The 135,129-nt window shown below is 43.3% G+C and overlaps 15 protein-coding genes across 24 annotated transcripts; 9 read left to right on the top strand and 6 right to left on the bottom strand.

The window, feature by feature from the left end:
* Positions 1-622: 622 nt before the first annotated feature.
* Positions 623-10,414, bottom strand: LOC129507596 (histone H2A type 1-C). Its single transcript, XM_055322108.1, has 2 exons — positions 9,855-10,414; positions 623-2,517 (listed from the first exon to the last, which is right to left on the bottom strand). Exon 1 carries the CDS (start codon positions 10,364-10,366, stop codon positions 9,974-9,976), a length of 393 nt encoding a protein of 130 aa, XP_055178083.1. The 5' UTR covers positions 10,367-10,414; the 3' UTR covers positions 623-2,517; positions 9,855-9,973.
* A 279-nt stretch (positions 10,415-10,693) lies between these two features.
* On the top strand, positions 10,694-31,788 carry LOC129507608 (histone H2B type 1-C/E/F/G/I). 4 transcript variants are annotated; one of them, XM_055322123.1, is made up of 2 exons: positions 10,694-11,090; positions 31,708-31,788. In XM_055322123.1, the coding sequence occupies exon 1, from the start codon at positions 10,701-10,703 to the stop codon at positions 11,079-11,081; it is 381 nt and encodes a 126-aa protein (XP_055178098.1). In that variant the 5' UTR covers positions 10,694-10,700; the 3' UTR covers positions 11,082-11,090; positions 31,708-31,788. The 4 variants fall into 4 exon arrangements, with proteins under 4 accessions (XP_055178098.1, XP_055178099.1, XP_055178096.1 ...); XM_055322124.1 differs by lacking the exon at positions 31,708-31,788 and adding an exon at positions 29,485-29,545; XM_055322121.1 differs by lacking the exon at positions 31,708-31,788 and adding an exon at positions 26,777-26,897.
* Positions 28,247-29,411, top strand: H1-6 (H1.6 linker histone, cluster member). Its single transcript, XM_055322095.1, has one exon. The coding sequence runs from the start codon at positions 28,247-28,249 to the stop codon at positions 28,883-28,885; it is 639 nt and encodes a 212-aa protein (XP_055178070.1). The 3' UTR covers positions 28,886-29,411.
* Positions 29,578-31,789, bottom strand: LOC129507617 (histone H4). Its single transcript, XM_055322136.1, has one exon. The coding sequence runs from the start codon at positions 31,121-31,123 to the stop codon at positions 30,812-30,814; it is 312 nt and encodes a 103-aa protein (XP_055178111.1). The 5' UTR covers positions 31,124-31,789; the 3' UTR covers positions 29,578-30,811.
* Positions 31,790-37,337: 5,548 nt separating this feature from the next.
* Positions 37,338-45,865, bottom strand: HFE (homeostatic iron regulator). 4 transcript variants are annotated; one of them, XM_055322075.1, is made up of 7 exons: positions 44,512-45,865; positions 42,410-42,673; positions 41,971-42,270; positions 40,938-41,213; positions 40,695-40,808; positions 39,752-39,784; positions 37,338-38,685 (listed from the first exon to the last, which is right to left on the bottom strand). In XM_055322075.1, the coding sequence occupies exons 1-7, from the start codon at positions 44,666-44,668 to the stop codon at positions 38,573-38,575; spliced, it is 1,257 nt and encodes a 418-aa protein (XP_055178050.1). In that variant the 5' UTR covers positions 44,669-45,865; the 3' UTR covers positions 37,338-38,572. The 4 variants fall into 4 exon arrangements, 3 of the variants coding, with proteins under 3 accessions (XP_055178050.1, XP_055178049.1, XP_055178052.1); XR_008664035.1 differs by having other exon boundaries at positions 38,580-38,685; positions 40,981-41,213; XM_055322074.1 differs by having other exon boundaries at positions 40,695-41,213.
* Positions 45,866-47,755: 1,890 nt separating this feature from the next.
* Positions 47,756-54,399, top strand: LOC129507858 (L-lactate dehydrogenase B chain-like). The gene is made up of 2 exons (XM_055322603.1): positions 47,756-47,834; positions 53,760-54,399. Exons 1-2 carry the CDS (start codon positions 47,756-47,758, stop codon positions 54,368-54,370), a joined length of 690 nt encoding a protein of 229 aa, XP_055178578.1. The 3' UTR covers positions 54,371-54,399.
* Positions 54,400-67,120: 12,721 nt separating this feature from the next.
* H1-2 (H1.2 linker histone, cluster member) lies at positions 67,121-70,365 on the top strand. 4 transcript variants are annotated; one of them, XR_008664037.1, is made up of 2 exons: positions 67,121-68,168; positions 69,606-69,623. XR_008664037.1 is itself a non-coding variant. In XM_055322089.1 (2 exons), exons 1-2 carry the CDS (start codon positions 67,148-67,150, stop codon positions 69,676-69,678), a joined length of 711 nt encoding a protein of 236 aa, XP_055178064.1. In that variant the 5' UTR covers positions 67,121-67,147; the 3' UTR covers positions 69,679-70,365. The 4 variants fall into 4 exon arrangements, 2 of the variants coding, with proteins under 2 accessions (XP_055178064.1, XP_055178063.1); XR_008664036.1 differs by lacking the exon at positions 69,606-69,623 and adding an exon at positions 68,753-68,886; XM_055322089.1 differs by having other exon boundaries at positions 67,121-67,785; positions 69,606-70,365.
* A 4,463-nt stretch (positions 70,366-74,828) lies between these two features.
* LOC129507594 (histone H3.1) lies at positions 74,829-75,471 on the bottom strand. Its single transcript, XM_055322107.1, has one exon. The coding sequence runs from the start codon at positions 75,425-75,427 to the stop codon at positions 75,017-75,019; it is 411 nt and encodes a 136-aa protein (XP_055178082.1). The 5' UTR covers positions 75,428-75,471; the 3' UTR covers positions 74,829-75,016.
* An 877-nt stretch (positions 75,472-76,348) lies between these two features.
* On the bottom strand, positions 76,349-76,771 carry LOC129507598 (histone H2A type 1-E). Its single transcript, XM_055322111.1, has one exon. The coding sequence runs from the start codon at positions 76,739-76,741 to the stop codon at positions 76,349-76,351; it is 393 nt and encodes a 130-aa protein (XP_055178086.1). The 5' UTR covers positions 76,742-76,771.
* Positions 76,772-77,086: 315 nt separating this feature from the next.
* On the top strand, positions 77,087-77,467 carry LOC129507616 (histone H2B type 1-B). The gene has a single exon (XM_055322135.1). It carries the CDS (start codon positions 77,087-77,089, stop codon positions 77,465-77,467), a length of 381 nt encoding a protein of 126 aa, XP_055178110.1.
* A 10,075-nt stretch (positions 77,468-87,542) lies between these two features.
* On the top strand, positions 87,543-87,996 carry LOC129507600 (histone H2A type 1-B). Its single transcript, XM_055322113.1, has one exon. It carries the CDS (start codon positions 87,570-87,572, stop codon positions 87,960-87,962), a length of 393 nt encoding a protein of 130 aa, XP_055178088.1. The 5' UTR covers positions 87,543-87,569; the 3' UTR covers positions 87,963-87,996.
* Positions 87,997-88,905: 909 nt separating this feature from the next.
* LOC129507593 (histone H3.1) lies at positions 88,906-92,246 on the top strand. The gene has a single exon (XM_055322106.1). It carries the CDS (start codon positions 88,920-88,922, stop codon positions 89,328-89,330), a length of 411 nt encoding a protein of 136 aa, XP_055178081.1. The 5' UTR covers positions 88,906-88,919; the 3' UTR covers positions 89,331-92,246.
* A 1,296-nt stretch (positions 92,247-93,542) lies between these two features.
* Positions 93,543-93,857, top strand: LOC129507624 (histone H4). The gene has a single exon (XM_055322145.1). The coding sequence runs from the start codon at positions 93,546-93,548 to the stop codon at positions 93,855-93,857; it is 312 nt and encodes a 103-aa protein (XP_055178120.1). The 5' UTR covers positions 93,543-93,545.
* Positions 93,858-99,647: 5,790 nt separating this feature from the next.
* On the bottom strand, positions 99,648-101,425 carry LOC129507675 (histone H3.1-like). Its single transcript, XM_055322252.1, has 2 exons — positions 101,061-101,425; positions 99,648-100,097 (listed from the first exon to the last, which is right to left on the bottom strand). Exons 1-2 carry the CDS (start codon positions 101,400-101,402, stop codon positions 99,780-99,782), a joined length of 660 nt encoding a protein of 219 aa, XP_055178227.1. The 5' UTR covers positions 101,403-101,425; the 3' UTR covers positions 99,648-99,779.
* A 2,506-nt stretch (positions 101,426-103,931) lies between these two features.
* Positions 103,932-104,576, top strand: H1-1 (H1.1 linker histone, cluster member). The gene has a single exon (XM_055322247.1). It carries the CDS (start codon positions 103,932-103,934, stop codon positions 104,574-104,576), a length of 645 nt encoding a protein of 214 aa, XP_055178222.1.
* The last annotated feature ends 30,553 nt before the right edge of the window (positions 104,577-135,129 follow it).

The raw sequence follows: 135,129 nt of genomic DNA on the forward strand, positions 1-135,129 counted from the left end.
GGAGGGGCAGAGGGAGAGGCAGAAGCAGACCCTGCTGCTGAGCAGAGAGCCTGATGTGGGGCTTGATTCCAGGTCCCCGGGATCATGACCCGAGTCGAAGGTAGATGTCCAACCGACTGAGCCACCCAGGCACCCAGCACCTTTCTTTCTAATAGCCTCATGAGATTTCCTTTTCTCTGTCAAGGTTGCTCAGATACCCAGTCGGGATGAATTCTCCCTATCGAGGGACCAAGGGGAGTGCAGACAAGAGTGGGCAGTGTGTGGGGCATCCCTGTCTTGGGAGGCTCTGTTCTTGGAAGGCAGCTCAGCTGAGTTTAAAAGGCCCACCCAGGTAGCCGGGGCTGCTGCTTCAGTCCATGGGAGAGTCCTGGTGGGAGGTGAGTGGGAGCATCTCCTGTCACCTCCACACTGCGTGTCTGCCAGACTCCCTTCTGGGAGCCTCTTCCCAGCAGAGGCCCAGCGGCCACCAGAAACAGGTAGTGTTCCAGCTCTGTCAGTCCTTAGCAGAAACCAGTGAATCCTCGGGGGAGTCCCAGCATCCTCTCTACTTTTGCTTTCCTGCTTTCAGAGATAGACAGATGGATCCATCCATGAAAGGTAGATAGATAGATCTCCATTGACATAGTTTTGCACATGTTTATATTAGGCTTTACAAGGAACAATATGCTTTTAAAAAAAGCTTTACATATTTAAGAGAGAGAGCTTGGGCTCACATGTGTACGTGCAGACAAGTGGTGGGGAGGGGCAGGGGGAGAGGGAGAACTTCCAGCAGGTTTCCCCACGAGAGCGGAGCCTAACCCAGGGTTCCATCCCACCACCCTGAGATCATGACCTGAGCCGACATCAAGAGTCAGCCGCTTAACCAACTGCACCATCCAGGCGCCCCTGAACCCTGTGTTTTCTCGTATGCCACCTCATTTGATTCATTCTTAAAACTGAGAGGTGTTGTCCCATTCCACAGATGAAAAGTTTAACCCTCAGGTATGGCAGGTCACTTGCTCCTAGTTATTGGCACAGCTGGAACATGAACCCAAGTAATTCAGCTCCAGATTCCCATGCCTTTCCAGAAGGTATCCCTGCATGTCTGCTGTGTGTAGATGTATCTGTGTCTGTGCAGCTGCATGAACCACTTGGTATATGGATTTGTTATATAGAAGCCTCCTTCTTACAACCCCACCTTATGAAATCATCAGCTGTTTCTTGACTGACCAGTGTATGCCAGCAAAGTCAGGCACCATGGGGACAGCTGGCCATATGGCAATGCACCAGGAAGCCCCCCGGCCCACAGCACAAGCAGACTTTACAGGGTAGCACAGACATTCTCAAAACTTGACCTTAGAAACAAACAAATACACAAATAGACAAAACTTGACCTTGATTGAAGAAAAAAGAGCAATAAGGAGACAGACGCAGGGAAATTGGAAGAGTGTGTTTTCTGACTCCTCTGAGGAGGGTAGGAAATGGCCGTCTCACTCGGGAGATGTCTTAAGCAGGTAATTGATGAAACTGCCTTCCTGCTTCCATGTACCACCTTTTACTTCCTCATAACTGGCTGGAATTTGGGGAATCTGTTATTATTGCAATATATTATCTATGATTCTCACTAAAGAAATGGTGTGGAAAGTTAAATAATCTTATTTGTGCTGTTCTTTTGAGCTTCAAACAATTCATACATGTGTTTTTTTTTCATTGTCATAGTCTCTTAAGGTTAAGTATTACCTCCATACTACAGATGAAGAAATTGAGGCTCAAAATTACTAACTTGGTTAAGACAATTTCGTTTCTAAGGCAAAGAACCTGAGTCCAACCTGAAAGCGATTGGTGGCTGTTCACTTTCCACAACCCCAGCAGAATAGGAGGACAATTTCAGTTGTGTCATAAATCAGGGCTTATCACTCTAGCATTGTTTTATGTGCCCACCAACAGGGGACAGGTCACATAAACTAAGATGCATTGAGACAGTGCAATACCATAGGACAGCATACAGTAAGCTCCCTGCTTTCACATCTGGAAAGTTCTCCAAGATAATTGTTATGGACAAGAGCAAGTGCAGAATGGTGTCTATGGTCTGCTATCTTTTAGCAATGAAGGCAAGGGGGTATGGGGCTTGACTCACATCTGCATGAATTAACAATGGCGGATAAATAAGAAAACGAATGGCTACCTAGTGAAGTAAACCAGTGGAGGAGTGGATTCTCATTAAATATATTGTTATCTTGATTTGTTTGAATTCTCTGAATATATTACTTACTCAAAATATCAGACATATTTTGTACTAAAGAGAGCTTCCCTTTAATCATGTTTCTCTCCCCTTCCTCTCCTTATCCCCAAGGCATATGTATGTGTACACACAGAGACATAAACCCAGAAAAGTTTTCAATAGGAAAAAATTTGCAGGTGCAGAAGCAATCAGTGATGTCAGAACACTGGCACCATCCATTCATTTATTGCTGAGAACCGATGAGTTTCACAGACTCGCTTGACCCAGAGATCTCTGTAGTGAGAAGCTCTTGAAACCTAAGGAAAGAGTAGAAACCAAAGTAAATGTAGTTAGGAACTTCTTTCTCAGCCATCCTCAACACATGCAGCAAAATTTACAGACTTGTTTCTGGTATCAGCCCTTCTCAGTTCCTCACAGAGAAACTTCCCAGGGTAAGAGGACCCAGGTTCCCAGTGAAGATACTCTCATTTTGCTTTCAGGCAGGGTTGCCTGTTTGGCAAATACAAATGCAAGATGCTTGGTTAAATCTGAGTTTCAGATAAATAATTTTTGTTTTACTATAGTATGTTTCATATAATATTTTGGAGCACATTTAGTCTAAAACAATTATTTGTTGCTTATTTGCCATTTAAATTTAACTGATCACTCAACATTTTATTCTTTTTAAAAGAGTATTTAATTTTTTTAAAGATTTTATTTAGTTATTCATGAGTGACACACAGAGAGGCAGAGACATAGGTAGAGGGAGAAGCAGGCTACTTGTGGGGAGCGCAATATGGGACTCAGTACCAGGACCCCAGGATCACGACCTGAGCCAAAGGCAGATGCTCAACCACTCAGACATTTAGGTGCCCAAAGAGTATTTATTTTAGAGAGTGAGTGAGTGGGGAGAGGGGCAGAAGGTGAAGGAGGGGTAGAAAATCACTGTGCTGAGTGCTGACCCTGAGATCATGACTTGAGCTGAAATCAAGAGTTGGACACTCCACTGACTGCGCCACCCAGGCGCCCCAAGCATCCTGTATTTTATCTGGCAACCGTATATCCTCAGAGCCACCTGGAGGAAGTTGATTAAGTGCTCTTGAACACGTTAGCCCAGAAGGACAAGGATAGGTACTCCCAATGCTACTGATAGAACTTTCTGGAAGGATAGAAGTGTTCTATATCTTTGCTGTCCAGTAAGGAGCCATCAGCAACTTGAAATGTACTTAGTGCAACTGAAGCCTGAATTTTTAATTGTTTTATTTAAATTGAAAATGTCACATGTGGCTAGTGGCTACTGTATTGGACAGAGCAGCTTTAGGACCAGCTACATACCAGTTACATATCTCCCTCCAAAATGAGCAACTGGAATTTAAGGCAGAGTGGTGGTTAACATGGTACACAACCCAGGAATAAACCAAGTCCCTGCAGCTTAGTGATTATTCCCTTTCTGTGCAGATACAAGTTTTGTTGTCAGCACATTCATTCTGGGTATTTACTGAAGATCTATTATATGGGGAGGAGGTGAAGTGCTGGGGTAGAGAGACACAGAGGATAGAATTCTTCAAAAACACTCGGGAAAAGAGCGTGTTAACTGGATAATCTCAGCATTAGAATGTAAAAGCCAGCGAGGTGCCCTTCTGCGCAGAGCAGACATTGTGAGTGGATGAAAAGCATTGATTTTGTCACACACACCAGCTGTATGACTCTTTTCTTTCCACGATTCAAAGCAAACATTTAGTTACCACAGACCAGTTAGCAGTAGCGTATTCAAGAGGATTCTTTTATGCATGATAACAGCTAGCAGAGAACAGGCCCTTAGAAGAATGGAGGGCTTCCAGAGGGTTATCATGAGACATTAAGTCTGGAGAGGTTAGTGCACAAAGCTGGGAAGAGGTTAAGTGCGGAAAGCAAGTGGGCATGTTTCCCCGTTTCACTGCATGCCTGGAGACTGCAGAGGGCTAGCAGGCAAGGTGTGGACAGTGGTTAGTGGGCAGACAGCTTTCCATAGAAATTCAGATCACCGTGTGCTGGGCTCAGAGAAGGCCTCTCTGGGCTACAATATCCATCCCCTGTTCATTCGGCAGAGTGGAGTGGTCTCCTCGTGCCAGGCCCTCTGCTGTAGACAGAACAGGTCCCTAACTTGTGGAGCAGAGGATGTAATCAGAAAAGGCAAAGGGCGAGGGATCCAATAAATAAATCATGGGCTATTTTTTAAAGAATCTAAACAGTGATAGTAGAATGTGATCTGAGGTGAGAATTGAACAGAGAGGGGTTACTCTCTGTTACTTTTTTTATTTTACTTTTTAGACTTTCAGTTACAAGCTTACTACATGCTCATTTTTACACTTTACACTCAAATGCTTATAAAAGTTAACAATCTCACCTCATATGACCTTACATGGTGGGGCTTTTGTTTCTAGATGGCAGGCACCCTTTTTTTTTACCAAGTGTCTAATTTTTTTTCCTGTTTGGTTTATTTCATTATTTATTTAGTACTAATTTGTTGTACAAAGGCCAAGTGTCTAATAATACATTTTTTAAATTTTTTATTTATTTATGATAGTCACACAGAGAGAGAGAGAGAGAGAGAGAGAGAGAGGCAGAGACACAGGCAGAGGGAGAAGCAGGCTCCATGCACCGGGAGCCCGACATGGGATTCGATCCTGGGTCTCCAGGATTGCGCCCTGGGCCAAAGGCAGGCGCCAAACTGCTGCGCCACCCAGGGATCCCTAATAATACATTTAAATACACATCACCAGGAGAATTTTTCAAAAGATTAAAGGCAGTGGCAATTCATCATCCTCAGCAGGCCTACGTATTATTAGTTTCGGTATCCCTTTGTTGCTGTTATACACAAAACTGAACTACCAGAAAGGTTAACTTTTTTTTCCCTCAGATGCACTGGCCATTTGAATTTAATAATAGACACCAAATATCCTGTTTGGTCTTTTTTTCTATTATATTGTATCTTAAATTTCCTTTTAGCCTATGCGGCTCATGTCCTTTCTTACATGGTTTTGTTTCCTGCCTTGCTTGATAGCAACATCTCCCCCTCAAAACACACACACACACACACACACACACACACACACACACACACGTACAAAACTGAGGTTAAAGCGTTTCCTGAAATTTCATCTAATGTTTGCCTTTTGTATTCAGATCTGTAATCTGTCTGGGTAGGTCTATTTCAGACAGGCCTGAAGGCGGAGAAGGAGCTTGCTGGAAGACACATTGGAGCACAGGTATTTCAGAGAATAAGAGTGCCAATGAAAGTGTCTTGAAGCAGCAAAAAGCTTGACAGGAGGGAAGAGACTAGTGTGGCTGGAACAGTGAGATGGAGATGAAGTCCAGGACATGGGCAGAGGCCAGAGGTGGTCTTGGGTGGCTTCTCAGGTCATGATAAAGGAATGTGGAGAATAGATCAAGACATATGTTGGGGTGTAGGTGACATGACCTAAGAAAGTCTAGATTTGTGGAGATGAAGGGAAGGGGGTGAGGCTCACTTTTAAAATTTTGGCTCAATCAAATGGCTTTAAGGCTGTGTCACTTCCTGAGCTGGAAAGATAGGAGGAAATAACAGGCTTAGAGACCACAATGTCAACTTCTGTATCTTAGATGTATTCAGGCTGAGAAGAGAGTTCCAAGTGAAGGTGTTAAGTAGAAATGTGTATACACACATTTGCTGTTCGAAGGAGAGGTCGGAGCTGGAGATGTAAACTTGGAACTTTACAGCATCTAGCTAGCCTTTGAAATGCACTACTGATGAAAGAATAGGAACTAGTGGGGCACCTGGGTGGTCCAGTTTGTTGAGTGCCTGCTTTCGGCTCGGGTCATGATCCCAGGGTCCTGAGATCAAGTCCTGAGATGGAATCCCGGGATGGAGCACCAAGTCAGGTTCCCAGCTGAGCAGGAAGTCTGCTTCTCCTCTCCTTCTGCCCCTCCCCTTGCTCCTTCCCTCTCTCTTTCTCTCCTTCCCTCAAGTGAATAGACAAAATCTTAAAAAAAAAAAAAATGAACTAGTACCAAAATCCAAGGTTCTAAAATTTAGAGCACATCATTGTCTGACCCTCTGAGATCAGCCTTTAATACAAGAACAATTTGTTGTAGTGCCAAGTCAAGCCCAGTACTTCCAGCTCTGGCTATCTCCAAATGTAGGAGGGAATGGAATGGACATGCTCACCTGCCACCACCTGGTGTCCCTGACAATGAGGAATGTGGTCAAGGTTGAAGCTCCAACTGGCAGACAAACCACATATGGCAACGAATCTGAAGTTTAGCACACTTGCTTCTTTCAGAAGGAACCTCAACTATAATGAGGTACATTACTCCTAAGTCCTAAAGGATGCTGGTTCTGTCGGCCCTGCCCAGACTACAGTTCAAGCAAACAACTGCAATATAATGTAGTCCAATGAAGTTCTGATTTTTTTTTTTTTACGAGGGCTACACTAATTTCATGCCTGCAACTTCACTTTATTTTCAAGTTTGCATGCCATATTCTACATATGAGGCCTTATTTCCGATTTCAGTATATGCCTGGGGAATCCTCAGTGAAATTCCTAATAATCTCTAATAATACACATTATATTTAACAGGAATATTTGCATTGATAATTACAACTTAGGATCAAAAGACGACAAATCCTTAGATGATAATGTCATTGACCTGAAAATACATATATAATTTTTTATAACTATAAAATATATCATACTCCTAAAAAATACAACCAACCAACCAATTCCAATGATCACAGAAAAATTGATAGTGACTGTGCAGTGGACAGAGGAAAGGAAATCTGCCTAGATGATTTGGAAATGTAAAATGGGATTTTCTAATTGGTAATACTGTATCATACTGATCTGCTTTGTTGGGAATGTCCTATATCACCAGATAATGATTCTGTCTTAGCCTCACGTCTCAGTAAATCCCTGAGATCAACTTTTTGTCCCTGGTGTCCAGGTGTCTTCAGTAATTGGGAGGCCTGTGTTTATCATTCTCAGGAATTTGTCCCAGTTGAGATGGTCCTCCCCAGGACCCTTGAGGCATGGCGGGTGGAGACCCGCCCAATAGCTGGAAACCAACTGAAACTACTGAGAGTTTATTGCTCACTGGAGAATTTTCCAAAGACATAACTAGGGCTTTTGGATATAAACAGTGATGTTTCAAAGTAGAAGGGAAAGAAGCATGCTTGAGAAGGGGAGCTAGAAGATCTCTGAGGTGTGTCCTCTGGAGAGCCTTTTGGCTGTAGCTCTTCGGTAAGAGCTGGTCAATTGGCACCTTCTGTGTTTCTTTGAAGCTCCCCAAATAAGGTACCAGTGCAAATTAGATTTTCAGAAGAGATTTTCTACTGGAAAGAGATGTTATTAGCAACCTGTTAGTCTGGTGTCTAATTACCGTCTCCTCTAGAACAAAGTGTTTCCTAATGGACCAGCCATTGACTCAGGTCAAAATTTACACAATGCCTAATTTTCAAGTGTTTATGGTATGCCAGGGTCTCTGTTGACTTAATAAGTTAACAAGATGGGGTCTTTGACTTTAAGGAGGTCTTGTCCAAGATGAAACAAACAAAATTAACACAATGTATTATTCATCAATCAAATACAAAGTTTTGTTACTGGAGCCTAGAAGGAAGAATTCAAAGTCAAATCTAACTCCTTCCTCATTCATCACAGAAAATTAGTTTATCAAGTCCTGTAGCTCTTTACCAAACCACCTCCAGATTTGTCCCCTTGATTCAAAAGTGTATTTGCTTTCCCCAGGTTTACAGTGCTAACCCACCGCCAAGATTCACCTTCCTTTCTGTAGATTCCAGGGGGAACCCCGCTCCTCCTTCCCTTAAATTCTTCAGTTTAGTATGCAACCGGTAACATTCTGGTATGTGGACAAAGTTAACGCATCATGTATTGAATTTTTACTGGTTTCATTCTTTTGACAATAATCTCTTAGGGAGCAGTGTTCACAGAACAGCCAGCGTTAAAGTGCTTGGCTTCCTGACCTTGGAACTTAGACAATTTTTTTATGCTCTGTTCCTGTTTCCTCCTCCTTAAAATCCAGGTAGGGATAGCACCGACTGCTGGAGGGTTGGGTTGCATGAATTTTCTGGAAGCATGAACTGTGCCGGACACAGTAATGCTTAGTAAGTGTTGGCCATTACTCCTGAGTGCCTGCTGAGCCTACTCATTTCATCATGAGGTGAGCGAACGTGAGCAGGAAGGAAGGAATGTAAGCCGGGGAGGTGGAGGCATCAAGCCCAAGGTCACCTGGTCAGTGCTGGAGCGGGCTTCAAAAGCAATCTGGAAGGTTAATGAAGAGGATTGCTAGGTTTATACAAAGCGATCTGACCTAAGGAGCCATGTTCTCCAGCATACAAGAAATTCTGAGTGGAATAACCCAGTCGCCTGAGTGGACCCCTAGCCTAGAACGCTGTGAGGCCAGACATCCCCGGAGTGAAGATTTGCAGTCGGGCTACATATTAGAATCGTTAACAGCTAGCTCCTAGGGAAATTCTAACCTGTGGCCATTTCCTGCCACTTTTCCTTCCCCAGACTCACAGACACTAGCCACTTTTTTCCCCTGGTGACAGCAAGGCCAAGGAAGGGGAGGCGGGGCTGGGGGCAGGTGGCAGGCGCGAGGGGGAAGAGGAGGAGGGCGGGGGAGGGTGGGGGCTGCCTCCAGACCACTTTATGAGCTGCAATATTTAGAAAGTGGGAGGCGCGTCCGGGGGGGGCGGAGTTTAGGTTTAGATTATCTCCCGGGCTCAAACAGCGTTTGAAAAAGACATGGTTTTTGCTTGGGCTGTCCGAGTCTCTGCGCGCAGAGGGAGGCCTAAACTGCGGCCCACTCATTCCCCAAAGCATAAATCAAGTCATCCTGAAGAAACACTTAGTGAAATTCGACCCTACAGAATAAGACCGTAGGAACTTTCGCAGGGCCCCCAGATTGCTACTTTTGGAGCTGGAGCAGCTAAAGTACCACATCCTTGGGAGGCCTTATAAATCTAGGCATTTGAGCCTCGAAATGTAATTCACTCCGGTTCGTTGACTGTTAGGCACTGATCTAGGCTAGGGGCTTTATGTGGTTTAGTTGGCACAAAAAAATGCAATTATGACATCACCATCTTACGTCGATTTAGAGCTGACACGCCCGAGAGACACACCCGAGAAACTAGCCCAATACAATTACCTTGTGAACAGGGAGAAGCTACAATTCGAATCTGGATCCACTCAGTGTTGTGACCCACCTTATATTAACGCCGAGAAGTCATTTTTCAGAGGACTTTCACTGCCTTAGGCTTCAGGAATTGTTTTTACAACTTACAGAAGCAGAACCTAACTCTTTTACAATTTAGTTGAGTTGCTTGGAGCCAAAGACGAGGCGTCTAAGAGGGTTGGCGTAGGGACATTATCGTGCTATTCGGTTAGTTTGCTTTCAAGAGCACCTAAGTTTGCAAGACAAAATTTAGAGGCCGCGGAAAGAGTTCTGCGGTTAAACCACTCCGTCTGATAGGCGTGCATTACGGAGGTCGCCAAGTACATTCAATGATCAGGTGCTAATCAATTTGCCATTTCCCATTGACAGACCAGCATCTTGGAACTTTTTCTCGAAACCGGAGAACCCTCTATATCCTACTTTGGGAAAAACCTTAACTTACCTTTTCCCATTTCCTCCCTTTATCAAAAGTGCGGCATTAGCTCTTCCTTTGAATTGGTGGGGGGCTCTGAAAAGAGCCTTTGGGTTTGAAAGCGTTTCCGAAAACTCCGGTTTACCAAATCACTTGCCCTTGGCCTTATGGTGGCTCTCGGTCTTCTTGGGCAGCAGCACGGCCTGGATGTTGGGCAGGACGCCGCCCTGCGCGATGGTCACGCGGCCCAGCAGCTTGTTGAGCTCCTCGTCGTTGCGGATGGCCAGCTGCAGGTGGCGCGGGATGATGCGCGTCTTCTTGTTGTCGCGGGCCGCGTTGCCCGCCAGCTCCAGGATCTCGGCCGTCAGGTACTCCAGCACGGCCGCCAGGTACACCGGCGCGCCCGCCCCGACCCGCTCCGCGTAGTTGCCCTTGCGGAGCAGGCGGTGGACGCGGCCCACCGGGAACTGGAGCCCAGCACGAGAGGAACGAGACTTCGCTTTGGCCCGAGCCTTGCCGCCCTGCTTGCCACGTCCAGACATCGTAGACTAGAAGAGACGCCAACACAAGAAAGCTATTTACTTGCCAAAACAAACCTAACAGTGAAGTAGGTAGAAATATGGCTGCTTTTATAGGCATTTCCTGGGGAGTAAATCCGGGTGTCTGATTGGCTAATAACTAGACTCAGTCAAGTAACCAATAGAAAAGCTCTATTTCCATACCTTATTTGCATAGTTCTGCCCATGGATGACAGCCTCGCTGCTTGTCTTCCAATGAACTAAGACTCTGTCTGCATCCTTCATTAGCATAAAAGCCCTATAAGTAGCAGAGATTCGCTTCCTACTTTCACTTCGCTTCGGACACTGAGGTTTTAATATGCCCGAGCCCGCCAAGTCCGCGCCGGCCCCGAAGAAGGGCTCCAAGAAGGCGGTGACCAAGGCGCAGAAGAAGGACGGCAAGAAGCGCAAGCGCAGCCGCAAGGAGAGCTACTCGGTGTACGTGTACAAGGTGCTGAAGCAGGTGCACCCCGACACGGGCATCTCGTCCAAGGCCATGGGCATCATGAACTCGTTCGTCAACGACATCTTCGAGCGCATCGCGGGCGAGGCGTCGCGCTTGGCGCATTACAACAAGCGCTCGACCATCACGTCCAGGGAGATCCAGACGGCCGTGCGCCTGCTGCTGCCCGGGGAGCTGGCCAAGCACGCCGTGTCCGAGGGCACCAAGGCTGTCACCAAGTACACCAGCTCCAAGTAAACGTGCCAAGTAAGCGTCTCCTTCCCTAAACCCAAAGGCTCTTTTCAGAGCCACCCACCGGTCTTATCAAGAGAGCTGTAATTTACACTTATGGAAGTTTTGCATGATGAGAGTTGAGGCTAGTGTCCAGCTCATTAGGAAGTCCTTAACACTTGAGGAAATCTGTAGCTTTTTCTCTTCCTGGTAGGGGGCAGTACAGCGCTGAGGTTGATGTTAAATAACTGCCAGAATTTATGTGCCAAAGGTTTGGTCCTGTTACTCTATGCTCCTGGGGTTGATCTCCATTAGAACTCCTGTTAAAGAGTTTGCTCAGTTTGTCGTAATTTTGTTTAATCTGACCATACAAATTTGCGATCTTTATAGGTGTCTGGTGGCTTATAGTCAGTCAGGATCGAACTCCTTTGGAAGGCTCCAGCTCAAAATTGCTGGGTAACTTGTCTCCCAGGGAGCTGAAATGGCGGATGAACGAGGTGGGACGACAGGAAGGACGCCTTTGGGCGCACTCAGTCTCCCAAAAGAGCTTTCACTTAACAGATATCGCCGGCAGTCTGCAGGCTGGGAAATCCTACTTTAAGCACTTGAGAACTTCGTTCCAGGTAAAGATTTTGAGGTGAACGAAGCCCTTTCTCAACGTTTGTATTATCCAAGTCGGGAACACATTTCAATACTTCTGAGTGAAATTTGCTTTTTCTATTAGAAACGGGAATATAAGGGGAAGAAGTTTTGTTACAAAAGAACACAAAGTCTTGTACAATTTTGGGTAAAATGTGTGGCTTAGATTAGCAGGTTACTTAACATAAGGACCTCATGATCTTAAACCAGCAATTTTCATTAATATTTGGGAAGAATCCTAAGAACTTGCCCAGCACTAGACAGGCTTCCATTGGAACACAGCTCTGGTTGCCTAACTTGGAAGAGTTGAGAAATGGTATAGCCCTGGACTAGTTAAGGTGGACATGATAATGCAGGCCAGACAGTTGGAGAGGTTTGTCACACTAGCTCCTCAGCCCAACTGTAAGGTTTCCAGAGTCCTTCAACAACTGAAATTGGATTTTTTTTTCCCTGTGTGCCTAGCGAACCTGCTCAAGGACTGATGCTCCAGTTCAGGCTGACCCTGACCTAACTACCAGCTAATCAGGTTATCCAAAAACTGTGCAGGTTCACTATTACCAGCCTGACTACAATGTTTTGGTTTTTTTTTTGTTTGTTTGTTTCCTTCTCTTCTCTTTTATAAAAATTCTGGTTTGCCATTTGTTGGATGAGATAATTCTATAGCTTGTTCTCCCTTTTATACAAGCAATGGGCAGGCTAATCATTAACTACTTGACCATTTATTTCTGAAAAATCACCAAGACATTTACTGAAGTCCTGCCATAAGACTCAATAGAAATGTGTGACCTGGTGAAGTGCCTTGCCCAGTCCTGGGCAGTTTGAATTTTATGCTTATCTGCCTTTGGCTCTTGCATGCTGAAATGTATTCTTGCCCAAATTTTTTCTTATTTTGGCTCTTATTCTGATGGCACTCTGCCAATTGGTTACACATTAGTGCTTTTATGTCAGATCATTAAGCGATTTAGTTGGTGGCAGAGGATAGGCAATCTGAAGTCTAGTTCTTGTGTTAATCTTTTTTAGGTTGATTGTCTTTGGGGATTCTGATATTCTTTAGCATTTGAGAACACATGAGCAGGAAGTCGGTGTTTTTCCTTCTGGCCTTTAATGTGATCCACTGAGTTTGGTGTTTTGTGTTTGTATACTGTATGTAGATTCCTGAAACTGAAGATACGTGCCTCTTTCCTCCTTTCAAAACAATCTTTTCCATGTTTACTCATTATGTATCCAAATAGTTGTCAATATCTGCAAAAATAGTTTCTGCATCAAAAAGAAAAGCAAATATAAAATGGCAATCTGTAATAACTTTTGACTTTCATAAAGTGGCTAGGCCTTACAGGAGACTGACGACAGGAAAGAAAAGTTAAATCTCCAGCATGCAGGGGCCTGTCTCTTGCTCTGCAGAAGCCTCTAAAGTTTATGATTCAGTAATTCCAAATTATTATCCTTTCAGGCTCTTTAAGTAAGGTTAGAGAGAAGAGAGAAGAAACATGGTATTATAAATCAGATTACTGAGCCATACAAAAAGAGAAGGCTTCCAATACTCTTATAAAATAAACACTTAATGGTTTCTAAATCTTAATGTGTTTATTGTGAGAGCTATGGCACTGGAAAGTAGAATTTCCTACAAAACTTAGAAAGATATCAACAGTTTACTCATATTCTCAGTGTTGGCTGAGAGATCTCTGCTCTTAATTACATCTGTTTCTCAATGATACCTTTGTGTTTTTTAAAATCTGATTAACACACTTAAATCTGGCTCTGTTTTTCATAACTTTACGTTTTATTCTGGTTTCGCCATTAGCTCCTCTAACTTCCACAAAGATTGAGAATATTTTTGTTTTATGAATACAAGTCAGTTTGAGCAAGTCATCTATCTCAGCAGGAAATTAGTAAATTGTAATGCAAACTCGTTTTAAATGGCTTTACATAAACACTAAAAAACATGATTTAAAGAGAATTTAGGAGCTAGAGGGTATTATGCTAACTAATCGAGATAAGTCAGTCAGAGAAAGACAAATACCATATAATGTCACTCTTCTGTGCGATTTAAGAAACAAAACATAGGATCATAAGGTGAAAAAAAGAGAGGAAAACCTCTTGACTAGAGAACAAACTGATGGTCACCAGAGGGGAGGTGGAGGATGGGGGAAATAGGTGATGGGGATGAAGGAGGGCACTTGTCCGGATGACCACAGGCTGTTGTATTGAACTGCTGCATCACCATATTGTGTCCCTGAAACTAATATTACACTGTATGTTAATTAACTGGAATTAAATAAAAACTTTAAAAAAAGAGAGAAATTCAAATCAAAATAAAAATTCTCCTGATGCTTTAAATGTGCTACCTCTTTAAATTGTAGCTTAAAGAAAACAGGAAAGTTTAACTGAATTTAATTAGTGGTTTTAGTTAGTTGACAGGTTATAGTAATAAGAAACAAAACAGAACTTCTCTATTTTGGAACAACTTAAATTTTTTAGTTCATCGTATATAATTTCATAGGGGAAAATCACATATTTTAAATTAAGATTACTAATTTTGCTTTAAAAATGGTCTTATGTCTTTTTCTTTGTTATTGTCATGAAGTAAGAATAATGTTAGTACGATATTCTAGTTCACACCAGTCTGGGGTTTATTTTCTTTAAAAAAAAAAAAAGCAATCATTAACTCTAATTTGCTAAATTCCTTTCACTAGGTTTACTAGTTATAAGAGTTAAAAATCATTTTATTTAAAATTATACTTCTGTATATTATGCATTGAGTTAAATTAAATCACAATGTCATTTTTAAAACAGCTAACATTTAGAAAGTTGCATGCAAATCATAAAAACTCAATGTGTCAGCTTTAATGCTGAATTCATAATCCATAGATAACTCTAAGAATTGAGTGCCCAATCTTTGGATACCTGGACAATTTCTAAATTAGAGGATACAAAATATACATCCCTAAAAACAATTTGATCTATGCAAGTCTCATATTTTTACACAGTTTAGAATGTTCCTGAAGAAAAATCCAAGTAGATTTTTACTGTTATGTTTTAGCTTTAACTGTTCTCTATAACCAATAACTCAATCTACATAATAGGTCAGAGATGAGAAGGTTCCTTTGCTCAAGGCTCAAGAGTTGACATATTTACTTATAGTAGATATGCCTGGGGGTTGTTCATTTGCTTTCCCTTGTATGAAAACAAAGGGGTTTTCTTCAGATGTCTCAGTCAATATAGGGGCAGGAGTCAGGGAAGAATAGTAACTCAGAAGAGGAAGAGGAGCAACTAAAGAAAATCTGAGTGGTTAAAATTAACATGACACTTAAGAAAATACCTCACATACAATGCGAGAAACAGCCTTTCAAGTTTTCATTACCATCAGTACTATAACAACAATTGTCTAGTCTGATTTCTAAAAATAAAATCAAATATAACCAGCCCTTCATTAAGAATTGGCTATCACAAATCTCCCATACTGTTTGTGTAGCCCCACCATTTTCAGACTTTCTAATCATGTAACAAAAAATAACTCCAGTGATAAACCAGTTCCAAATTTTACAAATCTGTTGATTACCCCTAAGACTGGACAAATGATTGAATCTTGCCTTATCTATAATTAATAGAAATTGCAAAAGTATAAAGTTGGATCAATGCTTCAAACCAAACCTCAAGAACCATGTTAACAAATCACTTTCATGCTATTGTTAAAATATAGGGATTTTTTTCCCCACCTGGTATTGCCTTTACTACTTGTAAATGATAAAACTAAGAGTAAAATAGTTTCAAAAATCTGTATAAAACATATTCTTATTGGATAGATCACATCAGTCCACTCATCATGTAATACAAGAGAATTTAAAGTAAAATGTGCTCAAAATAACTTTAACTTAGCATGCCAGTATTTTTGTCTAATCATGATAATGTGTCCATGCCTAAATATTCTCATAAACCCTTATCATTTGAAATTGTACCAAAAGATCCATGTGACTTTGTTTTTCTTCTCTTTTGACATGTTTTGCTTTGGGGCATTCTGATATTGTCAGATATTACCAATGACTAATGTTAACTACACTCTCATAATTGAACAAATGGAAGCTACATTTGAAGAGAAGATGTCCCCAGATACACTTCTATATAATATATCATTAAAGACTATATTAAAGATTTTCTTTTTTTTTTTTAATTTTTATTTATTTATGATAGTCACACAGAGAGAGAGAGAGAGAGAGAGAGGCAGAGACACAGGCTGAGGGAGAAGCAGGCTCCATGCACCAGGAGCCCGACGTGGGATTCGATCCCGGGTCTCCAGGATCGCGCCCTGGGCCAAAGGCAGGCGCCAAACCGCTGTGCCACTCAGGGATCCCCTAAAGACTATATTAAGGGAGACTTCAAGAAGTGTCAACTTTAGGATGTGAGGGTGATTTGACTGCGACATCTATCACCCCATTGATCACCAGGGTTAATTTGGCTGATGTGGCTGGGCAGGGGGGTGTTCTCTTCCTCCCTCACTACTCCATGTGTGTCCCTCCTGGATCTGCACATTCAATGAAGGAGGACAACTCTCTGATGGAGGAGGACTGCTCTTTTGTCAAGGGTATAGGTATAGCTGTGCTTCCCTGCTAGAACTTCTAAACAAGCTCTCAAGGTCCAAGCTTCCAAGATTCCAGACACCTCCAAATGAGGCTCTGCATGTGGCAGTTTGCCTTTCTAAAAAGTTAGATAAAATAAAATATTAAAAAAGTCAACTTTATAGCAGTGGTGGAAAGGGCCATTATCAGTACTTTTAACTAAAAATATTGCTTTAATGCTCTAGGACAGATGGATATTTAATTCCCACTGCAAACACTTTAGAATCTCACCACTTGGATATACATTCCCATTGAAAACACAATCCTGAGACTCATTAAAACCTCTCCAGAAGTCTGGAAGTAGGAAGCTCTTTCCTAAGTTCTACAGGTCAAGATGAGATCTAGAGTAGACCACATCTTCCTTCTTTGTCCTCTTGTGTTATTGTTTTGTCTTTTTCTCCATTATCCGTCTTTCTAAGGATTAGATTTTGAATTTGGTCTTCCCCAGTATTAAATAAAGTAAATTCCTCAGAGCCTAGACCTCTACACCTTGACTAGAATTTCCTAAACAACAATAGATACGGGATCCCCTCTTACCTCAGTTCTGAGAGGGGAAAAGTAAGACTTTGGTTGGCTAAGTTGAAGGCTTATGTGGCTTTATCATCCCATGAGCAACGTGTATGGTACTTACTACAAGGCCTGTTTCATCATCTTCTTATGGGTTTTCATGGTATTAGATCTCCCAGCTGTAGGCTTTGGCCAGAAAAAGGAATAATCTGATGGGGCTTATCTCCTTCCATATGCCTAGACAATGACGTGTTGGGGTAAAACCTTGATCTCAACACTTAAAGGCCTCAACTTGTTTCCAGACTATATCAAGTTATCCAAGTAAATGAATTTGATTCAAAAGCAACAAAGATAAAAGTTTGTTCTTGTTTCTCTTTTCTACCTCCTCCCCTCTTTTTCGCCTTTTTCTTTTCACTTTTTGCCCCTCTACCATTTATTACTGGCGCAAACTCAGGTGAGGGACAGCTTATAAAAATATAAAAATTGGGGCACCTGGGAGCTCAGTTGGTTAAGCGTCTGACTCTTGATCTCAGCTCAGGTGTTGATCTTTGGGTTGTGAGTACAAGCCCCATGCTGGGCTCCACACTGGGTGTGGAGCATACTTTAAATTTTTTTTTTTTAATTTATAAGGATTAAAGATTAAAATGTGCCCCTTTTACTGTTGGACTTGCTTAAATAGTTGGGGTGATAGATATTGGGTGCTAGGTTTAAACACACATACACACATCTGGGCTTCCATGAACTGAACTCAGTTCACGTGCTGGTCTGGAATGGGCCTGAAGGACCTGGCTCTCTTGCCTTCAGGATCCTCCAAATGCCAAGAAACACAATTTGAACAGGGGCTTTCCCTGCCCAGTGTCTGGGACCTCCTTCTCCCTCTCTCTTTTTGTGTTCCGGATTGCAGCAGATTTGCACACACCCTGCTTTCCTGGTTCCCTGCCTCCCACTTGTACTGGACCTCCATCTTTTTATTTTTTTCTCCCCTTCCTGCCTAGCAAACTCCAGCTTATCATCATCTTGCATAGATCTTCTAGCTCACCAATGCCCCCGGGGAGGTTTCTCTGACCACCCCCTCTCAAGGGTTCAGTGTGATCATTGCTCAGTTTGCAATTATTTGTTACTACTTAACTAGTTGTCAGGTCCAATAGGCTCTGAGTTTTGATTTGGTCACCACAGCATCCCAGGATCTGTTCCCGGGCTCAGCACAGGGTCAGTAGACATATATGACTGAATGAATGAATTCATTGAATAAACTTTTTGAATGCCAACTGTGTACCAAGTTCACATGTGTATATCACGAATAAAATCACAAAATCCCTTCGCCCTGGGAGGTGGGACTCTGGGATGATAAAACTGAAAGACCTAATGACTCCAGGCAGGAGGCTCCAGTGTATGTGGGGCTTGAAGGCACCTGCATGTGGGGTGGAAGCTGTTATGCCCAGTGTTTGTTGGGGGATAATATTTGCTCATCATTGACTAGGAGACCAGATCTAGGATCAAGGTGCTACTACTACAAATGGCAATGTTGAGTATGCTTCATTAGACGACCCTCAGGTCAAAACAAGGTATGTGATACTTTCTGTTATAAGAAACAGATTCCTAGTGCTCAGTGGTGAACTGCGGTAACAGTTGTCAGCCATTTACGTGATATCATATAATATCCTGTCACAAAGGTGATGGGGCTTGGCTCCATGGCTCTCAGAGACGGTTTCCTTCCAGCTTGTGTCTCAGATATTCTCGGGTCTTAGGGGTCCTTGCTGGACTTGACATCCAGCCAGCAGACAGAACGAGGGCTTTGGGGGCCAGGCCTGGAAGTGACACACATCATCCTGTCCACATTAGTTTGCCCAGAACTCAGTGACAGCAGCACAGACTTGGCAGAGAAACAGGGGACTGACTGTAGATGAGCTATGTGGACCGGCAGAAAAGGAGCTGATGGATGCGGAGCAAGTAAGCTCAGGAATCATAAGGTCCAGTTCCCTTTTGGTACCCTCTCCTCCCCTTCCCTATTCCTCTCACCCTTCTGTCCCTTTGGGGGGCCCACAGTGGCTTTTCATCAGCCAGTGCCAAGCGCCAGCACAGAGAGAATGAGGACAGAGTTGGGAGGACATAAGTAGGGAAATTCTTCCTTTTCTCCCCCCGCCCCCCTGCCCTGAAGGACCATCCTCTGTCTCTTCCTCCATTCTCAGTGACTGTCTCCTTGGAAAGTCACTGCTATCGGGGAGCTGACATCTCTGCTGCAGAAAACAAACAACAAACAATTGTTATGATACGTCATTATACAGCATGTGAGAAAGGAGTAAACAGGATGGGGAGGGATGGGAGAGAGCAGGGAAAAGTGGCTCAGGCATGGCAGTAAATGCAATTTTTATATTTTCACTAACAAACACGCTTACTCTAACCATAGATGCGGGCCCTGGGGTAGCACTTAGTGTGTCCCAGGCACCATTCCAAATGTTTACTCTATGAGCTCAGTGAATTCCCCAAAAATAACACGTTAGCCAGAAAGCATATAGGGATGAAGCCCTTGCAAGAAGAACCAGTAATGGAGGGAGGAGGTGAAATCGAAACCCTGTTCTTCTACCTTTGGAGTGTTCTGAGTGCCTATCCCTCCTTTTCTGGTACTCAGGTCAGTGTCTTCACTTTAGTGTGAGCTTGTGAGGTTGTGTGTGAGTGTGAGGACACGGAGGGCTGTGGTTCCCTCTAGCACAGGCTTTAAATCTGGGGCCTTTTCAACAGTGTTTAAGACAACATGTGGCACTCAGCATTGTTGAGATCACTGTACTTGAAGCCACGATAATTCTGCTATGTACTATGGGAACATCAGGAGTCACATCTGGAGTCTGCAGAGTTAGTTGGTCAGTGGTTTGTGGGGGAGACTGCCCCTTACCAGCTAAGGAGAGGCCTGCCTTCCCCTTGCCCACCCCACCACTGCCACCAGCTTCTGCTTCTTAAACTCTACTGGAATGTGACTCCCATCGCACTTTCATAAGTGCATACAAAACAGGCAGCAAAAAATCTGTCTTTGTAAATGAAATGATCACCTTGGTGTTAACTTTGTCAAGCATAGGTTATAATTAGGAGTCCTTAGATTTGCCAGGCATGCAAACACTTGCCACAGAAACCCCTATCTCCCGGCCCAAGTAACGTATCAGTCCACAGGTATAAAACGGGATTCTCTACTGAGCAAACCCTGCATACATTTTCTTGCATGGGATTTGGCCACCTGTAGAGGATAAATCAGGTTTGCCTTTGTTTGCTTGTCAAGAGGAGGAGGAAAAGTGCATTTTATAACATCCAAGAAACAGACTAAGCAGTTATTTGGGTACATTTCCATCAGATATGTTTCATTTAACTTATTTAACAGCTATTGGGGATGACCTCATCTGTTAGCAGCCCAGAGAGATGAGCAGCTGAGAGAAGGGTGGCTTCTGGGAACAGTTTCAATGGCTCCGTGAGGGAATAACAAGCTTGAACTGTAACCTGTGGTCTTATAAGGACCTTCCTCATCCCTCACAGGCAGTTCGAGCTGAGTGCTCACCCTCAAGCACCCCACCTTAGACAATCTCCACCACCTGGCCTTTGTCACTGTGTCTCCTTTGTGAAAAGCCCTAACCTGACAAATTTCTATTCTCCATGCAAGACTTAGCTCAGGGGCACCAGCGTGGCTCAGTTGGTTAAGCATCTGCCTTTGGCTCAGGTCATGATCCCAGGGTCCTGGGATTGAGGCTCCAGGAGGGTTCCCTGCTCAGCAGGAACTCTGCTTGTCCCTCCTTTTGCCCCTCCCTCTGCTTTGTGTGGACTCTTTCTTTTTCCCTCTCTCTCTCTCTCTCTCTCTCTCAAATAAATAAATAAATAAATAAAATCTTAAAAAAAAAATAAAAAGACTTAGCTCAAATGTAACTTAAAGGACACTAGCTAGACCGTATTCATCCTGTACTTAAGAGTATACATAAGACTCCAGCACCAAATGGTATGAGTTTACTACTAAGAGTCACCATCCAACAGCTGTATCACCTGAGAAATGCAACCTTAATTTTCTCATCTACACAGCAGAGAGAATGACCTACTAGGTACCTCATAAGGTTGCTGCAAGATTAAATGCATTGGTATCTATAAAGTGCTTAGGACACTGCCTAGCATAGAACAAACTCCCTGTGAAATTAGCCATCCTTATTATTGCTGTTGTTCTCAGAGTCAAGTATGATATTAGGTAACTGATGAATTATAGAATTCAATTGATCATTCAGTCTTTCTCTTTTCATAGGAGGAGCAGACAGATTTTAAACATCTTTACCAACCACTGCTCATTGCTAAACATCATTGCATCTCACACATACAACAAGTGATGCTATAAGAAGATAAATGGAAATATTTTTAACAATCAAGGAAGGATCAGTAAGAACCTGGCTAAAATATTTTTTTCCAAGTATAAAAATGTTGAATGTTTAGTATAGAATTTTGTAAAAAGAGAAATATATAAAGAAAATTAAAATAACTTAGTATCTCCTTTTAATATATAAATGACAAATATGTATAGGTAAATGTGAATACATATGATACACCTATAGTGCATAAAGTATATTCAGTATCATGCCATATATGCACATATATGATTTTCTAGGTAATTTACTTAGAAACACAATTTTTAATGGATATATCATTACTTACATAAACAGTCCTCTGTTATTAGCTATTTAGATTGAGTTTCAGTTTTTAAAAAATTTTTTTCAAAGTTTTTTTTAAGATTTTATTTATTTATTCATGAGAGACATACAGAGAGAGGCAAAAACAGACAGAGGGAGAAGCAGGCTCCCAGCAGGGACCCCAATGCAGGACTTGATCCCCAGACCTGGGATCACACCCCGAGTCATAGGCAGATGCTCAACTGCTAAGCCACCCTGGTGTCCCAGTTTTTCAAAGTTTTTTAAAGTAATCTCTACACCCAGTGTGGGGCTTGAACTCATGATCCTGAGATCAAGAGTTACATACCCCTCTGATCAAGCCAACCAGGCACCCTCTGAGTTTCATTTTTATGCATTATAGATCAAACAGATCACATATCTTTTAAAAAATATGTGATTATCTCTTTAAGATAGACTTTTAGAAATAGAAACACTAAATCACAAGGTCACAACATTTTTTAAGACTCTTAATATAAACATTACCAAATTACCATCCAGAAGGACCATGCCAATTTATAAACCCAACATATTATGAAAATCTCTATTTTACAGCACATGTATTTACACTGATAATTTTTTTTAAGCATCAATAGCTTGACAGGCTAAAAAATTTTTTTTTAAATGTCATTTCCTTCATTATTAGTGAGGGTACTTTCCCCCCATGTTTTCATTAGCCATGATCCCATAAGAAATGAACTGCTGCTCATGATCACAATCATTCCTTGGAAAGGCACCATATGTAGAGTAAGCAGGCTCTGAGGTTAAGACCAAAAATTGGTATTTAGCAGGTGCCTCCTCTGTTCAGGACTATACTGGAATAATAAACTACATTTCATTGTGTGTGTAACTGAACCTACTTTTATCTACATTGTCTCTTACAAGCCTCCTAATGACTCCATGAGAAAGGTGTCTAGTGTCGATTGAAATATGTCCCCCCAGAATTCATATGTTGAAGCCCTAATCCCAGTGTGATTCTATCTGGGGATAGGCTTTAGCAAGTATTTGAGTTTAAGAAGTTATAAAAGTGAGGTCCTAGTCAAATAAGATTGCTGGCCTTAAGAAGAGGAAGGGGGAAGATAGTTCTGGCATGCATGTAGCAGAGGAAACCCATATGAGTACAGAGCGAGAAGGCAGCCATATAGGCTAGACTAAGAGCTCTCACCAGAATTTGACCATTCTAGCACCCTGATTCCAGATTTCAAGTCTCCAGAGTTATGAGAAAATAAGTGTCTATTGTTTAAGCCACCCAATCTATAGTATTTTTTCTAGTAGCCTCAACAGACTAAGACAGTGGCATTTGCTGTGACTCACAGACAAGGAAAGGAAAGGAAGAAAACTCAGAGAAATAAAATTATATTTGGCTACGATCACGAGAGTCAGAAACAGGCAAGGTTGGAAGCTTACCCAGTTCTTATTCCAAGGCCAGGGCTCCAGCATGCAGACAACAGCGTCTGAAGGCCAAGAGCCACATGTTTCCAGAGCCAGCAGTAAACTAAGACTCGTCATCAGAAGATGGATGTTTAATCTTAAATAAATATGCTATGGCTGCTCATGTTTGAAAAACATTGAACTTCATGCAAAACTCAAATGCAAATTGTGTGCAAAACCACTTTTGCCTACCCAGTGGAAAATGATATAAAGCCTAAAGATATTCTTACAGCATTGGGGTTTGTATGTGTGGTAGATAGGCTCTCAAACTGGTCCTAGAGTAGTGCATCAGACAGGCAAATAAACTGGAAAGTTATATAGAAAATGTTTATTTTTTTTTACTCTATATATTTTTAAAGATTTTATTTATTTAGTCATGTGAGACACACAGAGAGAGGTAGAGATATAGGCAGAGGGAGAAGCAAGCTCCCTGCGGGGAGCTTAATGTGGGACTCAATCTCAGTACCCCTAGATCATGACCTGAGCCAAAGGCAGATGCTTACTGAGCCACCAAGGTGTTCCTTTTTACTATATTTTTAAAAGATGTATTTATTTGGGAGAGAGGGAGGGTGGGTGGAGGGCAGAGGAAGGCAGAGAATCTCAAGCAGATTTCGCATTGAGCATGGAGCCTCACCCTGGGCTTGATCTCATGACCCTAAGATACCAACCTGAGCTGAAACCAAGAGTTGGGAGCTTAACTGCCTAAGGCACCCCTAAAATGTATATTCTTTTAAAAATAGAAGAAACATAGGAGATAAAGATGGAAATTGGATTGACTATATGTCCATCCATCCACCCAATAGGTCTGCATAGATGAGCCCCTCCCACACACTAGGCATTGTTCTAGAAATATTCAGTAATATGCATGGTAGACCAAAATCCCAGGCCCATGAAATTTGCCTGCTCATGGAAAGGTACTATCCACTGAATCATTTTGAATGTATTGGGCTACCTTTCACAGAAATCCATGTAATAGTGCGTTAACCAAAAGAGATTTGTTTTTCCCAATTAGCAGGAGAGCTCAGCTGGTTTGTCAAGGTCCGTGGGGAACTGCCAATTCTACCCAAGCATTCAGGTTTCTTCTAGTATCCTTACTCTCAATCATGCAGTTTTCATCCTCTGTGTAGTTTTCAACTTCATGGTTCTCTTTAACTTCTTGGGAGGGCAAATCTACACCCCAGGTTGGAAGAAGGGGTAAAAAGATCAAGGGGAAATAGGCATGTGCCATCTGAGTCTACCAGATCATTATTGGGAAATTCAAAACAAAGACTTCCTGCTTTTTTTCTGGTGATTCCATATTCTGTATTAAAGTGCAACAGAAAATTCACTCCAAGTGATAATGCTTGTGTCTCCCTACTTTCAAAGATTGGCTTGTTAGCATCCATGTAGCTTGGGAAAATCATTTCAGTCACCTAGCGATGACCTGTTCACAGAAAGGTTTTAGATATAAGTTTATGGTGTTTGCATTATACATATGGGTCACAAATTAAGAAACACATGAAATGAGTACCTGTCTTTGTTTACACATAAATAGCTAATAAGAGAGGTCTGGATGTCAGGAAGAACAAAAAAAAAAGATGACCTGAATGGCTCCTCCACGGGTTTTCCAGTTATGCAAATAGCTTTTCTTGGAGGTCTGTCTCTTCCTGTGCTTTCTAATTAGATGGCAGTGGGTTAGTTCCTCTGTCTTCTGAGGAGTTTCCAGAACTCCTTCTGAAGGTGTGCTGTTTCATAAAGAGAAGTGGAAACAGTCATTCAGGTCCTGTGACTCAACAGAGGACATTTTCCCTGCCCCCTCTCAAAGGGATTTCTCCGTCTTGAAACCTTGGGCAGATTATTGTTTTGGGCACTGATTTTGGCACCAAATAATTGTTGTCATTGTGTATATTTAACTATTATCTCCCGAATAAGGAAAATGGTAAGTTCTTTAGTTTACAGACCAAGTAATATTTATTACTTTATTTAAAAAATGTCAATTTTATGGAACAGCATCATCTCTGCATTTGATATTTAATACCTGATGATTGTAGAGACAACTTTTACAAACCATGGAATTGTACACATGCCCTTTTTACAAAACAAACAAAATAATTACTCAATAGCTGAGCAAATAATCAAAATAGAATGATTCAAAAATGAAGAGATCATTTGAAAAAGAGGTAAGGTTTAGTGTGAAATAATGTTTATTAAACATAAATGAAAACCAAATACAAAGTTCAAAAATAGCTATTGCAAAAAGAGGAAACAAATGAAAAAGGGATAAGTTTTAAAAGGTAGGCCTAAATCTTAGATACCAGGAAAATCCAAGAAGCCTGTAGGGTAGACAGGTTGGTAGGTGAATGTCTGCTAATCTCACTGAACAGAGTGAAAATCTATAGATACTTTTATATTAGTCACATAACACATATACATAGAGAAATATAGAGTAAACATTTTTAAAAGATTTTATTTATTTGACAGAGAGAGAATACACACACACACACACACACACATATGAGTGAGGGTAGTGGCAGAAGGAGAGGGAGAAGCAGACTCCCTGCTGAGTAGGGAACCTGACTCCAGGCTCTATCCCAGGACCCTGAGATCATGACCTGAGTTGAAGATAGACATTTAATGACTGAGCTACCCAGATGCCCCTAGAGTAAACATTTTTTAAAACAATGCACTAGAATGTTAAATTAATATTAAAAATGGGCTGTACAGTTTCCATATCATGAGAGAATAAATTTATTATATTTTAAAAAGAAAACAGTTCTTTTATTTTGTGACTGTTTTCCTTACTTCATTATTCAGAAGTTCAGAAGTTAGGCTAGTGAAAGTTGATCTAAGGAAATGTTTACAGCAGTATTATTTCAATAATGAAAGTTCAAGAAGGTTGACATTCCCACAATAGAAAACTTTCCAAAATAAAATCACAGTATTGCTACACACACACACAAATGCTATAAAAATGTGATTACATGAACAACAGTTCTGACATATTAAGAGGAAGGAAAAAAGAAAAAAGACCCAGCAGGGGTGATGTACATAGCCAGAGCCTTTTGAAGTGAAAGCATCCTGCATCTTAACTCTAAGAACTTTGGCAAGTTTTCTGACTTTTCTGTTACTCAATTTCTTAACTATAAAGTTAGTTTCTATATTTTTTTCATTTTTTGAAGGGGAAAAACTTGGGATGATGACTGACAAAGAGTAATAAGCACTATGTGTGTATGTGTATGGAAGCTCTAAGACTTCTAATGCAAAATATGAATCATGGTTCTTTCTCTGGCTCTTAAATTATGGAATGTAATAACTTTTTTAATTCTTCAATTCTTTGTTACTTTTATTTTAAAAAAAAAATTTTTTTTTATTTATTTACAATAGTCATACAGAGAGAGAGAGAGAGGCAGAGACACAGGCAGAGGAAGAAGCAGGCTCCATGCACCGGGAGCCTGACGTGGGATTCAATCCCGGGTCTCCAGGATCGCGCCCTGGGCCAAAGGCAGGCGCCAAACCACTGCGCCACCCAGGGATCCCTTCAATTCTTTGTTACTTTTAAAGCAATGGAATGCTATATTCTGTAAGCCTATAATTATAAGGATCAATCCACTTCACAACCTGGCTCCTAAGTACAAGTACTCAGGGGTCACAGAGGATTAGAAAAACCAAACCCTATGTTAAAACATAGGGTCCTCGGTAAGACGCACCTGTAACCTGCCTTTGAAGAAAGATTTTTCAAACTTAGGGTCACATTAGTGCATTAGTTGGGAAATCAATCCCACAGTTTGCAACCAGCATTTAAAAAAATAGATTATAATACATCAGAATGCAAGCACTTAAGTTGGTATTGTTTTCTGAATTTTTGTTTCAGGTGTGTATATAAGCATGTGCCCGTGAGACAAAGAGAGGCAGAGACTTTGCTACCTCACTTTGCAACCAGAAGTTGGAAAGTCTCATCATTTGATATCTGCCTCACAAATATTTCAAACCTACTCTCCTTCCCCACACTGTCTCCTTAGGTGAAGCCCTTGTCTTTCTTTTGAGACTATTACAACAGACTATCAACCTCTGACATTGGCTCCTTTCCAATAATTAGTTTTTATGTGAAAAATCTAAAAAACAAGACAACCACAAGAAAAAAATTACACAGATCCTCTTCTTAAAAACTTCCCCCGCCTGTAGAATAACAAATTTCTCATGCAAACATTTCGGGGTCTCCACAAGATGGTCCTTTTGGGATTTTCCTCTGCTGAAGCCTGAGCTTTGGCCACGTTGCATTGCTCTCTCAATATCCTCCTGGAAGGTCTGGCCATGATGAATAAACTCCCATCTGGATCCCTTACAAAGACAAGTCCTAGGACAAGCTCAAAGAAGTATCCTGGATCCTGTTCTAATAATTCTTCTCCTGCTTCGAAGGCACATCTGCCAGCCCAGTCTTCCTAGAGATCTGGGTCTCTAGTTCTCACTGAGCACTTCCTGACCCCCTTCTTAGAGTTACTCTGTGTGTGTGCTTGGCATTTAGGAGGTGGAGGGGGTTGAGGTGGGGGCGGGGTTTGACTTAATGAAATCGGAAGCAAAATTCAGTTGAGGACACCAGCCACAGAGGTGACCTGATTTGGGCTACAGAGGTATTGTGTGTTAGATTCACGTTACTTACTGCATTCTTGAGGGTGTTTTATCAAGCCACGGGGATGGGGGACCTGGTTTAAATCACAACCCACATGCCTGGAGATTATGGTTTACTAGATTGTGTTTGCCCAAGTAAAGTCGTACTCTGCAGTTTTCTGGCAATTCTACAAGTATCTTTTAAGCACACAGTGAGACATTTAAGAGGTCTGTGTTACTTGCTTCACATACATAAATAATTTTCAATAAAAAATCAGTGTGTGAATAATTTATTTTCTCCACCGATTGCAAGCCAGCTGTTTGGAAAACCACTCAGAAGAGCTAAGGTAAGCCTCGTCCTCAAAATTACTTTTAAATTCACAAGGAAAAGGGGATATTTTCTTCTTCTCCTTAAGGTTGGCTGAAAATTGGGAGCCTTATTGTAATTGTTTTGGCCTTCGGGATCATTTCTCATGAAAAAGTGAACAGGCCTGGGAAACCCGAGTCTCCACGGATCATCCAGCAGCAAAGCCTGGGCGATGCTGCCCAGAGGATTTGTGTGGGATCCCATTTTTTGGGGTGAAACAAACACAAACGCTCCTTCCCCGGGGGGTGGGGCGAGGCTGGGGGATGAACCAATCACAGCACGCCCTGCCCTATATAAGGGCTTGAGGTCCTGAGACGTTTCACGCTTTTCAGGGCCGGTGCCCTGGTGCCGTTAGCTTGTCTTCTTGTGATGTCTGAGACGGTTCCAGCGGCTGCAGCTGGCACTGCTTTGGCTTCTATGGAGAATCCCTCAGCCAAGAAGAGAGGGAAGAAACCAGGGGGCATACCAGAGGCCGCCCCCAAGGCCCCAGGCCTCTCTGTGTCCAAGCTGATCATGGAAGCCCTCTCCGTGTCTCAGGAGCGAGCAGGTATGTCCCTGGCCGCGCTCAAGAAGGCGCTGGCGGCCGCCGGCTACGACGTGGAGAAGAACAACAGCCGCATCAAGCTGGGCCTCAAGAGCCTGGTGAGCAAGGGGACCCTGGTGCAGACCAAGGGCACCGGCGCCTCGGGCTCCTTCAAGCTCAGCAAGAAGGCTCCTCTTCCTACACCTGCCAAGAGCAGGGTCAAGAGGCCGCCTTCCACCAAGACCAAGAGGCTGGTCTTGTCCAGGGATTCCAAGTCTCCGAAGGCTGCCAAGACCAACAAAGCCAAGAAGCCCGGGGGTGCAGGCGCACAGAAGGCTGCTTGTAGTGGCAGGAAGGCCAAAGGTGCCAAAGACAAACAGCCCCAGAAGAGCCCAGGCAAGGCCCCCACTGGGAAACCCAAGGCGGCCAAGCCCAGGCTCAACCAGCAGAAGGTCAACCCGCGGAAGGCGGTGTCCAAGAAGTGAGCCAGAGCAAGCCCCCTTAATGAACCCAAAGGCTCTTTTAAGAGCCACTCCAAGTGCTTTAAAAGCGGCATGGCACTGAACTTGTAGAAGTTTCTATACGGTCGCTCATGAGGTCTCTTAGTAAGAAGTAGAAAAGGTCTTCTATTTCAAAGTCCTTTGCCTCGTTGAAAAGTGGGTTGCTGCACACTATAGAGTAGGGCACATGGCCTTGGGTAACCTCCATACTTCTCCAGGCAGACTAATGCTTAAGGTCGAGTAAGGCATGGAGGTCAGCTCTGCACAAACCAGACTTCTTTGAGTGGTTACGTTGCAGTTCGATCTTTTATTTGGTGCTGTTGTACTAAGTAGGATTTCGTAACTGTCTACAACTTTCTGGGGGTCAGTACCTGGGAATCAAATAACGATTTGGACTGGGGGATTTTAAGTCCTTGAGGGAGTTTTTCATTTGGTAAAAAGTAATAAGTTTACAGTTGAAAGCATACTGAAATAACATCCTCATTCCCAAAATACTGTAGTCACATTTAAGAAATTGGCTTGATAATAGCTTTAGTCTAATACAATTGTAATTTCTTTTTTTCTTTTTTTTTTTTTTTTTTAAGATTTTATCATGAGAGACACAGGCAGAGGTCGAGAAGCAGGCTCCCTGCGGAAACCCCATCTGGGACTCCATCCCAGGACTGAGGGATCATGACCTGAGCCCAAGTCAGACATTCAACCACTGAGTCACCCAAGTGCCCCTAATTCTATGTATTTTATGAAGAGAGTGTGTAGGCTTGTCCAAATTGTGTTCCACAAACAGAAATAGTAAACCTTTATGGAAATATTGCAGCTGCCAAGTTAAGGTCCAAATTGAACTAAATCACAAAAGCTATTATTAGGTTCTCCAAGGTCCAAGTTAAAGCATTTCTCATTTTAAGCAAAATTAGTTTTTCTGCTTTCACTTAATTGGGAATTTAGCACTCCTAAAGATTACTATGTTAAATTCATGGTGTTGATCTTATTTTGGGCCTTGGGTGTTTGGGGCAACCTTGAACAAAGCCCAGTACAAAACTTGCATATGCAGACTTGCATATATAATCTTTAATATACAAGTTTGTACTACAGATAACTCACTAGGGCCTAGCCTTCTAAACTCATTTATTTAATTGGGCCTCTGACAACAATGGGAAATGAATAAACATAGTGGTTTAAAGTTGTATAGAAATCAACCACAGCCCCTGCTTGCTTGGGTATAGAGGCCAGTTTACTTTCAGGCTGGAGCTGCAGCGCCGGGAAACGCCTCACTGGCCTGGCAAGGCCTCAAGTCCCGAGTGCAGCGGCCACGCCCACGAGAGGGCTGACCCGACTCCGCCAGGCCGCCGGCAGGTCCCGAGCACTGCTCGACTCGGTCCACAATTGGCCCTGCGATCCCGAGCGCCTGGCATTCAGCAGGCTAAAAAAAGTTAAAGGTTTTCCTACAGTTCCAGGGACAGCTATTCAACCCTTTTTAGCCAACAGAAAATAATTGCCCTGAAATTCCCGCCCCTAAAGTTTACCTCCCGCGGACACCGGAGTATCATCCAAGCATCCCTTGTCCCCAAAGTACCTTCGGCGACATACTTACTGGTGTGCCGTGGACACTTACGGCCCTGCGTTCTAAACCAATTGTTAGTGGGAACTCCCCCATTTCTACCCCGAAGCCACTTCACTTTACATAATGGGACTTTCTTAAAATATTTTGCAAAAAATTACTTTTCTGTGGCGCTATCCCATCATGTGCGAACCCCTGCGTTAACGTTTATCATACTATGCAGAAATTCTGTACGTAATACGGAGGAACCTCCGTAACCGTAACGATTTATACTAAGCACAACAGCCCCTTAAATAACTTCGTGGGCGGCCCTGAAAAGGGCCTTGGTGTTTACGAAAATGGCGGATGCGGCGCACTCAGCCCCCGAAGCCGTAGAGGGTGCGGCCCTGGCGCTTGAGCGCGTAGACCACGTCCATGGCCGTGACCGTCTTGCGCTTGGCGTGCTCCGTGTAGGTGACGGCGTCCCGGATCACGTTCTCCAGGAACACCTTGAGCACCCCGCGGGTCTCCTCGTAGATGAGGCCCGAGATGCGCTTGACGCCGCCGCGCCGGGCCAGCCGCCGGATGGCGGGCTTGGTGATGCCCTGGATATTGTCGCGCAGCACCTTGCGGTGGCGCTTGGCGCCGCCCTTGCCCAGCCCCTTCCCGCCCTTGCCGCGACCAGACATGGTTGCCGAAAAAGTGACTCCTCTGCCGGCACGCAGCCCTTTAAATAGGATATTTGCGGACCTGATTGAGAACAGCACGCCCTGATGGTTTTCCAAATTAGGTCAGCATGGGGGCGGGGCAAGAAGACATCATTACCATCTCGATGTTTTGATTGGCCAGTGCAACCTCGCTCTTCGTCGGAGCGTCTTCACGGACGCACAGGTTATGGCTCTTATTCGGCTGAAAATTTTCTTTCCTGCGTTGTTTCTTCCTCGCGCGTTTGCAAATTTAATATGTTTTTACCAGGTAAAGCCGCTGAAAAAAAGAGAACCACTCATCGTTTCTTTTTATTCCCGTCCAATAACTAATAAATTACGTAATTCCTTAGGGGAAAGGATGTAGAGGTAATATGTGAAGGATGGAGGATTTATAGGTCAAGGGACCTTCCCTCTCGTTCTTTTAATATTCCTATTTAACTGTCGCATGTAGAAGGCCTTCTTTATTCTGGACAAAGTGTAAGCTTGGCCATCTAAAAGCTCTAGCTCCACGTTTGGAAACAAAAAAAGCGAATAACTGCAAATTAAAACTTCTTGTTCTCTTTCAGACATTTATTGGGTGACTCCTGTTTCTACGTCTGGGAGAGAACCTGGGAACCTAAACATCCCTCCCCTGGACCCTCTTCCAGGCCTGCTGGGCCTGCCTGATCTGCCTGCAATTCCTAATAAGCTCCCCTTTCCTCCTCAACTGATGCCTTTTCAAAACTTCTCTGGGTTTATTTATTTTTTTAAAATTGTATTTACTTATGATAGTCATCCAGAGAGAGGGGCAGAGACACAGGCAGGCTCCATGCACCGGGAGCCCAATGTGGGATTTGATCCCGGGTCTCGAGGATCGCGCCCTGGGCTAATAGCAGGCGCCAAACCGCTGCGCCACCCAGGGATCCCCTTCTCTGGGTTTAGAGATGAGAACAAACGTTTTGTTGAGTTGGGGGTTAATTGTAGGGCAGGGCTAATACTTGATTAAGGTCATTACAAAGCCTACAGGGCCCTCCCCTGGAGGGCCTTTGATAAGATTATTGGTGTTTTAAACAAGGCTAATCCCATTAAGTTAAAAAAAAAAAAAAGAATAGATCAGAATTGGATCTGAATGTGATTGGGAGAAGCCCTGTCAAATCAAAATTTTCTCCTTAGCCTCCTCTCACAGCTTTTGAAAATGCCCATGATCAGATTTACTCTAGTTGAAACGAGGTTTAACCTCTGTCCATCCTGGTTAATGAATAAATGCCTATTTTGGGTACTTAAAATGATTCTATGGACCGAGACAGATCACATAATATATACAACCTCCTAATCTTTCAGGTGAAAAGAGAGGAGTCCCAGGAGAGGGTAGAAAAGCTCTGAATGGCATATGATTTGTAACACTTCTGGAATTATTAAGTAGTTATACTCTTTTCCAGATTGAGGGTTTTTAGGTTCCTGACTTAACCCTCTCCCCACTGCAAACAGATAATTTATAAGGGGACTTAGCTAGGAAGAAAGGTCAAACATTATAGAGAAAAGGTGCTGGGTCTGAGGTTATAAGTAAAACTGAAATCTCAACATGATTTTTAATTCATGGGAAGAAATAAAAATACCACGTATATAATATGATAACCTCATGCAAAAATCTGTGGTGTGAGCCACCCTTGTTAGGCATCCCAGCAAATGCCCTCTGCAATTCAACCAGAGGTTTAGGCCAGCTTTCCCTCAATTTTATTTTGTCCACTCTGTCATAAATAAAACTTCACTTTTATTTTGACACTTTATTCCTTTTTCTATTCCCTTCTCCTGATGTCCTCTTTTATAAATTTTTCTCAATGACATTGACTCAAAAATCACAAATGTCAGGATAGAAATATTTAAAAGGCATACACATACAGATGTATATTAAAAATGGATCCTTCCACTCTGGGAAGAGTACAGGTCTTACTTGGTCATAAGGCTTGGCAAAGCTGGTGCTCTCTCTGGCACCTGTAGATCTGGTTTTCTTTTTACCTCCTTCTCACCCTCAGAGAGAACCTGGCTTAAGAGAACCCCATTCATTCAACATGTGAGGTAAGCCTTTCAGCTAGAAACCCTACAAATTGTGGCTAATAGGTCACATCATACATTTGAACGAATAAAACCATGATGTTAATCAAAAGTCTTGGGGATCCCAGGGTGGCACAGCGGTTTGGCGCCTGCCTTTGGCCCAGGGCACGATCCTGGAGGCCCAGGATCGAATCCCACATCAGGCTCCCAGTGCATGGAGCCTGCTTCTCCCTCTGCCTGTGTCTCTGCCTCTCTCTCTCTCTCTCTCTGTGACTATCATAAATAAAAAAAAAAGTTTTATAAAAATATGGAATGCCCACAACACCCTCTGCAGCAGACTAACTCAAAGTATCAGAGCTGAGGAATGGTATATGTATATATGATATGATGTATGTATGTATGTATAGTATGGTATATATAGAATGGTATATGTATATATTCCTATATATATATGGTCAATAAATAATTCTGATACTTGCTCAGTGTTGAGAAGTCCCAATATACATCATCACTTTTTTAAAAAAATATTTCTTAATATTCATGAGAGAGGCAGAGGGAGAAGCAGGCTCTCTGGGAGGACCTGATGAGGGACTGGATCTCAGGATTCTGGGATCACGACCTGAGCCAAAGGCAGACAGACGCTCAACCACTGAGCCACCCAGGTGCCTCTACATCATGACTTTTACATGTATAATTGTGAGAAGAAATCCTAGGGAAGAAATATTTTTTATTTATATTACAGTCGAAGAAAGGTGTAAATTCAACCTGACCCAACTTAGTTTCTAGGGCTTTATAAAAACATTATTTTCAAGCATTTGGGGATATCACTCCTGGTCTGGGACAGATGGCTTTTCCAGTCACTGGCTGATGGATCTTATTGCAATTTAAGGCTTCAATGCATTTCTCTTTTCCAGCCACCTAACCTTTTTCTTGGTATGAATACCCATTGCCTTATTCACTTTCCTTAAATTTAATTTTCATTCCCATTGGCATATCTGTGTCCATAACATATACCATATCTTTCCCTACTTGCTCTCCTTCCTGTTCTAGAAAATGGTCTACTTTTTCCTTTCAGTCCAAACATTTTACTGTAAGTTTTTATCCCTTTCACTCCCTGCCGTCTTTGTGTGGTGTGTCCTTGCTCCTATTCTCAGTTTATTTTGACCTATCAAAAGAAAGTTCCTGGGACAGAGAATTTCGGTCAATATCTTTACTTATACATTTATTTGTTTCAAAATATTTATGTGTCCAATTAAATTTGATTTTCAACATTCTCTGGAATGCTTTCTTAATCACATACACAAAGCACAAAAAGTATTTTACACTTGTTTTAATGGTGAAGTTAAATGTGATTAATTAATTAATGTGATTCCACACATACCCAAAGAAAGGAAAGACCATTAAGTGTTACATCTGTATTTAAAACAGATGCTCTCTCTTGTACATATTGTCAAGACCAAAGGTGGCAGTATCAAAGTTGGTTATTGACTGCCTTTTGAAAATGCCATTGTGGTAACTGTTTAAGGAATAAAGTTCAGGATGCTTATTCAACCCATAAAGTAAGGTTAACCAAGGAGACTTACACTGGGGTTTATACAGATACAGGGACTTACCCACCCCACCCTTACCCCGTCCCACCAAGAGTACACAGAAGACTCCAAAAATCTTTTTTAGACTCTTAGGATCAAAACCTAGACTTTCATATTTAAAAAATAACAATACTTAAAAAAAAAACACAATAGTTTCTACCCAAATCTGGTGAATAAAATGATTCATAGGTGTTGTGTTTCAAGGCTATTCATACTCAAATTTTTGCCTTAATGGTAAAGAGAATAAATAGAAATTTGAATTTATTCATTAAAAATTTGTTCATTAGGAAAAAAATCCTTAGATTAAAAAAATACACCTAAAGAAAACATTTCCACATATTTATGAAAAAGTTATAGGAATATGGCAAATTCTGAAATGTTAAAACAAATTTTCTCCTCACTGAAGCAAATATCAGAGGTGTTGCCACCAGGAGCATTTCAAAGACATGGTAACAATGCTACACAACATGTTTTCTTGACACAGAAACAGGTATTGCAGAGTGGTTATGGCCTTGACTCTGAGCCAGATGAGCTAGAATAAAAATTGAGCACAATAATTTTCTAGCTGTGTAACTTTCAGCAAGTTATGCAACCTCTCTGTGCTTTCGTTTCCACACTACAAAATAAGGGTAATGAAATAACCATGGTTCTTACTTCACTGGATTCTTCAGAAACAACATACCAAACAAAGGCCTGGTATCTAGTTAGTGGTAATCATTATTTGCTGAAAAAAATAAATAAAATAGTTTTAGAAAATATTCATGCCATGGAAGGCATGCATGTGGATGTCAAGTCAACCCAGACTTTGTAACAAAACTGTCACACAAATTTATTAATAATGAATCATTAACACTGATTCCAAAAGAGAAACAAAAATATAATGTCCCAAAGTCTACAGAAGGAATCAAAGCCTCAAATACCTGTCTGTCGATTTGAAAATCTTAAATGTTTAAAGTCACATGTTCTTGAGTTCTGGTCATTATTAGATTAGAGAGTGATTAGAAAAAACTGATAGTTTAAAAATGGTAGCTTATAAGAATTTTCCAGCATTTTAGAGAAGGCCTTATGTTTTCAAATGCGTATGTGTGTGTATTTGAAGAATGTTTTGTGGTGCATCAAGCACACTCAGCCCTGTAAGACTATATTGTTAAAACATAGCCAAGAATTTTTGCTTGTATCTCCCAGCAGATCTTAACCAATGACGGCACCTGAACTTCATACATTAACAAAGGTTTTCTTCTGTTCTGTTCTCAGCTCAGGTAGCTCAACGGTGCCCTGTGATCGAACTAGCTGGTGACTTGTTTCTTATTTCTTCAAATTCTCAGGGGTTTTTCCCCCCACAAAGGATCTCCAGTGCACACCTCTTCTCCATCTACCCCTATCCCTGCCAAAAACTCGCCCCAGCTCTATTCAGTCACATGATCTCTGTGACACTTTCCACCATAGCCACCAGGTGGAACCCTTCTCTACAGCGTTTTGTTTGTGGGTGGTTTTGCCAGAGGCAAAATAGGATCAAGAATTTAAAATACAGGTCTTTGATTTTTTTTCTTAAGATTTTATTTATTTATTCAGAAGAGAGAGAGAGAGAGAGAGGCAGAGGCATAGGCAGAGGGAGAAGCAGTCCCCCTGAGGAGCCCAATGCAGAACTGACCCCAGGACCCCAGGATCACAACCTGAGCCAAAGGCAGAGGTTCAACCACTGAGCCATCCAGGTGTCCCTGACTTTTTAAATGTAGTTGACCATAAGCATTGATGAACAAGGGCAGAAAAATTAGGCTAAGAAACACTCAAAGAAAATAGAGCTTTATAACTCCCATTATAAAAAGAAAGGTAACAGGCTACAGTTGCCAATGGTTAGCAAATCTGCCACTGTGAAGACTAGAGCGTTTCTGGAAATCTCAGCCTGTGTGAAAGAAAACCAATATAAAACACACCACCGCCTAATTAATTGTAACATACTCTTAATGAGCCAGAAGAGCAAGGGAAGCTTTTTGGCAATCTGTTCTGAGTACAGAATGATATATAAAGAGAAAGAATTTGGGCACCTGGGTGGCTCTGTCAGTTGAGTGTCTGCTTCTGGCTCAGGTCATGATCCCAGGATCCTGGGATAGAGTCCCACATCGGGCTCCTTGCTCAGCAAGGGAGCCCCCATCTCCCTCTTCCTCTCTTCCCTTGCTTGTGTTCTCTCTCTTCCTCACTCACTCTCTCTCAAATAAATCTTTAAAAAAAATAAAATAAAGAGAAAGAATTTGTCAGTGTGTTTGCAGATAAAATAACCAACATATTACAGCTCCGATGATAATGTTTCTAGAGTAAGGAAGAACAATTAATTTAGCTACCAGAGTTTAATGAAGACATTCCATAAAGCAAAATGTAAAAAAATTGGAAACAGTATCAATGTCCCACCAATGACACAATGTTTAGATTGATTAGTCCGTAACATTGATAAGTACATGAGAAAAATCATGCAGGGGCGTTCTGGGCTCTGTGCTGGACATGGAGCCTGCTTAAGATTCTCTCTCTCTCTCTCCCTCTACCCATCTCCCCCTCTAAAAAAAATATGCAGTTACACAACAGAATTAATTGTATGTTTATTAAAATATATTTCTTGATTTTATATGTATTTGTTGATTTTAATATAGCAGTACTGAGAGGAAATACACAAATAGTTAATAGGGTTTATCACTAACTAATGGAATGATAGTTTCAATTTAACTCATTTTCAGTTTTTCTACAATAAGCACAAATTACATGTACTTTTCTTCATTCAACTTTAGTAACCTTCTGTTAAGCACACTTAACCCTGTAAGACTACATTGCTAAAACATAGCCAAGAATTTTTGCCTGTATCTCCCAGCAGAACTTAACCAATGTTTTCTTTTTTTTAGAAAAAAAAGTTTAAAAAAATGGTTGAGGTCTCTTTGCCCAAATTCATTACCCACCAAACAAACTGTTGAGCTTTATTTGGTCTTTTGAGGCACCTACCCTCCAAGACAGAATGCCTTGTTCCAGAGTTATGCAGACAAATGTACAGAGCAGCATAAAATAATCACATGCCATCTGGGTGTCTATGTTAGTATTCTTTTGAACATGGTCAGATGAATTACTTTTCCAGAATCCAGTAATTCCTGAGCAGCCTGGTTAAAGCAGTTTCTTTTTTTAGATTTTATTTATTTATTTGAGAGAAAAAGAGCACTAGCAAGAAGTTTGATTGGTGTAGGGGCAGAGGGAGAAGCCAACTCACTGCTGAGCGGGAGCCCGATGGGGCTCAAACCAAAGACCCTGAGATCACGGTCTGAGCTGAAAGGCAGACGCTTAAGCACTTAACCGACTGAGCCACCCAGACATCCCGATAGGTTTCTTTTTTTAATATGCACAATTGGGGAAGAGAACCAGACTCCCAGGAACCCCAGGAAGATGCCAGGGTTTCTCCAGGCCACTCAGTGGCTTCCATTTTGCCATCTTTAATATGACAGAGGTTGCTCTGTTTCATGGAGGGAAATGCCACCAGTGTTCTGACTCTGGAGGCACCAGCAGAGCGAAAATAGTTCAAGGTCCACCATAACCACTAACTGGCACCACCGATCACCGTCCTGACCCTGGGGCCTAGGACAGATGCCAGACAGAGCAGACGGGTGGTGGCAGACCAGTGAGATCCACATCCTGGAGTTCTCTCACCAGAGACTTTGAAAGGAAATGACTGAGCTTATTTTCTGCTGTTTCCCTCCATCTTGGTCAAGCTCACTGAGCAGTAAAACACTGGGACCACAGAAGAGCCATGTCCCTCCTTTCTCCATTTCCTGGGCACAGTTCAACCGTCTGGATGCAGTGGTGTGTGAGATGGATCAGAGTCAGACTGACGAGCTGGAAATCTGCCCCTAGCCCTGGCAGGCTGTGAGACACTCCGTGCTTCATTTTCTTCATCTAAAAAAAAAAAAAAAAAAAAAAAAAATAGGATAATAGTACTGACATCAGAGAATTATTGTAAGAATTATAATGCATGTAGGTTCTCAGAACTCAGTCTGGCAGAAGGTAAGTCTATTTTTTATTTATTTATTTATCTATTTATTTATTTATTTACTTTTTTTTTAATAATTGTCAGCCACCTTATCATCACCATCATCATCCTCGTGATCATTTTCATTATCATTTCTTTAGCAGAGAGCAAGTAGGAAATTACTGTGTTATTTCAAGCCTGGCATACCAGACTGGAATTGTGAATGCATTAATGTAAATCATGAATCTGAGGGAATCTATGTGATGCTTTTCCACCAATTAGAAAAAGATAGCCCTCCTCAAGACTCTTCCCACCCACTTTCTGGAAAACTATTATAAATAAACACAGGCATCCACAATGGCTCTTCTGGGAAAGGCGCCTTCTTGGGTTGTGCAGTGCACGGCCTTCATTGCTGTACAATGACCCTTTTCACCCTCTGATGGAAGAGACCACAGGGCTTGGTGACAGGTAAATTACTGGAAAACAGAGAGAAAGAGACAGAGAGAGAGAGAAAGAGAAAGAATCAAAAGGAAACGAATGGGCCTAGGAAATGCCTGGATGTGTGTGCAAAATTCTGGTAAGGATATGAGAGTTATGTCTTGAGGAGAAAGTTCATCGCTTTTCTCAAATGTTGAAAGGAACTTGTGAGTCTCCAAAATTTCAGGAGCCCCATTCCAGAGGTAGGAGATGAGAGATGACATGGGCCTATGGAGCCTGCAGTCATGCAGAAATGAAGGCAGACTCTAGAGGCAGCTCGAGATTCAAGAGAGGCAGTTCTGCCCTGAGCCAGCGCTGGGACTCACTGGCCTGCAGGAACTCAAAAACCTAAGTGGGAGAAACTTCTGAAAGATGAACAAGGAAGGCAGTAAGCAGAGAGTTCCTGGGGCAGCTCCCATTTGTTGGGCACGCTTCTGCCCTGGAGCTGGAGGAATGTCATAGGGGCATTCTCTCTCTGAGTCTCCCCCAGGGGCCTGCAGGCTGTCCCTCACTTACATTCGGCCAGCACGTAGTCACCCATGGCTCCTCCTGTAGAGACAAGAGACAGGAAGGGGCATCACAGGTCGAGCACCTACTGCCTCATCCCTGGCCTTCGCCCCCCTCACCCATTCACCCCCACTGGGACCACTGCTGCCTGGACAGCTCCCAGGGCTCCCACAGCCTCACCTTGCTTATTAGCTTCTCCCCGGCTTCCTTGCCTCCCAATCTCACCTCCTGACACTCCTGCTCCAACTGCCGACTCTGTACACCTGACTGTCCCTGTCCTGGCTTCCCAGGGCCCCTCAGCTGCCATCCTGGAGGCCCCCAGAGCTCTGCATGGCTGGCTTCCATCTGTCCCTCTTTCCCCCACACCACAGATGCTCAGGAGGCAGGAAAGCGCCCTGGTGACTGACAGGATGAGGCACAGTCATTTCTCACTTCCCCCTACGCCTCATGCTTGGCCATTTGCATGGTGGCTCCAACTGTGTAGACCTCCTCCCCCTGTTCCCCACCCCTTCTGGAGCAATCCACCTCACGGCCCAGAACACCTTGCCAATCCCCAACAGAACATGGCCATTCTTTCCTTTGACACCCCAGAGAATATTCTTTGTGTTTACTTGTGCTATGGATCTTGTTGCTCTCTAGATGTGAGTTCTGAGAATAGCAACGATGATGAATTCAACCTTGGAGCCTGAGCACTACTTTATATAGCATCTTACAAAACAGCAGGTGCTCACAAGAAGTTTGTCCACCTTGGAGCTTTCATTCTGGGGAAAAGCATGAATTCCTACTCCTGGGGTGGCAGTGGAACCAGTGTTCCCAAAGAGAAAAAGGGGAAGAGGCCTCCCACGGATGCCTGCCAAAGCCATTTTGCCCTCCCCTGTGGCCCCACTTCCTGATGAATTAGTATGTCCTGGATTCAGAGGGACCAGGAGACTTCCTCCTCCTCCCTACTCACTTGAAGCCTGCCTCTTTCTTAAGATTCTGAACAGAATTCCAGTAAAAAGGACGAAGATGCAAACAGCAATCCCACTGATGATGCCAACGACCAGGGTGCCGGACATCGGGGCCTCTGAAAGAGCAAAAGCTAGTTCAAGCTGTAACCATGGCCCCAGCCTCATGCAGAACCCCCTCACTGCCACGCTAACCCCTCTGGTTCCACCCACAACAGATTTCCTTAGCACCTGGCTCCCAACCATACCCCAACTGGCAGTGAGGGGCTGATCCAGGCCTGGGTGCTCGACCTGGCAGGTGTATCTCTGCTCTTCCCCAGGGGCCACAGCCAAGGCTACCCATCTCTGGTAGGTCCCATCCCCGTTGGGCAGCACATCCTTAGGCTCAACATCCTCGGCATCCAGTGGCTGCCTGTCCTTCAGCCACTTCATGGTGATGTTCTGGGGGTAGAAGTTCAGAGCCTGACACCGGAGGGTGGTCACTGCCGAGGTCACATGATGAGTCATCTTCACCAGAGGGGGCACTGGACAGGAAGGAGGAAGGCTCTAGAGAGGGGAGCTTTCTACCCTTCCCAGGAAGCCTCAAACTTTCACTTCCCCTCCTCTCTGAGTTAAAGGAAGAAGACAACCTTATTCAGACAATGCTGTAGGAGAGTCACCATTTTGGGCCTAAACCATGTGGCAGGAACCAGCTCCGATGTGGTGCTACAGGGACAAAAGTCAAGCCCATCCTCCTGTCCCCTATACAAATGTGTGGACCTGTAGCTCATGGCTTCTACTCTTTGTCAGTACAGGAAATTGAATCAGATAAAATCACCCTGTATGTGGATTGGGCTGAATAAGCCCTATTGGCAAATTCTACTTATTGGTTTCGACCCAATAAGTATTCTGGTGAGAAGGGGCCCCGGAAGATTGGCAGCCTTCAGGGACCATCTCTTCTTTAACCACCAAAGGATTCTCCTACTCTGACTGGTTGTCTCCCTGGGTAATTTCTTGACTTGGCATTAATGTGATAATTGACATCTCTGAATTTCTAAAAGGTGTAAATATGCACAGTATATTTAAATCAAAAGATCACAGATACTTCTTCCTCAGCCACATGTAGGGAGGAAATAATATGAAAACCATGGCTCTCGGCTGTATCCTCAGACCTCAGGTCCTGCCCAGAGAGTCCCCCCAGGCACCCCCTGGGCAACCCCTGCCTGGGACCTCGCCCCACGCCCCCTTCACCATATCAGGAAAGTACAGGGTGGGGAGGGCAGAAGGGCACTTCCTCCATACCTTGCCGGTCTAGAACCCCTCTTCCCAGCTCCAGCAGCTGCCACAGCTGCTCAGGACAATCCCTCTGCAGGTAGGCCCTGTTCTGTTTGGCCCGAATCTTGTTCACTTCCCACTCCAGCTTGGTGGCCTGGGCCTTGGGTTCCGCTGCTCTCCAGTCCAGTGTCTCAGGGCAGAATTCCAGATGGTTCTGTCCATCATACCCATACTTCCAGAACCCTGTGGTGCTGTTGTCCTCTTGCACCTCACAGCCCAGGATCACTTGCAGGGTGTGGGACTCCGACGATACCCCGAGCTTCGTTACTGAAACCAAAGGAGGAAGCCCCTGTCTCAGCATGCCCAGGGCCCAAAGGACCGCAGACTGCCTGCTTACTCCCCCAGATGCCTCAAGATAGAGAAATACTCTGGCCATGTCAGAAAGGTGAGGACCCTCTCCCCGTACCCTTGCTGTGGTTGTGATTGTCCATAATGGTCCAGAAGTCGACGATGAACATGTGATCCCACCCCTTCAGGCTCTGACTCAGCTGTAGCCACAGCTGGCTGGCAGCCCCTGTCCGGACCCACTGGGCACGAGGCTCTGCACGGCGAGTCTCGTGACTGTAGGACACGAACAGCTGGTCATCCACGTAGCCCCGGGCCTCAAACAGGGGCAGCCCAAGGTCTGGCACTGAGGCACCCATGAAGAGGTAGCGCAGAGAATGGGATCCTGGGGAGAAGGCAAGAGGACATCTCTATGCACCACACGCAGGGCTGGGAGGCCAAGGGACCACAGCCCTGAGATCAACTCGCTGCACATGCTGTGTCTGGGCCCACCCCATGTAACCAGAGGTGCAGTGCCTCTCTTCTCTCCACCACAGGCCTGGGTGCCCTTGCCCTGTGCAGCTGTTGTCACCCCCTCAGAACTTCCAGCCTCTGCCCTGCTTTGCACATTTAGGGCAATCTCCCCTGCAGCCAACAAACTCCATAAGCTCCTAGAGGGTCTCCAGTGGGGCAGCTGAGCTCAGGAGTTGATGCTCAGGGCAAATTAGATCCAAGTCCAGAGGAATGTGCTATTGGTCCCCACAAGAGAAAAGTATCAGTGGCCCCGAGGTGGCAGTCTCTGCTTCAACTCAACTTGCCGGGTCCACTCAGCTGGCCTAGGGAACACTGCTTCCAGTTGGCACCACCCCTGCTTCCTTCAGATCTCTGTTCTATTGCCAGCCTGAGAGAAGCCTGCCCTAGCTCCCTACCTCACCTGTCCTTACAGCTCCTACTGCTACCTGGTGCTCTGATTCCTTTTGTTCGTTTATTGTCATCCCCTGACTAGAATGCAAAATATTAGAGGGCAAGGACTTGGCTCCCTGCTATCTCCCCAGGGCCTGGAACAATGCAACACAGGCTCTGTATTCCCTTTATACGTGCGAACAAAGAATATTTCTGTTCCACATCCAGTTTATGTGTCAGCCTCTACTGTGGTGTGACATTTAAAAACCACAGCTAGGGAGACCCCCGGTTCTGCCTCCAAAGCCCAGGGTAACCTTGAACAAAATCACCCAAGAGCAGGTCATGCCTCATTCTTGTCATCTCTTGTCATCTAGAAAATGTGGATACACATTCCATCTACCCTCCAAGTGTTGTTCTGTGACTGTGTAAAAAGGTATGTAAGGAGTCGCTGTCAACAGAGATTAGGAACAGTTGGTGGTACTTCATTTTACATCAGAGAACCAGATCGCCTAAATTCTTTCTACCCTGGGGAAGGAACCTAACCCGAGGGCCAGACAACACTAGTAAAATCACCCCAGGACTGGCTCCTGCCTCCCAAATGTTTAGTCGATTTGAACCAGATCACAGATAGGAAGGTGATTTAAACCTGAGTTAAGTGCTCCTGATCACCACGCTGCATCCTCTAGCAAGGGCCTGTTAACTGTATGTGGTACGATAAATAAACAGCAAACCAACACCCCCTCCCCCGCTGAAAAGGAGAACTGTTGCGTTCAGTTCAAAAGTCCAGAAATCACAGATATGTTACTTTTTTCAGAGAAAAGAACAACCGCCAGGAGTCCGTGAGGCCAGGGTTGTCGGGAGATCAACCCCACCCCGAGGTCGAAAGGCAAGGCCGGGCGCAGTGCGGACCCCGTGCAGCCCAGGCCTGCGGCCCTCCGCCAGCCCCGAGCCCAAACCGCCGGCCCGGCCTAAATCGTCTTTGCGGAGAAGAACTTCCTGTTTGGCGACGGCCCGACCGGGGAAACAAGACAAGGCCAAAAGCGGAACAAGAGCGCCCAGATCCGAGTCTGAGGACGCAGGAATCCGAGCTCAGCCGGCAGGAGAAGCGCACAGATTTGTAGTTAAAAGCGTCACAGTCGGCGGGTGGGGGCGGGGGGCGCGGAGGGGAGCACTCCGAGGAGAGGGGACCCCCAGCCCGGTCTTGCACCCCTCGGCGGAGCCCTCCCGGGAGAGAGTCCGGCAGAGGCCGCGCTCGCGGCCGCGCGCTCCTCGCGCCCTGGGCGACCCCGGGGGCTCCGCCGGGCGGATTTCGATCTGGTCCCCGCCGCGGCCCGGACTCACGCGGAGGCCGCCGCTGCGCGGCCACGGTCCGCAGCTGGAGCAGCAGGAACAGGAGCAGCAGCAGCAGGAGCCGCGCGCGCCGCGCCCCCGGGCTCATCTCCGCTGCGGCCGCGCGTCCCGAGCTTCCCCCGCCTCCGGGTGGCGGCGGCGCGGGCATGGCCAGCGAGTCACCCTGGAGCCACCGCCCGGGCTGCGGGGATGCCAGGCAAAACTTCCTGGCCAGTGCGATCCTTTTCCGGGCCGTGGGGGAAAAGAGACTCCAGAACTCGAACTCTCCTCAGTCTCAAGCACTTGCTGGTGAAACCTTCCGTGACCCCGCTGTCCCTGGGAAGTATCAGTCCTAAGGGGACGACGTCACTGGTGGAGGAAAGTATACTGCACTTTTTCTGATCTAAATAGTCACATTTCTGATATTCAATATCTAGAAAGTAGGTACTTTAAAAATTCAATGGTACGTTTTCAAAATTTTTATCTGAAGTTCAATAGGATTTCTGGGTAAACCTTTCATTTTATTCCCACATTAGGAATAATTAAACTCCTAAGTTTAACAAAGTAGAACCTCTTGAAACATCGTTCACGATTCACAAGGTTAAATTAAATTTCACAAACTTAACAACACATTGGAATCACCTAGAAAATCATTAAACTTATTGATGTGCTGCTTTTTACCCTCAGCTACTGATTTAATTGGTGTGCACTGCTACCTGGGGATTGGAATTTTAACCCCTCCCACCCCATGGGCACACACACAGTTTGGGAACTACTGTTTAGATATTTCCAAACGTATTAACAAATTTACTACATCTGATTTTCCTAAAACCTTTAAATACCTAATAAATCCAATGAGCAATATCTTTGTAAGCATGTATGCCAATTTTGGCCATCTGAGGAAAAGATTCAAACTTGGAAATTGGAGCCTATCTGTAGGGGCATATGAAATGCAATTGGGGAAATGTCCAATACAGTTGACGAGTGGTTGGGGTTGATTGTGATATTCTTTTTTCTTGGTAACAGCTTTATTATCAAGATTTAATTCACATACCGTATGATTCATCCACCTAAGGTGTAAAATTCAGTAAGTTTTAGTATTTTCACAAAGGCATATAACTATTACCGCAGTTTTAGAACGTTTTTCATCCTCTCCACAGAGAAATCTTGTGCCTTTTAGACATCACCTCCAAATCCCTCTACCTCTCCCACCCTACCCCAGGCAATCACTAATCTACCATCTCAATAGAATTACTTCCTCTGAATATTTCACACACATGGAATCATAGAATATGTGGTTCTTCACGATTGGCTTATTTAACATATTATTGTCACGTTTCTTTTTCATGCACAATAAAAACTCCATTTCCAGACCCTCTACCATCTCTTGAGGATAGGAATGGGGGACAGGGGGTGGGGGGGAGGTCAAACATTCCAGGCTTCTATTCATGTCTTGGTTTGATGGTGACCCTCATCTAGGGACCACCAGAAACACACCCAGAGTCGCCTCATTAGAACAAAAGACACTCCTACCACCCAGGAAATTACGAGGATTTCAGGAGCCCAATGTCAGGAACTGATCGAGAGTCCAACATATATTTTCTCTTATCTCATAGTGTGGATATTCAGTTGTCCCAGCACCATGTGTTGAAAAGATTATTCTTTCTTTACTGAATTGCTTTGGCACCTTGTCCGAAATCAATTAACTGTAAGCATGAGGATTTCTTTCTGGACTCTCAGTTTTATTTCATTGATCTATATTCCTGAAAGTACATATATCACAATTAAGGATTCTTGTTCAATGAAGGTTACCATGGGTAAAGTTAATTAACAGCTGATAGAATGGCAGAAAGTTATATATGATGTTGGAAACAGAGGATTAGTAATTAGAAGAGAAAAGGAACTCCTCTAAATCAAGAAGACCAAGGCAGGGGATCCCTGGGTGGCTTAGCGATTAAGCATCTGCCTTTGGCCCAAGGTGTGATCCTGGAGACCTGGGATCAAGTCCCATGTCAGGCTCCCTGAATGGAGCCTGCTTCACCCTCTGCCTCTTTGTCTCTCATGAATAAATAAATAAAATCTTAAAAAAAAAAAAAGACCAATACAGAAATCCCAGATCAGAAATGAGTGAAAAAAATGAACAAGAAATTTACATACAGAAAAATCCAAAGCACTTCGTGAAACAAGGTAATGAAAAGGAATATATCATTTTGTCTCTTAGGGCGTTACCAAATTAGAAAGTTGAATACTGCTCAGTTGTTGTGTGGATGTGGGTGTGCAGACTGAGGCTTCAACTCCATTCCAACCCTTTCTAAAGATTTCCTCAAGTGTACCCCGTAAAGGGATATGTCTGTGTGTGACCGGAAAGTGCAGGCAGACAGAGTATCCTTCACTGAGAGAGGAAAATGGGTAAAATGGGGACCAGTACCATATGGTATTGGAAGAAACCAAAGACATTAGTTTAGTAAATTAAAAATGCATGCAATGCAAAACAGGGACATTCTCCAGCTAAGGACAGTTCCAACCAAAATTACTCATTTAACAAAGGCAATCTGCAAAGGTGGGGTCGGAGTGGGATACAGTGGCAGAGAGGGATATATAAATAGGTTAAGCATACACATACGCACACTCCTTTGTGTATGTGTTCTCGGGAAGAAATAGGGGGTCCTGGAGGATTGGGGGCCGGGGCCGTCTATACTTCCTGGACAGTAAGCGGCCAGGGGTGAAGGGATATTGGAGACCATAAATGCTGTGTCGCCTGGGTCCCCAGCAGCTGGCCGTGCAGAAGAGATTGACAGCAAGTGCTGCTGTGAGCCTTCTTAGCTTTCCTGTCTGACTGGAATAGCTTTTCCAAAGAACGCCAATTCCAGCCATGGCCAAGATGCTTGCTAAAATGGGCATTGGAGCAATGATGTTCATGGAGTCTGATGAAAGCTCTGTTTGAGGTTCCATGGTACTGATTTTGGCTTCTATTCGCACCTCACTCACCAGGGTGTGAGATTCTGGGTCCTTTGTCTCAACCATCTGCTCAGGTGAATAATATGCCAGAGCCACCCTGGGCTACTGACCCTGATAGCCTAGACCTTCACAGCATGTGCAAGTGGTGGCCCCATTCGGGCCTCAGTGCTCAGTGTGCCAGGGGTATGTGGCTTCTTCTCCCCGAGGGACAGTCACATTCATCCAGCACTGACAGGTTCCATTCTTGTTGGGCCAGCATTCTCTCTTGTCTGAGTGCAGGCCTTCCTGGTCCCCTAACATGGAATGGTATCAGTGTGGTAGCACAGAGGAAGAACCACAGGGCACTGTACCACTGTTTCCTGCCAAGAGGTCCTGTGGTAGGTCACATATACTGAAGGGGGTTCGGAGGAGCAGGGGTGGGGGGAAGAATGGGCCCTGGGCCCTCCCTTCTGAGGTATTAGCATGCTCCCCAAGACCAGCAACCACTTGTAGGCTGGCTTCAGCCCCTCACATCTCGGGAGAAACCCTTGTGGATGGCAGACATTATGGGTTGAAATGCCCCCACTAAAATGGTTGAAGTCCTAACTTCCAATACCTGTAAATGTGACCTTCTTTGAAAATAAGACTTTTGGGCAGCCTGGGTGGCTTAGCAGTTTAGTGCCACTTTCAGCCCCGGGTGTGATCCTGGGGATCCGGGATCGAGTCCTGCATCAGGCTCCCTGCATGGACCCTGCTTCTCCTTCTGCCTCTCTCTCTCTCTCTCTCTCTCTGTGTGCCTCTCGTGAATAAATAAATAAAATCTTTAGAAAATAAGACTTTTTATAAATGACCAAACTAAGATAAGGCCATTAGGATGGGATCTAATCCAATAGGACTGACATTGACCCAGAGAAGTTCACAGAGGGAAACTGTGAAGACACAGGATACACCTGAGCACAGGCTAGATGCTAAGAGAGGGACAGATTTTCCCTCACATTATGCAGAAGGAACCAAATCCTGCTGACACTTTCAATCCAGAATTAAACCCCCAGAACAGTAAATTTCAAATTGTCTAAGTCCTACTTAACACCTGAGGAAAGAAAAGGAAAAAGAAATACAATTTGCAGAATGCTAACCCTGTAGTAAGGATCATGCTAGACTATATAGGAGAAACTTACTCTCAATATCTTAAAAAAATATATTATCCTGGGGCACCTGGGTGGCTCAGTCAGTTAAATGCCCGATTCTTGATTTCAGCTCATGATCTCAGAGTCCTGGGATGGAGCCCCGCATCAGGGATCCTGCTTCTCCTTCTCCTCCTCCCTCTACTGCCCCTCCCCACTCTCTCTCAAATAAATGAATAAATAAAATCATATATATATATATATATACACACGTGTATATATATATATATATATATATATATATATATATATACACACACACACACACACACATATTATCTCTATTTGCAAATGGGGAGTTGAGGGTCTTGCCCAAATTCACAGAGGCAAAAAACTCTGTGAACTCACAGAAATGAATAATTTTTTTTTGCCTTAATAACTACAATAGAACCCTTAGAGGGGAACTATACCAGGTTGGACAGAAGCTGTATTTTATTCCACCTCACTCCTGGTTGTTCCTTTGCCACCTTCTGAAGCAAGTGGTCTCAAGCTAGGGTGAATTCCTGGGAAGGCTGGGATTTGTTAGGATAACTTGTTTTTCTGTCTTCATCTGTACGTTCACACAAGGAAACATTTATTGGGCCCTTTTCTGGTGCCCTTTCACCTGGTGGCTCCCCTGGCTGCTCTCCCTGCCCCCAGTCCTTCAAGCAGGGTCCACAGGATGATCACTTTCCAGGCCAAGAATGTTTGTTTCTCTCTCTTCTCCTTCCTTTAAACTCCTGCTAAACAGTGAACACAGTGAGCTTGCTCTATATGGTGTAGCACTGCTGCCTCGTATTAAGTACTCAGTGAATATGTGTGGATGAAGTAAATGAGCAATGAATGAATGTCCAAGGTCAGACTGTGAAGCCAACTAAATCCACTTGGAAAGACTTCCTGGCTCTCTATATTCTCAGGGCACCTGGTACATGTGAACACTACAGAATACATTGCATAGATTTACAAGTATATATTAATATGTTACCTCTTACAGTAGATTCATCACTGCCTGAGACTTTTCTTCTTGATAATCCTATTGCTTTGTGGAGTAACCAGCACAGAGCTACACAGTTGCTTCTATCATAACCCAGAGTATACATTCCTGAAAAACTTCATAGTCTGAAAAAAAATTACACTCACTTTCAACAGGGTTCATGGTAAGCTAGGAGGGGGCAGACAATTCAAAACTCTTTAACAGGGGTGCAAAAGGCAGGACTAACTGCTTTCCCCCATATGCTCAGAGTGGATCATTCGTTAACTCAGAACCTTGCACTGATACTCAGTTGAATTAATTGATGGATGATCATTAAATAGACAATTAGTTACATTTCCTTTTATTTTTGGTAAGATTTTACTTATTTATTTATTTATTTATTTATTTATTTATTTATTTATTTATTTATTTATTTATTTGAAAGAGAGAGCAAGAACTTGTGTGAGGGGAGGCACGCCTGGGTGGCTCAGTAGGTGAATCACCTGCCTTCAGTTCAGGTCATGATACCAGAGTCCTGGGATGGAACCCCACATCAGGCTCCCTGCTCAGCGGTGAGCCTGCTTCTCCCTCTCCCTCCACTTCTTTCCCCTACCCCTCTCCCGCTCAAGCTTGCTCTCCCTCTCTCTCTCAAATAAATACATTTTTCAAAAAACTAAAAGAAGGAATGAATGAGCTCAGGAACACAGAAGGAGAAGCAGACTCCCCACTGAGCAGGGAGCTCAATGCAGGACTCAATCCCAGGGTCCTGGGATCATGACCTGAGCCAAAGGCAAATGCTTAATTAACAGACAGAGCCACCCAGATACCCTTACTTAAATACTTTTCTAAGTAAGATAGAATACTGAGATACCTTTTAAGCAGTATTTTAAGTTCATATGCCTTTGCTTTTTATTTTATATGCCCTAGAGAGACTGTATTTTTTTATTTTATTTTTTTTTATAAATTAATTTTTATTGGTGTTCAATTTACCAACATACAGAATAACACCCAGTGCTCATCCCGTCAAGTGTCCCCCTCAGTGCCCGTCACCCATTCACCCCCACCCCCCGCCCTCCTCCCCCTCCACCACCCCTAGTTCATTTCCTAGAGTTAGAAGTCTCTATGTTCTGTCTCCCTTTCTGATATTTCTCACACATTTCTTCTCCCTTCCCTTATATTCCCTTTCACTATTATTCATATTCCCCAAATGAATGAGAACATACACTGTTTGTCCTTCTCCGATTGACTTACTTCACTCAGCATAATACCCTCCAGTTCCATCTACGTTGAAGCAAATGGTGGGTATTTGTCGTTTCTAATGGCTGAGTAATATTCCATTGTATACATAAACCACATCTTCTTTATCCATTCATCCTTCGATGGACACCGAGGCTCCCTCCCCAGTTTGGCTATTGTGGACATGGCTGCTAGAAACATCGGGGTGCAGGTGTCCCGGCGTTTCATTGCATCTGAATCCTCGGGCAAATCCCTAACAGTGCAATTGCTGGGTCGTAGGGCAGGTCTATTTTTAACTCTTTGAGGAACCTCCACACAGCCTTCCAGAGTGGCTGCACCAGTTCACATTCCCACCAACTGTGTAAGAGGGTTCCCTTTTCTCCACATCCTCCCCAACATTTGTTGTTTCCTGCCCTGCTAATCCTCCCCACTCTCACTGGTGTGAGGTGGCATCCCATTGTGGCTCTGATCTGTATTTCCCTAATGGCAAGCGATGCAGAGCATTTTCTCATGTGCGTGTTGGCCATGTCTACGTCCTCCCCCGTGAGACCTCTCTTCATGTCCCTCGCCCATTTCATGATTGGATTGTTTGTTTCTTTGCTGTTGAGTTTAATAAGTTCTTTATAGATTTTGGAAACCAGCCCTTCATCCGATATGTCATTTGCAAATATCTTCTCCCATTCTGTAGGTTGTCTTTGAGTTTTGTTGACTGTATCCTTTGCTGTGCAAAAGCCTCCCATCTTGATGAAGTCCCAGTAGTTCATCCTTGCCCCTGCCTCTTTTGCTTTCGTGGATGCATCCTGCAAGAAGTTACTGTCTCACATTTATATCTTTCATCCATTTTGAGTTTATCTTTGTGTATGGTGCAAGAGAGTGGTCCAGTTTCATTCTTCTGCATGTGGATGTCCAATTTTCCCAGCACCATTTATTGAAGAGACTGTCTTTCTTCCAGTGGATCGTCTTTCCTCCTTTATCGTATATTAGTTGACCATAAAGTTCAGGGTCCACTTCTGGGTTCTCTGTTCTGTTCCATTGATCTATATGTCTGTTTTTGTGCCAGTACCACACTGTCTTGATGAACACAGCTTTGTAGTACAACCTGAAATCTGGCATTGTGATGCCCCCAGATATGGTTTTCTTTTTTAAAATTCCCCTGGCTGTTTGGGGTCTTTTCTGATTCCACACAAATCTTAAAATAATTTGTTCTAAGTCTCTGAAGAAAGTCCATGGTATTTTGATAGGGATTGCATTATACGTGTAAATTGCCCTGGGTAACATTGACATTTTCACAATATTAATTCTGCCAATCCATGAGCATGGAATATTTTTCCATCTCTTTGTGTCTTCCTCAATTTCTTTCAGAAGTGTTCTATAGTTTTTAGGGTATATTTTGAGAACCATTTGAATGGTAAATGGTTCTCCAACCTTTTATTTTCAGGTTGTAGGTGTGCTTTTGTCTAAAATGAGAGACTGTATTTTTTGGTCTGTTAAGGAGCATGTTTACTTTTTCCACTTGGAGGAGCTCTACATAAATGACCCAACATTCATATGCTTAGCATCCCAGGACAAGAGGAAGAGTGCGGGGCTGACAGAATCTGTGAAGAAATAATGTCTAAAAATTTCAAAATTTGGTGAAAAGACATACACTGCATAAAACCCAAGTAAACTAACCAAAGAAACTCATGCCAATCCTTTGTAATTAAAATTCTAGAAACTAAAGATAAATTGAAGAATCTTAGAAGCAGCCAGAAAGAAACAAGCAATGTGGGAACAATGACGATGGTGGGTTGCTCATCTGAAAGAACAGAGGTCAGAAGCGAATGACACACACTTTTGGGGTATTGAAAGAAAAATAATATTAACCTCAAATCCAAATCCTTTAGGTAGAACTACCTTCAGGAATGAAGGAAAAATAAAGACATTCTCAGATGTAGGAAAACTAAAAGAATTTTTTGCTAACAAAAATGACTGAGAATGACTAGAGAAAGTTCTTGACAGAGAAAAGAAATGATAGGGCACTTGGGTGGCTCAGTGGTTGAGCGTCTGCCTTTGGCTCAGTTTGTGATCCCAGGATCCTGGGGTTAAGTCCCTCATCAGGTTCCCCACAGCAAGCCTGCTTCTCCTTCTGTATGTGTTTCTGCCTCTCTCTCTGTATCTTTCATGAATAAATAAATGAAATCTTAAAAAAAGAAAAGAAAGAAAAGAAAAGAAATGATAAAACAAGGAATCTTAGAGTACCAGGAAGAAAGAACCAAGAATGGGAAGACCAGAAGTATGGGTAAACACAATAGTGTATTTCTCGTGAGTTTTCTAAATCATATTTGGTGATTGATATGAAAATTGTAACACAGTTTGATACTCAAGACAATATTTTTAAATAGCAAATATAAAAATGAAGGGTCCGTGATTAACATGAGGTAATAGTTCCTAGTAGACAATGAAAAGTCATATACATCGTAAGATGCAAGAGTAGGGGTCCCTGGGTGGCACAGCGGTTTGGCGTCTGCCTTTGGCCCAGGGCGCGAAACTGGAGACCCGGGATCGAATCCCACGTCGGGCTCCCAGTGCATGGAGCCTGCTTCTTCCTCTGCCTGTGTCTCTGCCTCTCTCTCTGTGTGACTATCATAAATTAAAAAACAAACAAACAAAAAACCCAAAACAAGAGTAACCACTGACAAAACTGTATAAAGCATACACTCAAATATATTATAAATAAATCAAGATATAATTTTTTTTTAAAAAAGAACAAAACAGGGATCCCTGGGTGGCGCAGCGGTTTGGCGCCTGCCTTTGGCCCAGGGCGTGATCCTGGAGACCCGGGATCGAGTCCCACGTCGGGCTTCCGGTGCATGGAGCCTGCTTCTCCCTCTGCCTGTGTCTCTGCCTGTGTCTCTGCCTCTCTCTCTCTCTCTGTGACTATCATAACTAAATAAAAAAAAAAATTAAAAAAGAACAAAACAAAAGTGTTTCCAACCCAGTGGATATTCTTACATATGTTACCTGGAAACTAAGTGGACTACCCAAGCACCGTGTGATTGGAAGTGGGTGCAATCTGGATTCTGCTAGATTTCACTATCTTTTGGCTGAAAAACTTGGCATTCATCCCAGCAGCTGCCATGGATGGATTTTGGGAGAACATGGCGACTCAAGTTTGGCTGTGTGGAGTGAAGTGAATGTGGCAGGTGTTTCTCTTCAGGAACTGAATCCAGAAATGGAAACAGACATCAACAGTGAAAATTGGAAGGAAGTGCATAAGATGGTGGTTGAAAGTGCCTATGAAGTCATCAAGCTAAAAGGATATACCAGCTGGGCTATTGGATTAAGCGTGGCTGATCTCATTGAATCCATGTTGAAAAATCTCTCCAGGATTCATCCAGTGTCAACAATGGTGAAGGGGATATATGGTATTGAGAACAAAGTCTTCCTGAGTCTTCCGTGTATCCTGAACGCTCGGGGTTTAACCAGTGTGATCAATCAGAAGCTGAAGGATCATGAGGTTGCCCAGCTCAAGAAAAGTGCAGATACCTTGTGGGATATCCAGAAAGACCTAAAAGATCTGTGACTTCTGGCTTCTAGGCTGTAGAAATTTAAAACCATAATGTGATTAACTGTGAGTCTTTAGTTTTTCATCCATATACATGGATCATGGTTTGCTTTTATCTTCCTAAATATGTGAAGCTGGGCTCACAGAATCAAAGCCCATGCTTGGTTTAATGCTTGCAATATGAGCCTTGAACAAATAAAATTAACTACCATAAAAAAAATAAAATAAAAATAACCCACAGAACGGTGAGGAAAAAAAAAAAAAAAAGAGGAAACAAATAATAAACACAGACCTAAACCATCACAGGTCAAAAATCACCTTAAATAGAAATGGTCTGAATACCTAAATTAAAAACAGAAATTGGCAGAGTGGCTAAAAAACACTAGAGTTCTTACTTTTATCTATCTATCTAGAGTTCTTAATTCTTAATTTCTTCTCCTCTGATCAAATTTGCATTTCCCATTTCAGAAAATGTCTCTGCCTTTCATTCCATGGCTAAGGCCGAAATAACTCACATTACTTTCAGTGTCTCTTCCACTGGAATATAAGCTCTACCAAGCCTTTGATTCATAGATATAGATATTATTATGGGTTGAATCATGCCCAGTCCAAAAAAAAAATAAAAACATTTTTAAAAAGCTATGTTTGAGTCCTAATTCTTAGCACCTGTGAATGCAATCTTACTCAGAGATAGGGTCTTCACAGAGGTCATCAGGTTAAAATGAGGTCATTAGGGTGGGCCCTAAACCAATATGACTGGTGTCCTTATAAAACAAGGGAAATCGGGACAGAGGCATCCATGCCTGGAGAGAAGAAGACCATCTACAAGTCGAGGAATGCTTGCGGCTGCCAGAAGAGGGACTCCAGGGGCAGATTCTGTTTCTCAGTCCTCAGAAAGAACCAACCCTTTCAACAACTTGGTTCTAGATATGGAGCCTCCAGAATCAGGGACAATACACTTCTGTTGGCTCAATCACCCAGCTCACAGTACTTTGTTACAGCAACAAACTAAAATGAACTAAAGCTATTAGCTTAAATATTTATGGCACTTGACTCAGTGCTTTACACACAGTAGATACTAGATTAAAAAAATTGGTTGACATATATAGTAGGAGACACAAGCCTGGGTATTGGTATTCTAGGAGACAAAAGAGGAAGGAGCTGGGAGAATGTGAGGATGCAGATTCTCTTCCAAAGCCCTATTTTTAGTTTTGTGTTCACCTTTGTAGTCAGCTGTGCCTGATGCCTCTGAGTCCAGACTCTCCCTGACTGAAAATCAACGAAGGAAAACCCTCAGTCTCCTGCCCAGCTGGGTTCCAGCAGTTGCCTGGCTGTTGGTGCAGGGAGGTAATGCGGGCATCCAAGTGCCTCTTTCTCAGGGTTTTAGCCAATCTACCTATTTCCGGTCTAGCTCACCACCCTGACTACAGAGATACTTGGTGTCTCAAAGACTTATGTTTTTCTAGGCTTCAATTGTGGGGAATTTATTTCTTATTGGTTTAGTCACCTTGCAGGTGGTGAACACAGCTTTCTCTGGTCTGGCAAGGCATTCATCCATCTGCTCTCTGACTTCCAAAATTCTGTTTACATCTCTCATGGGTTGTTTCATCTCCCATTCTCTTCATCTTTGAGGGTTTATGCTTCTTTGTAAAATCCTTAACTGTAAAAGGGTAGGGTTTGAAGAAGGATCAGAGACTGACAGGTGTCCAGGCATCATGGTTCCTTTAAATAAAAAAAATGCAATGTAATAGTGGTAGAATGAACTGAATTTGCTAGGAACCTTGTATGAGCCTTCTGTATACCTGATCTCATTTCATTTTCAAAGTTATCTTTTCCTCTATCAAGGAGTTGAAAAGGTATGCCCTATTAAATTAAACAGCCAAGTAGCAGTGTCCTGGAGTTCTACTGGATTATAATCAGTAGGAGAAATAGGTGAAGGTGTAAAGGTCCACAACTGGAATGACAATTCAATTTCTTAGTGCAAATGTTATCTAACTGTGAGTCCAAAGACCTGGCTGCTTTTTCCTGTCCTTTTACTATACTGTTTACTAGTATTTTTATTGTACTACAGTACAGCATCACTTCTAGCCTCTCTGAATCTCAATGTGAAACCACATCTTATATGTGGGTAATAATTTCTGATCACCAGTTGATTCCTTATGTAAATGACCTCTTAGAGCTATTAACAGATATAGACACCAGTAAAGGTAATAATTACCCAGCAGATTAGACATGAACTGTATGCAATACATTTTGGTTTCGAATGCCATCAGAACTAGTGACAGATTACAGTGTAAAGGTCCAGTTCAGCTGGGAAGAGCTGGAGGTCAATGCAGTGATTATTTCTGTTAATTGTTATCCTTTGGCAGCCCTAAAAACTTTGAGTGAGGAAGTGTCCTTGATATTTAATATCTTCCAACAGAAACTGTCCATATATTTTTTCATGACTGATAAGAAAAGTGACAGAGTCCATGCTTGTTCACTTTGGTGTACAACCTGAGATTTTGTAAACTTCCCCATCATATATCATTCTTGATGAGCATCTGAGTGGGCTTTAAAGTCACGTGAATTATAATTAGTCTACAAGGCAAAGTTACATTGTAAAGCCACTTCAACTCTCTAGGTCTTAACTTTCTCTTTCGTAAAAATATAATAACAGCAGCTATTTCATAAAATGATATTGAGAATTAAATTTCAAAAAGCAAATGTATAAATGAAGCCCTCCCCACAGTGTCTGGCATATAATCAAGGCTATACTATGATGATGATAATGATGATATACTTTAAAATATATATTACATAATATACTATTATATATTCTAATTTAATATTATATAATAAATGCCATATACTGGGATCCCTGGGTGGCGCAGCGGTTTGGCGCCTGCCTTTGGTCCAGGGCACAATCCTGGAGATCCAGGATCGAATCCCACATCGGGCTCCCGGTGCATGGAGCCTGCTTCTCCCTCTGCCTGTGTCTCTGCCCCCTCTCTCTCTCTCTCTCTGTGACTATCATAAATAAATAAAAAAAAATAAATGCCATATACTATATTGTTATATATTCTAAAATAATATTATTATATAACATATAATAATAATAATATTGTCAATGATATTGCTGATTTGAGGATGCTATTTCCCACCAGGTAACCGGTCAATATTTTCCTACAGATTGCCTATACTGTGGTTATCTCACTATCAAAAATAATAATTTTTAAAAGATAAAGCATATGCAGTGTCTCCGGGTTGCTGGGGTTCTTATGCCTGATTTGCTGCTCACATTTAAGGCACAGTTGACTGGCTTCTCTGAGACTGTTTCCTTGCCTTTGTTTGGCTACACTGGTTGTTCCTCCCTGAGCCTCTGCTCTGCACTGGGCCATGAGCCCTAAAGCACTCCTGCCCATTCTCTTCCTATGTGTTTTCTTCTTTATTCTATACTGTAGGTACTGGGAGCCTAGTTATCTGTATTTCTCCCCCTTAGTAATTGTCTGAGGGCAATGGGTTTCTTGTCCAGGACATTGTATATCTCTTTATAAAGGAGTACTGACCCCAGAGGTCCTGGCAGATGGCATCCCTACTCGAATGTTCTGGGCCCTTACTCCGTCTCACTGCTTCTCAATACTGTCATCGTCACTTGTAAGTAATAATCAGTTCTAACTATCAGAAGACTGTATAGGAATGAGGTTTGAAATCTGGGTAACACAACATCAACCCAAGGTTAATGATTGATGGCTTTGCTGGGCAGGTGGCCGGCGAGTCCGTAGTCCTGCCGGGCGTCGTTTTAATCTGGGGCGCCATCTAGTGTCAGTTGTGCAAACAGCACGCTGTATCGAAAATTCCCTTGGGCGTGAAAGGGTGGAGGCCAAAGTCAGCCTGTTTATTAATATCACACGGTTATCCTGCAACAATTCAACCAGCCCTGAACACTTCAAAGGTTAAAAAAATAACTTTTATAGTCAATACTTTAACACGCTTTAAAATTATTAGTTAGCAATCGGGTGCTTTAAAATCAATTAATGTTCTGCATCTTGAGGGCGTCTTCGTCAGACTTTGATGAACCCACACTTCGGTGCAGGGTCCTTTGGGGGCTTTACATGAGGTTCTTGTAGTACAGTCCAGGTGTTGGGTTAATCTTAGGCGCATCGGCAAAGTCACTGATCCTTTCAATACACAGTGCTTAATAAATTTATTATTACTCTTATTAGGACTATCATCATGGTCATAACTGATATACTTAACCAGGAATCTCGTAATTTTCTTCCCTACTAGGGACTAGAAGAGCCAATTCCAGTGTCTGCATCTCTGCACAAGAGTTGTCTTCCTTCCCTCTGGGGTTACTGAACTTTGAAGATAAAAAGAAGTATTTGAATATTTTAAAAGTTGCCCTTGTAAGATTCCTAACCTCCTCCTTCCTCCCCTGGCGAAATCGAAATCGACTATTCACCTCTTTAAGGACCATTCTCACCTCTTTTGCACGAGCACCATGACCCATGTTTTCATAGTTAATTTGACCAAATCTTTCCACCATAAGGAAAAGAGCCTGTCCTCCTTACTCTCTTATTCCCTGAGCCCAGTCCAGTGTTGGCCTTCTGAAGGCGTTGATGAATTCTTCCCAAATGAAAGCATCATCCAGCATGATTTCTCTGCACCACTTAGACCAGAGTCCAAGTCACTGTTTATTCCTCTCATGTTCTTTCCTCCCTGTGGACTTCCTGCAGTGTTAGGGCTACCAGGAGCTCCCGGATCACTATCCATCGACTGGGGATAGTAATTTCTGTTCACCAAAAGGGACAGAAAACTGTCCCTCATTATACAGAAAACTGTATAATGAGATGCTAATAATTACATAAAGGCCTGGAGACAAGGAACATACCTGCCGCTAAGATAAGCATTGGTTAGTTAGGAGCGCCACCTAGTGTCAATTAGAACAAACAGCACCGTGTATTGTAAATTGTTTCCGGAAGGTGTAAGGTCCAAATAGATGTGCTTGCCTGTGTGAAAAAGACTTCTACCTAAAATTCACTAAACAGAGTAGTAAGTAATTGATAGTTGGGCTGTCTTTTAATTGTATACACTTTATATACCAAAAAACAAGTCTTATCTCCGACTGTAGTTCAGTTGATATTTGTGTGTGCGTGTGTTTAGGGACATGAATTGTACTCAGTCTTCTGGTCTCTTCCAGGAGAAATCTGAATTCCCAATCTCCATTTTCTTACTGATGAAATGATAACGAATGTAAAGGATGTATAGGGTGTTGGTAAAGAAGGAATGAAATTAGTGTATGTAATGCTTGGTCCATACAGAGTGTTCAGTTACCTATTATCTTTATTAGTGTAATTGACACTCTTAAGCCAACCTTTTCAGGATGGTGCTGTGTCGTGGTGATAGTAATATATGTATTCTTTTAAAAATAGTATGTATGTATGTATGTATTTAATAGGTACATATCAGATTTTGTACTTATGGCAGATACTATTCTAAGAGCTATATAAATATTAACTTGTTAATTCTCCTGACAACGTATGAATCAGGTACTAATAGTGACATTTATAGATAAGAAGAGTGAAACATAGAGACATTAATTAACTTGTCCAATGGTAAATTTGAACTTGAACCCAGGCATTCCAGCTTCTGAGGCAGTCATTTTGATAAATATATTATGCCTCCTCTCTATTTTCTTGGATTATTTTATAAAATTAAGAGGAAATATATGGGGTGCATGGGTGGTTAAGCGTCTACCTTTGGCTCAGGTCATGCATGATCTTGGGGTCCTGGGATTAAGCTTTTCATTCTCCCTCTGCCCCTGCACATGCTCTCCCTGTCTCACTTACTCTCTCTCTCTCAAATAAATAAACAAAATCTTAAAAACAAAAGAGGAAATATAAATGCCACTACCATTAACCATGGAAAGTATAAGAATCTATGTATTAACTGAAGCATAGCTACAAGCTACAAATCTATTGGTAAGCTAATAAGGATTTGGTCGCAACAAGGATTTCTGTTTAACTTAAGCAGGTTTAGATGCATTTAGTAGTAAAAAAAAATTCAGGGGTGATGGAGTGCTGCCTTGGTTCCTCTTACATACTGGTAACACACAGTTTTCCCTGATAGCCATACCTGCCTGCATTGAAAGTATGCACACACCTAGGATGCAGAGAGCAGAGACCAGGTGACTATGTGAGTGTCATTATCATCTCTTCCCATAGACTTTTAGGCAAGGTGTGAACTCCGAGAACAGCAATACGGGGCTTAATTCTTAGCGACAGTGATAGTCCTGGGTTCTATGCTCACCTACCACTCCCCAACACACAATTGCATGCATGGATACACACTCATGCACACACACACACACACACACACACATATCTCCCTTCTCCCATGTTCTGGCTTCATCTCTTGTTAGAATCTCTTCCTAAATTCTTCCTCAAGATAGCACCTAGCCATGTTATGTTTCAGAGGCTTCCAGGAACAACATCCATAATTGGAAAAAAGTGAAAAGCTTCCTGGATGGCCTATTCTCACCCTCCTCCAAATTAAGGAGAGTACCAACTTTCTCAGGGTCACACCCAAACAGCAGAATCTCGTGTATGTAACGGAAAGAAATCTCAAATTGGAAGCAACTGTGTGTTCAGCCCAGTCTCAAGAACTATGTGTGTGTTATCTAATTTAATTCTCACTATAGTCCTAGTGGGAGGTGTATTGCCCTATCACAAAGGAGGATATGGAAGCTGGGAAAGTCTGAGAACATAGCAGGGTCACCCTGCTCCTATGTGGGGGAATTGATATCGGAAACAACACGCTTGCTCCAAAGCTACTATCGCCCCACCCTTTTGCACCATGAGCCCTGTTCTCTACTTGCAGGAGCCTGACAAGTTTCGGGTTAACCTGGGGCTACCAGGATTTCCAACAGGTCAGGGAATGCAGAAGGTTTATGAGTTGTCCTTCCATCATTTATATATGCAATATAATATATAAAATATAATGTACTATGATATTATATGTGGTATTCTATACTATACACTATACACACAAATCCATAATATACAACATAAATGAATATGATATATGCCATACATTAATTATATATAATTATAAATATAATTTTGTACTCAATGAATACTACCAAGAAAATATAGATCTACATTATCAAATTAGTTTAACACCAGCTGTAATTCCTAAAGCAGTTAATATGTCTATATGTGTAATCTTAATAACAAAATTCTGGGGGCCCTACTGATTTTTAAGACTGTAAAGGGATCCCAAAATCTAGAAGTTTGAGAACCACTGCTCTAGGCTGAACTCTGATGTCTTATTTTCCCGACTGGATTGGTAAGGACTTGAAGGCAAAGATGTAATCATCACAGGAACATTTTAACTTTTTTATTCTTCTCTTCCCCCATTGTTTTGTGTCTTTTCAGATTTTCTATTGCACAGTATAATAATTATGCTTGTCTCTGTCTCCTGAACCCATTATAATTCCTTGAGAGAAGGCACTTTGCTGGGCTAATCTTTGTTTTTATTATCTTTTCTGGTGTCTTTTGCTTAACAGGTACCCTGTGTATGCAAAGCTCACATGTGGCATTATGATGGGCTAGGAATAAAAACAAATCTATCAAAACTGGTATGTCCTCGTTTCCTCCAAAATAGTCACTCTCTAAGGCTCTATGCTTATTCCAATTAAGGCTATTGCCTAAAATATCTCTGCATCTTGTCCATTATAATTACCTTTATTACAGGCCTAGACTGGAAAGCTATTAAAATGTAAATATTCTCACTATTGACAAATCCTTTTCTTTTGAGGGTGGATTTGACTTTTGAAACAGTTTAAAGTCATTTGAAAACAAGCTTAAAGAATAAGGAAGGCTATGGATGACCTAGTTTCCTATGTCACTTATGTGGTTCTCGTAGCAATTCCAAAATGTTAGGCAAATATATTGGAATGTATAGCTGCATTTGTGATATTCTCTATGCATTTATTAAGCTTCTACTGTGTGCTTCACCACTATGTTCTTTTTCCCCTATGTCTTTTTTTTTTTTTTAAGATTCTATTTATTTATTCATGAGAGACACAGAGAGAGAAAGAGAGAGAGAGGCAGAGACACAGACAGAGGGAGAAGCAGGTTCCATGCAGGGACCCCGATGTTGGATTCCAACCTGGGACCTCAGGACCATGCCCTGAGCCTAAGGCAGACGCTCAACCGCTGAGTCACCCAGGCGTCCCTGTCTTTTTTTTTTTTTTTTAAAGATTTTATTTATTTGTTCATGAGAGACATAGAGAGAGAGAGAGACATAGTCAGAGGGAGAAGCAGGCTCCACACAGGGAGCCCAATGCTGTACTTGATCCTAGGACCCTGAGATCATCACCTGAGCCAAAGGCAGATGCTCAACCACTGAGCCACCAGGTGCCCCTCCTCCATGTCTTTTAAGGATGTGTCAGGCAATAAACGTGCAGAACAGTGGTCTCCGCTCTTATGCTGCCCATAGGCTGGTGTGGGAAACCTTTCGGATCAGGTCCGATTCCCTAATTGTTGGCTATTTGCCTACAGAGACTGGGTTATTTGTCAGAATGGTTTGTGGGGCTGAAGCCAGCTAACAGACGAAGAACTTACAATCTTCTTTAGGCCGTGAATTTCCCAAAGCTCTTTCCTGCATATTTTTTTCTCAGGCTGTCCCATATTATCAACCCCGCAGGCAACCGAAGCGTTAACCATTTGCATTCTTGAGCAGGCAAGCCATTGGAGTGGCTGCTATTATTAGCCTCATCTGTTGGTAAGTCAGGAAGAATCAGGTTTTAATCATTCCCCATTGGGGCCTGTAAGAAGTTTCACTTAAATCAGTTTAGCTGCCTTCAGAAGCAGACAGAACCGTATTCTGGCTCAGTAAAAGAGCCATGCACCTGCTCCAGCAACATCTCTCATTGTTCTTGCATATTTCTCGCTCTTCAAGTCTCTCTCCCCTACATGCTGTGTCCAGCTGCCATTGCTGCCTTTTGGACTTGACATTCAGCTCCAGATACTTAATTTCATTCACCAGCTTTCCAGACTTGAAGAACATGAGAGAACATTAGCCAATCCACAATATTTTGAATGTGTATAGATACAAGAATACACAATTTATTGCATTGCAATATTTGTGTCCTCAGGTTATTGCTGGCTGCCTTGAGGCCATCAGTTTTGAGTGGAAAGACCACACACTCTTGACTTGAATTTTCCCTTAGAGCTAATTTTAATAGGCTTTTTGTTGCTCATAGGCTTTTTTAATCTTATTTCAAAGCCTGAGACTCCATGACACACCTACCAGAATCTAAGGTTACTTTAAAGTTGATGGCCAAAAAGTTTTGTGTCTTCTGATTTTTTGAATGGTTTCTAAAGATTCTGATTTAGAGCACTTAGAACAAACTGACTAACCAGGTGCCAAAGTATAATCTTCAAGAAGTTAAAAACATGTGTCTCGGGATCCCTGGGTGGCGCAGCGGTTTGGCGCCTGCCTTTGGCCCAGGGCACAATCCTGGAGACCCGGGATCGAGTCCCACGTCGGGCTCCCAGTGCATGGAGCCTGCTTCTCCCTCTGCCTGTGTCTCTGCCTCTCTCTCTCTCTGTGACTATCATAAAAAAATAAAATAAAAATTTATTTATAAAAAAAAAAAAAACATGTGTCTCATACAAGTACTGTTTACAGAAGGCTCATGTGTGGGACAAAGAATGATGTAAGTCATTAATGAGGGGGCAAGTAAGCAGGATGACAAAGTTGGCTCAAAGCAGGATATAGGAGAATGAAAGATGTATTTAGTTAGGGAAAGAAAAAATACTGGGAGGCTGAAAAACTCAGATACAAACTGGTTAATGATCTATTGGGCAATGCAATCATCACTCTTAGGGTTAACTTCTCTACTGGAAAGAGTTCATTTGCCTCTCTACTGGATAAAACCCTTATTAAGTGTATCAATCTTCTACAAGTGAATGTCTAATTTTACATACTATGGACCTAATCAAAGAGTACCTATGAAGTCAGTTACCTTCTCGAAAGCTAGGCTGTCCAGACAATAGCTAAAAGTCACAGGTGGCCAGTGAGCACCTGTAAGGTGGCTAGTCTGAAATGAAATGTCTTACAAATATGAAATACAGGAGATTTGGAAGACTTGCCATTTGAAAAAAAGAAACATAAACTATCTTATTTTTTAAAATATTGATTACATGTTGGAACAGTCATTGTTTGGATATATTGAGTGAAGTAGATTATATATATATATTTTTTTCTTTTAAGAAATTTATTTAGAAAAATAACCCTCCCCTGCCCGCCCCCCAAAATAGAATATATTATTAAAACTAAATTCATCTTTTTCTTTTTCTTTTTGCCATTGTGACTACTAGAAAACTCACATATTACATATGTGACTCACATTCTATTTTATTGTAGAGCATTCTTAGAGCATCAACTGACCCACAAATGAACCTAGAAAATTTCCTAACACAGCTTAGAATGATATGAAGAAATATTTTTCCCTTGTTTTTAAATTTTAGGTAACTTTTCTCATCACAAGTTACAGGGATCTGGAGAAGGGTTGCTTGTTTCTCTGCCTTCTGGCCTCTACCATGAGGCCAGGAGGTTGGGAGAAAGACTGAGAAGCTGGTGTCCTAATGACTTGAGATCTGGACATCAGATTTGCATGTAGGGAGATGTGTTTTGATTGATTCAACTTGAGTGATCATATTAGAGAACTAAACCACAGTAATCAAATTTACAAGCTGCTGATTTGTAAATCAGGACACCAATTTATAGTGAAGGGAAGTCCAGTGACCTGGTAATCGAGACTCTACACTGCTATTTTCCTGATGGTAAAGTACACTTAACTGAATTTCAGATGCCTGGGGTGGAGGGTGTTGGGTAGGACTCATTGCACAGAGAATCAGAACAAAGTGGCATGTTCTTATTTTATTTTATTATATTGTTATCAAAGTATATTAGCATGGTAAAAGTGCTTTGGTTATTCAAACACTTTCAATAACTTCTTACAATTCTTACACCCAAAGTCACAGTGAGGGATGGCAGGTCTAAAGTGGTTTTCTATGGCTGCTAATTCATCCATCACTAATCTTATTAGGCTGTTAATTCCCAGAGGACATGATCAGGAGTAGACACAATTTCCAAATGTTGAACAAGTGTTATTCAATAAAACCATGGAGTTATCCTTAGTCTAAAAGATGCCTCATTTTTTATCACTGAACTTAAGTTCTACAACATATTGATTACAGTCAAAGGAAGACATCTTTAATACGTATTTTCATGTAGTGGTATATTTGAATGAGAATTTCTGGTAAGTTGTAATACTCCCTTTGTCACTAAATATAAATATGTAATTATACTAAATACATGACTAGTGGGGTATATTCAATTTTTTCTCTCCAGAAAAAATTGCAATTGTGGCAACCAAAGGCTGAAATCTGAAGTACCAAACCTTAAAGAAGTAAAGCAAACAAGAATAGAATAAGTAAGACCAAAACAACAACGAAAAGAATATGTAAGACCAGCTTTATAGGAGATGAGAAGAGGCATTCTTATCAACAACAAAGAAATGGCCTGATAACTTATATATTCTAGTACTTTCCCTCTATTTCTATTTAAAATTTTGCCATCTGTTTTGCTTTACTTCAAACCTATAGTTCATCTTATAAAAGTGTATCACGTTAAAGTCAGCTGCTTTACTTCTATCGAGATCTTTGAATTCCCAGAGTGTCCTTCTACACCATAACACAGGTCAGATATTGTTCCTGGGTTACTACGTAGAATTTTCCGGTGCCGAAATTTGTCCCTTTATTGAAACATATAAAAATAAATACATAAATGCTTGTTTTCTTTGAAAGCAGATCATCTCAAAGTCTATAGCTGCCAAGTCTATTGAGGAATTATTTATTTATTTATTTATTTGCAGCCTTAGGGGGTCTCCCTTCTCCCTCATTATCTCTATTCTTGAGGGTCAGACCCCCTGCCTTGCACAACCCAGAGGGGAACCGGAGACCTTTTTAAAAACTGCCCAATTTCTCCCCTTTGGAAAAGTGAAAAGTGCCCCGCCCCCATCTGTGAAGAGACGGATTTGATCAAGAATTTCAGTGTCTTCAAGTCTACGATTTAAGTCTCTAACCCCACCACCACCACCACGATCCAGGCCGCCCCCCCCAAGGCTTCCGAACCCCCTTTCGCCCGACCCTAACTGCTTTGGGCTGGCCCGGGTATCCTTGTCCCGGGCCACGGTTCCTGTGGATCTGTGCGCAGAATTCACAGAGGACCTGTGTTACTTCCCTCGCGAAGAAACAGAATTATCGTGAAAACTGAAGTGGAAACCATTTCATTTTTGTCTCCCAGAGAAGGGAAGCATGAGCCCAACCACCCCTGAGAAAAAGAACTTTCAGGGGCAAAGGAGCGAACAGGTAATTTAGAAGAAAAACAGAAAGTGGTCTGCGACCGTCCTGGACTTCCCTCGGAGTTAGGGGACTTGGGGGCGCCTGGTCGCGTTGTCTTGGGGCTTGCGGGAAAAATAAACCGAGAGCACGAAGCCTGAGGCTTCTCGGATCCTTTCCCGACCAAAGCCGGGGAATTTGGTGCGGGGCATTTTCGCATATTCCCCCTTTTGTGAAGTGGAACAAACACAACTTAGGCGCACAGCGGCGGCTCGGAGCCTGCCAGCCAGGCGGGCGAGCGGAGCACCAATCAGCGCGCGCCTGCGCTCTATATATATGGCGGCCCGGCCCCGGCGCACCCACCGCGCTTTGCCACTCGTCCCGAGTCCGGATCCTCAGCATGTCGGAGACCGCGCCCGCCGCGCCCGCCGCCGCCCCCCCGGCGGAGAAGGCCCCGGTAAAGAAGAAGGCTGCCAAGAAGCCTGCGGGGGCGCGCCGCAAGGCGTCCGGGCCCCCGGTGTCCGAGCTCATCACCAAGGCGGTGGCCGCGTCCAAGGAGCGCAGCGGCGTGTCCCTGGCCGCGCTCAAGAAGGCGCTGGCGGCCGCCGGCTACGACGTGGAGAAGAACAACAGCCGCATCAAGCTGGGCCTCAAGAGCCTGGTGAGCAAGGGGACCCTGGTGCAGACCAAGGGCACCGGCGCCTCGGGCTCCTTCAAGCTCAACAAGAAGGCGGCCTCCGGGGAGGCCAAGCCCAAGGCCAAGAAGGCGGGCGCGGCCAAGCCCAAGCGGGCGGCGGGGACGGCCAAGAAGCCCAAAAAGGCAGCGGGGACCGGCACCCCCAAGAAGAGCGCCAAGAAGACCCCGAAGAAGGCCAAGAAGCCCGCCGCGGCCACCGTCGCCAAGAAGGTGGCCAAGAGCCCCAAAAAAGCGAAGGCGGCCAAACCCAAGAAGGCGGCCAAGAGCGCGGCTAAGGCCGTGAAGCCCAAGTCGGCCAAGCCCAAGGTTACCAAACCCAAGAAGGCTGCGCCCAAAAAGAAGTAGGTTGTTGACCGTTTGCTTCTAAAACCCAAAAAGGCTCTTTTCAGAGCCACCACTAATCTCCGAGAAAGAGCTGAACATTCTCTACTCCGTTCTCTTTACCCATTCTAAAAGGGGCGGTGGGTGGTCGGCCTGGAGGCCGTAAGGCCGCGGGAAAGGGGCCGGGGAGCGCGTCGCTGGCTCCGCGGTGCCCCGGGCTTCCTCCCGGGAGGGGCGCCCTCGCCCACCAGCCCCGCCCGCCCCGCGCTGCGAACATCGAGAACCACCATCCATCCCGCCTGCCAGTCCCTGCCTTCACGGATCCCCCGATTGGGTCGGAAAGTCCTTTAAAAGTCCCGCCCTGCTCGCGGGTTGGCCCATCTCGCCGCCCCGGATCTTCATCGTGAGTTTGTTATTGGGTGGTGTCCGGTCTCCTGGGTACTCGGTTGGTTGTTTCTAGCGGGCTGACTTTTGTCCTTTTCACTTGATAAAGACGTGAATCCGGTACCTGGGACCCCTGCCATGTTTGGAATCCTGCCGGTGGGTCCGGTCTGGGCACGGTAGCCGGCCGCGGGGAGGGGAGGGAGGGGAGGCTCGGACGCCTGAGCCCCGCGCGCGGTCGTGCTCCAGCCGGTGCGCAGCTGCCCGCAGGCACCCGGCCACCGCGCACCGCTGGGCCATGTCCCTTTGTGCCTCGCGTCCCGTGTCTTCGGACCAAGGCGTGATGGGTCGCAGCGCAGCAAAAACCACTTTTTGTCGGCCATTTTGTCCTGGTAGCGGGCCCCGGAGCTTCATTGCAGGCAGACGTCAGCCTCTGGATACGGAGGCGTTCCGATGGCGTGTCTGTGCGGCCCCAAGTCCCCAGTGTCCACGCCAGGAACCACGTAGGGGGAGACCTGGAAACGTATACATATATGGGGGTGCGGGGTGTCGCTAATGAAGGGCTCGGGTTTATATTCCCGGTGTTACCTGTGGGTTCTTTTACAGTGTCCGGCGTTTCTTCCGGACAAAGTCCTGGTCCTCGTCCTGGTTTTACTCCGGTGAACACGATTTTTCCTTTGAGACGAGTTCCAAGGAACAGGGGCTTCTGGAGATTTGCAGCTCAGTTCGTCCATCGCCACAGTGACGGATCTGGTTGTTAATCTAGATAAGGTCTCCCGTTACCGGTGGTGACCACCGGTTTCAGTCCCTCCCAAAAGAATTCGGATACTTTAATGTCCGTTTTCGTACATTAGAAAGATCTCCACTTTGAGAGCGCAGCGCGCGCGCGCAGACAGCATTTTCCGCTCTTCCAGTGTTTTCTGTGCTGTTAATTTCACATTTAAAACAACCCAGCCCTCTCTATTTTAAGCTTAATAAATGTACCCGACCCTAACATTTTTGCCTCCCTACCTCACCCTCATTTTGAGATGCCACCTTTTTATCCTAGGCTAAATTACATGGGTGGTAGGTGAAGTAATTCTTGATTTTCTACTTTGTTCTTTTGATCTTGGCCATTCCTCAGGTGTGATCACACTCTTAAGGACTGTTCACGGGACTGGTTTAAATGCTGAGAATACATGACCTATAGTATTTATTATATAAGAATTGAATGTTTAATAAACGTGTTAAAACATAACTAATAGCTGATAGAGCTCATTCCCTCGCGTTGCTCTTCTTTTTCAGGATTTCCCAGTTATTCTATTTATTTTGTTTTCCAAGTGTAATTTAAGACACTTCCTCCCTCTCACCTCTTCCCCCCTGCATTAGACATAAAAAGCCCTCAATTTTCATACCTGTTGAGAATGTTTCAAATTTTCTCCGACTGTATCTTCCTATTTCTAATTATTTTTATTTCCAGGTATTTTGTCTTTGTTACTGTCGAAATGGCAGCCTCTGAGATTTTAGCTTCTTTGAGGACCAGCATCCCATGAAGTACACACTGAAGATACCCAGCTATGGAAAGAATCTATATTTCGTGAATTAACCACCTCTAGAATAGTACTGTCTATAGCCATAACACAAATTAGGAAAAGAGAAACAGGTGAAATCAATTTTAATAAGTTATTTAACCTAATATATCCAAAATATTCTTGTTCAACATAAAATCAATGTAAAAATATTTGAGATATTTTACATTCTTTCTTATTTCTTATAGTATGTCTTTGGAAACTTTGCATGCAGCACCTCTATGTTCCTACTGTCCTGTTTCAAGAGGTCAGTTAAGTGCATGTGGCTCATGGCAACCACGTGGACAACAAAACTCTAGAACACTCTCTGGTCCCAAATACTCTGGTCTTCTCTAACCTTATTTCGACTTAAAGCTTGCATGTCACCGTGTCTTAATATATACCGTCTTCTGTGGCCTAAACTTTGGTAAAACATCGACCTTTAAGAATGGTTGACTAGTCCGAAGGTCATTGGGCTGATATGAACCACCCAAAATTTTGTTTATAAACTGAAACTGAGTTACAGGGATCCCTGAGTGGCGCAGCGGTTTGGCGCCTGCCTTTGGCCCAGGGCGCGATCCTGGAGACCCGGGATCGAATCCCATATCGGGCTCCTGGTGCATGGAGCCTGCTTCTCCCTCTGCCTGTGTCTCTGCCTCTCTCTCTCTCTCTCTGTGACTATCATAAATAAATAAAAATTGAAAAAAAAAAAAAATTAAAAAAAAAAAAAAAAAAAAAAAGAAACTGAGTTACAGAAACTAAGGGGACCTGATGTCTGGGGAACTGTCTTCTTAGACACTCCTGGAGAAACAAAGAGGTCTGGTGAATAAACAGAGCAGAATGGAGCCCAGAATAAGCAAGAGCAGAGAGGAGTGATGCATGGAGATGTGTTCTCTGGGTTCCTGACATCAGAGTTCTTGGTTCCCCTGAGCCATCTTGACCTTCTGCCACTGGGGCCACCACCTCACTTGGCTCAGGGTGGGTTGAGTTGTAGCAACCAGGAGACTTAATTAAGACACTCCAAATATAATCACAGTTTGAGCTTACAATAATGACATCCTGCAATGATAATGACATCTGTGTTCCCTTCCCCATTCAAAGACTTTCAAGTCCACACTCTATTGGAGTATGTATATTTGCAACTGATCCTAACGTCAAATGTCTTCCGCAAACATATCTGCATAGGTGACGAGTGCCCTTTACTTTCAAATGAAACTTCCTCAAAAACAAATAGAATTGTCCTTCTCTAGTAAAGGTAAAGGGAGAATTCATTCACAGAAAGCTAAAAGTTGTCAAAAAAAAAATCTCTAATTTTGCCTAGACCTTAGATACAGTCTTCACCAATGTTTCTCTGATTTTGTTCCATTCCCTCACAAGCATTCACAAACTTGGCTGGCTTAGGTCTGATACTGTAAGCCATTCATTAGAATCTAATTTGGCTGGGGGCACCTGGGTGGCTCAGTGGTTGAGTGTCTGTCTGCCTTTGGCTCAGGCCATGATCCCGGGGTCCTGGGATCAAATTCTCCATCAGGATCCCCATTCTCCCTCTTCCTCTCCCTCTGTCTCTGCCTCTCTCGGTCTCTCATGAATAAATAAAATCTTAAAAAAAGAGAGATAATCTAATTTGACTGCTTTTTTTGTAAAGGTCCTTATCTTGACTTTTAGTTTATGATTTCTATAATTTATTTTGACATTATTAATAATCTTATTTATAATAATCTATTTATTATAATATTGATACAGCAATAATATATTCAAATAATTGCCTGAACATGGCTGGTTAGCTAAAACTAGCAATGAACACTGCATAAACTGCTGAGTGATAATTCAGCAATGACATAATAATTCATGATCTCATGTGATATGTATGACAAAAGGCTAGTAACACAGAAATTAAAAGCTACTTGTAATGCAGTACACCAAACTTTTTTTTTTTTCCCTGCACATACACAGTGCTCTCGTGGCCAAAAAATTAAATATCCTATTACTTCTCATAGGCAAAGTTCTAGGTGCCATTCTATGCCTAGGGAAGTGTAAAGAGTAACTTTGGGTTGAAATTCATGCCAGAGATGAACAGGTTTCGAGAAGCAAGATTATATCATTAGAGGATTTCATAGTGGAGCAGGGATTTAGGTCTCAGTAGGAACATGGATATTGAGAGCTAGCATTTTCTGAGCTCTAATTTACAATGTATTCAGCTCTCTCCACTTATTACCAAACACCCTGTCACAGCACTTTGAGGTAGGTGTCATTAATACTAGGGATTGGTGATATTAAGAATGTAGCTAGGTAGTTTCCAATAAGTAAGCCAGTATAATTATCCTCTGTATGTTGGTTGCTTAATGGTCATACATGGCTTAATGGTCATACAAGATACTGATATCTTGGACAATATAGCTCTATAGTAAATACCGTGGGGAAGGCACAAGCAAATACTTACTCTGTAGCAGAATCCAGAGTTTCAAGGAGATGAGTGTTCTGAGTTGGTCGTGAAGCTCAGAGAGCATCCCTAAGATGTGATGTTCCTTCTACTCATCCTACCCACTTCATCTCATACCAGGCCACTGACCAGAGGACTCTGACAACAGAAATTAGCCCAAGCCAGGCCACTGCAACTCTTAATCATTCAGCCTAATCTGTGAGACAGTTTCCCTTGAGGAGCAACTAGATCTAAGAATCTTTTTCCGGGCAATCTTACTGATCAGAAGATATTTAGAGTGTGGGCTTGGTGTGAGATTGCCTGACAATGATATTAATTAGGAGTATGAACTTGGCCAATCACCTAAAATCTCTTAGACTCAAGTTCTTTCTCTGTAAAATGGAGACAGTGAGAGAACCTGAATTTCAGTGTTGTTTTAAGAATCATATAGGGACACCTAGGTAGCTCAGTCCATTGAGAGTCTGACTTGATTTCAGCTTCAATCTTGTTCTTGGCATCCTGAGTTTGAGCCCTGCATTGGACCCCGTGCTGGGCTTGGAGCCTACTTTAAAAAAAAAAAAAAAAAAAAGGTAAAGGTATATAATAATTCAGGACAATCAGCTCATGTGGTACTTGACCCAAGGAGAACTCTGAATGTTAGCTATTAGACTGACTCCAATGAAAACACGGTTTTATTTATTTTATTTTTTTTTAAATTTATTTATTTATGATATTCACACACACACAGAGAGAGAGAGAGAGAGAGAGACAGAGACACAAGCAGAGGGAGAAGCAGACTCCATGCACCGGGAGCCCGATATGGGATTCGATCCTGGGTCTCCAGGATCGCGCCCTGAGCCAAAGGCAGGCGCCAAACCGCTGCACCACCCAGGGATCCCGAAAACACGGTTTTATTGTTCCTCCCATGAGGACCTCTTTGAGGGAGGATGATAGTCCAGAATAGATCTATAAACCCTGCATATTGTTCCAGGGAACTCACATTTACATTGAAAGGGTTCAAACTTCTCAGAGTTGAATTTATATTCTTCCCACTAAGCTTTGTCCTCCTGGTATCTCTGATGATCCAAAGCATCATGCAAAGCAAAATTCAGATTGTCCCAGAGCCTAAAAGTCATCCCAGGGCAGCCCCGGTGGTGCAGCAGTTTGGCGCCGCCTGCAGCCCGGGGTGTGATCCTGGATACCTGGAATCAAGTCCCACATCGGGCTCCCTGCATGGAGCCTGCTTCTCCTTCTGCCCGTTTCCCTGCCTCTGTGTGTGTGTGTGTGTGTCTATGAATAAATAAATAAAATCTTAAAAAAAAAAAAAAAAAAGTCATCCCAAACCAGTGATTCTCAACTCCTAGGGCTCTCTGCTGAGGTGTGTTAGAACAGGGTGGTAGGAGGGCAGGGGAAGTCACGTGTAATTTAGAAAAGCATAGTTGGTGCTCAGAAGTACATTTACTCTGAAGCTAATGAAACTCAAAAGCTAGGCCCAGTACTTCCAAAGCCCTGAGAGGGGCTCTGTGGAGTGTGTTCACTTGGTCTCTCTTTTAAAACAAAATTTCAATGTGAAGATATTTACAGCTGATTAAACCTGTTGTTTTTTTGCCACTAAATCTTCCCTTTCATTACAATTCACCTTTTGCCTGATTCTGTTGGGTACTAATGAACACACTTGGATTTAGGTAAGAAGAAATTTACTTAATATCTGTTTAGTTTAGGGATAATGAGATATCAAATTTACAGATGTACTTAGATACAGAGTTCATTCAGTTGTTGTAGCCAATTGGATGTAAAAATGGTTTCAAGAAATAAACTCCTACTGCTCACTGACAAATTTACCTGGATTTCAGGCAGGAAGATGTAGGGCTAAATGTCATATAATGACATCTATGTAGTTGTAGCAGCCACACACTGGCAGTAAGTATATAGTACAGATGCATCCAGATTGGAAATGTATAGAGCTGAAAGCTAGTCCATTAAAAATCCTTCCAAAGTTTACAACTCACATATGAAGAACTTTGACAAAGGATTTTCCAAATTTGAAAACCATGTTAAAAATGACACTACTGGGGTGCCTGGGTGGCTCAGTCAGTTTAAACGTCTGCCTTCAGCTCAGGTCATGATTCCAGTGGCCTTGGAATTTAGCTCCATGTTAGGCTCTCTGATTAGCAGAGTCTACTTTTCCCTCTCCCTCTAGGCCTCCTCCCTGCTCCTGCGCTCTCTCTCTCTCTCTCAAATAAATAAGTAAAATACGAAAAAAAAAAAAAAAAAAGACACTACCAATAATGTTTTGAAGCTGAACTTAGTTCTAAGTTATCAAGAGAACAAAATAAGCTGTGATCAATCACCCTGGAGGAAATACTGCATTCTCTTGTTTATATAGAAAATATTCCAAAATAATTTTCAGGTAAAAATGGAATCAGAGTATATGGACAAAAATATAAGAAAATAAACATCGTAGTATTATATTCAAGAGTTAATAAACTGCTATTTTTCTGAACTTTGTAATGGCTATGGTTTTGTGTATAATTGGAATTTGGCTCATCTTTCAATTATAAATTAATACCCTGCTATCTAGTTTTGTATTTAAAATTTTGAATTGTAATTATTAACAGTTGCCAAGTTGTGTACATTTTAGGCCTCGGAAAACCGTGAACTACTATCAGCTTATTATAATTTTATACTTAGAAAATTAAAGAAATTAATATCTTAGTCAATGAATTTGTATTTATTAAGGGGGGACATGACTAAGAGAGATGCTCTAGTGTTGCTACCAGTCAGTTATCTCAAAAAAACGGTTCTCGTACCAATTCTACTTCAATAGTTGGAACTCCAGTTACAACTGCTTTCAAGAGATTGTGGGTGGCTCTGAAAAGAGCCTTTTTCAACTCTAAGTTTGTTTTACGCCCTCTCCCCGCGGATACGGCGCGCCAGCTGGATGTCCTTGGGCATGATGGTGACGCGCTTGGCGTGGATGGCGCAGAGGTTGGTGTCCTCGAAGAGCCCCACCAGGTAGGCCTCGCACGCCTCCTGCAGCGCCATGACGGCCGAGCTCTGGAAGCGCAGGTCGGTCTTGAAGTCCTGCGCGATCTCGCGCACCAGGCGCTGGAACGGCAGCTTGCGGATCAGCAGCTCCGTGGACTTCTGGTAGCGCCGGATCTCGCGCAGGGCCACCGTGCCGGGCCGGTAGCGGTGCGGCTTCTTGACGCCGCCGGTGGCCGGCGCGCTCTTGCGGGCCGCCTTGGTGGCCAGCTGCTTGCGCGGGGCCTTGCCGCCCGTCGACTTGCGCGCCGTCTGCTTCGTGCGAGCCATAGGACGAAACTAAAGACACACGGACAGCCTAGCGGGCAAAAGGCGAAAGATTCCATTATATACAGTAAGAAGCATTCTGATTGGCCTTGTAATTTTTCAAAAGATCTGGGCGCTAAAACCATTGGTCAAACTGTAAGCACATTGATTAATTACCTGAGAATCTGATTGGATAAACTATGCCCTCTTTCTTTTCGGTATGTTTTATACTTTCACTAAGTACAGTTTGCTTAACCAGCCAATTAAGAAATAAACATGTAAAATGTAGTTTGTGGTTCTGTAAATATAGGTCGGGCCTGAAATTCTCCAAATTTCTTAGACTCGAAGGTTATCAATCCTGCTGGTCTGCACCCTTCATTGAGTACAATTTTGTCATGTCTTTTCCCTTACGTTAGTTATTTTGCAGTCAAATGCTCTACCACTGAGCTATACCCCCACGTTAGTTATTTTGAAGTAAATGTCGGGTCGCCTAGATTGCCACTTCCTACGTCTTTGGTCATTATAGCTCCCTTTAATACGGAGTTCTTCCCGTGGACTACATGACAGGGACCCTGGGTGTATCTGGAACATCACACGTAAAGCACCTGGTCTGGTAATACTAGATACACACAATGACCCCGGAGATAAAATGGTTTTTCCTAAAACTAAAAATTGGAAAAACCTTACGAGGTTGTATTGGTCAAAAAGCAAATTTCCTTTGTTTGTACCTTTCACTCTACCTTCTTACAGCGAAACGACGTCGGCTATACCTGTTTATTTGGATCATAGCGTTAACTTAACCTTATCTGTTACACAAAATGTTAAGAACTACCAACAAGACATAAATTGGGCTACCAGCCTTTCTTGTGGAAATATGAATGGCTCTGAAAAGAGCCTTGAATTTGCTGTAGTAAAACTGTAGGCAAGTGCCCTCTGTACTAGATTTTACTTCCCTTTGGCCTTGTGGTGGCTCTCGGTCTTCTTGGGCAGCAGCACGGCCTGGATGTTGGGCAGGACGCCGCCCTGCGCGATGGTCACGCGGCCCAGCAGCTTGTTGAGCTCCTCGTCGTTGCGGATGGCCAGCTGCAGGTGGCGCGGGATGATGCGCGTCTTCTTGTTGTCGCGGGCCGCGTTGCCCGCCAGCTCCAGGATCTCGGCCGTCAGGTACTCCAGCACGGCCGCCAGGTACACCGGCGCGCCCGCCCCGACCCGCTCCGCGTAGTTGCCCTTGCGGAGCAGGCGGTGGACGCGGCCCACCGGGAACTGGAGCCCGGCGCGCGACGAGCGCGTCTTGGCCTTGGCGCGAGCCTTGCCTCCTTGCTTTCCCCGACCCGACATTTCAAACAAATAGCGGTGCCTGTGTTTCCACACAAATGAACACAGCTCTGCTTGGTGGGGGGGGGGGAGGAAAAAAAGTTTTTATACGCAGCGCAGGGATGAGCCAACAATCTATCCCATTGGTCAAAATATGTTTGTCTCTGAATCCAATAGGAAAAGAAAACGTGAACCCTTAATTTGCATAAGCCCTCCCCTTAGCGAAAGAGTTCTGATTTTACCCAACGAGAAGTGACAATTTTTGATACTTCATTTGCATTGAGGAACTATAAAAGAATGAGCTCCGGACCCTTCACAGCAGTAACTTGTGACTGCAATTAACTTTTCTTCAACTCGTAGGAAAGAACCATGCCTGAGCCTTCTAAATCTGCTCCGGCCCCGAAGAAGGGCTCCAAGAAAGCTATCACTAAGGCGCAGAAGAAGGACGGCAAGAAGCGCAAGCGCAGCCGCAAGGAGAGCTACTCCATTTACGTATATAAGGTGCTGAAGCAGGTGCACCCCGACACGGGCATCTCGTCCAAGGCCATGGGCATCATGAACTCGTTCGTCAACGACATCTTCGAGCGCATCGCGGGCGAGGCGTCGCGCCTGGCGCATTACAACAAGCGCTCGACCATCACGTCCAGGGAGATCCAGACGGCCGTGCGCCTGCTGCTGCCCGGGGAGCTGGCCAAGCACGCCGTGTCCGAGGGCACCAAGGCCGTCACCAAGTACACCAGCTCCAAGTGAGCGCTCTCCGAGGCACCATCCAACCCAAAGGCTCTTTTCAGAGCCACCCACTTTCTCCAAGAAGAGCTATAACCGCTATTTCATAGCGATGTAATTCAACTCTGCTACCATACGTTTGCGTCCTAGAGAGTCTAAAAAATAGCTGATCGTTGAGGCAATTGTAGACCCGAGAATGGATTTTGAAAGTCCCATGGTCTTTAAAGCGAAATACAGCACTGAGCGTAACGCCCAGCAGGGAACACCCATCTGCTGCGGACTTGCCCTAAGCTTCAGGATACTTAGGATCCATCCCTTACCCCTGACTGCACGCTTCTAAAACATCGGGATTTCCCTGCTGGGTAAAGAAGTGGATAGAAGTTTTCTGAATAGGGATAATCCAGACTTGCCCTATTGGGAGGAGGCAAGGTCTGGGCGGTAAAAGAGCAGGTAGGGCCATAGATAACCTGGCCCTAAATACCCTAGCCTAAAGCACTGGGTAAACTAGACATAGTCGCCCGTGGTTCCTGTGGGCACCTCTATCGGGTATCCCTCAAGCTCTTTGCGCACAGATAAAATGAATTTAGATTCATATTAGAATTGTTTACCGATGGCAGCATAGAGCCGTTTCAGTTTTGTTTGGGTTCCAGGAATCCGAGCTCCCATTTCCTGTTCTGAGTGTCCCTGGCTTTTCTGGAGTGCCAGTAGAAGGGCGGGGAGGACGGCTCTCTCGCTCTGGGAAGGACAAAAAGTTTGAATTTCCCGCTCTTCCTATCGCGCCACTTCATTGGCTGGCAGGGAGGGCCTGGGTTGGAGAGGAAGAGGTGCTGGCTTTTCTTAGCAAACCTTTTTCAATAAACGGAGACTCCAAAGATAATACCTAAAAGACAGAAAATGACGTTGTTTGAGGTAGAGGAGCTAATGGGACAGGTCTAGGTCCGGGGTTGGGGGCGGAGAGGCGGATGGGTAGGACTCAGCTGCTAAATGCCTATGAAAATGAGGAAAACAATGTTTTTCATTGGCTTATGAGCGTTTTATTGAGGTGACATGCAACAATATGTCTTTGGATGAAGAAATGAAATCCACAGAATTTCTTTAAAAAGATCCCTTTATGAAAAAAATGTAAATGATCTTTTCCCAGATTCTACAGGTCAGCCAACCGCTGTATGAGAAGTACTTCCAGTCTCAATAACGACAAAGATAGTTGTGAAAGAGAGGGAGACCTGGGTGCCTCTGCGGTTGACTCAGGCCTTGATCCTGGAATCTCGGAATCCCTGCGGAGAGTCTGTTTCTCCCTCTGCCTGTGTCTCTGCCTCTCTCGGTGTGTCTCATGAATAAATAAATAAAATCTTCAAAAAAAAAAAAAAAAAGAGAGAGAGAGAGAGAGAGAGAGAGAGAGAGCCCAGCCTTAAAAATTAATAATTATGAAAAGACCTCCTCCCCCACCCTTTCTTTAAATTATTGACTTCAGGGTACAATTTAAGAATCACTGACCCTGGGATCCCTGGGTGGCGCAGAGGTTTGGCGCCTGCCTTTGGCCCAGAGCGCGATCCTGGAGACCCGGAATCGAATCCCACGTCAGGCTCCCGGTGCGTGGAGCCTGCTTCTCCCTCTGCCTGTGTCTCTGCCTCTCTCTCTGTGTGACTATCATAAAAAAAAAAAAAAAAAGAATCACTGACCCTTATGTTCTTCCCGTGGAGAGCTGAGATCTGGGTGGTAATATTCTTTATCTTCTTTAAAATGATCTGATTTAGGGATTATTTTCTCCCCATCTTTTCCTTCAACAGACAGACTTTGGTCTGTCTGATTTCTTTCTTTTTTCTTCCTCTCTTCTCTCTCTCCCTCCCTGCTCCCCTTCATTACTAATATTTGAGGCTTTACCTAACAACTCCACCCTTAATTGACAAGTTCAAACTAAACTCGTAAACTAGGTTCGTAAATTCAAACCTAGGCCTTTTTGCCACCTCTGCTGAATACCTGGCTGATCTTTAACAAGTGAACTGAGAATTTAAAGAAATAAATAAAATAAAAAATCAGATGCCTGGACTCTGTGGTAGACCCCAGAGCTATAGGGGGTAGTGGTGAGAAAGCAGGAAAAAAGTGCATAAAATCTCTCTGGTTGCATCTAATGAGGCACCAACTTTGGACTCAGCTGAGCCAGAAAGTAAGCCATCAAAGTGAAATTCTACAGGGGTTTATATGCCCTAATAAACCACTCACGTTTTCTCCACAGTAAAAAAGCAATTGAGGAAAAAAATAACCTCAATTACTTCCCTGATTCTCCTTGCAGCCCCAGGAAGTTTCGCCTGCCTTCCTATCCAGCAAGGATGACCTGGAGGCAGGAACAGCTGAATCTGTGGGGCAGGGAAAGGGGAAGCTGCACAGGGCTAAGTTCTGGGTGCCAGGAACAGGACAGAGGTCATTGGGGAAGACCTTTAATTTGGAAGTTGAGAATTTGGAAAAGAGAAGAGAGATCCACAGGCAGATAGCAGGGGGGGCCAGAAAGTGTTCATGATTTGGGAGGACACCGTTAGAAGTGGAATGCCCTGACCCTGCTTTGTGGCAGGTGATAGGATAAACTTCTCAGGTCTGTCTTTAGCATTGCTCAGCAACATTTAATGTCTTTCTTCTTGGCTTTTCATTTCCATTACATAACATACACGTTTAAGTGAATTCTTTTTAACTTCCTTGCAAAACAAGATCTGCCCCTTATTTTAAAATAATAAGCACCAACAACACTTTCAAATAAACAAATAAAAATCAACTGTAATTCCAATATCCAGGAATTTTTTGCCATCCATCTTACAGAAATTTTACTTTGTGCAAGTCTATACATATAGATACGTAAATGTCATATGAGATCATACTTTCTCTTATCCTGTAAAATTAATAGAGATCTTGGTGCCAGGTGGACAGGGAACCCATGGGCCCTGGAGCCTCCACTTGGGCCTTCCCAACAGGGTCACCAAAGTTTCTTGGTCTTGTCACCTGGAAAAATTCAAGAACAGACTCACAACACAGAGGACGAGGGACACAAGTAGGAAAGTTTATTGATGTTAAAAGTATACTCTTGAGCTCTGAGAGAGGGAGAAAAGAGCTGCTTCCCCCAGATGGGGGTTTCTATTATCAACAGTTGTTAACTATGGGGCGGGATATCTATTATTGGAGGGGGAAGAAGGGTTTCCCACTCTTTCTTCCTAACCTACTCGGGGGCTTCCTGTTGTGGCACCACCATCTGGGGCCTATCTGGTTTGATACAGCTCCTAGTGGAGTGCTGTCAGGACAGGCTTGGACCTTTGCCATGGCTGGCCATGGCCTCCTGCTTGCTGGCCTTTGGGCATCCTCTTAGAGCCTCCCTGCCTGCCTATTCTAACAGTACTAAAAAGAGAGCTATTGACAGGGCAACAATCCTCTCAACAACTGATATTTTTCTTTTGATCTGATTTATCTGAAAGGCAGGGCAAACAGCTGAATAACCAAACATCTAGTCTTATCTTCCTGTGATTCGCCAACCTCTCCTTGGAAGCTCCAGGTCCCTACCCCATTCCTTAGCTCAGGATGGCACACAAGCCCCAATTGCCTTACTGTCTTTGGGTCTCATGTCTTTGAGAGGCTTTCATACATAAGAAATTATATTTGTTTTTCTGCTGTTAATCTGCCCTGTGTCAATGTAACTTTTTTTAAAAAATATTTCATTTATTTATTTGAGGGGGGGAGCACACCAACAGGGGAAGAGGCAGAGGGAGAGGGAGAAGCAGGGTGCTTGCTGAGCAGGCAGCCCAATGTGTTGCAGAGCTCAATCCCAGGACCTTGGAATCATGACCGAAGCCAAAAGCAGGTACCCACCGTGCTTAAGCCACCCAGGTGCCCCTGTGTCAATGTGATTACTAAACCAGCCAAAGAGCCTAGAAGAGAAGAAGGGAACATTTTTCTATGTCTATATTACCATTGCTGATTTACAGATGAAAACGAGCCATTTGTTGACTTCTATATATTTGTTAACTTTTTGTCTAGTTGTTCTATCAATTTTTGAGAGGATTGTTGATCTGTCTACCTGTAATTGTGGATTTGCCTATTACTCCTTGCAGGTGTACCACTTTTTGCCTCATGTATTTTACAGGGCTGCTATTGGGTGCTTACACATTTAGAATTGCTCAGTTTTCTTATCCGGTTGGCCCTTTTATCATTCTATAATTCCCCTTTCTGTCTCTAGTAATTTTCTTTGCCGTGGTTTCGTTACCTGATATTAATATACCCTGATTCCTTGTGTCGATATTTGCAGTTTCTCTTCTACCCTGTCATTTCAACCTGAATGAAGTGAGTTCCTGTAGACAATGCAGAGGAACATTATTTGCCACCCTAAAATATGCCTCTCAGGCATAAGGATTACCTTCAACTTTTTTTTTTTTTAATAGCAGACATTTAAAAAAGCTTTGAAAAAGTAGTAGAAGTTAGTCTTTTATAAGAGAAATTTACATTACAAGGGAAATCTGCATTTGCAACAGTTTCTCTCTCTGTGTCAGGAAAAGATGGATGACTAAAACTGAGAACCCACCGGAGAAGGCAAAGACTTAAATCTGTCTAACAACCATAGTCTTGTTTTCTGTGCTTTGCCTGGTAACATCCCCAAACTGTCCTCCCCACCCTCCACCTGGAACATTTTTTGCCTTAGCTGGAGATGGTATTTAAGGTGGTGGCTTGGGCCATTTGAGGTATTGCTGAGTACTGGGTCTCACCCATATATACAGGAGGTACACTACTTATTGTGTATGTGTGTGTGTGTTTTAAAGCTGCTCTTTTCTCCTGTTAATCTGTTTTATATTATTGGAGGGGTCTCAGCTAATAATCTAGAAGAGTAGAGGGAAAATTATTTTTCCTCCCCTACCACAGCATACATTTGGAGCATATACTTTAATCTTCACTCAGGTGACCTCTGTTTTTTAATGGATGTATTTAGACCACATACATTTAATTCAATTATTGACATCGATGGGGTTCAGAACATACTACCCCAAAAGATGGCACTTTGATGTACTGAATATCTTAAGATAAGAGGAGTTTGGGAAAACAGTAAAGCAGGAAGGTTACTTTGACCTCCTCTCCCTCATCCCTCTTCCTTAAAGGCAGGATTAGAAAAACATTACCAGAAACAGGGAATTTAGGGCTGAGAAGACTATATGAACAAACCTTGTTACTTCTTCACCATTTACTACCTACTGCCCCAAACCCCTGTCTTTTCATTTCTTTAGAAATGGATTTCAGGGGCACCTGCGTGGCTCGATTGGTTAAGCATCTGCCTTTGGCTCAAGTCATGATCCATGGGTCCTGGAATCGAGTCCCACATCAGGCTCCCTGCTCAGTGGAGAGTTTGCTTCTCCCTCTTCCTCTGTTCATGCTTGCTCACTCTCTCTCTCAAATAAATAAATAAAATCTTAAAAAAAAAAAAAAGAAATGTATTTCCTTGTGTAAAGATATAAAAGCTTCCTAATTTGGTCACTTCTGTAGGCCTTCATTTTTTTAGGAAGGCTTCCTAAAAAATGTAAAAGTTCCAATAACATTTGTATGTTTTTCTCCTGCTAGCTTATCTTTCTCAGTTTAATTATCAGACCCCCCCAGGGACTCTAAAAGGCTTTAAGAGAAATTTTTCTCCCATACATGTTAGGCCTTAACTTTGCCTATTTTACTTTTTATTTACTGGTGAATTTTTTTTAAATTTTTCCTTCACTGTTGTTCATTTCTTTTTTTCTTTTTTTTTTTTAGTTCCTGCTTTCCTGTGGGCTATTTGAATATTTTCTTGAGGCAATTTGAATTTGACTCATCTATTGTCTTTGGAGAGTTTTTTAGTGGTTGTTCTAGGTATTAGATACACATAACATCACGGTACACTGGTATCTACATGTTACCAGTTCAACTGTACAAAGCTTATTCCCTTTTAAAATTTTTTACCCTCTCTTGTTTATAATTATCTGAAATATTTCCTCTATATACATTGAGAACCACATCAGATATTAGAAGTTTAGCTTCTAAACATAATTTAGAAAACTCAATAGGATTGTATTTACCCATATTTCTTTTTTTTTCTTTCTTCCTTCCTAATGTTCCAAAAAACTTATATCATTTCCTTTCTTTTTTAAGAATTTCCTTTTGTCATTCTTCTATGCATAAATATGTCAGCAACAAATTCCACCCTACCTCATTTGAGAATGTCTTTATTTCTCCATCAATTCCTAAAGGACAAGGAATTCAGAGTGACAGTGCCAGTTCTTTTAGCTCTTAAAAAATGTCACCTTTCCTTATGATATGTTGTTTCTGATGAGACACCTGCTGTCACTTGAATTTATTTTTCCCTTTTATACATAGGTTTTGTCTTGCTGCTTTCAAGATTTATGTGTGTGTGTTTAGTTTGCATAGGTTTGATTATGATGCATTTTATAGCAAAAATATGTTTTGGTTTATTCTATGTGGGTGTTTGTGTAGCTTCTGAAATTTATAGGTTTAAGTCTTTTGTCAAATTTCAGAATTCTTGGTCATTTTTTCTTCAAATACTTGGATGTGGAGTCTATTTTAAAAAAATAATATATATTTTTAAGAGGTAAACAACAGGTGGCTCTCAATAAATTAATGAGTCAAAAGCATTTATAACTGTAACTCTTGCAGTGTTCATGTGAGTGAGTCTAGGCTTGAACATCTTCAAACTTAGGGTCTTTCAAATGGTTCTATTTATAGGGGAGGAACAACTTTTCTCTATACTGGGTCTAAGAATTCACTGGGTTTCCAACTGGGTCTAAGAATTCAACTGACATAGATTAATGGGATAAAAGTGAATAAGTTTTACAGGGCACCTGGGTGGCTCAGTTGATTATGTGTCTACCTTTAGCTCAGGTCATGTTCTCTGGGTCCTAGGATTGAGCCCTGTATCAAGCTTCCTGCTCAGCAGAGTCTGCTTCTCTCCTTCTCCCTCTGCCTCTCCACACTGCTTGTTTTCTCACTCTCAAATCAATCTTTAAAATAAGAAAAAAATATACAAGTTTTAATTATTTTTCTTTATATGCACATGGGAGTTTTTGCAAAAAAAATGAAAATCCAAAGAAGCAGTTAGAATTTAATGCTTACCTAGTGTGTTGGACAAAGTACAGTAAATTATGATAAGGTGACAGGCAAAGGGGCTGGGGCTAGGGTAGTTCATTGTGTGAGGAGACAGGAAGATAGGAGTTTAACAATATTTGCACAGATTTCTCTCAGCCTCAACTTACTGTCCATGGTGAGAAAGATGACTCTTTCTGGTGTAGGGAGGACTTCTTTCACATAGGAATTTCAACTCCTGCTTTTAAGGGGGAAAAAAAAAGGAGAAAATGAGATTGTCCTCACAGCTGTTCTTTTTCAAATTCTTGTAACTCAAACTAGTCTATATGCCATAGTAGCATACTTGGGGAGGGCATGTTCTGGACTCTTTCACCAATAACTTTAATGCCAGCTGATTTTTTTCAAGTGTGTTCAAGTAACATCGTACTTTTTAAATTTATATTCAACAAAGAACAGGTATTCTCTTTTCTTATTTATACAAACCCATATGCGTCAAAGTGTCCTGAACCTGGCAGAAGAGGTGTACTGGGGACAACTACTTTTTTTCTCATATTTTTGGAAGAATTTACACCATCATCTCCCTCCTCATATCTGCCCTCCACATTATTTTTTAGAGGCAAATGCCTAGAATTTGCTGATTTTGAGAACTTGCTATTAGGATCTCATCAAGTTGTTCTACTCATAGCAGAGGTCCAGTGTTTGTTGATTTGTGTGATACAGGGCTACCTAGATAACTAGGTTTATTCTCATTCATGATTCAGTGGATATAGATTATTGATGCTATGACTGTTCGCAGTTCAGCTTCTAGTCTGGGTTTTTGAAACAGCCCTTAATCCTGCCTTCTATTTTACCTAGTGCTGTACATACCCACTGCTCCATCGAAAGTGACCTACAATGTATTTAGGAAATTGAATCAGTTCTATTTCCTGGCCCTTGGCTGCTGATATTCCCTTGGCCTTGGATGCATTTGGCCTTTTACTGAAGCATTTATTCTTCTTGTTCGGCTAGCTTTTTCACCTCTTTCAGGTTCAAGCTCAAATGTTACCCTCTTAGTGACACTTGCCCTGAATATCCCTGTATGTCTCATGTATGCCCATTTCCCACTTTTTGTTTGTACCACTCATCACAAAAAAAATGCATCATACACTTTTACTACATATTTAGCTTATTGTGGGCCTCTCTACACTAGAAGAGCATCACCACAAGGGTACACACAGGATGCTATCTGTTTTTTTCACTGCTGTGCTCCAAGTACCTGGAACACTGGCATGTATATATACACTGACTGAATGTTCGATGTTTATCTCCCTTGTGAATTCTCCTGTCCCTTCTAATTCACAGGGATTACTCTTCTCCTCCACATTACTTCTTCTTCTTCTTCTTCTTCTTCTTCTTCTTATTATTATTATTATTATTATTATTATATTACTATTATTAAAGCCTTCATTTTGGGATGTAGAATGCATTACTCTTTAGAATCCAGGCATACAAGCCTTCCCTTTTCAAAAGAGTATGAAGATTTCAAAGCAGAATTTAAGATATCGTTTTATATCTCCACCTGGGGTCTTGCAAAGACACTGAGCCAGTGGTTATTGTTTATCACTGCTGTTGATAGTGAAAATAATGATAAAAAAAATAAAAGGAGGTTGAATATTGTTACAAGAAAAAATCATAAGAGTGAGAAGACTTAGGAGGCAAAAAAGAAACAGAAGATGAGCACCTTGACACTCCTGCCAGGTTCCTTGGATCAAAAGATGGTTTTCAGACAGAGTTGGCTTATGTACAGATTTTCTTACACATAAGCTCTTGTTCCTTTTACCATCCTGTTTGGGAATCAGAAGATCTTTAAGCTTGAGCCTGCAAAGATTCCTGAAAGAATTATTCCCCTCCATCTGGGCCCCATCTAGTTCTATCTCATGGACTGTAAAAGGAAAAACAGCAGCATTTCTCCCGGCAATCTCTCTTGACAACAGAGGAATTTCCTGACCCAGCTAGAATCCTTTCTGCCAAGCGGGAAAAGAGAAGGTAGAATTGGGAATGGCACTGGGAATGATGACTTTCCCAGTCAGGAGTTTGCAGTCCTTGGTCTCATTAACTCAGCATGAACCTGCACAAGGTAAAACAATGGATCTCAGTCTCTATAAATTTTTCAATCTCTAAAATGAAAACAGTGCTTTATATACCTCAGGGTGGTCCGATAAGGCCACAACTGTAAGATAAAGGTCAAAACAGAAAACTTGCTGTCGTAGGTCAGGGACTGGATAGTCCAGTTCCTGCCTTCAGTTTTCATTGATCAGATATTTTGAGACATGGGCTCTGACAAAGAATAGTGTGGGGTTTTTTGTTTGTTTTAGATTTGCTTATTTATCTGAGAGCAAGCATGGAGGAAAGGAGGAGGGCAGATGGGGCGAGGAGAGCAGAGGGAGACAAAATCTCAAGCCAACTCCACGCTGAGAGAGAGGCCCTCCCTGGGGCTCCTGGGGCCCAGTCCCACAACCCTAAAATCAGGACCAGAGCCTACACCAAGAGTCCCATGCTTAACCAACTGCGGTACCGAGGAGCCCCGGAAGAATTGTTCCTTTCTTTTCTGTTGTGACTTTCAAAAAGTTAAAGCACCTGCTGGCATAGATATACTTCTTAAATGTTATTTATTTTGCAATTTTTGCTTATTATTTTCCACAATTGATCACAATCCTAGAAAAACGACAGCCAAAAGACAGAGCAATGAGGAACATCACTTCCGCTTCTGATTGCATTTTTAAAAAGTATTATTGAAAGTATTAAACTGACTCATTATTAACATTAAAATAAAAGCCTTTTGTAGCGGGTTACATTGGAGCATTTAAAAACCTCTCGCTAGACCGAGGGCTTGTATGCAAATGAAGGATGCTGACTCTGATTTTCCATTGGTAATTGAATGTAGCCAATGGGAGACCGGCAGACAGCCTACCTCCCGTTAGTATAAATACTTCTCTCGCTCTCAGCTTAGCTCTAGATCGCTCGCGTTTTTCTCGGAACGCGTTTCCTTTCTCTTACGTTTGCCATGTCTGGTCGCGGGAAGCAGGGCGGCAAGGCTCGCGCCAAGGCCAAGACGCGCTCGTCGCGGGCCGGGCTCCAGTTCCCGGTGGGCCGCGTCCACCGCCTGCTCCGCAAGGGCAACTACTCGGAGCGGGTCGGGGCGGGCGCGCCGGTGTACCTGGCGGCCGTGCTGGAGTACCTGACGGCCGAGATCCTGGAGCTGGCGGGCAACGCGGCCCGCGACAACAAGAAGACGCGCATCATCCCGCGCCACCTGCAGCTGGCCATCCGCAACGACGAGGAGCTCAACAAGCTGCTGGGCCGCGTGACCATCGCGCAGGGCGGCGTCCTGCCCAACATCCAGGCCGTGCTGCTGCCCAAGAAGACCGAGAGCCACCACAAGGCCAAGGGGAAGTAAAACTTTTTTTTTTTTCTCCCAGACGGGCTTTTTCCTAACCAAGAAAGAGTTAACAACCTAAAAAGGCTCTTTTAAGAGCCACCCACATTTTCCATGAAAAGAGCTAGTTCGCTTTTAAGCATTAATCTTTGAAAATCGAAGGTGAACTGTCAACCGTTTTCCTCAGAAACCTTTAGTTCCCGAAAAAAGGTCCATGACGTTCGTTTCGAGGGAGAAGCGACACAGGAATTTAGTAGCTAATGGTACTGACAGCGTGTTTAGCCATACTAGGTGGGCTAGTTTCCAAGTCCAGCAGAAAAGGTATTTGGTATTTATTGAAATGAAAATTTTTCGCAAGCATCGTAGCTCACGTTTTGTAAAATAATAAAAAGAGCGGAGTTCTCCATTTGAACCCAAGTTCTCAAGGCCTATAGGTCTATAGGTCTAAAGTTGATGGGAACGTTGCACACAAGTCACAGAACCTTGATAATTCGCGCTTGTAAAGAAGGGGCATTTTCCCAACTCTCCACAATATTTGTGCCACACCCAAGAAAATAATTTCATTTTAGACGCAGCCCATTGGTATTTTCCCCTAAGCACCTGCAAATTACCTTGATGTCTAATTTTTTAAAAAAACATTGGAAATTACTATATTGCTGTGCACGACTACCTTACATTTCAAAAATAACCTGAAGCTCTCTATGCATGCAGGATTTTTGTACTCGGTGGATATAAGAAGGGGAAACGGTAAATAAATGACGTCAGAATAGCTAGAGTGAGGGGCAGGGTTTAGGATCTCTTCACCAACCCGAAAGCAACTCTTAATCCGGGCACCCGGCACGGAGCTGGGCCAATCGGGGAGGGCGCGGGTACTTTTGAATGTTTTGGGGCCCAATAGTTGTCGGCCTGGCTGTATAAAAGAAGGAGGGCTATTCGGTTTTCACCGGTTCTTGGGAAGGCTCTTTTTCCGCTCTCAGAATGGCTCGCACGAAGCAGACGGCGCGCAAGTCGACGGGCGGCAAGGCCCCGCGCAAGCAGCTGGCCACCAAGGCGGCCCGCAAGAGCGCGCCGGCCACCGGCGGCGTCAAGAAGCCGCACCGCTACCGGCCCGGCACGGTGGCCCTGCGCGAGATCCGGCGCTACCAGAAGTCCACGGAGCTGCTGATCCGCAAGCTGCCGTTCCAGCGCCTGGTGCGCGAGATCGCGCAGGACTTCAAGACCGACCTGCGCTTCCAGAGCTCGGCCGTCATGGCGCTGCAGGAGGCGTGCGAGGCCTACCTGGTGGGGCTCTTCGAGGACACCAACCTCTGCGCCATCCACGCCAAGCGCGTCACCATCATGCCCAAGGACATCCAGCTGGCGCGCCGTATCCGCGGGGAGAGGGCGTAAGTGTCTGGTCAAGGAGCGCCAACTTGAAACCCAAAGGCTCTTTTCAGAGCCACCCACTTAACTCCACAGAAGTGCTGTGATAGCTAATTAGCCAGGACCACACTAAATGTATTAGGAACCAGCGCTTACCTGATCGTTGGCATCCCCCACACCCCTCCGGCTGAAGGATCACTTTTTTTCAACAAAGAAAAGGGCAAAAAGCATTTACGATTTTTAGAAGTAAATGAGTGCAGGTTGACTGAAACAGCTGTTTAAACACCAGTGTGGCACGTGGGCTGTCCCTTCAGCTGTTTGGATCTTCCTAGGATCTTTTTAAAACCGCAGATTCTAGAATATAACCTCTAAGAACCTCTTTGCTCATCAGTGTCCATGAGGTCTGGAAAATGTTCAGATTCCGAATCCAAGTTTGAAATTATAACAAATATTTACGTATTTTTAGTATTTATCAGATACGACTCCTCACCTCAGTAAGTTTTACGTTTTTATTTTTTGGTTAGCCTGAAGTGGTCTCATGACTGGTAAGCTCCCAACTTCTTGCATATTTATTTATAGCTACCTACCCATTCAGAAGTGTTGATCAGTTGATGAAGCATAATTTATCAAGTCCCTTTATTTAATACATTATTTGTGGCCCTGCTACAGGTTGGTTGTATGGCTTTATTTGTTACAGGGCCATGCTACATTATTTTTTCATGGTTCTCAGCTGTAGTTTCCATTCAAGTTTAGGAGTTGTAACCCAATTTTCTTTTATCTTGCTCTTTTTTGGAGTTGGGGATTCAGTATTGGAAGGAAGATGATCCAACAGTGTCTGACTGTTGAAAAAAATAACTTCTTTTGAAATTTAATTTCCATATTTTACCTCATTGTTTTGGAAAACAATTATTTTCAAAATTGCTACCTTTAGCCTTATGAAAGTACAGAATGCTGTAGAACATGACAACCCCAAATTCCAAAGGTTTTGCTTGTTTGGCTCTCTACACCTTAGCTCTTAAACACCTCAAAGTTTGGGGCCTGTCTGAGATGTCAGTTGATGCACCATATTAAATCGTGGTAAACTCGACAAGAAACACAAAACACAGAAGATTAAACTTGAATTATGTAGTTTCCTTGGATTTATTTACATTCCATGATTTTAATAAAGCAAACTTTCCTTTACAACATACTTGCATTTAAAAAAATAAGATTGGACATTTCTGTGTGTTTGTGTGTGTCACTGTGTTATATTTTTGACATTCAATTTTTCCAGACTCTTGTACATGGAACCCTGGCACAGACCCCTGCTACCCCTATAAAGGGTCTGTCAGAGACTCCAGGAACCTTGGCTTGAAGTAGGGTGACTGCTCTCCAGCTCTGGGTACCAGCTGAAGTCCAATTCTCTAGGGTTTTCTTATATCTGTGCTGGCTCTTACGTACCTTGTTTGGCTTTTTCCCCTAATATTTTCTGTATCTGTTAGGAAAAGGGTATTTTAGGTACAGGCCCTAAGAGGATAGTTTTAAAAACTAAAAGTAATCATTGGTGTCTGAGGGTTAGATGGCTTGGGGACAGTGGCTCAGAAGGGCTGTTCCTCACCCCACACCTGCCACCCCTTTCCCAGCCAAGGGTCAAGAATCAAGGCTTTACATCTTCATTTACTTGAGCCCCTCAACAGAATAATTGCCCAGTGTCTACGAAGGTAAATTTAGCACCCTCTTAGAATTTATAACTTTGTTCTCCAGGAGTACTCTGGAAGATGGCAGCACAGAGCAGCATTTAGATGGTAGATTGCCAGCATTCAAATCCCAGTTGTACGAGTTACTGTGCCCTTCTACCCACAGTGATTTCTCCATCAGAAAAATGGGAGTTCTACCTACCTCAGAACTGTTATTGCGATAACATGAATTGATTTTTGGACACATAGCATTGTATGAGTACTATCAATTTCTCTGAGCTATAATTTTCCCCCCTAAAAAAAATTCTAAGATTTTTTAAATTAAAATACAAATGCAAAATTTAGCTTCTAAATTTCCTTTTCATTTGGCATGACATTGTCACTCAGTTTGGAAATAAAACTTCAGCAGGAATTGTAAAATCAAAGAATGGAAGAAATTCGCATTTGCAAAAAAAAATTTACTGAACATATTGAACTGGAGGTTTTTCTAACATTTTAATATCATTGCATTAAACATTTATTACTTTTTATTAGCAGAGTGGCTAAGGTAACGCTGGAGGAAAAAAAGGAGTGTTTAATGTACAAACTGTATCTTTGAAATAGCTGTTGCAAGGTCCTCAGTCACATAGGATTTTTCTCTCCCAGGCACCACAGAGTGATATTACAACACAGGCTGAAGTTTGCAGCTAATGCTGTTGGTGTTTAGAACCACGTTTGGTTTGTTACAGACTTTAAGAGAGGAGGAAACCAAAATCAGGGTGCATTTTTCAGAGTTAAAAATTCAGCAGTTACCCTTCCAGTCATCCCAAGAGAAGTGACTTACTAAGCAATGAGTGTTTTAGGGAGACTTAACAGTGGGAAGTTAGTTGAGAGACTGAACTGCATTCCAGCAGTGACTTCAGAGCAGCCAGAAAGCTGACATGGTCAATGCTCCCTTGGTCAGGGCACGGGAGTATTTTCAGACAACCGTATTTGACATGTCATGTATGAAAAACAAAACAGTCTGTCAATTAATAGGTGAATGGATAAAGGGGCACCTAGGTGGCCCAGTGGTTGAGCATCTGCCTTTGGCTCAGGCGGTGATCCAGGGGTCCTGGGATCAAGTCCCACATTATGCTCCCTAGAGGAGCCTGTTTCTCCCTCTGCTTCTGTCTCTGTCTCTCATGAATAAATAAAATCTTTTGAAAAAAATAAAGAAAATGTGGTATATAGAATTGATCCTTGAACAATCAGGGTTTAAACTGGCTGAGCCCACTTATTTGCAGAGTTTTTTCCAATAAATACGACATGCTGCTGTAAACGTTTCTTCCTTATGATTCTTTTGGTAACATTTTCTTTTCTCTGGTTTACTTTATGTAAGAATGCAGCATAGAATACATATATAAACTATGTTAATTAGGGTAAGGCTTCTATTCAACTATGGTTTTGGTAGTTTAGGGTCCGTCAAAAGTTATATTCGGATTTTCAAGTGTGCAGGGGTCAGTGCCCCAACCCCTGCATAATTCAAGGGTCAATTGTATATACAGGGGAATATTAGCATAAAAAGAGGATGAAATCTTGCTATTCATGTGGATGGACTGACGGGGCATATGCTAAATGAAATAAGGTAGAGAAAGTCAAATGCCATATGATTTCACTTACGTGTGGAATCTAAAAAAACATAACAAAGAGACAAATACAGAGAACAAATTGGTAGTTGTGGGGGTGGGGGGTAACAGGCGAAATAGGTGAAGGTGATTAAAAGGTACAAACTTCCAGTTATCCGACAAATAAGTCACAAGGATGCAAAGTATAGCATAGGGAATATAATCATAATGACTTTGGTAACAGGTGGCAAAAACACTTATCATGATGAGCATTTCATAATGTATATAACCTCAATTTACTGCCGCACACCTAAAACTAGTATAATGTATGTCAGCTATACTTGACAAAACTAAAAAATCCAGAATTCATCAACGTCTTGTACTTTATTACATGGTGTTATTTAAGACCAACGTTCACTAACTATTATATACGTTATCTGTGTTGTCTATATTGTTGGGAGTTAAAGAAGAGTGACTTTTCTGGTTTTAGACTCTCCTGCGTCTGTTTCCTAAAAATAATCTGTTCTAACAGCCCTTTGTGCGAGGCCTATTTTGGGGTGTCATATTCTTCTCCCCTTCCTACCAAAGTGGCCCATTTTGCGACGGCAGGTCTTATTTTGGGGTGGCATCTCGGGGTACCCTTCCCAGCTAACAATTACTCCAATGGGGACGAGGAAGTGCAGGACTGTGTTGGAAACTGGAAGCCCCTAATCACATTCTGCTAAGGAAGAAGGGGAGGCTGCAGATGCGAACAGCCCTGGGGTGCGGAACCCGCCGAGCTCGGCGGCGAGCGCCCGGCTCCGTGTCTCACGTGATGGTCCCGGGAGCGCGGCCCGAGGGGGCGGAGCCCGAGGAGGGGCCGGAGCCCCGCTTCCCGCCCGCGCCTTCAGTTCTCAACGAGGTCCGACGCCTGCTTATAATTACTCCCGGCGGAGGCGCAGGCCCAGCGCCGTGAGGTCGTCGCACAGAGCGCTTTGGCCATGTCTGGTCGCGGCAAGGGCGGGAAGGGGCTGGGCAAGGGCGGCGCCAAGCGCCACCGCAAGGTGCTGCGCGACAACATCCAGGGCATCACCAAGCCCGCCATCCGGCGGCTGGCCCGGCGCGGCGGCGTCAAGCGCATCTCGGGCCTCATCTACGAGGAGACCCGCGGGGTGCTCAAGGTGTTCCTGGAGAACGTGATCCGGGACGCCGTCACCTACACGGAGCACGCCAAGCGCAAGACGGTCACGGCCATGGACGTGGTCTACGCGCTCAAGCGCCAGGGCCGCACCCTCTACGGCTTCGGTGGCTAAGAACTTCCTCCTTTATTTACTCTTCAAAGGCCCTTTTTAGGGCCGCCCACATTTTCTTAAACCGGGCTGTACGCGTATGGTTTCGGGGCTTTTGTTGGGAGCCAAGTGTAATTTTTCCGATTACCTGTCAAGAGCTTCTAACTACAAGTCTGAGCGCAGCTGGGGCCGCTGGGTGCCGGCCCAACCAATCCGGTAGCCACGTAGTGCGTGGTCGGGTTTCGCGCCAGTCGGGACCGGCCCTGGCTTGGGGCGACCAATGAGGAGCCGTCTAGAGGCGCCCGGGCCTGGCTGGAAACGGCCGGACCGGAGCCGCCCACTTACTCAGGGAAGCGGTCACGCCTGCCCTTGTCCGGAAGGAATAGAACCACAACCCGTGCTGTGGCAGGAGGTGGTATTTCAGTCGCCCCTGAGCTCCTTAGTCTGGGGACGTTGGGTAAATGCAAGGTTGCGGGAGGGTGCCCGTCCCACCTCACTGGAAGTTAACATGAAGATCCACTGATTGCCAGAGAGAAGCTACGTGTTTCTTCCCAGCGTGTTTGCCACCCAGCGACGTCAGGACAGGAGCAGTCCTTGGCCGCCTCCGCTCCGCTTGCAGTCCGCCTGTGAGGCCAAGTGTCCTCCCCGCTCTGCAGCCGGTAGCCTTAGATTTTGAGGTATCCCGGCATTTTTAGTCTCCGGCCCCCGGGCGCCCACAAGTCCTTGGCTAAGCAGAATCTGGGAGTTCCCACTTAGGAGATCCGGTCTCCCGACTGCTCGAGTTCCTAAGGCCTCTGGTAGGTGCCAACACGAGGGCTCCAGGGAAGGGCTCCCTCTGGGACTGGCTCAGACTGTCCTGCACCTTCCCCTTCGACCCTTTGCCAGGTCTCTCTCTTCTGCCTCCTGTAAATGGTTTTTAATGAACCCCTCAGACATCTTCAAAAAGTGTTTTGAAGTATGCCCTCAAATTGATAAACCAGACAACTGAATAGTCAGCATCTTTGATTTAATGCATCAGAAATATATTGATGGCTGCTAAGGAAATAAGTTAGTCTGCTAACCCTTATCTCTGGCAGGAAAATACTGAGTAGGCTGTTGGAAAAGATTCCTGAGGTCGGGTTTAGAGAAAAATTTGGAAATTGCCAACATATAAATAGTAAGACTGGATCAGGTCAATAAGAATTTAAACACCATTTATTGCAGTATATCGTAATAGTAAATGAGTAGAAATGTCAATTGTCAGTGGAAGGAAGCTGGGTAAGTATTACCTATATCCAGGCAATGGTGTCTTAGTTCAGGCTGCTATAACAAACATGCCATAGACTGGCGTTAAGTAACAAACTGCTTTCTCAACCGTTCTGGATGCTGGAAGTCCAAGATCAAGGTGCTGGCAGGACGGACAGGACAGTTTCAGACAAGATTTGTGGTCTGGTGAGAACCCAGTTCCTGTTTCATAGACTTGTCCTGCTGTGCCCTCACATGGCAGAGGGAAAGGCCAGAGAGCTTGCTGAAGTGTTATTTATAAAGGGCAGAAATTCCATTCCTGAATGTTGCATGCTCATGATCTAATCACTACCCAAGGGCCCAACCTCTTCCCCACCCCTTTTTTTGGGAAAGATTTTACTTATTCATGGGAGACTGAGGCAGAGACCTAGAGGGAGCGCTGCTGGGAGCCTGATGAGGGACTCAATCCCAGGACCGGGTATCACAACCTGAGCAAAGGGAGACGCTCAACCACTGAGCCACCCAGGTGCTCCAGGGCCCAACGTCCTGATACCATCATACGGGGTATCAAAATGTCAACATGAATTTATGAGGGATACGCACAGTCCCTAACAAATTGAATGCTATACAGCCCTACTAAAGAATAGAGAAACTATTCCAGTATGTGCTCTAGAGTACCTATGGCTCATTTCTTGGGCCCCTTCTCTTTTCTTGGTCTCACTATTGATGTGTCTGTCCTATGTTCTGTGAAATAGTTCACACTCCACAGGAAAACTCTATGGCCTAGCTCTAAGTGTCAGGTCTGCTGGTGGTGACACTAAAGCCTATGATGTGTCTGCTTCTGTATATTTCTCATACTCCAATGGCTGTTTTTAGGAGGGAGGCTTTAATCACCTCTCAACTTTTATCAGTTTCCTTACATCCACTTATAGCTTCATAATGAAGCTTGCCACGTGTCCACCTGCATATTTGACATATCTACTTGAATATCTAACGGACATCTCAAACTTGCCTTGTTCAAATTAAGTATCTTAACACCTAAACATGAAATCTGTTCTTCCTCCAGTATTCCGCACCTCAATAAATGGAACTCCATTCTTCCAGGGGCTTAGCTGAGGAACCTTGAAGTTCTGTTTGAGCTCTTTCTCTTATAACTTTAATCCAATCCAGTCAGCTCCATGTTACAAATGAATCAGAGCACCTTTCAAATACATCTTATGAGGCTACTCCTGGACAAGCCACAAAAACCTTTTGTCCAGACGACCATGACTCCTAACTAGTCTTTCTATTTCCACTTTCTATAGCCAGTTTTTTCCTTAACCCAGCAATAGGAGTGATTATTTCAAAAGATGTCATGTCCACCCTCAGAACATTCCAGTGGTTTTCCATCTTCATAATAAAAACCAGTGTCTTTATCCCAGTCTACAAGGAAGGTAGCCAGTAATTCCATTTTGCCCGAGTTTGAGGGGTTTCTGGGGATGTGAGACTTTCAGTGCTAAAACTTAGAAAGTCCCAGGCAAACAGGAGGAGTTTGTCACCCTAATGGCTTTACATGATCTGGGCTCTGGCCACCCTCTGATCTCATTTACTATCGCATTTCTTTGTCTTCACTGACCTTTTTGCTATTCGTGGAACAGACCAAACATGTTCCAGTCTCAGAGCCTTTGTACTTACTTTTCTGTCTTCATAGAAGTCACTTATCCTGGTATAGGGGAGAAGGATTTGACTTCTATCCTCTTGGTTTTTGGTGGGCTTAAGAATTAAATTGACATAAAACAGGTTAACAGGAGAAAAGCATACAATTCATTTATATAGTCATATGTATAGTCATTGGATACACCAATGTGTTTTCCATGACAAAGGCGCCCTTGTAAGGAAAAGGCCCAAAGAAGTAGTTAAGGCTTGAACAGTTATATACTGAGTTGGATGAAGAGTAGTTAACTGTGAAAACATGACAAGGCAAGGGGCTTGGACTAGGGTATTGAATTGTGGCAAAGTAACAGGAAGATAAGTGTTAGTTTACAAGGTTTGTTTGTACTGATTTCTCCTGGCACCAATTCCTCATCCAAGGTTAAAAAAAAAAAAAATGTTACTTTCCTTCTCATATAAAGATGACATCTTCCATATGGGGAATTATTCTACTGCTTTTAGGAAGAAAAAGGAGAGGTCAGAGTCCCTTCTGGTACCTGTTGTTTTTCAAGGGCCTTTAATCTTTATGTCAGAGGACTTTTCTTTGTGGCATATTCTGCCACCTGTCACTGGAGGGCTGCAGACTTCATTTCATTCAGACCTCTGCTCAAACACTCTCTTATGAAAGAGAACTTTCCTGACCATCCTATGTAAAATAATAGCCCTTCCTGCTCATTCTTTAAAATAGCCTATGCATCCCCCCCCCCATATCGATATGTTTGTTTGTTGTTCTGTCTCCCCCAACTGGAATATAATTGATTCTTTGAGAGCAGGGCCTTTGTTTTGTCCCTGAAGTGTTCCTAGCACCTAGAACAGCACTGACAGCTAATAGGTTATCTATGAAGGTTTATTGTGTGGGGGAAAAGAGAAATAAATAGTTTTCCTTCTACTCTTTTAAAATCTTGACTGAGATTTCCCTGTAATAAAAAGACAGATTAACAGGAGAAAACCAAATTTAACCATGTGTGTATTACAGGAACCCCACAAAGATAGGAAGTTCAAAAAAGTGAGCATAAAAGGAAGCTTTTATATCTGTTAGGGAAAGAAAGAATACATTTCTAAAGAATGAAAAGACAAAGCTTGGGCTAGAAGTAGTAAATGGTAAAGAAGTAATAAGGTTTGTTCATATACCTTCTCAGCCCTGAATTTCTCATCTCTGGTGATAAGGATGTTTCTCTTCCTCCTGGTGAAGGAGGCTATCTTTCACATAAAAGATTTATCTTCTGCTTTCAGGGAAAAAAAAAAAAAAAAGTGTGTGGGGGGGAGGGCGGGATGTGGGGGTGGAGGGGGTGACAGGGTGATTTTCCTGCTTCTGAAGCTTAAACTCCTGGAGTTTAACGTGTTTAATATGCCAAGGTGGCGTATTAAGGGACAATATGTCCTGAACCCCATCAGTTGAATGAATACATGCATGAATTTTCTATACAAGACCCTAAGCCCACCCACCAGAGTTCTGCCACAATTGATTATCTACTGTTCTTTGACTTATCACTGCCTGAATGTATGACAGTATGGCAGTTTTTCCTCTAGATCTGAGGAATGATGCAGAGTGGCAAGTCAGGGAGCATTATCTTTATTCTGAACAAGGCCTTCATGAGTGCTAGGATTGAGGAAGGCTCAGAGGTTTTCTCCCAGGGCAGCAAGCATGTCTCAAATTGGTATGGTACTATCTACAAGGCCATGAATAAAGAAACCAGGCCGACCATAATAGAAGCTAATCATATTTGTTGTAGCAACTACCTCTCCCCTCCTACAGAGAAAATTTGTATCCTAACACCTCTCTACATATACTCGGGATCCAGAACAGGGAATTGTTAGTGGTTTGCTTACAGATGTACCCCAAGGCCTACAAGAATATCTTGCACTTTACATGAGGTCAGTAATATCTCTTGAAGGAACACCAGCTAAGGAGAACAAAACATGGCCACTTTCTCAACCAGGCCCTTTTGCTCCTCTGGCCATCCAGAATACAGCTCTGACTTCTCCCCATTGTCAATTTAAATTAAGCCAGACTAGGTACTTTTCTCATTCCCCAAGAAATCTTGGAGGACAGTTATCAGGTGGAAAGGGGGATTCAGAAATCTAGGCAGACATCGGCTGAAGCTGACATACTGAGCCTGCAGTCAGCCTGCGGGCTGTCAGACTCACTGTATTTTACTGAGACAGTTTATAGACCATAAAACTCATCCACGTTAAGTGTACAATTCATTTTAGTATATTTATTGTACAACCACCCCCACAATCTAATTTAGAACATTTTCATCTCCCTAACTTCCCCTTTTCCGAGAAGGAAAAGTATGACTGATACACAGGCTGTCCTGACAATGAAAAAGGCATTTCTGCGCCATAAACCTGATGTTACTTTCCCCCTGAAATCAGTGCCTTGGGTTTTTTGGCAGCCTGAATCTGGTTTCTCCCCTGCCCACTTCCAGACTGTTTTTTCGAGACAAATCATTGTTAGTAGCGGAAACTTCAGTACCGTTCTCAGGACCTGATTGGGGGTCACTGGTAGGCCTCTGAGTCTATCTCATAATCCGAAGAATGATACATTTTAAAAATCCCTAAAGGAGGGCTTTGGGATTTCTGGCCAGCCTTCCTTCCCATTCCCCAGTCTGACTCGCCTGGGGAGGCGGGGGGGGGGGGGGGTTAAAGTGTAGATCACCTATTCTGATTGGTCGACAAGCACGGATAGGCCTTGCTGATTGGGCAGTGTTCCTCTTTGTTCCTAGAAATCACTCAAGTTCCTCAGGCTCTTGGATGCTTTCCCACTTTAGAATTTAGAATTCCCTCGTGCCCGCGCGCAGTGAATGGGGACCCAAGACAAAAATACTGCCCAGCTACGGGAGACCCTTGTGGGTGGATGGTCTACCGGGCCGAGTCTTACCTTTAAAAACCCTGCAATCTTCCCGGATTCAGTAGAGGGTTTTAGTACAGCGGAGGGTTTATCAAGACAGCTCTTTTTTTGAGCAGTTGGGTGGCCCTGAAAAGGGCCTTTGGTTGCCAACTGGGATTTCCTGGTGTTGAGGTCAGAACTCAGCCGCCGAAGCCGTAGAGGGTGCGGCCCTGGCGCTTGAGCGCGTAGACCACGTCCATGGCCGTGACCGTCTTGCGCTTGGCGTGCTCCGTGTAGGTGACGGCGTCCCGGATCACGTTCTCCAGGAACACCTTGAGCACCCCGCGGGTCTCCTCGTAGATGAGGCCCGAGATGCGCTTGACGCCGCCGCGCCGGGCCAGCCGCCGGATGGCGGGCTTGGTGATGCCCTGGATGTTGTCGCGCAGCACCTTGCGGTGGCGCTTGGCGCCGCCCTTGCCCAGCCCCTTCCCGCCCTTGCCGCGACCAGACATAGCTCTCTGAGAAGCAAACGAACAGCAAGTGGGAATTCAAGCCAGAGCGGGTCTTTTTATAACGATGACCCCAGCCCCACCCCTGCAGATGTAGAGACGGAAAGTGCGCAGGCGGGAAATGTGACGCCAGCAGTCCCCTCCCTTAAGCCCTCCTCCAAGCCCGGGGAACTCGGGGCGGGCGGGGGTCAGAACCCAGCTTAACCATTGGTCTTCACTTTAACTGAACTGCTTTGTTCCAATGAAGGAGCTTGTAGTAAACTCATGTAGGATTCCAAGTGTTTTAAGTCGAATACTTAACGCTAAAGGTTTGTTTCGCAGCGATTTCAGTAATGGCAAAAATACTAAGACCAGAAAAATACAACTTGAGCTTATAGTTCATGACAAACCATGCTTTTTAGACATTTTTACACGGCCTATGAAACTATACTATTCCTGTTCTTTTTATAACCCATGCTCAGGAGGCCATATTTGATGCTTTTAAAATGCCGGTTTCGTGTCGCTCTTGAAACTTACTGGCTCATTCAGACCTAGGTGAACAGGTACTTTTCCACCTTTAAAAGACCAGTTTGGGGACGCCTGGGTGGCTCGGCGGTTGGGCGTCTGCCTTCGGTTCAGGGGGTGATCCGGAGTCCTGGTATCGAGTCCGGCATCGGGCTCCCTGTTGGGGGGGGCATATTCTCCCTGTCTGCCTCATGAGTGGTTAGAATGCTTATTTTAAAAAGGGCCAGTTTTATTCCCATGTATTTAGACTAAAGTAGACCTCTGTAAACCCATGCCCTTTCTGTTACAAGTACACGGATGAACAGAACGGTTGCCTCAGTTTACAGCCAATTTACTTGAAAACGTGGTGGCTCTGAAAAGAGCCTTTGGGTTTCAAGTTGGCGCTTCTTGACCAGACACTTACGCCCTCTCCCCGCGTATGCGGCGCGCCAGCTGGATGTCCTTGGGCATGATGGTGACGCGCTTGGCGTGGATGGCGCAGAGGTTGGTGTCCTCGAAGAGCCCCACCAGGTAGGCCTCGCACGCCTCCTGCAGCGCCATGACGGCCGAGCTCTGGAAGCGCAGGTCGGTCTTGAAGTCCTGCGCGATCTCGCGCACCAGGCGCTGGAACGGCAGCTTGCGGATCAGCAGCTCCGTGGACTTCTGGTAGCGCCGGATCTCGCGCAGGGCCACCGTGCCGGGCCGGTAGCGGTGCGGCTTCTTGACGCCGCCCGTGGCCGGCGCGCTCTTGCGGGCCGCCTTGGTGGCCAGCTGCTTGCGCGGGGCCTTGCCGCCCGTCGACTTGCGCGCCGTCTGCTTCGTGCGAGCCATAACAAGTGAGCAATAAGGACAAGGATGTTCAAAGCACAGACACGAATACCTCGTTTTGGCTACTTGCTTATATTTATAGTACATAAAGTGTAGTGATTGGACGATAAAAAAATGCTGATATTATGTTACAAGCCCTGATTGGTCTATCTTTTAACTTTCCAACAATAGCGCAGTTTCATTGGCTACCACGTAATCCTCATCTTTTCAAGCTTTTTGTTCCTTTCTTCCACATCTGATTTTCAGTCTGAGCGCAGTGACTTGAACGTTTTCAAAAAAGTAGTCATTGACTTTGTTCATATTGTACTCCAAGACTCGATAGTTCTTCATTTCTTGGGGAGAAATTTGAGAAATATTGCCCCCCAATAATGTACTCTTTATACTCCCTGCTCAATAACACGATATCGGATTATAAATTTCTGAAACCTTTTTCAAAAATGGCACCCCTTTACAATGCTTAAATGAAGGAGCTCCTTTGAAGACCATCTCAACCATAGTTAAATTATACTGGCGTTTACAGAAATATTTCCAGTAATCAGGCACCAATTTGTTAAATGTTAATCATGTCTTCCAAACTTGGAGCTTTCTGCAACTCATATTTTAAGCTTAGAGTACATTTTGTCAGGTGTAAAATATCAATGACTCAATTCTCCAGTACCAACCTCTCGAGCCTTGTGGAGCAGGCGTGTACGCGGCCAATCACCTGGATTCTGAGCCACAAGAAGGGCCAACTTCTCACCGCCAAGGCCTAATTTTATAGTCCTTAAAATGTTTTTCAAAATTAAAAACATCAAATACAACCCTTTTGTAGCAAGAGTAGGTAGACCAGATTCTACCTTTTCCTTGGTTGAGTGTATACTGATCAGCCTTTAAGAGATTCAGCCATGCTTTCATTTAGGTGGAACGTTCGTATTTTATGTGAAGCCCATCTAATCCAATGGTTACACAGGAGGCCGGAACCTTAGAAATTCCCGAATCCTGTATTTCCTTTTAAAAAGCTACGTTTAATTACAGTCCTCGGTTATTAGAGTAAGAAAGTTTGGACTTCTGAATGATGTTCACCTACGCAACCTTACCGTCTTGGAGGATTGGACATAGGTCATGCTGTGTGTATTTACATATGACGTTATACTTGTTATTATCATTGTCCTTCAAACGTCTATCTCCGATTGTTCTCTCCCAAAGTGGTAGTAATTCACGTGTGTTGTGAAAACAACAGGAAAATGGGAAGCAATTGACTGTGGTGGCGAAGGCGTTACCGGGAAGTCGGCCGCAAGCGGGTGACAAGATTGTCGGGCATGAGACTCCGGGAAGCTCGCGGCACTAAGGCCGCGCGGACTCGTTTGAGAACCTGAGGCTCGCAGCGCTGAGAGCGACCGCACCGACCCCGCCTGGCCGCAAGCGGCTGCGCAGAGCCCGGGGACAGGGCGCCGGTCTCCTCCGCGCCGCGAGACGCGTTTTCTCATGTGTCGGGTTTGCCCCGTTTAGTCACCGGAGTGTTGCCGGTGCCCGAAATGCTTCCGAAAGCCCAAGGAAACTAGAGGACGACTGCCCTAGAAAGTCGCCGGGGGGCAGTGGGGGGGCGTCCCGCCAGGACAGAGGCTCTCCAGCCCCTCAAGCGTGGGGGAGGGGCGCATGGAGTCCAGCCCGCCCTCCTCTGCCCTCCTGGCAGCTCCGCCGCTGAGGAACCGCACGGCGACACGGAACGGGGCGAGGCGAGGACTCAGCCCCTGCTGTGGCTGCGCTGGGAGGCCTGGGAAGGCACCAGGAAGCCGCGAGGTGCACTGCCCCGTGAAAGCGAGCCCTTCTCCGCTCACAGGAATGTTTCAGCGTGCACTGCATTTTCCACACGTGCCGCCTGCGCGTGAAGGACGGCGTCAGCGAGCTCCGGCGTTCGCCCGGCCGCGCCTGTGGGCAGCCGCTCAGAGCTGTCGACCCCGCGCCTCCGTCCTCGGGTCGCCAGGAAGGGTGGCGGCGCTGATGAGGGCTGATGCCAGCCCCGCGGACAAGGCCGCCCCTCCTCCACGCCGCCCCAGCTCGCTCGCGCGCACGCACACACACACGCGCACACAGCCCGCTTTCCTGTCCCCCTCCCGCGCCGCCCCACATACGACCTTTCACATTCACCGCGGGTTGGAAACGGACGCCCCTGACGACGCGTCCCCGAGTTTTCATCTGACCGCCTCCCTCACAGAGCGCTGTCCCCCTCGCCCCCCGGGGTAAGAAGGCCAGCTGTAGAAAGCGGGGTGGCCCCGCCGCCGCTCCCGCGCTCCGAGCCCGAGCCCTGCCCGCCCGGAACTGCGATCGGAACACCGCAAGCGGCGATCGCGGGGAGCTGCCGCCGTCCCTTCAGGTGCGGCGCCCCGGGCGGCGACGCAGGGGGCGGCAGGGGGCGCTCGGGGGCGAGGGGCGGGCGCCTGAGAGCACCAATCACAGCACGGCCCCGCCCTATAAATACGCCGCACGGGGGCCTCCGGCGTCTTTCTGCTCCGTCCGCTTCTGGCAGTCGGCTCTCTTCGCGCTCCTTTCGCCATGTCTGAGACCGCGCCACCCGCTCCCGCCACTTCCACTCCCCCTGAGAAGCCCGCGGCCGGCAAGAAGGCCAAGAGGCCGGCCAAGCCCGCGGCCGCTGCCAAGAAGAAGCCTACGGGCCCTTCCGTGTCGGAGCTGATTGTCCAGGCCGTGTCGTCGTCCAAGGAGCGCAGCGGCGTGTCCCTGGCCGCGCTCAAGAAGGCGCTGGCGGCCGCCGGCTACGACGTGGAGAAGAACAACAGCCGCATCAAGCTGGGCCTCAAGAGCCTGGTGAGCAAGGGGACCCTGGTGCAGACCAAGGGCACCGGCGCCTCGGGCTCCTTCAAGCTCAACAAGAAGGCGGCCTCCGGGGAGGCCAAGGCCAACCCCGCAAAGGTAACGAAGGCCAAGGTTGCGGGCGCTTCAAAGAAACCCAAGAAGGTCACGGCGGCTGTCAAAAAGGCGGTCAAGACCCCGAAAAAGGCCAAGAAGCCGGCTGTGACCAAGAAGGCTTCCAAGAGCCCCAAGAAGCCCAAGGTGGTGAAGGCTAAGAAGGTCGCCAAGAGCCCCGCCAAAGCCAAGGCCGTGAAGCCCAAGGCGGCCAAGGCCAAAGTGACCAAGCCCAAGACGGCTGCCAAGCCCAAGAAGGCGGCACCCAAGAAGTAAGCGTTGCAGTTGGAACTTGACTTCCAATAACCCAACGGCTCTTTTAAGAGCCACCAACATACTTCAGGGAAAGAGCTTTGATATGCAGTGTGTTCTGGCTCTGGCCTCAGTCTCTGCCCTCTTGCGACAGCTGTGCTCGGTCCACCCTCCCCACTCCCTGGCCACCGTCCCTTAGGTATCTAAGGAAATTCCGTGGTCTTGGGTCCTAGGCCAAGTGCGCGTTCGGGGACTTGGGAACCCCCGACCTGGTTACGTTCCTGCCAGGTTTTGCCGGAGTCCATAACCTTGCCTTTATGGGAGGATTTGGACACCCCTGCCTGCCCCATAGGTCCCACACCCCAGGCTAGTTCGCCATCAGCGCTAATCAGTTAAGCTTGACCGAAGCCTCATCCCAGCCTCAGCTGGAAGCATGGGCCCGGTGCACACCTGGCCACTAGGATTCTCTTGGGGGGGGGGGGGGTTCGAGGCCAGGACCTAGTGTTCCCGGGGGCCCCGAGTGTGGCCTGTTTGGCCACACCCACAAACGCGGCGCGCCAGCTGGATGTGCTTGGCCTTAATGAGGACGCGCCTGGCTTGGATGGCGCGCAGGTTGGTGTCCTTGAGCCCTATCAGGCAGGCCTGAGTTCCTTGGGCTGCGCTCTGGCAGCTGCAGGTTGGTTTTGCTGGCGCGGCGCCTTCGCGTGGGTCGAGTCGCAGGCTGCAAGTTTCTGGCGGTGGTGATGACAAAGGAGTCTGGCTGCAATGAAGTTAAGAGCTGAAGCCCAAAAGCCCTTAACCGGGCTCCTCTGCATATAACGGAACAAAGCTGCCCTGATTGGACATTTGAAAGACCACTGTACCTAACGAGAGTATTTCATCGGGTGCAGGGGTTTCCATTCTGGAAACTGGCGCTATTAAGTAGGGAAGAACACTTATGCAGAATTGTCCTTTTAGGTTTTTGAAATGTAATTCTGGGATACAGAGTTTAATGTCTTTTCACCTTCGAGGAGAAAAGATGTGGCAAGCCAGTGGTACTACTTAACATCGCTCAATTGTTTGTAAGGCCTTACTTTTACATCATGGTCCTACTTGGTTGTAAGTCCTTATTTTTACATCATGGTCCTACAAATTCTTCTATTTTAAAAATGATCTTTTTTCCATTGTTTTGCTGGCCTCCTATCCTATAACATCTGCCAGATAGGCACTTAACATCTCTACTTCCTCTCCCTTAAACCTGGTGTTCATGCTATGAACTCAGTCCTTTATGACCACCTATCCTATACAAGCATCATTGTCCATTTTGGGTTTTGGTTAGGGTTATTTACAAAACAGTGACTTCATACACCCTGAATCTTTTCTCTTGAAACCTTTTGAAAATCTGTTCAAGTCCAATCTTTTTCATGTCCTTCACCTGCAGTAACAAATTATTCACACATTTCCTGCTGATAACCATTGACATTGTTTCCATTTATTATTGCTGACCAGGATGCAATAGTTCTACACTGAAATTGCTAGATTAGAGTGTATTTTATATTTCAATTGGTGCTGACATATTCTGGAAATAGTTTCCCCTCATCCATTTCAACCACCAAGGTGTGGTCTCAATTTCTGCCAGTGTAAAAGGATATAAAATTATTTCACATTGTCCCTTTGATTGACATCATCATGGCCACTAATACATCCTTTCTTTAGGTTTATTGGTCATTTGATTATGCCCTTCAGAGAATGCAGGCTTTATACTTTTGCTCATTTTTTTTCATCAGGCAGTTTCTTTCTTATCCCATTGTGTTGGGTTGTATACACACACACAGACACACACACATACATATACATATGAGAATGAACTACTTGTTGCCTGTATTTCAGACAGTTTTCTGATTTTGGCATTTTTTTTTACTAGATTTTGTTTATGCTGTATTTTCCATTTATAAGTATTATATAAAGTGAGATCTATATAAAGTCCCAAATATTAAATGTTAGAAACTTTTCTTTTAAAGCTTCTAGATTTCCATTCTTGGTTAAGAAGCTGAACCCAATGCCTCCATTATTCATTCAGCAGCCTAGGTTTTCTTCTAAAAAATGTTGCTTCCTAAAAAATTTTTAGTCTCTAATTTTATGCACTTTTAGAAACCAAGTTTATATTCGCCCAGATGGCCAGTTGTCCTAACACAATTTATTAAATAATCCATCCATTTCTCCCACTGAAGTATGTCCTCTGTAAAGTCTTAAATAATAGGATCTATTTCTGTGTCCTTTTCTATTGATCTCTCCATATAAGTCATATACCTTTATTAATTTGTGTGCCTGTTTCTACTGTGAACTGGAAGACTCCTTTAGGTCTTACTGCTAGGAAGAAGGAAAGGTATTGACATGTTGTATCCAGTGAACTTATCAAATTTCTATAATTCCACTTGTTACTTTTTAAAATAGAGCCCCTTGAGTTTTTCCTAGTCATTAGCAAACTAACTTTATTGCTTCATCTTCCTCAATGTGAACATAAAGCATTTTGTTTCCTTTTTGTATGTATTTGCTGAGACTTTCCAAAGTAAATACTTTAGCAGGAATCTCTTTTTAGTTCTTGGTTTTAATTAAGCTATGGTTTGTCCTTTAGGATATCTGTTAATTTTTGGTATCTCCATAATTTTAAATACTTTCGAATTTTCTTTTATTTTCAGAAAATTTTTCAGCTTTTAGATTTTAATATATTGATATGATCATATGATCTATAAAACTCAATGTGGCTGAAAGAAGGAACTAGAAAAAGATGTTTTTTCTAAGCCAATCATCTTAAGAGAACCAGGTGTGCTGTGGTAGAGCTGGAAGAGAGTGAGTCAGAAATTGAGTCCATGAGATTACTAAGTAGATGAGGGTGTTAGCGACTGGGTCCAAACGCTGCAGATTGACTGAATGGAGTACAGACCTGAGAGTAGCCTCTTGGGTAGGTAGTATGGAGGTGACTGGTAGCTTTGAGAAGAATAGTTCTGGGGTAGATGGTGTTGAATTAAGGTGGAACTATACACTTGGGAATCATTGGTATATGGATGGCATTTAAAGCCATGAACCTGGGTGAGGTCACCCAGGGGATGACTCAGGTAAAAAAAGAGTATAAAGGGAGAAAGTATGGAGTCCTAAGGCTTGGAGCATCAGGGGCAGAGGAGACCTAGTCCTGACTATTTATCATCAACTATTCTACCTCTTTGTGCTTCCACTTGCTGATGAAAAAGTTGCATTAGGGCAGTGTTTCTCATGGCCTGTCAGGGATAAATTAGAACATATTAGAGCATGCCACATTGTAGAGGTATATATATGGCTTCCTGGAATTTAGGTTTGGGGCACTTACATTGTTAGGTGTGTGTATGTATGTATGTATGTATATTCTAGGTTAGGCATATCTTCTGGGTCATGAAGAAGAATGTATATCTTATTGGGGTCACAATCAAGTCTTAAAACCAGTGGTTAAGGTGCTCCCTTATGGTTTTTCACAATCCCAAGAATCTACTGTTTTGACATTCTAACCACAGAATTAGATCTAACATCTATATAAGACAATAGAGACTTGAAATCCATCTCATTGACTGTCCCAGAGATCTTCCAGAGACAAGTGGTTAAAAGGTGACATACAAATTCTATTATTTAACTAATTGATTTGAGTGTCCTTACCTGTGGGAATTTTTGAAAGACAAGAGAGGCATAGGAGTTCTAGGATTTCCAGGACTGATGAAAGATCAGTGCTGGTCCTTTAAAGTACTGAGGACAAATAATGAGCTTTGCTCTGTAAGTCATACATACAATTGCACATAAATGGGAAAAAGAGAGGAGGGCGAAATCTCGCATCTTGATGCTGCAGTTTTTATCATGTCCTATGTGCCCAAAGGAAAAGGGGGAATTTGCAGGGGGTGAGTTTGTTCTTTGTCAGATCTTTGACAATGTGTACATGCAAATCTAAGGGGAAAAATTATTCCATGTACAAAAATAGAACTGGCTTAAAATCGAAGTATTAACTACTAAATGGTTGTTCAGTAAAATCATGGCCTAACTATCCACAGCATTCTATCCTGCATATGCTCCATTGTTTATTTCACCAGTCATCTGCTGGATTTGAAAATTTTAACAAAAATTACATAGTCATTTTCAAATGGGTTTCCAGGAGCGGGATTTCTATATCAAAGGGTAAAAATCAACATTGTAAGTTGCAGGCTATACTAAAATAATCATGGAATCTTAAAAACAAATACAAATTCCTAAAGACAGAAATGTTACTGGACTTCGACTATCACTGGTCACCATCTTTTATTTCATTTTATTTTCTAATAAATAGTTTGATACAAAAATCAAAATGACATGAAAAGAAACACACTGAGAAGTCAGATTCCACATCACTGACCCTAGCCACTCTGCTCCCCTTCCAATGTTTCTTTATGCAAACAGAAACATACATACATATATATATGTATATACTCTTTCTTACCCTTTCACAGGATAACACATACTACTGTTCACTTAGCAGTCTGCCCTGGATCTGTGACTGTAACAGGACAGAGCTCTCCTTCATCTCTTTCCACAGATACGTGATATACAATGTGTAAAGGAACAATGGTTTACTCTGGTTCCAGGAGCTCTGTGTATACATCAGAGAGTTGAGCCCTTTGTACATGAGTTGTAAGATGATAAGTTTTGCTACCTGGGCTTATCTTTATGTAACTGAATGTGTGTGTCAGTATTTTCTTTCACGGCTTTTGGATTTTGGGCAATATTAAGATGGGTCTTTCCCATGACAAGAATCAAAGGAATTCACCTGTATTTTCTTCTGGATTTGTTTGGTTTAACATATCAATCTTTAATGTATTTGGAGTTTATCCTAGTATATGCTGTTTTACAAATGACTATCCCATTGTCTCAACACTAATGAAGTCCATCTTTACTCCCAATGGTTAGAAATGCTGTCTTTGGGGCACCTGGTGGCTCAGTCAGTTGAGCATCCAACTCTTGATTTCAGCTCAGGTCTTTATCTCAGGGTCCTGGGTTTGGGCCCCACCTTGAGCTCTGCACTGGGCATGGAGCCTATTTTAAAAAAAAATGCTGTCTTTATGGTATACAAAATTCCTATGTTGTCTATTTCTGGATTTTCTATTCTACATCAGTTTGCCTAGCCACTAGTACCACATCGTTTTAATTGAGCATTGATGATCATGTTATAAAATATGCTAAAGATCATCCATCCTTCCTGCTCTTGTTTTCCACTTTTAGGGTGATCATAAGACATTTCTAGCTTCTCAAAGAACTGTGAAATGCTTAGAGCTTGACAAGCTTTGGAAGTCACTGTTTGTTTTGTCTGGGAGAGTTCTGGAGGAAGTTCTGAATTCACGCCACGGCATCCCCTCTCAACTAAGAAGGGCCAATTTTATCTTTAGGGCAGTGTGCTGCTTTCACCTGAAATTTATGTGAGCCATGTTCCATGCAGATTAAGTGAGAAGAAACTAGAATAACTTATGATCTTGGAATCCGTGGGTTTTCTCTTTGAACTAATTTGACTCTTTCCTCTCAATGCTTTAGAGGGGTACCATGCTTCCCTTTCCACATGGGGGATGCTAACTACAAAGGAAACAGAAAAGGTGGCAGGTAAAGTATTCTCATTCCTGTGCCCAGGAAGAAGACAAAGTCTGTTTTGTAAGCATCCACTCTCTTCCATACTTACATTGGTTCTGTGTTTTTATTTTATTTTTAAACCAACTTTGTGATTTTTATTGATGGGCGACAACTTCTGTACTCCTAGAGATCACTAAACTGTGTACAATTAGAGACGCAGCATTATAGAAGAGTAGACAGCAGAATTAAACAGAGCGACTTAGGGAAATATCAATCTTCATTATTTTGCCCATTTTTCATTGCGTGTACACAGAAGCATGAATGCAATTTGAAATCTTTTAATGGCAATAGTTTACAATCACCCGTCTATGTGGACTAACATCTTAACTCCAAATATCTGATCTGCAATGTGTACGTAAGCAGCTTCTCATCGCACAATTATTAAAATGTATTTTTCCTGTTAGGAACCAGCAACTTATTTTTTGTATTTATGTTTCTTTTGAAGTAAGAACTATTTCTTCTTTGATAACTGGCTCATTTTTATCATTATCAAAAACTAAAGGGTGGGAAGGAAAGTGTGATGGATTAAAAAATTTATTTTTTAAGGAAAGATAAAATTCATTTTCACAAATTTACAAGTGTTGCTGGTGCAGGATTTATTCTACTAAGCAGTTAGACTGGGAATCAAATGCAAGTCCCCCTTACTCAGGAATCAGCATTATTTCAGAAACATGGGTTTTGTGTATTTTCTTAAATCAAGTGACAGTCTGTTTGAACCGAATGATTTTGAATTGGAAGGTAGATGTCAATGTTGGTTCTGTGTTTTTAAAGGATCACTATTTGCTAACTCTTCGAGTATGCACAAGGTCTGAGCATGCAAGCCTGGACCCTGCCCCTATAGAACTTAGTGATACTGTCATGCTCTAAAATAAAGCCCAGAGATGTGGAAAGTGACCCAGAAATTTGCACTAGCATATGTCCCATGTAGAAAAGGTACCTCTGGCACACAGGATTCGGTCAATGGCAGTAGCTACTCCTCCCACCCCCCAAATCTTATGGGTTGGTCTTACTCTTTTATTTATAAAACTGGTACTATGCAAATGATCCTTGCATAGTACCAGCTTTATATGCAGCAAATATTCAGTATTATCACAAAGTGAGTAGCAGTTAAGCTACTCCTAAGCCTACCTCGAAAGCAAACCAGAGATTTTAAAGTTTATTCTGGATGTTTAAAACTCTTCTCATTGACAACATATTCCTGAGAAGATTCCAACCTTCTTTAAACTTTTTAAATCAGGAAATATAACCTATAAAGAGAAAATCATAACAAAATATGACAAAATAGAAATAAAAAGCTCACTGAATGATCACAAAGTGAACATGGGGGCAGCCCTGGTGGCTCAGCGGTTTAGCGCCACCTTCCGCCTAGGGCATGATCCTGGAGACCCGGAATCGAGTCCCATGTCAGGCTCCCTGCATGGGGCCTGCCTCTCCCTCTGCCTATATCTCTGCCTCTCTGTCTCTCTGTGTCTCTCATGAATAAATAAAATAAAATCTTAAAAAAAAAAAAAAAAAAAGCCAAAGTGAATACAGCTGTACCACCATACAAGTCAAAAAACAAGAACATCCCCCAACTCTCCCAGTCTGCTTATACCTGCTTCTGGTTACTAACCCCTACCCCTCCCCTAAATAGACCCACTATCCCGATCTCTAACACAGTTTGCCTGTTTTTGAATCCTCTAAAAAATGGAAATCAAACAAAAGGTAGTCTTTTGTGCCTGGTATCTTACTCAGGAAATTAGGTTTAACAGATTCATCTGTGTTGCTGTATATAACTGATTAATTTTTATTGTATAATATTCCATTTTATGATATAGCACAATTTAGGTATCTGTTCCACCACTGATAGACATTTGTTTCTTTTTCATGAACATTCTTGCATGTGTGTTTAAGTACATATGTGGACACACATGTTATTTATATATCTAGAATTAGAAATCACTGGGTCAAATCCAAAACTTTTTGAAAGTGGTTGTACCAGTTTACATACACTGGAATCAAAAATGAAAATTAAAACCATAGTTATAAACAGGTATGGGTGAACCTCACAAACTTAATATTGAGTAAAATTTAGATGGAAACTCCTGTTCCACATCTTTCTAGATTTTTTTTTAATTGTTGGTTTTTAGGGGATCCCTGGGTGGCTCAGCGGTTTTGCGCCTGCCTTTGGCCCAGGGCACGATCCTGGAGTCCCTGGATCGAGTCCCGTGTTAGGCTCCTGGCATAGAGCCTGCTTCTCCCTCTGCCTGTGTCTCTGCCTCTCTCTCTCTCTCTCTCTCTCTCTCTCTCTCTATATATATATATATATATATATATATATATATATAGTCTATCATAAATCTTTAAAAAAATAATTGTTGGTTTTTATAAATGCTATAAATTGTGGCAGATGCGTAGTGGTACCTCATTGTGTCATTGTGACTTTATTTCACATCTCTTGTAATTTTTATATTACGTTGTGTGCTCATCTGCTTGGGCTGCCATAACAAAACACCACAGTCTGGGTGGCTCACACAGAAATTTATAGTCTTACACTTCTGGAACTCCACAACTGATTGTTCGCATGGCTGACCTGCAGCCTGCAGCCCCTCTGGAGGAAGAGCAGATCCTGGGTGGCCCAAAGCTCCCAATTATGAATTATACTGTTGGACTGTCCAGTGGCGAAGACCACCAGGTAAAGACACTCTTATCAGGCAGGACACTCCAAGGACCTAGAGATCACCTCCTAGAAGCCAAGAGCAAAGGCCAGACCTCTCTTTGGAGAAGGTTAATTTTCTACTACATCCTTCTAGAAACTTCCATTTACATTGCCACTTGGATGTCCAGGAGGCAACCCAAGCCTGGCATGTCCAACACCAACTGTTCAATCCTCCTGAAGTCCTCTTGCCTGTCCTCAGATGGTCATATACCCTCCTTAATTCGCAAATGGACCTGCTGCAATAGCCTCCCAACTGGTCTTCCTATTTCCACCATCAAAGCCTTCAGTCTGCTCCCAACACAGTGGGCAGGGTGTTCTTTTATGTCCCCCAGCTCAAATCCTGCCAACAGCTTCCTCTCGCACTCAGTATAAAACCCAGTGTTCCTACAGGGTCTGACAGCCGGGGCTTTCAAACACGTATTTTTAAAATTCAACTTGGTAGGAACTATTTATCACAGCAAAGACACACAGAAGCAAAACAAGTATTTCGTTAAACAATACTTACCCTAACTGCACATTTTATGTGCTATTTCTCTACGTTCTGTTCTACCATAAAGAAACAGTTGGCAGCAGCCCATTAAATTGATTTCATGGGGGGACTTGGATGGCTTAGTGGTTGAATATCTGCCTTCAGCTCAGGCTGTGATCCTGGCATCTTATGATCGTGTCCCCGCATCGGGCTTTCCGCAGGAAGCCTGCTTCTCCCTCTGTGACTCTGCCTCTCTGTGTGTCTCTCATAAATAAATAAAATCTTTAAAAAAATCAACTTCATGAATATGTACAGGTCACACCCAGCAGTACAAAATCTACTGTTCTATACAATCAGGCATCTTTGCACCCCCACCCTCAGCATCTCCCGTTATCACCTTGACTTCCTCCTGGGGCAGCCCCTTACTCCACACAGAAGTAACAGGCCTCGCAGTTCCCAGGCCCTCAGAGAGCACACATCTGTCATGGGGCTTTTGCATCTATCATTCCACCTACCTGGAATGTTTTCCGCAGATATCACAAGGGCTCATCCTCTCATTCTCTTTCAGATCTAACTCCAGTGGCCTCAATGAAGCAACTCCCTCTACCTCGTACATCACTGTCCAGCCTCTCAGGTTTCACCAAGGCTGAAACACCATTCATCCTTCCTAAAACTGATCAGACCTAAAATGCCCTCAGTATTAGGTCCTGGAGAGATGACTGGCTTTGCATGGCTTGTCACCCTGACTTTTCTGGCCATCCTCCTCCAGCACAGAGCTGGGGTTGCAAGACCAAACCACCAGAGGACAGCTACCTACAGAACCAGATGCCCCGAAGGATAACCTGCTGTCCAGCCAACAAGATGCAGGGGAGAAAAACTGCCCAGGACTCAAAGGGAGGGAGATTGAGGCTCGGATGCCTACTATAGCACTTCCTGGCCACTGAGCTTTGACAATCTGCTTAATGTCTCAGAGGTCTGGGTTTCTTGACTACAAACTGGAATTTCATAGCATCTCCTATCTCACAGGAGAAGATCATTTACACAGAATGAGAAACAAGAAGATGGCTCCCAGGAGAGTGGTGGCTACAGACAGCAGTACACTGGGGGCAGCTCATACCACTTGCCAGGGCCAACTGCTAAGCTTTCAGACATTTTGTGAGCTGCTTATTTAAACTCAATGATTATTAAAAATTAAATTATATACATTTACAACTAAATAGCTTATTTAAAAACCAAAGGTAATAGATATCCCATGTCTCCTGATTATTTTACTAGTATCCTTACTCACGGGGTTGTTAACATCTCTTGGGTGGTGGTGATACTACATTGTGTGCTACTGTGCATTCCTTTGCAACTGACTCCACATTTGGTCACAGGTAGTTTGGAATCCACCATGGTGGGAATGGTTTCACCACAGAAATGAGCCATCCCTACAAATTAAAAGGGTTTCATTTCTGTGTGTGTGTGTGTGTGTGTTGATTTTCCTGAAAGCTGTCTATTAAACATTTATCAACATGTGATTACTTTCAGAGAATGTTCTCAATAAATGCCTTTCTCTGGGCTTTCCCTCACCCAAGTCGGGGCAGATCCTATCAGGGCAGGAGTGTTTGTTGGTTCATTCCCTCCATGTCCAGAGTTCCACACTGAACTTTACTGGGTAAAAATCCCAAAGTGGGATCAGTTTCCCAAAGTGGGAATGAGTGTTTAATGAGTAGTAATGTCACTGGAACATTATGTGGCATCTTTGTGAACCATAAGAAAACTTCTTATGGTTCACTGTGACCTGCGGTTCTATAAGGCTTGTCACTTGGTTAGTCTCCCTAACTTCAAATCTACAGTGGTTTTCATGTTGTCGTGAAGGCCAAGGGCTGGAATCCCTTTCTCTACATGTGTTGATTTTAACTCCACTCAAAAATATGAACAAAGGCTCAAAAAACAGTTTGACAGGGGGCTGGGAAGAGGGGATGGTGCAGAAACATCTTTGTGCCCTCTCTTCCCCACAGGCCTGGAAATTTCAGTACAAGTTGCAACTCTGGAAGATAACAGGGCATATTTATACGTGAGCATCAGGGAGGCCTGAAGCTCCCTAGGGAAAGGAAATATCCGCCATCCACAGAGTTAAGAGCTCCAGACAGAAGAGAAAGTGGGAGGCAGTTAGTTCAACTAAATCACAACTCACTTTTCAACCAGCAATACAATTTTGCTCCTCATTTTATGGCCATTTTTTCTGTACTTACACTAAACTTTGATTACTTCTTATAAGTGAGTATGCAAGTAACAAAGACTGAAGAATCCATGACTGCCACCTAGAACTGCCAGTATCCTTGCCTGGGATTCCAGTCTGCACCTTGGTAATGTCATAAGATATAAAGGGTCTTTGATTTTCCAGGTGATGCAAGACACTGAGAGGCAACAGTCCTGAAGCTGGAAACCTCACTACCTCATTACAGAGATTGCTCCTTGCTCTGGAACTGGGGAGCAGTGTTGGTCTCACTGAGATCTCAGGACTCATTCCTCCCCTTGGGACGGTCTGAGAACCAGGGAAGCTGGCCAATACATTCCTCAAAACGGAGCCATCTGTGTCCCTCCTGAAATATTCACAATGTTTTCATATTATTGCTTGTCAGTAATCTAAGCTCTTTAAAAAAAAAATTGTTCAACCTGATTTATAACAAGAAAAAAAAATATTGAGGAGTTGTTTTATAACAAGGCAACATGCATACATATCCTTAATGACAGTAACTGGAATTAAATGTATTCTTTCTAGAAAGCTTAAATGTTCTTCAGCATAAAATAACTACTAACCATTGTTCATTCCTTTTTTTTTTTAAAGACTTTCCTCATTTTTTTAAAGATTTATTTTTATTCATTTATTCATTCATTCATGATAGACGAGAGAGAGAGAGAGAGAGAGAGAGAGGCAGAGACACAGGAGGAGGGAGAAACAGGCTCCATGCCGGGAGCCCGACTCAGGACTCGATCCCAGGACCCAGGATCAGGCCCTGGACCAAACGCAGGCGCCAAACTGCTGAGCCACCCAGGGATCCCCACCATTGTTCATTCCAATTCCAACTCAGCCCCTGGAACCGCAGATTCCTGAGGGAGCCAGTATTGATCCCTTAGGCCCCAGCTATAAACTCCCCAATTAGAAGAAAGCACACAGAGAGACCATGGTGGCAATCAGCCTGCATTGGCAGCAGAAACAGAAACTAGAGGCAAATCTGGTGTAAGTAAAACAAAGCAATGAACTAACGATTGAAAGATTAAATGAATGAAAGGGGAACTGGGGTGGCTCAATGGGTTAAATATCTTCCTTCCACTCAAGTCATGATCCAGGGTCCTAGGCTTGAGCCCCACATTTGGATCCCTGCTCAACAGGGAGTCTGCTTCTTCCTCTCCCTCTTCTTCTCCCCCTGCTCATTCTCTCTCTTCCTTTCTCACTCTCTCTCTTTCTCTCTCAAAAAAATAAATAAATGTTTTTAAAAGAGAAAAATTCAATGAACGAGTGAAAATTATATGTTTTTCATATATTATTTGCAGGTACTATTATGACCAATTCTGAGTAGCTATTCAGTGCTCAGCCTTGTGTTGGGAATTTACATTAAAATTCCTCACTTTTTCACATCATTACAAGTAGTCTTTTTTTCTGTCTCTTCCTCTTCCTTTTTAAAACAAAGCTATTTCAAAAAGAAAAGATGATGAAATTTATGTCTAAAGACTCTCCATTCCCATGCTGAAGGATTACCACTAAATATTTGGTGTGAATCCTTCTTGAGCTTTTTCATGGATAGATAAAGAAAATGAGAAAAAGAGAATGAATGTGAATAAACATTTTTGTTTTTAAAAGGGCCCAGACTTAGGGCACCTGGGTGGCTCAATTGGTTAAGCAGCTGACTCTTGATATCAGCTCAAGTCATGATCTCAGGTTCGTGGGACCAAGCTCTATGTGGGGTTCCTTGCTCAGCAGTAGTCTGTTGGAGATTCTCCACCTCTCCCTCTCCTTCTTTACCTCCCCCACTCAAATAAATAAATAAATCTTTTTAAAAAATGGGCCCAGTAATCTAAGCTCTTCATTGCTTGGTGGTCCACACAGCCTGCCTGCGGTTGTGAAGGCAGATCCTTCCTCCAGGCTGTGGAGCTCAGTAATACCTTTAGAATTGCTCCTCAACCCATAATGTAAGAAGGCTATCCTAGGGACAGACACGGTCACTGCCTGCAGGAGCTCATCTTTACACAGTACAGAATCGTTTGAACCCATATATATATTCAGTACATGGTGCTCCATCTCCGTCCTGAGCTTCCAGCAGTTTCCATCCACCCTGGCACTCCCCTTCCTCTAGCCCACCTTTGTCTCTCATCCAACATCTTCACCGATGTATCAAAGGCCTTCCCAACAGCACCTAGAACATCTACAACCCACTCCAGGAGGCATGAAGGGGCACATTTTAAAAGGTAAAACTCAGAATGAGATCTGCAGCCAAAAGGACCCTTCTTAGAGACAATAAGCTCATTTTTCTAGACTGGATGTGAAACAAGTGACACCTTAACGAGCGTTAAGGTGCAGGGCTTCAAGAGGGCAAGGTCTGGAAACCCCAAGGGAAGTAAGTACTCACCTGGAACATAGGGAAGAAATGATGGGATGAATTCTCAGTGTGTTCCCAAACTTGCCCACCAGAGGGCAGCCTCAGGCTGTGGGCAAGCTGACCAGAAACTAGAGGCTGCTGGGCAGCAGGCTTTTGAGAACATCCTTCTGTTCCCTGTTCCTAAATGTACAGGAAAAAAGGATACGCACTTTAAAAACAAACAAACAAACAAAATATATGTTATATATTTATATTTTATATTTATATATAAATTATATTTTTATATTTATATTACTATACTTATATTTTATTATTATTTATATATTTTATATATATATTCAGGACAAAATGAAGAACTATATGTACTTTTCTACATTAAATTCTAATTTTTATACATTTGTTTAGATTAAATCTGTGACTATATTTTCCATCGTCTGTCAGGCTACATCACCACTTTTGTTTTTGGCTTGTTTCACTTAACCAAATATTTTTATTAGATGACTGTGTATTCATAATAATCACTGATTCTGCTGCACAATTCCCCAAATTTGTTGGTCTGAATAAACTTACAGTCATTCCTGTTTTGTCAGAAGGAAATAACAGAATATTTTGGCCACCCTAACTAATTTTATAATTAATATATTCCTGATACTGTCTCCTTTCAAATTGGTTTCAGAATATGTATGGTTATGGACTTTTATGAAACTTTCATCATATGACTATACTGATTCTATCAGAATTTCCTCATTTATGAAGCCATTAGGTACATATGACTTAGATTACCACGTAACTTTAAAATGGTTACCAGGGGGATCTGTGGGGGGCTCAGCGGTTTAGCGCCTGCCTTTGGCCCAGGGCGTGATCCTGGAGTCCCGGGATTGAGTCCCATGTCGGGTTCCCTGCATGGAGCCTGCTTCTCCCTCTGCCTGTGTCTCTGCCTCTCCCTCCCTCTCTCTGTGTATCTCATAAACAAATAAATAAAATCTAAAAAAAAAAATGGTTATCAGACATGAAATGCTCTCCTCAAGCTTGTTTAAATTTTATTATACACAAGTATATTTGTTATATACAAGTGTTATTTTATACAGGTATGTAAAACAAAAGAACAGAGCAAACCCCCTTTTTTTCCCCATGTCTTTAATAGAACTAATATTTAGTCAGATTTCTCTGTTGGCTAGATTTGCTAGGCTAAATATTAAAAATTCCCAAGCAAATGCATTTTCCCCTTATGCCCTACTGTCATCCAAAGAAAATATAAGGGCCTCCCATGTCATAAATGAAATTTTGCTCTTGTTAACCAATTTAGCTTTTAAGTGAGATCAAGGTTTGTGAGATATTATTTGGATTCTTACATAACTCACAAAGGCAATAGCTAGTCTGAGAACTCACAATTCAGCTGAACTCAGAAAGCTTATTAAGCTGATGTTTCTGTCTTCCAGCTCCTACAACAAACAAAACCCTCCCAGTGGTTAAGACAAAACTCTCACCACCTTGTGTCCCATATTCCAGCAGGATATAATGGCAAATAAATCTAATTCCACATTGGCAGAGTTCCTACCAATGGCTTGGATTTTCTCCATCAAAGGTCCTGTAGTCAAAGGAATGTTTGATACAGTGACCAAACAGAAATGAGGGGTGGAAGGAGTCTGTCACAGCCAGTGTGAGGGGCAGGGAGAAGATGGATGACAAACCCCAGCCACAATGCCAGGAGACACCCCCTCAAGAAGCAACACTCTGGGAGGGTTCCAAATGGGTGAGGGCTGGGGCCCAGTCAGGCAGAGGGCATTTCCTTCCCATACCCCCCGCCCTGAGGGCCCCCAGAGGCACCGCGAGTGTGTGGCTGGTGAAGGGCGTGATGTTCAGCACCCAGGGCCCCAGAGGTGGAGGCACCCAGCAAATGTGGAGAGGACTGCCAGAAGGTGATGTTCCAGAAAGGAACAGGATGAGGATGTAAAGCTTTATGCGATTATCTGGTCCCAGGACTTCCAGAGAAGCCAGTTCCAGTGGTCTCCTGGGGATGTGGGTTCTTAAGCTTCTTTTGCAGAAGACATTTCTGGGACAACTTTGCCTAGTCGGCACCAGGCAACCTGCAACCCGACACTACATCATTCTCCCCCTTCCCCTGCTTTGCATTGGACTTGTCCAGACAGCAATTATACAGGCCTAGGGCCCTGGATACAGGCCCGAAAGCTCCTCACACGTACTGTATGGATGGAGGCTTGTGTGGTATGTCCTGTGTGACTGACCACACTGCCCTGCACCCCTGCATGGATGCAGGCAGCTGAAGAATATTGTTTGTGAGACTCGGGCTGCATAACTGACCTCAGGAGCCTGGTTAGTTGACATTATCTGGCCTCCAGGTCAGAACTGCCCCTTCTGTTCTGAACACCAGGAGCTACAAATCTTATCTCACGTCCCCTCCTGCTCCAAGGCAGGGCTGACCTCCCAGGATGAAATCAGAGAAGGGAGGCAGACACACACAGCCCAGTCTCCTTGAAAATACAGCTTTCTCCAAATTACATGTTAGGGAACACGTGTTTAGATTCAGACCCCGTCATTTGCCCTGTGAATAGGGCCCTTCTGGGGATGGTCAGTTGAAAGTCTCACCAGAGGGAGGAGCTGCATCCAGGCCTCTCCATCTGGCCACCAGCCTGGCTGCTCCCATCTGCTTCCCCAGATGATGAGGTTGGATATTCTAAGTACGTGATTTGATGTAACTTTGCCTTATTCTCCTTTACTACTTACTGTTGCTATCATCTATGCACAGATTTCCCTTTTTCTTCTGTTTCTATTATACTTTTATAGTATCAATAAAGTGGTTTTTCCCCTTTGAAACTGAGATTATAGCTACGGTGAATCTTTTGTTCAGAACAGACACAACACCTTCTAACTCCTCACGCAGTGGAAAGAAAACAATATGATAAAATGATTCGATGCCCAGGTAGTCAACTACAGTCAGTAAAAGCAGAGTAACTTAAAATATGACACGTTGACAGAGGTTGTGTTAAATATAATTTTTAAGCAGTGCTTTCTCTGCCTACTAACTACACAGTACCATAAAATATTTACATATCTTTAAACACGTGTAACACCAACTTTTAGATGGTACACCTGGTATAACTCTGTTCTCTGCTTAGTTTCCTAGGTCATCATATTAGGCATAGTGGCCTAAGAATTCTGCTTATAACATTAAAAAGCATGAGGAAAAACAGAGGACATATGTGGACAGAGAAGGGGATAGAAAGAGAATGGCAAGGAAATGGCAGGAAAGAGAAGGGAGAAGGCAAAACAAGAGGTCAGGATGAACTCCATCTAGAACAGGAAAGTGGAAGAAGGGGTTGCATATACTGGAAGTCCCACAGGAGACTGATGTATGACATTGACATGGAAACTGGGTGAGCTATAGGGCAACAGGGAGTGGTAGGGCCTCAGGGAGTCATGGAGCACACTAACATGCAAATTGTTGCAGACACCACATCCACACACAGGGTGTCTGTCCCGGGTACCAGCACCATACCCCTCTACACACCACCAAATAGACAAGGTCTCAATCCCTGGTAGAAGGCTTCAGCATTAAAGGTGTTACACTAGTAAATTATCCATTCAGGCAAAAAATATTTACTGTGCATCTACTATGAACTAAGTACTGTACTGGATACAAACACAAATGTCTTAATCTCTACAGAACTTAATTTCTTCATCAATAAAATGGAGATGTCAACCTCTGATTTAATGCATCATCCTCAGCCAATCCTCTGTGCCTGTGGTCAGTAGAGCCTCTCCTCAATTTCTCTAACCAGTTCCTCCAGGCTCTGGTGGGTGCTGCCATGACCTGAGGACCCATCCTGATCCTGACTCCAGGGCCCAGCTCCCCCAGCTGCCTGCCTTCCCTCCCCTGTGGAGCCTGCTCTCAGTCTGCTCTGTTTATCCCCATCCGCTTTGCCTGCCATATATGTACATAAAGGCCTTGACCTTGTTATCCACCACCAAGATAGGAGAATCTAAAATTTCCCCCAGAGCACTGAGCTGCTGAGAGAACCAAAGAAGCAGATTGCAACTGGGTCTGAAAAAGATATCAGAGAAGACTTCTCTGTGAATCCAGTGGGGGTGACCACCGTCCAGTGGTGTCTGGGAGACGTGGCCCCTTCCATCCATGGCTCATCCATCTTCAGCTCATGGTTCCTAACAATGCTCTGCAGTTGGTCTCCAATCACGAGTCAGAAGAGAACAAGGGTGCGGAGTACTATAAAGTGAGATGGTTACAGGTTGAGTCTGGAAAGGCACACATCACCTTTGCTCACCTACAAGCCAGAACTCAGTCTGTCAGCCATACAAACTGACTGGAAGACCTTACCAGGAGTCTGATCTTGAGTCCAGGGAAAACAGGAAAGAGACTGTAGATATGTAATAGTCTCTGCCACAGACGCCTGGCTATTACTATTCCTGGCCCATTTCCCTCTCATGCCATGGTGGCAGGGCCAGCAGCATCTATCCCTGGACTGAGTTAGTGTTGCATTAAGACACTAACAAACCAATGCCAAACACCTGTGGCATTAAGCAGACTGTTAAAATGACGTGCAAGTCAAATGCTTCTGATGATTAGAATCATGACAAGGAAAGGAATGTAGTAACTGAGGTAATTTTTGTTACTACTTTTTGGACGAACTTCACTGTAGTCCCTTATATACATACAGCCAATGCCCCAGAATTTAAACATACAATTTGGTGAGTTTTGGCAACTGTCTATGTTCCCATGTTGCTCCCACCCTAACCGAGACACAAAATATTTCTATCAATTCAAGAAGTTCCCTTATGCTCCTCTGAAGTCCAATTTAGTAAGACCTAAACAAATGGGAGACACTGTATTCATGGATTGGAATGCTTAAGACTGTCAAGATGTCAGGGCACCTAGGTGGTCGGCTGAGCATCTGACTCTCGATTTAGGCTCAGGTCATGATCTCACGGTCATGTCAGGCTCTGATCTGGGCTTAAAGCCTCCTTAAGTTTCTCTCTCTCCATCTCCCTCTGCCACTCTCCCTGCTTGTGGTCTCTCTCTGACTGTCAAATAAATAAATAAATAAATAAAATCTTTAAAGAAAGGAAAAGAAGATCTAACAGCTGTAAATATTTATGGTCCTAAATTGGGAGCAGCCAAGTATATAAATCAACTAATAACAAACTTAAAGAAACTCATTGGTAATAATACAATAATAGTAGGGGACTTCAAGGGCATCTGGGTAGTTTAGTTGGGTGAGCATCTGACTCTTGATTTTTGACTCAGGTCATGATCTCAGGGTTGTGAGATAAACCTCTGCATCCAGCTCCATGCTCAGTGAAGAGTCTGCTTAAGATTTTCTCTCTCTCTCTCACTCTCACTCTCACTGTCTTTCTCTCCCCCTCTGCCCCTTCTCCCAACCTCAACCCTGGCTAGCACATGCTTGTGGTCTCTCTCTCTAAAAAAAATGAAATCTTTTAAAAAATAGACTTTAATACCCCACTCGCAGCAATGGACAGATAATCTAAGTAGAAGATCAACAAGAAAACAAGGACTTTGAATAACACAGTGGACCAGATCAACCTCACAGATATATTCAGAACATTTCATCCTAAAGCAGCAGATACAGATTCTTTTCCAGTGCACATGGAACATTCTCCAGAAAAGATCACACACCAGGGCACAAATCAGCCCTGAGCCAGTACAAAAAGACTGAGAATATACCATGCATATTTTCAGACCACAATGCAATAAAACTTGAAGTCAAGCATAAGAAAAAATGTGGAAGGACCACAAATGCATGGAGGCTAAAGAGCATCCTACTAAAGAATTAATGGGTCAGCCAGGAAATTAAAGAAGAATTTTTAAAATTCATGGAAGCAAATGAAAAGGAAAACAGGAAATTCAAAATCTTTGGGATGCAGCAGAGGCAGTGCTAAGAAGGAAGCACATAGCAATACAGATCTTCCTCAAGAAGCAAAAGTCTCAAATACACAACCTAACCTTACACCTAAAGGACGGGGAAAAAGAGCAGCAAATAAAGTCTAAATCCAGCAGAAGATGAGAAATAATAAAGATCAGAGCAGAAATAAATGATACAGAAATCAAACAAACAGTAGAACAGATCAACAAAACTAGGAGTTAGTGCTTTGAAAGAATTTAAACAATTGATAAATTCCTATCCAGACTTATCAAAGAGGAAAGAGAAAGAACCCAAATAAATAAAATCATGAATGAAAGAGGAGAGATCACAACTACCAAAAAAAAAATACAATTTTAAGAGATTATGAGCAATTATATGCCAACAAATAAAGCAATCTGAAAGAAATGGATAAATTCCTAGAAACACATAAACTACCAAAATTGAAACAGAAAGAAACAGAAAATCTGAACAGACCCATAACCAGCAAAAAAACTGAAACAGAAAGAAACAGAAAATCTGAACAGACCCATAACCAGCAAAAAACTGAATCAGGAATTTAAAATCTCCCGATAAATAAGAGCCCAAGGATGGATACTTTCCCAGAGGAATTCTACCAAACATTTAAAGAAGACCTAATACCTTTTCTTCTGAAATTGTGCCAAAAAAATAGAAATGGAAAGAAAACTTCCGAACTCATTCTATGAGGCCATAGATCTCCATTGATCTCCAAACCAAAGAGCCCACTGAAAAGGAGAATTACAGACCAAGATCCCTGATGAACATGGATGTCAAAATACTCACCACAATACTAATGAGTAGGATCCAACAACCAAGTGGGATTTAATTCCTGGGCTACAGGGGTAGTTCGACATCCACAAATCAATCAACATGATATATACCACATTACTAAAAAAAAGGATAAAAACCATATGATCCTCTCAATAGATGCATAAAAAGCATTTGACAAACTATAGCATCCTTTCTTAATAAAAACTTTCAACAAAGTAGGGGTAGAGGGAACATCATTAAGGCCACATGTAAAAGACCCACAGCTAATATCACTCTCAATAGGGAAAGAGAGCTTTTCCCCTAAGGTCAGACATATGACAAGGGTGTCCACTCTCACAACTGTTATTTAACATAGTACTGGAAGTCCTAGACTCAGCAAATCAGACAAGAAATAACAAAAAATAACAGGCAAAGAAATCCAAATCTGTAAAGAAGTCAAACTTTCACTCTTCACAGATGACATGATCCTCTACATAGAAAGCCCAAAAGATGCCACAAAAAAGCTGCGTTTAGAACTGATACAAGAATTCAGCAAAGTTGCAGGATATAAAAACTCACAGAAGGTTGATGCATTTCTATACACAAACAATGAAGCACCAGAAAGAGAAACTCAAGGAATTGATCCTATTTACAATTGCACCAAAAATCATAAGATACCTAGGAATAAACCTAACGAAAGAGGTAAAAGATCTGTACTGTGAAAACTATTTTTAAAAAAAAGAAATTGAGGAAGACACAAAGGAATGGAAAAACACCCCATGCCCATGGACTGGAAGAACAGATACTATTAAAATATCTATACTACCCAAAGCAATCTACATATTCAATGCAATCCCAAGCAAAACTACAGCAGCATTTTTCACAGAGCTGGTGTTGTTTTAGAACAATTCTAAAATTTGTTTGGAACCAGAAAAGACATCAAACAGCCAAAGTAATATTGAAAAGAAAACCCAGAGGCATCACAATTCCAAATTCAAGCTCTACTACAAAGCTGTGATCATCAAGACAGTATGGTACTGGCACAAAAACAGGCACATAGATCAATGGAACAGAATAGAGAACCCAGAAATGGACCCTCAATGTCGTGGTCAACTAATCTTCCACAAAGCAGGAAAGAATAATATCCAGCGAAAAAAAAAAAGACAGTCTTTTCAATGAATGGTGCTGGGAAAATCGGACAGCCACGTGCAGAAGCATGAAACTGGATAGCTCCCTTACACCAAACACAAAAATTAATTCAAAATGGATGAAAGACCTAAATGTGAGACAGGAATCCATCAAAACCCTGGAGAAGAACATAGACAGCAACCTCCCTGACTTCAGCTCCAGCAGCTTCTTGTTAGACACGTCTTCAGAGTCAAGGGGAAAAAAAATGCAAAAATGAACTACTGGGACTTCATCAGGGCAAAAAGCTTTTTCACAGCAAAGGAAACAATCAACAAAGCTAAAAGGCAACCTATGGAATGGGAGAAGATATTTGCAAATGATGTATCAGATAAAGGGCTAGTATCCAAAATCTATAAAGAACTTATCAAACGTAACACCCCCAAAATAAAAAATCCAGTCAAGAAATGGGCAGAAGAACAGACATTTCTCCCAAGAAGACATACAGATGGCAAACAAACACCTGGAAAAATGCTCAGTATCACTCAGCATCAGGGAAATACAAATCAAAACCAATGAGATGCCACCTCACACCAGTCAGAAAGGCTCAACTTAACAACTCAGGAAACAATAGATGTTGGGTTAGGATGTGGAGAAAGGGAAAAAGTAGTGTCCTCTTACACTGCTGGTGGGAATGCAAGCGGATACAGCCACTCTGGAAAACAGTATGGAGGTTCCTCAAAAAGTTAAAAATAGAGCTACCCTAGCAATCACACAACTAGGTATTTATCCAGAGGATACAAACATAGTAATCCTAAGGGGATCTGCACCCCAATGTTCATAGCAGCAATGTCCACAAGAGCCATGGACAGAGCTATGGAAAGAGCTCAGATGTCCATCAATAGCTGAATATAAAGAAGATGTGGTCTATATATACACAATGGAATATTACTCAGCCATCAAAAAGAATGAATCTTGCCACTTGCAATGACATAGATGGAACCTCATGCTAGGCAAAAAATCAGTCAGAGAAAGACAAATACCATATGATTTCACTCACATGTGGAATTTAAGAAACAAAACAGATGAACATAAGGGCTGGCAAGGGAAGGAAAAAAAAGATACAAACAGAAGAAGGCAAACCATAGGAGATGCTAAACTCTAGGAAAAAAAAAAAGAGGGTTGCTGGAGGAGATAGGTAACTGGGTGATGGGCATTAAGAAGGGCATGTGATGTAATGAGCACTGAGTGTTATATGCAACTGATGAATCACTAAATTCTACCTCTGAAACTAGAAATATACTATGTTAGCTCACTTGAATTTATTTTTTTAAAGATTTGTTTATTCATTCATGAGAGACAGAGAGAGAGAGGCAGAGACACAGACAGAGGGAGAAGCAGGCTCCTCAGAGGGAGCCCGATGTGGGACTCAATCCCAGGACCCCGGGACCATACCCTGAACCAAAGGCAGATGCTCAACCACTGAGCCATCCAGGCATCCCAGCTAACTTGAATTTAAATTAAAAATAAGTAAGTTAAACTGTCAAGATGTCAATTCTCTCCAGATTGATATAATAGCTTTAATATAATCCTAGTAAAAAATACAGCTGGTGCTTTTGTTGGGGGAAAGGGGTGGTTATCACAACTGGCAATCTGATTCTAAAATTACATGGAAATGCCAAAGGCCAGAGAGAACCAAATCAATCTTTAAAACAAGGAAAACAGTCCAAGGACTTACTACCATCGAATTTTAACATTTCATTGAAAAGCTGTAGTAATCAATACCGTAAGTCAGTATGTGCTGGCATAAGGATAGACAGATCAATGGAACAGCACTGAGTACCCAGCACAGAGTACCACAGATCCAAACATCCACAGTCAACTGATTTTGACAAAGGTGCCAGGGCTAGCTAGTCAAGAGGGAAAGAACAATCTTTTCAACCAATGGTTCTCAAACAACTAGATAGCCTTTGTGGGGTGGGGTGTGGGGGAAATAACATCAAGCCTTATGCAAAAATTAACACCAAGTGGATCACAGATTTAAATGTAAAAACCAAAATCACAAAACTTCTAAAAGAAAACACAGAAGAAAATCCTTAATACCTCAAAATAGGCAGAGATTTCTTAAAAATACACAAAAACCATAACCATGAATGATAAAATGACAAATTTACCTCATCAAAAGTAAAAATCCCTGTCCTTCAAAAAGCAGTTAAGACAATGAAAAGATAAATCACAAGTGTTTATAATACATATATCTGACAAAAGACTGGTACCCAGAAAATATAAAGAACCTTACCACTCAAAAAATAAGAAGACAAACAAGCAAAAAGAAAGTGTAAGTTTTCAATAGACATGTCACAAAAAAATGTACAAATGGCCAAAACATGTTAAACATTATTAGTAATTGTGGAAATACAAATCAAAACCACAATGAGATACCATTTCACACCTAATAGAATGCTTAAAATGAACAACACTGATTGATGTTAGCAAGGGTCTGGAAGAACCAGTACTCTCACACCATGCTGGAAAAAAGAGTTTGGCTGTTTCTTATAAAATTAAACTAACACTTATACATCCCAGGAATGCCACCCAACAAAATTAAAACACGTCTACACCATGACTTGCATACAAACGTCTCTATCAGTTTTTTTCACAATGTGAAAAAAACATTTTTTCACAATGTGTCATAAATTAGACACAACCCAAATGTCCATCAACAGGTGGACTGGATAAAAAATTGTATTATATCCATAATACAAAAGATGGCAATAAAAGGGAACAACATGCAATGACATGGATGAATCCCAAAAGCATATTGAGAAAAAGAGACCAGATACAAGAATATGTGATATAAATTCCATTCATATGAAACCCTGGGAATGGGAAAACTAAGGTATAATAGCAGAAAGCATATCAGTGGGTGGTTAGGCCCCCAGGTGCGGGTCTGGGAGATGGGGGACATGTATAAAGGGGCATAGGGAAACTATGTTGATGGAAATGTCCTGTATCTGGATTATGGTGAAACATTGGTATATAAAATTCATTATATCATACAATTAATATAAGTGCATTTTGTGCAAATTATTCTTCAATAAACTTTATTTTTTATTAAGAATATTACCGGCCGGAAAAGGGGCAGACGACAATTATTATCAGGTTAATTAAGCACAGTAAGAACTTAAAAAGTACTATTAACCAACTCATAATTATATATGGAAATTAAAGAGGAGAAATTATGGTGTAATTAATTAAATACAACCTCCAAAGAGAAACAAAGGCAAAACTGAACTATTGGGACTTCATCAAGATAAAAATCTTTTGCACAGCAATGGAAACAGTCGATAAAACCAAAAGACAACTGACAGAATGGGAGGAGATATTTGCAAATGTCTTATCAGATAAAGGGCTAGTATCCAAATCTATGAAGAACTTATCAAACGCAACACCCAAAAAATAATAAATCTAGTCCAGAAATGGGCAGAAGACATGAACAGACATTTCTCCCAAGAAGACATACAGATGGCAAACAGACACCTGAAAAAATGCTCAGCATCACTCGGCATCGGGGAAATACAAATCAAAACCACAATGAGATACCACCTCACACCAGTCAGAATGGCTCAGCAAATCAGGAAACAACAGATGTTGGGTGAGGATGTGGAGAAAAGGGAAAAGTAGTGCCCTCTTACACTGCTGGTGGGAATGCAAGTGGATACAGCCACTCTGGAAAACAGTATGGAGGTTCCTCAAAAAGTTAAATATAGAGCTACCCTACAACCCAGCTAGGGTAATACACCCAAAGGATACAAACATAGTTGTCTGAAGGGCACCTACACCCCAATGTTCATAGCAGCAATATCCACAAGAGTCAAACTATGGAAAGAGCCCAGATGTCCATCAACTGATGAATGGATAAGGAAGATGTGGTATATATATACATAATGGAATACTATTCAGCCATCAAAAAGAGAAATCTTGCCATTTTCAAAAATACTGATGTAACTAGAGGGTATTTTGCTAAGTGAAATAAGTCAGAGAAAGACAATTATCATGATTTCACTCATGTGGAATTTAGGAAACAAAACAGAGAATCATAGGGGAAGGAAGGGAAAAATAAAACAAGACAAAATCAGAAGGAGACAAAACATAAGAGGCTCTTAATCATAGGAAACAAATTGAGGGTTGTTAGAAGGGAGAGGGTTAAGGGGATAGAGTAACTGGGTGATGTAAAAAAAAACATTGGGTCTTAGGTGCAACTGATGAATCACTGAATTCTACCCCTGAAACTAATAATACCCTATATTACTTAACTGAATTGTTTTTAAAGATTTTGTTTGTTTGTTTGTTTGTTTGTTTATGAGAGACCCAGAGAGAGGCAGAGATACAGGCAGAGGGAGAAGCAGGCTCCTCGTGGTAAGCCTGATGTGGAACTCGATCCCAGGACCTTGGGATCATGACCTGAGAGCCAAAGGCAAATGCTCAACCACTGAGCCACTCAGGTGTCCCTACTTAATTGAATTAAATGAAATAAGAAAAAATAAAAATAAAAACATCAACACTTAATGGTAAGATTCCACATACTAGACCAAGTGAATGGGAAGATCAGGATTCCCCCTTCACTCTTTTGCTCTCCCCACTGAACACATATATTGGGCTCAGCTACTGAAGTAGCTGAACAACTGGGGTATAAGTACTTTTCTAGCTGAATCCTGGGTTATGTCACAGTGATATGGACAATCTCTGACTATGCCACATCAGCCTTCCCTGTTGATGGTGTGGTTCTGAGCACCCAGCAGGTCCTTTGTTGGCAGAACTCTTATTTCCCCAACAGAAGAGAGCTCTGACTCAGAAATAAATGAGGAAATCAGTACGATAAAAGAGAAAGCCCAGAGACAGCGCCAATACATACCATACAATAGCAACAGTTCTAAAATTTGGTGGAGAAAGGCAGAGAACTCAGGCTGAGTAATTGGCTTTCATACAGAATCAATAGAAAATTATAGTTCTACCCCACACAAAAAGTTCCAGATCTAGTAAAGAAATAGACTAGAAAAGAAAGTATTTTAAGATTTTAGAAGAAAATAGGAGAATATTTATGACCTCAGGGAAGAGCAGAATTCCTTATTATCAGATACAAAACCAAAAATGATTAAGGAATATGGTATTCAAATTGAACAATTGAAAATTAACATTTTCTTTATTTATTCATGAGAGAGAGAGAGAGAGAGAGAGAGGCAGAGACACAGGCAGAGGGAGAAGCAGGCTCCATGCAGGGAGCCCCACGTGGGACTTGATCCCGGGACTCCAGGATCATGCCTGGGATGAAGGTGGTGCTAAACCGATGAGCCACCGGGCTGCCCCGAAAATTAACATTTTCAATGTAACAAGATCCATTCTAATCACAATTAAGGGACAAACAATATATTTGTAGACATTATTTGTTACATCACTAAGAATCAGAATAGAATCAGAATCCAAAGTTCATAAAGACCTCTTAAATATCAATCAGTAAAGAAAAACAACCCAGAAGAATACTGAACAGACAATTGGTAGAAGAAGGAACTACAAAATGACCAATAACTTGCAAAAAGCAAGGAAATGCAAATTAAATAATAGTGAGATACCATTTCACACCCTCAGTGCCAGGAATGTAGGAAAACAAGGATGCCAACTTGGTGGTCTGGAGTCCAGTTGAAAGTGTGTATTCCCTAACACTCAACAGCCTCCCTTCTTGGTATATACCCTGGAAAAAATCTTGTACATCTACACAGAGATCTGTACTAGAACGTAAGGTGCAGCAGTGTTTGCAAGAGAGTTAAAAATAAGACACAAGAAGGTCATGAAGAGGTCACACACTGACTTGGGTGGTTACAGGTGCTGAGCACGATAACCAGAAAAGAACGGATAGTTTGTATACGGAGCCCTGAAAACTAGCTCACTGAGTGACAAAAATTAAACAATCCTAACACTCCATCGCCTACAAAAATGGAATCCAAATGAATTAAATGCCTATGAGTATAAAGTAAATTCTAAAGTTTTAAATAAATAAATAAACAAACAAACAAGAACTTGAAGTCAATCCCGTAGGCACAAATCAAAATCAAATCAGTAATTTCAATTATGTTAGAATTTAGGTTTTCTGTTCAATTAAGGATCTATGACAAAGTTACCCTGCATGTGAGGAGATACTTTAAATATCAAAAAACAACAAAATATTAATAGCTAAACTATATCAAGATTTGAAAAATCAACAAAAAAAAATGTAAGTGACTCAGTGGAAAAATGAACAAAGGATATCATCTGGCAGTATTCAGATGAGAAAACTGCAATGCTAACAATCATTTAAAGAGATTTATAACTCAGTTCCCAAACTGGACAAATAAAACAATGAGATGTCACCTCACTCCCTATTTGCCTGGAACAAATTAGAAAGCTAGATAAAAGCAAGCACTGAGGAGTTCATGGGGCATAAAAATTGGGACATAAAAACGCTCACCTGCCAATACTGGATTCTAAGATCCTGAAGCCACCAGAAGTATCTGGCAGCACTTAGTAACTGCTGGAACATGGGAGTCTCACTGGGAGGGTGAAAAAGTGTGCACACACTGCAGAGGAATGCTCTGGAGTCATTAGGATTCAGGTAAATTAGAAACACAGCAGCACAGAGGGGTCTTAAAAACATCACAGCGGGACCCCCAGGGTGGCTCAGTTGGTTAAGCCTCTTTCTGCCTTTGGCTCAGATCATGATCCCACGGTCCTGGCCTCCCTGCTCAGCTCGAGCCTGCTTCTCCCTCTCTCTCTGGTTCTCTCTCTCAAATAAATAAAATCTTAAAAAAAAAAAAAAAAAAACCCAAAACCAAAACATATCACAGCGTCAGAGCCTGCCACTCCCCACCAATATCCTCACTGTGTAAATACACCAACTAAATGTTCACTAACACAGGAATTCATTATGACCTAATCTTTCAATGGAATGGACTCCACTGCATGTATTTACCAAGATGAACAAAATCAATACCCCGTGGGGGGGGGGGGGGGCAAGTGACAAAAGCTTGGATATAAATGGTCAGTGCAACAACACAGCACTTGATGCTATTTTGCCTGTCCTTAAAAATTCATTTAAATGATGTACTGCAGCTAATATTTCGTAAAGTACCTTTTCAGATTTTTAATAAAAACGGGTGCTGGGAGTTTCCACCCCACCTGCAAAGGCACTGCTGACACTCGCTAGGCGGTGAGTCCTTCCTTCAGCTTGTCACCGTTTATTTCTCTAAACACAATCTGGAGCAGACACGGTCAAATGTTAACTTTCAAACATCTAGGGGCTGGAGATGCTGGTTTCCATCACATTATTTTTTGTATTTTTCCATTTAAAGCCCCTCTCAGGAAACCCCAGGAGCTTCACCCCAAAAGTACAAAGCTGGGAGGGGTCGGGGTTCTGTACTCAGACTCACCTCTTTCCTTTTGGCCCGACTCAGGCCTAGGGTCTCCATCTCCATTACCTGACGATCCCAGCAGGGTCAGCTCCTCTGCTAGAGCTCTCGCTCTGAGAAGGAAACGAGGAAAACCTCCGCGGGGAGCAGCCGCAGTCCGGCTCCTGAGCGCGCTCAAGCCGGCCGGGGACGCCAGCTTTGGCCGGGCGAGGAGCGACCACGCCGGTGCAAGGGCGCCAGGTGTGCACGGAGGGGGCTGCCGGTGAATCGGAGACGCGGGGGAGACAGGCCCGGGGACGGCGCCTGCGCGGCGTGGGCAGCTGGCGGGGGCGGGGCCCGCGTGGGGGCGGGGTTCCTGCGGCCCGAGTCTCCCGACGCCCTCGGGTGCGGGATCTGGGCTCGGAGGGGCGGGTGCTGCTTGGTGGGCGCGGACTCCGGATCCCGTCTCCCCACCCCGGGAGGTCTCCCCCCTCCGGCCCCCACCGGTGGAGTCTGCGCAGAAGGCCGCCGGCGTGGGAGGGGTGCTGCGGCGGATAGGTGCCTATTTATTGTGTTACATACCTGACGCTTTGTACCTGAGTCTGGGATTATGGACCCAGTATTACACTTGCGGAAACAGGCCCGGGAGGGTAGTGTCACTTACCCACTTGTAAATAAAATGAGAAGTCAGACATAGGGGCGCCTGGGTGGCTCAGTGTTGAAGTCCGCTTTTGGCTCCGGTGGTGGTCCTGGGGTCCTGGGATCAAGTTCCGCATCAGGCTCCCTGCGGGGGGCGGGGGGGGGGAGCCTGATTCTCCCTCTGCCTATGTCTCTGTCTCTCTCTCTCATGAATAAATCAAATCTTAAAAAAAAAATCAGACATAGATCTGCTTGTACCACAGAAAGGTGAAAATTTTTAAACTTCACTTAATAACTTTAATGGATGGAGGTGTCTAACAAACTCAAGCAGGCACTTAGGATTGGCACCAAGATATAAAACAAACAAAACCCAGTCCCCTCCTCAGATTAGGCATTGAAGAAACCCAGAGGATCAGATGGCTGAGATGCAAGACCGGTGGGAAGGAGATGAGCTCTGGACTGAAGACCCTGCCTTTGCATTGGAGTGATGAGACACCTGATTCCTACTGGATGACAGGTTGCATCATTTTTCCTTTCCAGAGAAATTCAGTATAAGCTCAAGGAGTGTAGCATCTGCTCTTGGCCACATGCTCATTAACATGCTAACCAAACGCCTTTCTGAATAATGATCTCTGTCCTCCTTATTCCTGGTGAAGAAGAACATTCCAGTGAAGGTCAGAGGAGTTTGCTGCATTTCCAATTCCAGCTGCTTGGAATACTTTTCCTTCCCTGGGAGTCCCAGAGAACCAGTGCATAGACTCCACTTCAGGCTGGTGTTATGGGTGGGCATGTGTTCTGAACAAAAGATTCATGACAGCCATGTTTCAGTTTCAAAAAGGAAAGAAAACTTTATTATTATTACAGAAACCTGATAGAAACAGATTAAGGCAACAGGAGGCAATACATGAGAATAAGGCAAAGTTACATTAAATCAAATACTTAGAACATCCAACCTCATCATCTGGGGATGCAGGTGGGAATAGCCAGCTTGTGGCCAGATGGAGAGGCCTGGACGCAGCTCCTGCCTCGGGTGAGACTTCCAACTAACCATCTCCAGAAGGGCCCTATTCACAGGGCAAATGACGGGGTCTGAATCTAAACACATGTTCCCCTACACACAGTTTGGAGCAAGCTGACTTTCCATGTTACCTGTTTCTGCATTTTCAAGGAGACTGGGCTGTGTGTCTTCCTCCCCTCTTGGATTCCATCAGGGGGTCAGCCCTGCCTGGAGCAGGAAGGAATGTGAGATTTGTAGCTCCTGGTGTTCAGAACAGAACAGCCAGTTCTGACCTGGAAGATGATGGATTTTA

This window comes from Nyctereutes procyonoides, unplaced genomic scaffold, assembly GCF_905146905.1.
Source record: "Nyctereutes procyonoides isolate TBG_1078 unplaced genomic scaffold, NYPRO_anot_genome, whole genome shotgun sequence".
Taxonomy (NCBI): Eukaryota; Metazoa; Chordata; class Mammalia; order Carnivora; family Canidae; genus Nyctereutes; species Nyctereutes procyonoides.

Bases quoted from the DNA above. Each gene is read 5' to 3' on its own strand.
- LOC129507596 (XM_055322108.1), bottom strand. From the start codon at position 10,366: ATGTCTGGACGTGGCAAGCAGGGCGGCAAGGCTCGGGCCAAAGCGAAG.
- LOC129507608 (XM_055322123.1), top strand. From the start codon at position 10,701: ATGCCCGAGCCCGCCAAGTCCGCGCCGGCCCCGAAGAAGGGCTCCAAG.
- H1-6 (XM_055322095.1), top strand. From the start codon at position 28,247: ATGTCTGAGACGGTTCCAGCGGCTGCAGCTGGCACTGCTTTGGCTTCT.
- LOC129507617 (XM_055322136.1), bottom strand. From the start codon at position 31,123: ATGTCTGGTCGCGGCAAGGGCGGGAAGGGGCTGGGCAAGGGCGGCGCC.
- HFE (XM_055322074.1), bottom strand. From the start codon at position 44,668: ATGCCCGCGCCGCCGCCACCCGGAGGCGGGGGAAGCTCGGGACGCGCG. The intron at 42,674-44,511 runs GTGAGTCCGGGC...CCTTCTCCCCAG, and splicing joins CGCGCAGCGGCGGCCTCCGC to GATCCCATTCTCTGCGCTAC. The intron at 42,271-42,409 runs GTACGGGGAGAG...CTTTGGTTTCAG, and splicing joins CAATCACAACCACAGCAAGG to TAACGAAGCTCGGGGTATCG.
- LOC129507858 (XM_055322603.1), top strand. From the start codon at position 47,756: ATGGAATGGTATCAGTGTGGTAGCACAGAGGAAGAACCACAGGGCACT. The intron at 47,835-53,759 runs GTAGGTCACATA...AAATTAAAAAAG, and splicing joins TCCTGCCAAGAGGTCCTGTG to AACAAAACAAAAGTGTTTCC.
- H1-2 (XM_055322088.1), top strand. From the start codon at position 67,148: ATGTCGGAGACCGCGCCCGCCGCGCCCGCCGCCGCCCCCCCGGCGGAG. The intron at 67,786-68,752 runs GTAGGTTGTTGA...GTTCTTTTACAG, and splicing joins AAGGCTGCGCCCAAAAAGAA to TGTCCGGCGTTTCTTCCGGA.
- LOC129507594 (XM_055322107.1), bottom strand. From the start codon at position 75,427: ATGGCTCGCACGAAGCAGACGGCGCGCAAGTCGACGGGCGGCAAGGCC.
- LOC129507598 (XM_055322111.1), bottom strand. From the start codon at position 76,741: ATGTCGGGTCGGGGAAAGCAAGGAGGCAAGGCTCGCGCCAAGGCCAAG.
- LOC129507616 (XM_055322135.1), top strand. From the start codon at position 77,087: ATGCCTGAGCCTTCTAAATCTGCTCCGGCCCCGAAGAAGGGCTCCAAG.
- LOC129507600 (XM_055322113.1), top strand. From the start codon at position 87,570: ATGTCTGGTCGCGGGAAGCAGGGCGGCAAGGCTCGCGCCAAGGCCAAG.
- LOC129507593 (XM_055322106.1), top strand. From the start codon at position 88,920: ATGGCTCGCACGAAGCAGACGGCGCGCAAGTCGACGGGCGGCAAGGCC.
- LOC129507624 (XM_055322145.1), top strand. From the start codon at position 93,546: ATGTCTGGTCGCGGCAAGGGCGGGAAGGGGCTGGGCAAGGGCGGCGCC.
- LOC129507675 (XM_055322252.1), bottom strand. From the start codon at position 101,402: ATGGCTCGCACGAAGCAGACGGCGCGCAAGTCGACGGGCGGCAAGGCC. The intron at 100,098-101,060 runs GCCAAGCGCGTC...TTTGCTTCTCAG, and splicing joins CCAACCTCTGCGCCATCCAC to AGAGCTATGTCTGGTCGCGG.
- H1-1 (XM_055322247.1), top strand. From the start codon at position 103,932: ATGTCTGAGACCGCGCCACCCGCTCCCGCCACTTCCACTCCCCCTGAG.